The sequence below is a fragment of the Helianthus annuus genome, chromosome 2 (assembly GCF_002127325.2).
Source record: "Helianthus annuus cultivar XRQ/B chromosome 2, HanXRQr2.0-SUNRISE, whole genome shotgun sequence".
Lineage (NCBI taxonomy): Eukaryota > Viridiplantae > Streptophyta > Magnoliopsida > Asterales > Asteraceae > Helianthus > Helianthus annuus.
This window is the reverse complement of record NC_035434.2, coordinates 11398639-11507875: the sequence shown is the minus strand read 5'-3', so window position 1 is coordinate 11507875 and position 109237 is coordinate 11398639. Positions and strand designations below refer to the sequence as shown.

Here is a 109237-nt window from a genome sequence, read left to right as displayed (position 1 = left end):
CTATGACTCCTATAGACTGTTGAGTTCTAACATAACATCAATTAATAGAGCGGAACCCTTTCACACTCGTTAAGCCTCACTGGGACTCACATGCACCCCACATTATTATTATGTGTGCACCCATAATAATAAGGCAATTTGCATGCTTATTTCAGTGCCTCTTAACTCGCGCTAAAAGGTTCCCCGAATTCGAGCAATAAGACAGATGACACCACAACATAGATCATGAAAGTTCAAGAAGAGTCACACTCTTAAAACACGTAACATGGGTTGGTAACATAGAAGTTCATACTGCAGTGCTAAGTGTGCGTTCACGTGTAATGTTATACATAAGTGTACGCTAGATATACTATGCAATAGTAAACGAGAAACGAACCTTGCAGTCTGGAGCTAAGTGTCATGGTCGATTTCGGAACTGTTCGGTTATAGTCTGGTTTTATGAAAACGTTTTAAAACCAAGTTCACTATAACCAATGTCTCTGATACCAAACTGTCACACCCCCAAAATACCACCTAGGGAATGTCCCTGTTGAGCGTGTGACATACCAATAACGAGCCACAAATTACATTGAACGCGTACATGTTTCAAAATAAAATCCTTAATTATTAACGTAAAGTACCATCAACGACTTTTAATGAAAACCAAAGTGTTCAGCGGAAGCAAAATCAAACAAAGTTAAATAGTTTGAAAACCAATATATAGTATCAAGAAATCATAAATTCCTCCAGTCGGCCCATGACCACTCCTGCTACTCCAGACAGCAAGTCCCAATGCAAACAGCTAACGACCTACAAGCATGCAAACAAGTGTGTCAGACAACGCTGGTGAGTTCAAGGTTTTGTTACCGAGTTTAGTTTACCAGATGTATATACAAAACAGTTTACCAAGTTGATTTGATGTTGTTATTAACTCGATTACCGAAATGGCTACAAGATGTGTTTGCCCAACCCCAATGTCTCTATCAAAACATTGGTCATGCTTTAAGGAAATTAGTTCACGCCCGTCCTCCCAGGTACGGTGTGAGGGTGCCAAACCTAATAGCGCTATCAAGTAACAACCTCGTTGCCTCCTCGGCAACTGTCGGTAGATGTAAGGGGTCTTATATGATAGAAACTGAGAATAATAACAAACATCCCAAAACCAGGCGTTCCTCCCTGGAACGTTACCCAATATCCCTCCCCGGGATGCATGCTTGGAAAAAAAGCAATGAACTCACCTTTGGTTTGCTCGGCAAGATTAATTTACTCGTTTACCAATTGTTCAAATATGCCCTAAAATCGTTACCGACACAATCAGTCTTAAGTACACATAATTCACATATTTCATGTATAAACAAGTCATATATTCCTTGTTCACTTGTCACACGGTCAGGATACACGTATTACACACATATAATCCACATCACACCAGGGTAATCTATCAACCCATTATTGCCAAGAAATCACTTAGTATATATATATATATATATATATATATATATATATATATATATATCCTTCTAATGAGTAATTCGTTTCATGATTCAATTCACCATACAAACTCTAATCTGTTTACTAATGTGATTTCACAAGACAAATCGGCCCAAACAACAAGTCATTAGCAATTACATACATGTGTGTGGCCCAATCCTATTTGTGTGAACCCAATAATTTATGAAGCCTGTTTAGATGTGTACAACCCGTTAAAGTGTGTGATATGCTTTAATTGGGTGTGCATTACAAGTATAACATGCAGCTCAATAGTATACAATGGAGTAGTGTGCAATGCATGTGGTCTAGCTGGTGTGCGGTTCACGTGGGCGGTTGACAAGTCAACCTGTTTCTTTTCCACTAATCCCACCCATTACACGATCAAATAATTACAATATTATAATTTATCCAAAACCCTAACTATCAATTAATACTAAAAGTGACTAAACGTAAACCTATTCACATTGGCCCAAATATCCAATCATGCCAATGCACCCTTATTACTAAATCATCAATTCATCTTGATCGATTATAACCATCATTTAACTGCCAGATCCCTATGTTTATATAATTCTGGTTACACGATATCACCCATGGATTCCAACATACAGTTAAACAGGAACGTCTTAATCAGAATACAAACACAACTTTGTATATTTACGTCGGCATTCATATACAACCAACGGTTTAATACGCGATCATACATTAATCATAAGCAGTCTAAAACAAGAAACATTCGTATACTGAGTATCAAGTAAAAACACAGTCAAAAGATGATCATATTTATATAGTCACATTGAGTAAGCTCTGCCATGTCTCGACACACATAATACTCACAACCGTTTCACGTAACAACACCAATTCTTGCAACACATTAAGTTGGGGTGGAAACGAAACCGATATGAAACCGAAACAACGGACATAATAAAAGGCTACGAAGTGCGCTTACCGGTTGCGGTGGCCTCGGGTGGTTATTCCGCCGTCGAGAGGCGTCGTAGAGTAGAGGGGAATGGCGGTGTACGATTGTTCGTCGGCTGCCGTATACGCTTGTGCTCTAGGGTTTGTGTGGGAGGGGGACGATGGGTTGTGGGTTGGGTAATTCATCATTAAATATAATTGTTTGAATCTTAATTTTTATAAGCACCCCTCAACTATTAATGATATTCAACTTGCTCTACAATTATCCCAATTGTTGTTATTTTCATTATAATTGTTGTATATATATATATATAGGGGAAGGTTCATTTGAGAAGAAAATTTTATTAAGAATAAAAAGAACAAAAGGGTATAATTGTAAAACATTAAATAGTTTTTTTTTTCATTTCATTTATTATTATGTTTGACTAATTAATTAGTCATTAAGACCATCATCCTCCACACTAAAAAATTTTGCCTCCACACATCAAAAGTTATCCTACACATTTCGAAATTTATCCTAAACATATTGAAATTTATCTTACACAACTCGTAATTTATCCTACACGCCTCGTATTTATCCTACACTATAAATGAATTTTTATTTTTATTTTTTTGAGAAAAATATATATCTTAAAAATAAGTTACAAATTTAATATAGTTAGTTATTAAAGATGAAACTACCAATTAATGATGTATGTAAGTTTACCAATATACCCTTAGAGTTACATTAAGTACAAATATTAAATGAAGTCTAATGAAGCATTTCTATTGGTTAAAATTTCTTCTTTTTTCTTATATATATATATATATATATATATATATATATATATTTAATAAAACAAACATAATCGCCAATCCTGAAAAATAACGCGGACAGGTGTTTTGAGTTTAGCTGGGATTAGACAGAGTAAGGAAATGGTGTTTACCTGAAAGTGCGGGTTGTCACATCGACAGTTTGGGTCGGGTAAGGTTCATCACATAATAAAAATACGATAAAATAATGAAAGCACTAATATAAATAAGATGGTCTCTATGAATAAAAACATACATACAGTGTTTCCTACGAGGTTCAAACATACAGTTCTTCGCTTCGTCTACACATGGTACTTGTCAAGTGAGATGCATCTTCATAGATCATTAAATGTTTTGGCACACGAGAAAATTAGACTCACTTTGTGGTTTGAACGGGTAAGACATGAAAACTTGTGGCTCGGACCAATTTGATTTGCCATAGCAACACTGGCTTCTGGATCATGATATTAATAGTTTTGTAACCTTTGTTTTGTTAAGGATTTTCACTTGAGACCGGAAGCCATAAGTGTTTGTAATAATGTGGTTCATCATAAGTTTAACTTGTACTGAACATCTCCAAGATTAAACATAACCTTCATTCATTTTCATCAAAATTTATTTATAAATTTTGGACACGTCTCATATGTGATATAAAGATCAGTTGGTTAGGAATAGTTGACCCATGAATTAGATCATTTCAGTGATTTGATGCCCAAGTAGAGAGGTAATTTGGGTAGTAATTCTTCATAGAATACAAAAGCAAATTAAACTAGCAAAGGTTCCACAAACGATTCGAGACGGGCTCGAGCTTTATAGGACTCGAGTACTTTTGGCTAAGCTTGATGTCAGCTTGACTGCTTTATATGCCTTCATGATGTTGGCTTCAGCCCCACTCAATGCGAACTCCATATCAATTTGAGCTCGACTCTAAAAGATTGACTATCTACGTTAAAAGTATTTTCAATACAAATTGTATTTCGTATCATAACTCATTTCAAACGAAAAGACACAAGAAAATTGACTTTAAACTGAACACCATTTAGATATTCTTTTTGAAAATAATGAAAGCCAATAATAATATCAATCATTTGCAAGTTTCAGTGTAATATATTTATATATGCCCGTAAAGATAAATCTAACTTATTGAATCCTAAAATCAACAAATTAAAACTTAAAATATACAATTTAAAGAGTATAAACAAACCCCAAGAGAGTGAGAGAAGGCCAAGGGGCTGCTGCGTTAGGGTTGTAAAGTGCATAAAATCTAATTCCTAAATTCCTTTTTCAGGGGAAAAAGGATTAAAAAACGCAAAAAAAAGGAAAAAATAAACAGCGTTGACAAGAATCGAACTTGGAACCTCAACCTTATGTACCACAAGCATTACCACTAAACCACAAAACAGATTTGGTTATGGGTTCCCTTACAAAATATTAAGGGGTTTCTTCGGAATTTTCTATATGCTTTTACACTACAAATTACAAACCAAATGGGTTCCTAGAAACCCCCTATTTGACTTAGATCCGCCCCTGAATTTATTATAAGTGAACTAACTATATAATTTATTATAAAAAAATCCTATGTTTGTTTTTCTTGCCCTTTTAGCTTTTTTTTTTTGAAAGGTGTGAATTATTCATGAATATCAGGAGGTCTAGCATACGTTGTCTTAATCGGGTCCGCGCTAGAGAACCCCTTCGCACAATAGATCCCCAATTTAAACCCCTCAATGAGAAACCCCTATCACCCAGACTCGAACTTGAGATTTGGAGAGGAAAACTCATCCAGGTCCACCTTAGATGAAAGTTAAATACCCGTGACCACCAATAGAGCACTAGTGATAGTTGCCCTTTTAGTTAGTTTTGTTGTTGTTTGTAGGCGGTCATTGGGTCCCACATCTTAACACAAACAACGGTGCATGGATTGTGAAAAGTAGGATATGTTTTCCCTAGGCTGTAAACGAACCGAACGTTCAGCGAACAGTTCGTGAACCGTTCGGCGGGAAGTTCGTTTATGTTCGTTCATTTAATAAACGAACGAACATGAACAAGAAATTCCGTTCGATTAGTTAAATGAACGAACATGAACAAAGGTCTCGTTCGTTCAATTGTGTTCGTGAACGTTCGGTAAGGTGTTCATGAACATTCGTTCATTTGCGTTCGTTTATGTTCGTATGTTCGTGTTTTAATTAAAGATTTTTATACTTTCATATATTTTATCTATACTTTTTATACTATTAAACTTTTATTTATATCATTACCCTAACAATTAAACTAGGAAACCCTCTTTCACCTTGTTTATGCACTATTTCCCTTTCTTTTCTCATTATTTACATCGACGAATATGATCTACCTCCGTTCCACTATAAGGGATTCAAGTTCTAGTGCTACTCTCTAGGCCATCCACCTTTATCCTTCATCGCGTTTGCCAAATTTATTTGTGTTCGCTTGTGTTCGTGAACCGTTCGTGAACACACTCATTTCCTTAATGAACGAACACGAACATAAAATCTCGTTCGGTAAGTTTTCATGAACTGTTCGTGAACACATTTATTTTGTTAACGAACGAACACGAACAAGGCCTCGTTCGTGTTCGTTCGGTTCGTTTACAGCCCTAGTTTTCCCACATGTTTAGATGGATTATCTACACAATGGTGTTGTTCATGTTTTTTCACTTTTAGTGATGCTTTACGAATCTTGTGACACTATTGTTCTTTACAATAGTTAAATTGAACTCATTTGTTATAAGTCAATCCCCCCCGAAGATCATCGATATTAAAATTTTCTATGGAGCTTTGTTCATTGTCAACTTTTTGTTCTAATTGTGTATTATTGTAACATTTTTAACTAAACAAAACATAAATTTACACGAATTGTTAGTATGGAAACACGTTATGAATACATATAGTTTTAAATTCATATCGAATTTAGTGGAATTGGCAAGTAGCGGTCAGCTTAAGTGCTTGGAACAGGGTGTGGTGCTCGTCGTGGTCCACGACAAACCTACGGATCACATCTAATGATGGCGTCCACGCCATACTTAAAGCAATACAAGACCCTAAAGGTCTATAACCCATAAGTGTGATACGAACACAAATGGTAATCGAGAGTAAGATCGATAAAGAGAAGAAGAAACCCTAAAGAGAAGAAGTAAACTTAATTCATCGATACCAATTCCATTAGATCGTAATGTTTAAGTACTAGATTATGGAACTAACTATTACAAAGACCCCTATTCTATTCAACAATTGCATCTGAAGTCCCTATACTATTATGACCATAACAATACTTCCCCCCTCAAAGGATTCTTGACCCCAAGAATCAAAAATCACGAACAAAAATCATGGACAAAACCTCAAACAGTAGCATTATCTGCTCCAACGATGTACCAAAAGAAGAATCCCAACTTCACAAGTCTTCCAATGCCCAACTTCTCAATCACCAATATCCCAGTTGAGATACGACTAAGAGGACAGACGCTGCATCAAATGCCTTTGTAAGATAAGAGTAAGAGGGAAGCAAGCTGCATCAAATGCCTTTGTAAAATCCTTTCCTGTTAGATGAGTCCCAGCTAGATGCAAGAATGACTTTAATAAATTCCTCCTAGTTAACCAATGAAATAAATTTTTCCCAGGCAACCATTTAGACTTCCATGAATTTTTTAATCCTGCAATTTTCTTATTGTTTCCTAACCCCATAAGCCATTTTGTAAGATTAACCATATCAAAACAAGGAAGCTTATCACTAGTAATAATGAAAAACCTGCCATATGGGGTCAAAATGTAGAACCACAGTTTAGATTTCCATATGTGCCACATGTACATCTTTGCCAACCTGTTCGAACAACAACCGTTCACGATCATAATGAGAAATGGAAATTTGGATTTCCATTTGTGCCACATATGTGCCATTGCCTTCTTCTTTCTATTCTTATTTATTGGACGTATATTTTCTTGATCTGATAACCCAAAGCATGTTGTCTGGTAACTAAAGGTAAAGTTTGGACTTGACCTAAACAAGAGATCAGTCATATAGCATACTTGAGAATATGGTCTTGTACACATGCTATTATCATTTTCAAACATATTAGGCGTCTCATCAATACCCATGTGCCCTTGAATCTCATCACAAAACCTTTTAGGTGTTCCATCGAACACTTGGTGGACAGACTCCACTTTTATTAATTCAGATGAATATGGATCATCAGGAGAAAGTGTATCTTTCAATTTATTTGAATCCAATTTTAGGGCTAAAGAAAATGTATCTTTCAATGTTTGAAGTCTATGTTGGTGCCACTGTATAAAAACATCACCTATTTCTTGTTTTAGACCATTGATGAAGAGGTATATGGCATAACCCTCATCAATATTGCCCTTATTAAACAAAGCCTCAAATGAATCACAATAATCTTTGATTGTACCTTCTTGGCTCAGTGCCATAATCTCGCCCGCAACAAATTCCATGTAATCGCTTGTTCTTGATTTGTTGTTGCTGCTGAATCGCTGATGTTTTTGTTTGTAAGTCTTCGTTTGTGTGTTGCTGAATACCGCTTCTTGCCCTAATCGCCTAATCGTTTGTTCTTGATTCGTTTGTTGTAGCCTAATTGCAATGAAAGGAAATGTTTGTTGCCCTAACCCACAGTCAAGAGGACGATAGCTCTGATACCATTGATACGAACACAAATGGTAATCGAGAGTAAGATCGATAAAGAGAAGAAGAAACCCTAAAGAGAAGAAGTAAACTTAATTCATCGATATCAATTCCATTAGATCGTAATGTTTAAGTACTAGATTATGGAACTAACTATTACAAAGACCCCTATTCTATTCAACAATTGCATCTGAAGTCCCTATACTATTATGACCATAACAAAGTGGTGCTCCTTGATGCTAGGCGGTTTTTAGGGATGAAATCGCACTCCTGAATACGCGGGTTGTGATAATCTAAATGGTGTTGATTGTCGGAACGATGAGTGGAAGATGCAGAAGATGTCATTTAACTCGTTGGATGGGGGGATTTTATTGTGTTTCTACTAAGAAAAGTATTTTAGTAGTTTCATATATACTTTTTAAGTTTCAAAAAAACCAATATGTACTTTTTACGTTTCAAAAAGGGAAAATGACATAAAAAACTAACATACTTTCTATTTTTTCTCATAAAAGTCCTTACACTTTTTTTCACATTAAAAACCAACATACTTTCTTTTTTTGTCTCATAAAAGACGCTAAACAACATTTTCCGTATAAAAGTCCCTCCAAATTTTAAATTTGAATTGTGAATATTTTTATTTTTACCTATTAATATCACGTTAAAAAGAACTGAGATGAATTAATATTTTAAATTGAATATATGGCAAACAATAAATATTATTCGGAAAACAGGTTCAATGTTTGCCTTTTCTTTTCCATTTAAAATTCAATAAATTGATAACAATAAATATTATTCGGAAAACAATATAATAAACTTCAAGAGTGTGGATGACATAGCTCAAAATCAAATCAAAAATAACAAACATTTAAAATGGTATGTATAAATTTAAAAGCGTTAAAAAATATAACATAATTTGTCAAATAATGTTTTCTTGATTTCATCCTATCATAATTAAGAGATTTTTTGTGAAAGTTTAACATTTTAAGGGACTTATATGATACATGAGTAGAAACTATATTGTTTTTTATGTATAAGAAAATGGTTAGAGGAATTTTATGAGACAAAAAAAAAAGAAAGGATGTTGGTGTTTTATGTGCGAAAAAAGTGAAGTGACTTTTATGAAACAAAAACAAAAGTATATTGAGTTTTTAAGTGCAAAAAAAATGGAAGGACTTTTGTGAGAAAAAACAGAAAGTATATTGGTTTTTTATGCTATTTTGTTAAGAGTAGGAAAATAGTTACAATTTCTAAAAACTTTATAATAGATAATTAATTTTAGGTTCAGGATATAATAGGAAATTAATTTTGGTTAAAAAGTTAGGAAGTAATTTTGACCATCTATTTATTAATCGACGAATAAGATTAAATGACTGAAATTGAACAAAAAAAAAGAGGTGCATGAGTTTGTTCAGACCATGCGTAGTGGTAAGGGTGAATAATGCCCCCACCCTTGGGCGTTTTCCGCCATGTGGCAGTACAGTCAGCAAGGGGCATTATTGGGAGTTTTCTAAAATGGGTGTAGTGGGGATGTGGGTATTATGATAAAAGGGTGTAAAGAATTAAATAAAAAAACCAAAAAAAAACTATTGGAAGATTAAATAAATGAAAAAGGAAGATAAAATTTGATTGGCCAAAAGAACTTGTTCAAAGCGTGATTTAAAACACGCATGCAGGGTTTTTTTGCCGGATCGCGCCGGCAGCGTTTTTGGGCGTGTTTTTTGGGGGGGGGGGGGGGGGCACGCCGGAGATGATGCCCACTACGGGTGGTCTTAGAGGTATTCTAGTAAATCCATGACAATAGTTTCTCGCTCCTTCAATCCCCCCCTGTTTTTTAAACGTTAATAACTTTTTTCATAAGACATTATTTTTTTTATAAAAATTGCACCATATAAACGAGCGTTTTTTATCTTTAAAACGAGTATACTAATGCTATATTTTCGGGAAAAAAAATCAAAAACCCAGATGCGTAAAACGCAATGGACAAAAAAACATTAAAATGATTTTTTTTCTAAAACGCAATTGACAAAAAAACAAAGAAATGTCTTGTTTCTAAAGCATAATGGACAAAAAAACACAAAAGAAATGTGTTATTTTCTAAAACGCAATGGCTGAAAAACACAATGAAATGTCTTTTTTTTTTTGTAAAACGCAATGGACTAAAAACACAAAGAAATGTCTTATTTCTAAAACGCACTAGCCAAAAAACACAAAGAAATGTTTTTTTTTTTTTTTTTGGTAAAACGCAATGGACTAAAAAGTAAAAAGACAAAGAAATGTCTTATTTCTAAAACGCAATAACCAAAAAACAAAAAAAAATGTCTTTTTTTACTAAAACGCAATTGACTAAAACACAAAGAAATCTCTTGTTTCTAAAACGCAATGGAAAAAAAAACACAAAAATATGTTGTTTCTAAAACGCAATGAACAAAAACACATATAAATATGTTATTTCTAAAACACAATGGACTAAAAACATAAAAAATATCTTTTATAAACACAATGGACTAAAAACACTAAAAATGTGTTTTTTCTAAAACGTAATGGACTAAAAACACAAAAATGTGTGTGTGTGTGTGTTTTTTTTTTTTTTCTAAAACGCAATGAACTTAGAATAAAAAAAAGTTATGTTTTATCATTATGTTATACAATATTTGCAATAACCTGTTATCTAATATAAAACGCAAGTGTTATCTAATACAAAAATGGAGAACAATTGTCTAAAGCCCAGTAGGGATGGTAATGGGTCGGGTTTGGGATGGGTTTATGTAATCCCAAACTCAAACCCGATTAGATAAACCTATCCCAAAACCCGTCGGGTTTATATCGGGTATCGGATATACCCTTGGGTTTTGGGTAAACCCATTAATCTAAAAAATTACCCGTTGGGTATATATGACCCAAACCTGTCGGGTATACACGACCCAAACCCGTCGGGTAACTACTAAAGCATTATCATTATGAAAATATATCAATTAATGGCAAAATATATATAAAATAAAATACCTCAATGTAAACAAAAAAAATCAAATTCATAGATGACAAATGGCGTGTGTGACGTATGAGGTGAGTGTGAATGTCTTGATATACCAATGGCGGTTCAGTCTGATTTCTTCGTTGTTGCTCTACAGGCTAAGGCATGACACCAATTTTTTTGAAAACTTAAAATTCTTATTAGGAAAAAAAGATTTACGTTAGGATTGGGAAATTAAAATTTTGGGGGTAATGGGGTGACTTTTGAGTTTCCATAATTATAAAAATAAAAAAGGATATGTATACTTATATATAAAAAATATAGAAAGTTCCAATATGGGGTAAACAGGTATATTTATCAGGTAAATGGGTCGGGTAAACGGGTATACTTTATCGGGTAATCAGGTCGGGTTAACGGGTATATCATCAAATTCCAAACCCGCGAAAACAAAAAAAAACTAGTCCCATGCCCAGTCCCAAACCCGATTACTAGACCCAAACCCGTCCCAAATGATTCGGGTTTCAGGTTTACCCATCAGGTTCGGGTCCGATTGCCATCCTAATTTAAAGTCATAAAGAAAATACACATAAATTAAATATAAGTTGAGTAAATTCAGAATCAGTAAATTAAGTGGATATGATTGATTACCTTTGATGTGACGTCACACTCATATGTGTGATGACGAAACCAGTTTTTTTTAACTGGTTTTTTCATAACCGGTTTTTTTTAACCGCCGGTTTTTATACCGGTTACTATTCTTGACTTCAAAAACCGGTCAAAAAACCGATTTTTTTGGGAAAAACCGGTCCCAACCGCTTATACCGGTTATTGTTTTGGACCTCAAAAACCGGTTAGTAACCGGAACCGGTTATAAAAAAAAACCGGTTTTTATTTGTGGTGAAAAAATCGAAACCGGTTAATAATCGAAACCGGTTAATAACCGAAACCGGTTTTTGAAAAAAACCGATTTGTACACCTCTACCTCTATATAGGGATGGTAATAGGTCGGGTTTAGGACGAGTTTAGGTAATCCCAAATCAAACCCGGTTAGATAAGTTTGTTCTAAACCCGTCCTAAAACTCGTTGGGTTTCTAGCAGTTAAATACCCATCAGGTATTGGGTATACCCGCAGGTATTGGGTAATCGGGTCGGGTTAACGGGTATATATCATCATATCCCAAACCCATCCAAAACCTGCGAAAAAAAAACTAATCCCATACCCGGTCCCAAACCCAATTACTAGACCCAAACCCGTCTCAAATGATTTGGATTTCAGATTTACCTATCAGGTTCGAATCTGATTCTCATCCCTAATTGAAAGTCATAAAGAAAATACACATAAATTAAATATAAGTTGAGTAAATTCAGAATCAGTAAATTAAGTGGAAATGATTGATTACCTTTTGATGTGACGTCACAACTCATATGTGTGATGATGAAAAGTATAAGCTTAATTTAAAGATTGAAATTTTGAAGGAACCATATTCGTAGATAGGGATGGTAATGGGTCGAGTTTGGGACGGGTTTAGGTAATCTCAAATCAAACCTGGTTAGATAAGTTTGTTTTAAACCCGTCCTAAAACTCGTCGGGTTTCTAGCGGGTAAATACCCATTGGGTATCGGGTATACCTGTGGGTTTCAGGTAAACCCGTTAATTTAAAAAAAGATTACTCGTTAGGTATACTCATCTCAAAACCCATTGGGTATTTATCGGGGTAACTACTAACCGGTTACATTGTGTATTGTCATTATAAAGATATATATCAAATAACTATAAAGTATATAGAATAGAATACCTATATGTGTAAAAAATAAATGTATCATATATATACATACTAGGTTAGAACCCCGTGTATTACACGGGTTGAATAAATGTAATTTTATATACTAAATAATAAAAACTTATATCTTTATAAACATTGTATATTGCACGGGTTAAATATATGTAATTTTATATATCAAATAATAAAAAAGTTATATATTTAAAAACCATGTGTATTACACATATTAAATACCCGACTCGATAGTAGTTTTGCATCAAGCTTTGGACATAAGGCACATAACATTTAGCAATCGAGACAAAGACCATGTATTTTTTTAAAATTTAAAAAAAAATTATATCTCTAATAACCTCATGTATTGTACTGAATAAATGTAATTTTATATACCAAATAATAAAAACCCGTGTATTGTACGGGTTGAATAAATCTAATTATATATTTTTTCTCTACTAAATAATAAAAAAAGTTATATCTTTAAATACACTGTGTATTACACGGGTTAAATAAATGTAATTTTGTAACCTTGTATATTATACGGGTTGGATAAATGTAATTTTATAAACTAAATAATAAAAAAAATTATATCTTTATAAACCCCGTATATTATACGGGTTGAATAAATCTAATTATATATACTAAATCATCATCATCATTATCATACTCAGTAATTTCGTCAACTTTTCCATTGGAACGATTTGAATGTTAATATAGTCGTTATTATTTCCCTTGGGGTCATTTTTTACCTTCATTTTTTTTATTTTGAGAGAAATGCAATTTGCGTTCCTGTGGTATGTCCCAAACATCAACCTAAGCCCCTAAATTAAATTTTTTGGTATGAGTGAAATATCAACCTAAGCCCCTAAATTCATTTTTTGCTTTTTTCTTAAGAAATCTAATAATTAAAATTAACTCTTTTATTTTTAAATAAATGCAATCTAATAATTAACTCTTTTTAAATAAATGCAATCTAATAATTAAATGTATACTATATATAACAAACGGTAAAACTGACGAACACTGACGGCAGAGACTTAAAGTGTTATGAATTCATAAGGTCAGGGGCTCAAAAAACCAAAAATTTAATTTAGGGGCTCAGGTTGATATTTGGAACATACCACAGGGACGCAAATTGCATTTTTCTCTTTTATTTTTTATTTTACACTTTTGCCCCCAATATGGCAATATGTTAGTATAAATATGTATTGGGAATTTGGGATGTTTTCGTTACGTTAAAGAAAGCTCTCAAATGGTTTCATCAAATGCATATTTTTTTTTTGGTTGTGGTCCATCTTCAAATTGTACGGTCATATGATGGCTAAAAAAATCCGGAAATTTGGTGCAACTTTGATTTATGTGAAATGGCTTCACCACCTGATTTACATTAAATATTTTTAAACTATTAACTATTTCTTAAATAAGATTGATTATAGAAGATTTACTAAACTTATTTTATTAATAAATAAATAGCTTCGAGTATTTAATGTTTAATCCTTATTATAAAATATGAGATAAGGGTAAACTAAATAAAAAAGTGTCAATTTGGTAAATAATAATATTAAGTATGAAAAAGTAGGAAATTACAAATGTAGACATCTTCAATGAATGACACGTGTCTAAAATCAGGTTTCTTTTATTATATAGTATAGATTAAATAATATAAAAGAAATTATATCGGGTATATGGGTACACTTTATCGGGTAATTGGTCGGGTAAACGGGTATAACACTAAATCCCAAACCCGTCCCAAACCCGTGAAAAAAATAAAAAACTATTCCCAAACCCGTCCCAAATGTGTCGGGTTTCGGGTTTACCCAACGGGTTCGGGTTTAATTGTCATCCCTATTCGTAGAGTACGAATGAACAACAACAACAAGAAAAGTAGTAAAATAAACAATAAAAGGTAAATTTGATTGTTTCAGATATGAAAATCGTAAAGATGTAGATGAAGGTGAAAGTGGCGAGATGGTGTTGGTAGTTTCAGATCTGGTTTCCGGCAAAGATGGTGGAGATTGTAGGTGGTGGTGGGGGTGGTGTGATGTGGTGGTTTATGGTTTTGAAAATGGTGGATTTTGGTATACAGGAAAGAAGAGATGATTGGAAAATGGGTTTTTGAATACGGTATTTTGACTAAAATATCTTTTCCTCTTTATTTTTCATTTTTTCCATATATCATAACCTTATTGCTTTATATTCTTCCTACCAAAACTATACTTCCTATTTGATCTTCTCCCGTTAATTTTATATGATTGATTAGTGTTAGGGGACAAAACCATTATAAAATGCAACCTTAGGGTTTGATATGTTAAAATATTCATTTTTGGGCTGAAAGGGTTAAAGTGACTAAACCCCATAAGCCAAAACAGTAGTAATTTACTATTTCTAAAAACTTTATAACAAGGTAATTAATTTTATTCATTTACCATTGCTTGTTTTTACATTTTACGCTTACACAAACTCTAGTCCTTGCAACTCTCAACCACGCGCACACGCGCCACCACACCACCACTTCTGTTCACATCAAACACCACCTTCAGCCATCGTTGTTGTGTGTCTAGAGTTCGCAATTCATCTTCAAACATCTACTCAATCAAATATGGTACGGATCCTAACCCTAAATCTGCCGTTTCTTTGTTTATTTATTTAATTTGTGATCCATTCATGTATGAAATCACAAAATGTATGTGTTTGTATGTACTAATAATTGTTTAGAATGATGAATTTTACATATTATTGCTATTTGCTTTATCAAATCATTACAATTTTCTCTCTGTCACTTACTTGAATCTAGAGTTGTAAAAAAGTTGACAGCTCAACTCGTTTAGTTTATGAGAACTCGAGCTTGGCTCGGTTTGAGCTCTATTTCTAGAGCTTGTGTTTAGCTTTTTTTATTTATCAATTAATTTATTATATACATTTACAATTTTTTATGTATACTCATGTAAATATATTTAAGTTAAACTTATATAAATAATAGGCACATTTAGGCGCGCAATGTTTAAGCTCGGCTTTAATGAAGACATCTCAAGTAACTAAGGCTATAGGGTATGGTCATGATCCTTATGGACTCCATGATCCTCCACATCAGCGCCATGTCACTTGCTTTTAATTCATTATTCAAAACCACTACCCTATTGGTATGGTCATGACCAAAACCACTATTCTTTTATTTTAATTTATTTGTAAAAAAGGAAAAAGAAATATTAAAAAAGGAAAGGAGGCTCATGTTTGCCATGGTTTAATCTATGCCAACCATGGTGGATGAAGCAAGGGGATGGTGTAGCAATCTATTAATGGTCCTACATGGTAATTAATGACCCAATCATGCTCCCCACACCCTTTAGCCTAAAGAACTGCTCGCTTAAACCTCTGCTTTAATCTTGTTGTTAAAAAACAAAAAAAAAATATAAATATAATACATATACATATACATATACACACTTAATAAATATAATACTTATTTTTTATTTTAAGATAATAAAAATCGTCCATGAGGTTTGGGATTGCCAATATCGTCCATAAGGTTTGGGATTGTCAAAATCGTCCATGAGTTAACAATACATAATCAAAATCACCCCTGAGGTTTGGAATTGGCAAAATCATCCATAAGTTAACGATACATTTAAAACCGAGTTAGTGATTCAGATGAAAATCATAACAAAAATCAAACCTTAAGGAGTTAAGGTACAGTCACAAAATAATTATTATTTTAGATGAAAAAGACAAAAATAACCAAAACTCATGAATAATTTTGGCATTTTACTCGAAATTTTATCTTACCTTGTTATTAATTCAATATATTTACCCTTACCAGTTACTATACTAGTTTACATTTTACAGTTTCAGAAACCCTGTCTGTCATTGCAACTCTCAACCACGCGCCCACGCGCCACCCACAACCACCGCACCACCAACTCTTCTCACATCAAACGCCACCTTCAGCCACCGTTGTTGTGTGTCTTGAATCAACAAGTCATCTTCAAACACCTATGGTATTCCTAACCCTAAATCTACTGTTTCTTCATAATTTGCGATCTAATCATGTATGAATTTACAAAATGTATGTGTTTGTGTATACATATTATTTGAATCTAGGGTTTACAATTTTCTCTCTGTCACTTACTCGAGCTCGATCTTGGCTCGGTTTGAGCTAGAGCTTTAGCTCAGCTGGTGTTTAGGTTTTCAAACTCAGCCTTTTTTTTATTATCAGTTAATTTATATACATTTTTTTTTTATGTATAATAGTTACATATGTAAACAGATTTAACTTAAAGTTATATAAGTAATAGGCATATTTAGGCTCGCTACGTAAGCTCGGCTTTAAGACTAGAGGGTATGGAGAGCCCCATCCTCAAGAGGATGGGCCGCCACGTAGGAAGGGCTTGAGGGTGATGGACCTACGGGGTGGGGGATGAACCTCTTTATATATATATATGTATGTATGTATAGGTATATGTGAGAGAAGGAGAGAGGAGAGAGGCCCGTCACAATCGTCTGTAGGGAGCCGGGGACGACGGAACGGAAGGGAGGGGGGCGGTGTGGGGGACCGGCGCCGGGGCTCGCCGGGCCTTAGCCGGCCCCCATACCGTCTAGTCTTATGAATATATCTCAAGTAACTAAAGAACTGCTCGTTTAGACCCCTACTTGAATCTTGTTGTTATCGAAATCATTGTGTGAGTTCAACACTTTTAACGTTTGCGATGTTTTCTTTCTGATGAACAGGCTTCCAGGTGCCAATTAAGAAGCGTAAACCGACATTCAAGAATGGATAGACAACCATTTGTACCATATACAAACAAGAAAATCGAAACGACAAGCACGCCAGACAGCTTGTGTTGTGCGTTACAAGGCTTGACTAATGCTCAAAAGGCTGATATAACGAATATGGGATTTGAATCTATAAAGTCCTTTAGCATACACAACATACCAACGGGTTTAGGGTATTGGTTGTTAGTCAACTATGATCATAAACGGAGCGAGTTAAACGTTGGCGACCGTGTAATTGAAATCACACCATCAAAGGTTCATGATGTTTTGGGAGTGCCTACGGGGACAATTGCCGTGTTTGAGAAGAGAAAACCGAGAAAAGCAGATGCTTTTAGAGAAGAATGGAGGAATCAGTTCAACCAGGATAAAATAACTGTTAAAAATGTGAGTGATAAGCTTAAATCATATAGGAATGGCGGGACGCTTTTCAAGCTTAACTTCCTTGTTCTCTTCAACTCTGTCATGGGTGAGACAACCAAGAGAATGTATCCAACCGTGAATCATAAATTTCTCGCATCAATCATGAATGAAGGCGACATATCTAGTATGGATTGGTGTAGCTATATCATAACTTGCTTGAAGAGAACGAAAGAGGAATGGAATGGTACAGAGCCCTATAATGGCCCTTTGACTTTTCTTGCGGTACGTTTGTTTACTGTTTATATAAGTTGTTGACTTGCGTTTTAACGCAAATAAATTAGCATGTTTTTCCTAACACAACAGGTTTTATACGCACACGAGCAACAACTGAAATGTAGCCCTGAAAAAGCAATAACATCGGCTATAAAATATGTTACCACGGATTATTTAGTTGATCTTGAGAGTTCCATGTGTGACAATGGACCGTGTTTGAATGATGACGTTGAAGAGGACAATCAGTCAACTCAATATGTTGAAGTTCAAGTTGAAATGGTAACTCAAATTGAATTAGATAAAGGTCAAACCGGTGAAGTTCAAGCTGATATTGACCAAAATTTGAACATGCCCATTGGCCCATCGGGTGCTCAGTCACTGTCTGGATTATCAGCTAACCTTAGCCATTGTAACCGATCTGAACCGCCTAAAGATGTGATAGTAAGTCATGCACACTAGTTTTTTTTGCTATACTTTGCTTATTTTTAAACATTTTCTACCTTGTAAATGCTTAAACACAAATACTATTTCGACAACTTGAAAGTAAAACACTAAAACATGAAGAATGCAAATAGAAAAAGTTAATAAGAAAGCAGATGCCTGTTGTCAGAGTCGCTAGGCGCTAGTCGGGTAGTGGGGTACCGACTAGCGATTAATCGAGATTAATAGGGATTAATCGGAATTAATCGGATCAAGATTTTTATATGTGATTTTTAGTTATATATACACATACATTTTTATATGTAGTTTTCTAAAGTAGATATGTTTTAACCCCACAGTAACCCATTTTTTTAAGTATCTGGAAGGAATTAATAAGGTTTGGTCGAAATTTGGCCGACGTCTCACCAAAATTTGGCCAGAATAGGACCGCCTAGCAATTAATCGGCCAATAATCGGTGAACCTCCGATTAGTGATTAATCGGTGACTAATCGGGATTTTTACAACCATGGCAGATGGAGAACAAAATCAGATTAAAATCAAAAGTAAAACAAGTAAACAACATCAACAACTCTTTATTCTATTTATACTTTGTATGTAGACTAACACGTCTTTATTTATCATTGTAGTTACTTGATGACAACGATGATGATGATGTAGTTATCTTAGACCCCAAGCAGGAACAATGTGAGCTGGTATGTATGTATCTCCCTACCTATCAATTATTTTATACATTTCAACGATTAGTATTTAAAAAACATTATATATTAGTTATTACAAATTACAGATTTCAAAGGATATAGAAAAACTAAAGTGTCAACCCAACCCGTTTGACCCATTACCCAACCGACCCGCTAATTTAGTCGCCTCTCTAATACATAGGTGGAAAAGTTCCCATCCCGTCGAAGTGACACAGTTTGTGTCCAAGGCTACACAGTGAAGCGAGATGTTGCAAAAATTCTTGAAGCCATTTTCGAGAAACACGGTGACATTGCAGACAAATGTGTAATCAAAACAAAGTCTTTGAGATCACCAATCCTCGAGGCTGTGTGTGAAGTTGTCAAGTGGATTCAAGTCAATGATGTTCTTGACAAACTTGAAGATATAGAGAATCGGCTGTCGGATATAAAGGCACTCAACATTGATGTCTCATGGCTTCAAACTCGCCTAGACGCCATTCGTAAAAGAAAGGCGGTCAGTGAAGAGTACAATTTGCTTATAGAAATGAAAGCAAACGCCCTTTCGGCTAAAAAGGCTGCCCAAATCTGTTTGAGAAAGAGACGTGCAGAGCTCGCGGATGCACAAGAACAATCTAAAAGGGCTAAAAGGTGTGTGGATGTGTTGCATCTTGTTGGAGCGAATCTAATCGACCACTTCTTCAAATCTGAGGCCAAAATGAACTCATGGGTAAAGGACGCGGTTGTGTAGGCTAAATAGATTATGATGTTGTGTGTAATTATTAGAAGATTGTCTAGCTAGGCTAAATGTGTGTCTTAAAACAGGTTAGTTATTGACCAAGAGGTTGCAACCTTAAACCTTGATAGACTATGTTTTGAACCTTATTAGTAATATTATGCCTTTCTAGTACCCGCTCATATCATATACAAAGGTATTTCTCTCACGACATGAGTCATACGCTGTGTTTTACGCTTAAAATCATAAAAAGTAACGAAAACATATAAAGACGTATTTCACCAACGCTTGGAGAATCAGGTATCATTAACCCTCGAGGGCCTATATTACATCAAAAAACGACTACAACATACATGATTCACATCTAAACCAAATCCAATTATAACTTATAAGTAAACTTCCATCTTCAATCGGAACCAACAAACAATGATTCACCTTAATCCGCAGCAAAATCCGGTTCAGAAGGCAGCTTCTGAAGACTAACAAAATCCAGTCAACACGCCACGCTTCCTCTGAACCCGTTTCATCGCATTAGCTGCAAATCTTATAAGTAAACTTCCATCTTCAAACAGACTTAATCCGCAGCAAAATCTGGTTCAGAAGGCTTCCGAAAAATCCGGTTCAGAAGGCTTCCGAAGACTAAAAAAGCCAGTCGACACGCCACGCTTCCTCTGAACCTGTTTCATGGCATTAGCTGCACGCATACATTGTAGCACCAAATGTAGATGATGATGTGCGTCCTCTAATCAATGCGCTTTCTTCGTTAATATCATTCGTCGATATGCACTGGGGTGTTTGGAAAAGCCGGTTCACACAACTTAAATAAGTTGATAAGCAATGGTGCAGCATAGTGGGGGCTGGAGGGGGCGGCCGACCCCCCGAACTTTTCGCTCGGTAGTGGAGAGTATGTAGTTTTCGTATAGAAATTTTTTGGTATATACGTTTTTGATCCCCCGGTTTTATAGAAATTTTTTGGTATATACGTTTTCGACCCCCCGATCGAAAATCTCAAGCTTCGCCACTGTTGATAAGCATAAGTTATTCAGCTCCATCTGAATGCTCAAAGTGATCACTAAAAACCAAACCATAATGAAAATAACCGAAAAAAACACAAAACACGGTTATATGTAACCGAATTAACCAAACCGAACCATCCTTAAAACAATACAAATTTTACAAACAATATGTCTAAAAAGTTTATAAAGAAACATGTTGTCTTATACTCTCCTTTGTAAATTAATTGCTAATATTTTATTTGACATAGGATTTAATTAATTGAACTTTTAATTGAAATTAGCTTGGATTTGCATAGTCCAAAGCTAGGGTTAATCGATTAGCTAGATTAACCGAACCATCTTTTCCAATAAGCGAACTTTTTATAACCAAAACCAACTGGTTATGATCTATAAACCAAAACAACAGTTAGGCTAGAGGGTGTGGGGGCGCCACCCCCGCCACCTCACCATGTATAGCGCCCATATGGGCTCCATCACCACACCCTCCATTTTAAGAGAGGGGGGGGGGGGGGCGCCATCTTCACTTCGCTACCATGGTAGTGCCAAGGTTGAAATATTCAGGTGGGGCCCACTAGTTTTAGTCCAATCAATTTTTTTTAGTTTTGTTCAGGTGGGGCTCCATCCACACCCTGCAAATTAAAGGGGGCTCCATGGCTGACGTGGATCCTACGTGTCCTGATAAAGCCCCTAGGGGGCTCCAACCACACCCTCCAGCCTTATAGGTTCGCTTTTAACCAATAACGAAAGCAGCATCAAACTTGCCTTATGAGAAAATTGCCTTCAAAAGCTGGAAAATACATAGAGACGGGTTTGCAAACAGTGGAACCTGAAAAGATTAACACAAGCAAGCGTTTGCTATGATCCTTCTACGCATAGGGACGGGTTTGAGTTGAAACAAGTCCACTTGTTATGGCAAACAAATTACATGAAAATGCAAAGTTATATACCAAAAATGAATATAACAAACTTTCAAAACTGCTTATTTAGGGTAATCTTGTAATTGATGTCATGTTAGAAAAAGGTCAACATGGTCAAAGTCATAATCAAATTTACTATCACTTTCGTTGTCACGTTATCGAATTTATGCAATTTTTTCCTTTTTTATGGGTGGAAAAGCAACCGGATCAGGTCAGATCTACCGCGTCAACATATTTATTCCATTTTATAAAAATTAATTTGATAATTATGACTAAAAGCACACGCTATATCGTAGCAGAAAACAAAAGGACAATGTGTTGTGCATTCCAAAAGTTTATTTATGAGAAATCAACAAAAAGACAGATGAATGCAACACCATACATATTAAGGATTAATAATAAGACAATAGATGTTATGTTAGTCATGAAGGGGAGACATAAACATAGACGATGATCTTTTTCACTACAAACAAACCACCACATTCACAAACAAGTAAATACAAAACTCATGCCTCAAATTCATCATGCTTAAAAAACATATCTAATGAATCCCCATGTTCACAATTCATCAGAAAGTAGAAGTTAACCCGATAATAAATAAAGATTCCCCCGCAAATTAAAACATTAGACACAATAAATAAAGAAAGACCGTTGCTTCTGTAAACCATAACGATACAAACCAAACTGGTATTTAGAAATAACCAAATATAGTTAGTTAGTTAGTTAGTTAACCCGAGAAGTAGAAGTTCAACATAGCATATGTAGCATTACAATTGAAAGACTTCACATAAATCCTACCCACTAGTACTTCTCCCTCACAGTAGTACGTACTACTTCATTTTCAGGTTCCGGTTCCACAGCCACGGCAGCATCCTCCTCCTCTTTATGGCGTTTGACCCCTTTCGTATCATTGTTTTCACCATCACCTAACATTTAGCCGCATGTACAAAGCCATTAGTACTACTGAATCTTGTTGTTGTATCATTAATTAATTAATTAATTAATTAGGAGGCTTCAAATATTAGTAGTAAAATTAATCAGAGAGAGAGAGAGAGAGAGAGAAACTTACTTTGGCGTTTGGCTGTAACATGCTCCTCCTTACCAATACCATAGCCCTGTATAAAAAGCTCAAGCTCCTCCTTACCTGACATTTACAAAGCCATTAGTACTACTGAATCTTGTTGTTGATGTGTATCGAAGAGGGACTGTGTATCGAAGACACAAGTTTTCTTTGGAATCGGAGAAAGAACAGAGGTTGCTGATGTGTATCGAAGAGGACTGTAGAGAGAATTTGTTGAATTTCAGTTTTGATGTTATGTTTAGGGTTATGTGGAGAATATGAAGTTTGGGGATTTTGATTGTTGATGTGTGTGACAACCTGAACTTTTATGGTTAATGCTGTTTGATGTCGTAATTCTAACTCTTCATAATTCTTTTTCTTCCACGCTCTTGTTATATTTAATTTTTTTTGTATTTAATTTCTTGTTTTGATAAATTTGTCGAATGTGAATCTACGTGGTTGTAACTAAGTGCATGGTTGGGTCCGTTTAAGTGTTTGGGCTCGTTTATAAGGGCCGCATATGAACCTGGGCCGCTCATATATATTTTTGGTCGCGAGTGTATTGAGTGCAACCCCACACACACACGACATGTAGGTGGGCCATGGGTAATCATCACCTCACATTATTCAGCCCATGCATGCATATTGGCCGAACCACTTGAGCCCAATCCCCACCTTTCCTTTATGTATACGTAAATTAAGAGTGTGTTTCATTATACAACTTGTTGCAACCCTAATACCCTAATTCCTTCCTTAATTCGTGACGGCAGATGACCCCCCCATGGAGGCATCATCCTATTTAGTTGAGCCCACTGGTTAGTAAATTCGTAATGTTATTTTGTAAAGGTTTGATCTTGTTTATGTGTGGGTGTTAAATTAATGATGTGAACCTAATGTATGTTTCGGTTACGTTTATTCAGGCTTCGCAAATCATGTTTATTGCCATTGATGTATTGTATGTGAATCGATGTATTTTATGTGAATTGATGTATTCTATGAGAATCATAAGGAAGTGTAACTGATATGCATGTTTGGTAACGAAATAGAGATTCGGCAACGGATGATCGGTGTTAATTAAATGATATAATATTTCTAGGTAACTGGTAATCGGCCATGTTTATGTGTATATATATTCAACCCATGGGAAACCCTAAAACACTATTGCCCTCTTCCCTCATAACCGACGGCTGTATCTGCTTTTTGGAAGTCTCTGTGTCTCTAGATCAAATTAATCCATCCAATATCACGGTAAGCATTCTTTTGCTTATTTGTGATTATAGTTTTGTTGACAACTGGGTAGTTTAGGGTTGATCATTATTGTGTGTGTGTTTTGAATATGTAATATAGCATGAATCGGATGAACTGTTAATTGGGCATGATGACCAGGGTTTGAATGATAGAGTGGTGGTCTTAGCATAATGTGTCAGTCAGAATGTTAGGGGTTGAATGATCTGATTGTCTACGGTTAGGGAGTCGATTTCATATATGAATACAACTGATTAATTGATGCGATGATCATGCTTATGTGTGTTAACGGTAAAGGATTAGGGTGGCTGTTGTTCATGACGCATCGTGGGGAAGAAAGCCTCGACGAAAGGCGTTGAGTTTCGTCGACAGGAAACCAAACAGAATGTAACTTTGAATGATTTAATATTGTATGATTAGACACATCATTAATTAGACACATGAGACATCATGTGATTCACTATACACAATCATTTTGGTGATTAAGTTGTCGGCCATTGTGTAGACTTCATTAAATACTTATGAATATGTGTATACATCATTACATCACACTATTATTTGGCGGCCCATGTGATTAGGTTGGGTGACCCAATGAAGCTTTATCATTAATTGAAATTATGTCAGCAACCTTTATTAAAGTTATCATATGTTCATGTGAATGGATAGTGTTGTCAGATTGCATATGCTTTGCTAGTAATTCCTATTACATAGTGTGATCACTCGATTGAGCCACATAGTCAACCGATCCTGATCAGTTGACTATTGAATGTTGTTACGAAACATACATGTGGGTTCAGATATACATGAGTAGAATAACTGTTATGTGCCATTCGGTGATTATTGCATGTACGCACACTATGATTATGATCCATACGAAAACCTTACGAATGTAAACTAATATCGCATACGTGAATACCATAGGCTGTGATTGTGTAAGTGTGAGCAAGTAGCAAATCATACCGAGCACACCAAGGTGAGTTCACTGCACTTTTCTAAGCATGCGTCCCGGTGGTTTGGGACATCTGGTAAACGTTTTTAAAGGGAATACTGGGTAAACTGTCTATTTGGGATGTTGGTTATTAAACACTGTATAAATCATGTAAGACCCCATACATCTACCGTGTTGCTGAAGAAGCAACGAGGTATTTAGTTGATAGCGCTATTAGGTTTGGCACCCTCACACCGGGCCGAAAGGACGGGCGTGAACTAATTACCTGGACTTCATGACCAATGCCTAGTTAGAGGCATTGGGGTTGGGCATTCACATCGTGTACATATAAGACCCCTTACATCTATTCAAGGTTGTTTGATACCTTGACATCATGACCAATGCCTAAATGGAGGCATTGGGGTTGGGCATTCATATCTAGTCGCCACATACGGTAATCGAGTAATAACAACATCAAAACTAAACGATGAACTGTTGTAAACACACATCTGGTAATTAAACGAGTAAACAAACTTTGAACTCACCAGCGTCGTCTGACACACTTGTCTGCATGCTTGCAGGTCATTAGATTTCTTGACATGGACTTGCTATCTGGAATGCTGGAGTGGTCATGGATCGAGGCTCTTGGATATACGTACATTGATACATTGGTTTTGATTACTTATTATGAAACAGTTGTTTAACAATTTACTATATGCTTCCGCTACACGACTCTTTTGGTTTAATCCTATGATTGGTTTTACAACTGACAATTAATGATATGTTTTGTTTAAATACAATGCGTGGTTCAACATGATTAGTGGCTCGAGTCCTGGTACGTCACACATCCCGCGGTGTTCCCGCATGTGGTATTTTGGGGGTGTGACAATGTGTGTATCGATGAGAATGAAGAAGACAGAAATGAACTCTGTTGCTGCACACGAGTGTTTAAGTGACAGGGAATGAAATTGGGGTTTTATTGCAAATATGATATTTGATGATGTTTTGATGATGTTCTTGATATGGGTTTTGATGATTTTCTGATGATGTTTGAGTTTTGATGATGTCTGGGTTTTGATGATGTTCTTGTCTGGGTTTTGATGATGTTCTTGATCTGGGTTTTGATGATGTTCTTGTCTGGGTTTTGATGATGTTCTTGAGTTGTTGAGCTTGAAGAAGAGATGTTCTTGATGTCTGGGTTTTGATGATTATTTTTATTTGGGTTTTATTGAAAAAAAATGAAATTTAAAAAATGACCAAAATGCCCCTGCACTAAAGGACAAAATAGGAGGTTGCAACAGTCAAAAAATAGGGAAATCTGGTCAAATTTGAAATTTGGACTAAAATGGCAACAAAATGCAAATCACAGGGACCCAGATGTAATAAGTTTGAGATTTGGACTAAAGTGGCAAAACTGGCCAAACCACAGGGACCAAAATGGCAGTTTACTCTAAATTATATTACCATGTATTTTCTATAATAATGCAAATGTTATAAACAAATATTATTATGGTTATCAACTCCATATATAGTTGTATCTTGTTTACCAAGTTTCCCTCTCCTATATATATTCCTTGTATTTTATTGTAAAGATACACCATGAATAATATAAAGATATTTCTCCCTACATCTCTTTCTCATATTGTTTAGCTATTAGGCTTTTGTTTCACAACACGTTATTAGCACGAATTGCTTTATGAAGTTGGATAGTATTAGCGTAAACGTTGTTACTTCACGAGGACAGGTGTTTTCGCCGGTTTCTTAGAACACACATAACACTAATAGAGAGGTAATTAAATTTCAATTTTCGTTAATTGTTATTTTAGCCACTGGTTATAGTGAACTAGGTTTTAAAACGTTTTTTTTATAAAACCAGACTATAACCGAACAGTGTTGACAACAAACAATACGACCATGACACTCAGCTCCAGATTGCAAGGTTCGTCTCTCGTATACTCACTGTACTACGTAACTAGTGGACACTTACATATGATATTGCATGCTGGTGCACGTTAAACACGATAGTATGAACTTACGTATCCCTTGCACATGTTATATGACTGATAGGGTGGTATTTCCCTAAACATTCGTGACTTATGTTATGTAATGCTCTTTGTTTGCTATTCGAGTTTGGGGGAAGCATTCGACATGAGTTAGGAGGAACTGAGATGAGCATGCAAATCACAATATTATTGTGGGTGCACACATAATAATAATGTGGGGTGCATGCGAGTCCCAGTGAGGCTTAACAAGTGAAGAAGGGGTTCCGCTCTGTTAATTGATGTTATGTTAGAACTCAGCAGTCTATAGGAGTCATAGTAGTGATTGTCTCCTACCTGAATATGATCTTTTCACCCCTTTCTGAATCCTTACGGATCTCGATACTAACGAGTATCACCTGATCACGCATCCAACGCCTAGCGAATTGTGTAGAATATTAGGTGCTAGTACGAACGTCCCTGAGTTGGATGGCTCAGCGTCAAATGATTAGACTATACTTTTCTCACTTATCTTTGTTTGCTGGAACTTAGCATGTTAACGCCTTAGATCCCGAAGTGCGATCACTTCTGCAGCACTCTCACAACATACCGTCCATTACTCAGTCAACTTGCAAGAACGATGGACAAGAGGGTAAACGTAGTACCTTACCGACTTCAGCATTTGAACGACCCTAGTTACCGGCATCGAGCGACAGCGATTTGACTCTAATCGAATCCTCAACCCCAGACAGCGACTCTTGGGAGTTGACTTTTACGAACCAATCGGGACAAAATCGATGACGATTGACTGTAGAGCGGACTGTGTAACCGCCCGCACTATGAGTAGTGCCTTAGAACATGGCACGGAGTGTGAAAAGATGGACCTTGATGGTGAAAGGATGCGGGACACCGTTACAGGCAACAATATTAGAGGCAACAGTCGTGGCAACATGAAGGTACTCGTGATCGTAGCTTACAGTATGGAAACGAAGGCGACCTCGACAAGGATCGACAACCAAGGGAACGGCGGCAGAACTGGAAATTCTCGTGACGAAAACAACACTAGAAATGAAGCTCGTGGGAGGACATTTAGTATTGTCATAGGCTATACTGGGCGTAATAGCAACACGATAGCTTGGGCGGGTAGCTATTCGCTTCGTCTCTGTTCTGTTTAACCCTGATGCTTCTTGAAACCGAACCTGTTGTGGGATCGGCTGATGCAAGTCAATTGAAGCTCTATATGTTCGCCGGGATGCAAGCTCGACCTTGGGGGAACAGGTGTTCGACATCGACCTTCCTTCCACTACCCCTGATGGTTACAATGCAGTAGTTAGCGTGGATTGGTTATTCAAAAATCGCGCACACATACCTGGTGAGGAGGAAATTTTGTGTGGAGAATCGTTCGAAAACAACAGAGTGTCGCAAAGTTTAGCGCCATATCAGCTATGAAGGCCTAGCAGTGTCTACGGAGGGATCACCCTGCTACGCTAGCAACCGTTACTGATGTTGAGGCTAAGGAAAAGAGGATCAAGGATCCATCAATTGTTCGTGATTCCTCTCAGTGCGCTACCCGAGGAGCTTTCAGATTTACTTCCACCACCGCTAGGCAGAATCTTAGTTTGATCTCACGAAAGGAGCAGCCATGATTGCTCGTGCTACATACCGTCTTGCACCAGGAGGGTTGCAAGGACTATCTACAGGAACTGTTGGACAGGAGTTTTATTAGACTTAGTTTTGTTCGCTGTAGGGAGCCCCAGCTATATTCGGGAAGATAAAGCCTTTTCGTATGTGTACTGATTGTCGAAAACTCAGCAAGATGACAGTCAAGAACTGTTCGCTTCGACCATGTAGTAACACCCTGTTGACCAGTTGCGAGGGACGAGCTTCCATTCGAGGGTTGATTGAAGAAACGAGCTATTATCCGATGGAAGTCCAAGGGGAGAATGTTCTTGGAACGACATAGTGAACGCAATGCAGCCAGTGCGACTTTGTACACCTTAACCACTGAATTAATCAACACACCACCAGCTTTATGGATCCCATGGACCGACCGTGTTTATGGATGACGTTTTGGACCATTTCCAAGAGGAAGGAACATCATGGGCGGCATTTGTATCTTATTTTAGAGCTCCTGAGGGAGGAGCCACTCCGCGCGAAGTCTTGTTAAAGGTAATTTCTGGATTCGAGAGATACCTTTTTGGTCATATGATCAACGAAGTGGGAATACACGTGGATCTCGCTAAGGACCCATTTCGTTAGATATTGTTTGGCACCAAAGATCCCTTCGAGGATGCAACAATTTCTTGGTCACACTAGACTCTATCGCAGATTCACCACATGATTTTCGAAGGTCACGCAGCTTAAATCTCTTTAGCACAGTAGGGTGTTGTGTTCGTGAAAGACAAAACAGGAGGACGTCTTTTCAGCTTTCGAATCCTAGCTCTGCAATGTTTACACACCGACGCAACACGAGAAAGTGATGACTTACGTAATGGACTTAACAGGAAGAATTTCACGACTCACGACCTGGGGTGGAAGCCACGATCTTGAATTTGAGGGCATTACTTGGACGGTACCAAATGCACTACTTAGACTGATCACAAGGGCCTCCCATGTACCCTTGTTTCGGAGGGACTAAACATGTAATCGCATCGCTGGATGGAACTTTTGAATGATTACGACTGTGAAACCGGAACGTGCCCGAGCTTTGCAGCTCACTATCGACTCTAACTTACCTGATCAGACTCGCTCTGTTCAAACTGGAGGGCTGATGGAAAAGAATTTTCAAGTTAAACCCATGCGGGGCATGGAGAAGCAACCATTGGCAGGTCGGACGATATTCGCTACCTCATGGAACGAATGTGGGTCTCATTATACGGCAACTGTAGGGAACTCGTGTGGAGCAAACCACACCGGCCTCGATATTCTAGTCGTCTGGGTTTTGATGAGAGATATCAGGATCTATAAAATATTGTATTGATGACCGGGCAGGAAGGCCCACATAGCACTGTATGTGAATGATGTTTGACTGGTGCGAAAGTCAAGGTGGAATACCAGAAACCTACTGGTTTGTATCAGCAAACAGAAACACCCATATGGAAATGAGATTAGACTACCATGGATTCTGTCACTAGTCTACTTACAACTTGAAACGGAAACACTATCACCTGGGTGATCATTGATAGTCTCATGTAACCAATACATCCTCTTGCAACTAAGGAAACTGACGAGTCTTCACAGCTTTTGAATATTCTTCCGAGAGAGGCGGTTTTTAGGCACGAGGTGCCAACCCCTGATACCTTTTCTTCTGATCTATACCAGATTCATGGCAGACAAAACACAACACCATCGACTCACGTCTAGACATGAGCATTATTCATCACCGTAGACATGCTGCGAGTATGTGTATGAGCAACTTTAGTAAAAATGGGAGGACGCTTACCTTTGGATGAGTCCTACCGTAGCAGATACCATTTTAGTGTTCAGACAGCTCTGTTTGAGGCATTGCATGGAAGATAATGCCAACCTCCTTGTTGGACTAAGGTGATTGACAACTTAATTACGAGTCCAGAACTTGTACTCGAAACCCTTGGAAAATTGTTTGGATCGGGAATCGTTTGATGGCAACGCGTGACCGTCAGGAAAGCTGATCAGCTTAGAAGGCGCTGGAAGATCGCTGTAGGCGATCGTATCTTGTTGGAAGTCTCACCCTGGGAAAGGGTGTGGTACGCTTGGGAAGGGTGGCGAGCTTAACTTACATCAGGTGGGCCATACAACATTCTGGGAAGAATCGGTAGCGTGACCTACAAACTCGAGTTACCTGATGGATTGGGTAACGCACACGATGTCATTTATACCTCAGATCTAAGGCAGTGTTTGTCCGATGAAACACTTGTGATACCTCTACTGGAGCCTAAGGTTAACGACAAGTTGTTGTTGTCAAGGAACCTATCGAGATCATGGACCGGGAGGTCAAGGTGCGTAAACGTAGTTGAATTCTGATCGTGAGGGTTCGTTGGAACTCAAGACGTGGACCGGAGTTCACGTGGGAGCGCGAGGATCAGATGAAGCTTAAGTATCCTCAACTTTTTCCTAATAACCAATCTAATTATGGTACTACTAGTGAATTTCGGGACGAAATTCCTCTTCAGGTTGGGGATGATGTGGCACCTGAGGAAAATCTGCAGCAATCTTGATTTATCACTTCATTTCTCTGTGCTTACTTGTCAAATTTCGGGACGAAATTTTTTTCAAGTTGGGGATGATGTGACAACCTGAACTTTTATGGTTAATGCTGTTTGATGTCGTAATTCTAACTCTTCATAATTCTTTTTCTTCCACGCTCTTGTTATATTTAATTTTTTTTTGTATTTAATTTCTTGTTTTGATAAATTTGTCGAATGTGAATCTACGTGGTTGTAACTAAGTGCATGGTTGGGTCCGTTTAAGTGTTTGGGCTCGTTTATAAGGGCCGCATATGAACCTGGGCCGCTCATATATATTTTTGGTCGCGAGTGTATTGAGTGCAACCCCACACACACACGACATGTAGGTGGGCCATGGGTAATCATCACCTCACATTATTCAGCCCATGCATGCATATTGGCCGAACCACTTGAGCCCAATCCCCACCTTTCCTTTATGTATACGTAAATTAAGAGTGTGTTTCATTATACAACTTGTTGCAACCCTAATACCCTAATTCCTTCCTTAATTCGTGACGGCAGATGACCCCCCCATGGAGGCATCATCCTATTTAGTTGAGCCCACTGGTTAGTAAATTCGTAATGTTATTTTGTAAAGGTTTGATCTTGTTTATGTGTGGGTGTTAAATTAATGATGTGAACCTAATGTATGTTTCGGTTACGTTTATTCAGGCTTCGCAAATCATGTTTATTGCCATTGATGTATTGTATGTGAATCGATGTATTTTATGTGAATTGATGTATTCTATGAGAATCATAAGGAAGTGTAACTGATATGCATGTTTGGTAACGAAATAGAGATTCGGCAACGGATGATCGGTGTTAATTAAATGATATAATATTTCTAGGTAACTGGTAATCGGCCATGTTTATGTGTATATATATACAACCCATGGGAAACCCTAAAACACTATTGCCCTCTTCCCTCATAACCGACGGCTGTATCTGCTTTTTGGAAGTCTCTGTGTCTCTAGATCAAATTAATCCATCCAATATCACGGTAAGCATTCTTTTGCTTATTTGTGATTATAGTTTTGTTGACAACTGGGTAGTTTAGGGTTGATCATTATTGTGTGTGTGTTTTGAATATGTAATATAGCATGAATCGGGTGAACTGTTAATTGGGCATGATGACCAGGGTTTGAATGATAGAGTGGTGGTCTTAGCATAATGTGTCAGTCAGAATGTTAGGGGTTGAATGATCTGATTGTCTACGGTTAGAGAGTCGATTTCATATATGAATACAACTGATTAATTGATGCGATGATCATGCTTATGTGTGTTAACGGTAAAGGATTAGGGTGGCTGTTGTTCATGACGCATCGTGGGGAAGAAAGCCTCGACGAAAGGCGTTGAGTTTCGTCGACAGGAAACCAAACAGAATGTAACTTTGAATGATTTAATATTGTATGATTAGACACATCATTAATTAGACACATGAGACATCATGTGATTCACTATACACAATCATTTTGGTGATTAAGTTGTCGGCCATTGTGTAGACTTCATTAAATACTTATGAATATGTGTATACATCATTACATCACACTATTATTTGGCGGCCCATGTGATTAGGTTGGGTGACCCAATGAAGCTTTATCATTAATTGAAATTATGTCAGCAACCTTTATTAAAGTTATCATATGTTCATGTGAATGGATAGTGTTGTCAGATTGCATATGCTTTGCTAGTAATTCCTATTACATAGTGCGATCACTCGATTGAGCCACATAGTCAACCGATCCTGATCAGTTGACTATTGAATGTTGTTACGAAACATACATGTGGGTTCAGATATACATGAGTAGAATAACTGTTATGTGCCATTCGGTGATTATTGCATGTACGCACACTATGATTATGATCCATACGAAAACCTTACGAATGTAAACTAATATCGCATACGTGAATACCATAGGCTGTGATTGTGTAAGTGTGAGCAAGTAGCAAATCATACCGAGCACACCAAGGTGAGTTCACTGCACTTTTCTAAGCATGCGTCCCGGTGGTTTGGGACATCTGGTAAACGTTTTTAAAGGGAATACTGGGTAAACTGTCTATTTGGGATGTTGGTTATTAAACACTGTATAAATCATGTAAGACCCCATACATCTACCGTGTTGCTGAAGAAGCAACGAGGTATTTAGTTGATAGCGCTATTAGGTTTGGCACCCTCACACCGGGCCGAAAGGACGGGCGTGAACTAATTACCTGGACTTCATGACCAATGCCTAGTTAGAGGCATTGGGGTTGGGCATTCACATCGTGTACATATAAGACCCCTTACATCTATTCAAGGTTGTTTGATACCTTGACATCATGACCAATGCCTAAATGGAGGCATTGGGGTTGGGCATTCATATCTAGTCGCCACATACGGTAATCGAGTAATAACAACATCAAAACTAAACGATGAACTGTTGTAAACACACATCTGGTAATTAAACGAGTAAACAAACTTTGAACTCACCAGCGTCGTCTGACACACTTGTCTGCATGCTTGCAGGTCATTAGATTTCTTGACATGGACTTGCTATCTGGAATGCTGGAGTGGTCATGGATCGAGGCTCTTGGATATACGTACATTGATACATTGGTTTTGATTACTTATTATGAAACAGTTGTTTAACAATTTACTATATGCTTCCGCTACACGACTCTTTTGGTTTAATCCTATGATTGGTTTTACAACTGACAATTAATGATATGTTTTGTTTAAATACAATGCGTGGTTCAACATGATTAGTGGCTCGAGTCCTGGTACGTCACACATCCCGCGGTGTTCCCGCATGTGGTATTTTGGGGGTGTGACAATGTGTGTATCGATGAGAATGAAGAAGACAGAAATGAACTCTGTTGCTGCACACGAGTGTTTAAGTGACAGGGAATGAAATTGGGGTTTTATTGCAAATATGATATTTGATGATGTTTTGATGATGTTCTTGATATGGGTTTTGATGATTTTCTGATGATGTTTGAGTTTTGATGATGTCTGGGTTTTGATGATGTTCTTGTCTGGGTTTTGATGATGTTCTTGATCTGGGTTTTGATGATGTTCTTGTCTGGGTTTTGATGATGTTCTTGAGTTGTTGAGCTTGAAGAAGAGATGTTCTTGATGTCTGGGTTTTGATGATTATTTTTATTTGGGTTTTATTGAAAAAAAATGAAATTTAAAAAATGACCAAAATGCCCCTGCACTAAAGGACAAAATAGGAGGTTGCAACAGTCAAAAAATAGGGAAATCTGGTCAAATTTGAAATTTGGACTAAAATGGCAACAAAATGCAAATCACAGGGACCCAGATGTAATAAGTTTGAGATTTGGACTAAAGTGGCAAAACTGGCCAAACCACAGGGACCAAAATGGCAGTTTACTCTAAATTATATTACCATGTATTTTCTATAATAATGCAAATGTTATAAACAAATATTATTATGGTTATCAACTCCATATATAGTTGTATCTTGTTTACCAAGTTTCCCTCTCCTATATATATTCCTTGTATTTTATTGTAAAGATACACCATGAATAATATAAAGATATTTCTCCCTACATCTCTTTCTCATATTGTTTAGCTATTAGGCTTTTGTTTCACAACACGTTATTAGCACGAATTGCTTTATGAAGTTGGATAGTATTAGCGTAAACGTTGTTACTTCACGAGGACAGGTGTTTTCGCCGGTTTCTTAGAACACACATAACACTAATAGAGAGGTAATTAAATTTCAATTTTCGTTAATTGTTATTTTAGCTCCTTATCTTTAATATTTCAATTTGCGTTAATTTTTTTTAGTTTATGTAAGTTTATGGTATTTATATTCTTTAAAACAAGTCTAATTATATTCCATTAATCAGTTACGTCATATTGGTATTGGTATTAGTATTTAGTAATTAATTTTGGTTCTACGACTTCATCATATATAATTTCTTGATACACAATCTTGGATGTTTTGGTCACAATTTTTTTTAGTTCGATCGTTTGTTTCATGTTTAGATTCCTGTTATATTTGGGATTTTGTTATTGGAATTTTTAAATCTTTCACATATTTGGCCAATTAATTATTTGGCGGTGGATTTGAGAAAAAAAAATATCTCGTTGGATGATTACTAATTGAAGTATATAACTGATTTGGAATTGGCCTTTCACATATTGAATAAAGAGATCAAAGTTTCTTTTTTAACAAGCATCAAAAGTCAATATATACATTAGATGTTATCAAGTTATTGTTGGTATACTTTATATGGACGCGACTCGGTTAGGTTCGGCTCAAACCCGACGTAGCGACATTCCTCCATCGTGCGTCCAAGAGTTCGACACATGAAGCACGGAGCGCCGCAAGCTAACATCACCATGAGATCATCATGATGATGTCATGAACCTTGACTAAATGCAAGTTTCTAAAGAAACTGCCAATATGTCAACGTACATGTGCATGGTTATTGCGCCAATCAATTTGTTTGGGCTTGCATTGGGCTGACTAAGTGGACGAATTATATATATATATATATATATATATATATATATAGGATAATGCTAGATAAAAAACCCTAAAATTCTTAGAAAACTCTGGAAACCCAAATGGGAAGCCATTTTTACCCAACCTCCCGACATTTTTTTTTTTTGAAAAAAATTACACATGTAATATACATGTTTTAGAGTGTTTTGGGCCAAAAAAAACAAAAAAGCGCCGAAGGGATTTTTAAAAAAAAAATAAACAAATTTCAGCTCCTAACACGTGTTAAGCAAAAAAGACATAATTTCGCTGAAAATTGCTGAAACTTGTTTTTTTTTTTTTTAAATATCCCTTCGGCGCTTTTTTGATTTTTTTGGCCCAAAAGTCTTAAAAACATGTATATTACATGTGTTATTTTTTTTCAAAAAAAAAAATGTCGGGAGCTTGGGTTTTCTCGGGTTTTTTATATATATAGGGTTTTCTATCTAGCCCTACCCTATATATATATATATATATATATATATATATATATTAAACCCATTAAGTCTAACCGCTTTTCAAATCATTTCTGGCCCTTAGATCTTGCTGAGATTAAATCCTGTCCGTTTAAACTAGCATAAATAACCGCTACAAGCGGTGGTTCAGAGAAGTTACCTCGTAGTTTCCGGTGGTGGTTTGGTTCCATACATTTCTGACCCATGATCTGGTGGTTTTGCTCCATTATTTCTGCCCCATTATATACATGCAACCGATAAATATGAAGGTTTTTCAAAATAACAAAAGCCACGATAAATGGGGAAGTTATTTTCAGCAAATCTCAAATGTATTTTTAGCTGGAAGTTACATCCGAATCTCTCTTATAAATGGTTTTTATTCAGTTTTTATTTTTCCTAAAAAAAGGCCATCTTCTCCACCTTCCTATATTTTAGTTCATTTGCAGTTATTTTAAAAGTTTATAAATACTGAAACCTGACCGTAAAATAGGACATCCTGCTTTATTTCTTTACCTTCTGTCAATTATCATTTAGATTAGATATAATTAGATATAATTGAGGAGATTATGTCGCTGAACATGGAACAGCAGATTGAAAATGCAACAATGGAGTAGCAGATTGAAGATGCATCAATGGAGCAGCAGATTGAAGATGCAACAATGGATAAAGATGTTATAGTAAGCTTCATATATACCTGTTTATTGCGGCTTTATTGTGGCTGGTTGTAAACTCCACCTTTTTTTTTCTTTCAGGTTGCATTAATGGACAATTCCTTCCTTCGCCCAATGGTGTGTAAACCTGCATATGAATCGGATAAGGTAAGTAGGACCTTTATAACCAATTTAATATCTTTTTTATACCTATGATTTTATTGTTATAGTGGAAGGTTCAAATGAGAAGAAAATTTTTGTAAGAATAAAAAGAATAAGTTTTAAACCAATAGAAATGCTCCATTTTAGTTGTCACACCCCAACCGATGGCGGAAAACATCGGGGCATGGCACTGAGCGAAACAGATTGTTCAGAAGTTTCCATAACAACTATTAATACCATTCAATTTAAATAGCACGTCCCATACCGTGCCTCAAACGATAAACAAGTTATTACAGATTATCATCTAAACAAATATTCTGTTCCGACGACTCAGATTCAAATAAACAAAACATAAATTGTCTTTTTGGTTTCTAGACATCCCCCTATGTCTTGACTCCCACATAGCTAGCAATCAGACATCCTAAGCACCTGTCACATACGTTAAAATAAAGTCAATACATATAATGTAAAGGTGAGTACACAAGTTTGATATAGCATATAGAGTTTGGAATCGTTTTCGAGTAACCAGCATGTTCACGTAAAATAATGCAGCATGTTCGCTAATCGACATGAATTCTATCAATACCAGTGACTTCGAGTTGACTGCTACTGCAGTTCGAGTGCATGGTCGCCACTGCGCACACGCAAATTGAATTGTCCCTAACAACCCCCGAATGAACGGGCGCCGAGTCCAGACTATAGTACTATCATTGTTAAGGCAGGTAGACAGCATCCATAGTACACTCATAACAAACAGGCGTCATATTAGATCACGTATAGCATGCGTAGGTTGGTCATCGATAAGATAGTATTGAGTTGTGTGATTGATGTGTTTGAATAATTGAACGTATGTAACACCCAAAAGTGCTAAAAGCAAAAAGGGTTCGAGTATACTCACAGTGGTTTGGTATGGATTGAAGGGAGCGCTGAGAGTAAGTTAGCCTGAATAGTTCGATAGGATAACGATGAGTAACGCGGAAATGCAAACAAGTGTCAATGGATCGAATGGGCCGTTCGATCGGACAGCTGGTTCGATCGGGCGGGCTGTTCGTCTGGTTTGAAAGTCCGTTTGAACATTCCCACTCGATCGGCCGGCAGGCTCGATCGGCTGGTCCTTTCAAGTGGATTGTTTCTTCCTTTAATGGGAAGGATGTGTTTGTGTATGATGGTTTGAACTTTTGAAGTTTTAGTTGCAACATTTGAAAACATCAAAGTGTTCGATCGGTTAGCCCAACCGATCGGTTAGACACCTTAGTGTAATCAATTGGCAGGGTGTCACTCGATCGGGTGGCATGCTCGATCGGGTGACATTCCAACGTTTCAAAAAGGCTAAGTGTTGAAGTGTAATATCTCATGATTCGATGAGTAATGTTTACAATCGAATGGCTCGATCGATCGAACATCACTTCGTCAATATCACACTTGTGAATTTGTGGGTCCATGTGTTAGCCGATCGGCTAGCCCGATCGATCGGCTGGGTTGTCCGTTCGGTTGGGCTGTTCGATCGAACAGCCTAACCGTTCGGCCAGTCTTTCTGACCTGGTTAGCCTCTCTTCTAACACTTGGTTATTCCCGTTAAGTTGTTGTGATCTCGAGGTAGTTTGATAACGAGTTGAACCACCAAGCTGGAATCCTTACTTAGTTCACTGACTCGGGCAGGAATCACCCAAGTCCGGCCAGAGAACGGTTTAGGACTTTTGCTTAACGTTTAACCCGAAATCGGTAAACCTCGTAGGTAGAATCCGAATCTTGAACCATGTGTTTGTTTAGAATGATTGTGTAAGTCGGTTCAAGCTCCGTTTTCACCGGTTGAGTGTAAAAGAGTTGAAAGATTGATGAAAACCCATCTTCCAATCCTTTTCCACCGTGAAATGTTAAGATCTTTGGTAGATTTTAGGTTATTTATGTGGAGATCGGTTAGATCTAAGCTATTCATAGTGGAATGATGCCAAAACTTGATGTTCTTGAAGAACACCATGATGACACCACCCAAGAACACTTAGATCTTGGTGATTTCATGGTTGGAATTCAAGTTTTGAAAGATAGAAAGGTGTAGAATCGATAAATGAACAATAACGTACAAGATTTAGAGTGAAACACTTACCAGATTGAGAGAAATCTGAGAAATAGTGAAGAACAAAGGCTGGTCGGTCAGAGCTTTTCCAAAAGTGGAAAGAATGACAATGACAGCCCTATTTATAGGCTTCCAAAAGAGGAAAGGTCCATTCGTTCGAACAACATTCCTGGTCGAATGAGCTGCTCGATCGAACAGCCTGTTCGATCGGCTAGCCTGTTCGATCAGGATGTCCTGTTCGATCAGAATGTCCCTTTTTGAGCGTTTCGCGACGATTTTTGATATTTCGATTTCGATGAACGATGATTTGAGTATGATAGAGTTTCTATTCAAATTACTTTTAGTCCCAACTACTATATCTAACATACAAGCATCCTTACACTACGATTCGGGTTCGGCTTCGATTGAGTTTGATTATCCTTCGAGTTTCGATTCGATTTGCTTGATTCACCACGCGTAACAATGTAAAATAAACATGCACAAGTAACACGTAAGGCACACACACACGTATAAAGTACCAAAAATTCCCACACTTGAGTTCGATGATTGATTCGATTAGCTTGATTATTGATTGATTAACTTTATCGCATTGTTACTTCCTATTATTCACAGTCGATCATCGGTTCGCGGTTAGATTATCGATCGATTACTTTGCTTATACAACACTTACTCAACATAATACGAAAATCAAAATAAAACTAAATAAAATAAATTTAAATTATCTTTAATTCCAATAACAGTCAACACTTGACTTTGACTTTGACTTTTGGAAAACACGGGGTGTTACAGCCTCCCCTCCTTTAGGGAATTTCGTCCCGAAATTAGGCTGAGAGCCGTACATCGCCGTGATTTTACCAATTTGATGCTTCAGATCTATCTGAACAACTGCGGGTACTTGGCCTTCATGTCGCTTTCGAGTGCCCAAGTGAACTCCGCGCCTCGCTTGCCTTCCCATCGGACCTTCACGATCGGGATGCGAGAGCGTCTGAGTTGCTTGGTCTGGCGGTCCATGATTTCGACCGGCTTTTCCACGAAGTGCAATGTTTCGTTGACCTGAAGATCGTCAAGTGGTATGGCCGTATCGGGATCGGCTATACACTTCCGAAGGTTTGACACATGGAAAGTCGGGTGGACGTTACTGAGTTCCTCCGGTAATTCGAGTCTGTAGGCCACCCTTCCGATCCTTTCCAGGATTCTGAACGGTCCAACAAATCGAGGCGCAAGTTTCCCTCGTTTGCCGAATCGGACTACACCCTTCCAAGGGGATACCTTTAGGAGTACGTAGTCACCAACTTCGAATTCAAGAGGCTTGCGTCGGTTATCAGCGTAACTTTTCTGTCTTTCCCGAGCCTTTACCAAGTTCTCCCTTATCTGGTGGATCTTGTCAGTCGTTTCTTGTAGAATCTCGGGACCGGTTAATTGGGAATGACCGATCTCGTGCCATACAATAGGCGAACGACATCTCCTACCATACAAGGCTTCGAAAGGTGCCATTTGAATGCTGGAATGGTAGCTATTATTGTACGAGAATTCGACCAATGGCAGGTGTTTACTCCAACTACCACCAAAATAAATAACACACGCACGGAGCATGTCTTCCAGAGTACGGATCGTTCTTTCAGTCTGCCCGTCGGTTTGTGGATGGAATGCGGTACTCAAATTCAGCGTCGTACCAAGAGCCGCTTGAAATGTTTCCCACAATCTTGAAGTAAACCGAGCGTCACGGTCAGAGATGATGTCTCGAGGTGTACCATGGTTCTTAATGATCTCGTCGGTGTAGATTTGGGCTAGTTTGGCCACCTTATAGTCTTCTCGTATTGGCAGAAAGTGGGCTGATTTGGTTAGGCGGTCGACTATAACCCAAATGTTGTCGTGACCTGATGGCGTGGTCGGGAGCTTAGTTATGAAGTCCATAGCTATGCTCTCCCACTTCCATACGGGTATCGGCGGCTGTTCGAGTAAGCCGGAAGGTCTTTGATGTTCAGCCTTAACTCTTGCACAGGTTAAGCAGCCACCAACATAGAGAGCGATATCTCGTTTCATCCCAGGCCACCAGTACTTGTAGCGAAGATCCTGGTACATCTTGTCTGCACCGGGATGAATGGAGTATCGGGATTTGTGGGCTTCATTCATGATAATCTTTCGCAAATCTGTCCTCCTCGGAACCCAGATTCGGTCCAGATAGTAGAATATCCCATTAGCCTTGTTCACAAGGTGAGCTCCATCGTGATAGATTCTTTCTTTCTTCAATGTACGCTCATTAAAGCAAGCATGCTGAGCTTCACGGATGAGAGCTTCGAGATTATACTGCGCTTGGATGTTTCGGACACCTAGCACGTAATTCTTCCTGCTGAGCGCGTCAGCAACTACATTCGCCTTGCCTGGGTGATAACGAATCTCACAGTCGTAATCGTTGAGGAGTTCTGCCCATCGGCGTTGACGCATATTGAGTTCTCTCTGATTAAAGATGTGTTGTAGGCTCTTGTGATCGGTGAAGATCGTACACTTTGTACCATACAGGTAGTGTCGCCAAATCTTTAACGCAAAGATAACTGCGCCTAGCTCGAGGTCATGGGTTGTATAGTTCTTCTCGTGGATTTTGAGCTGTCGAGATGCGTAAGCTATAACCTTGTCTCATTGCATGAGAACACAGCCAAGACCAAGGTTCGAAGCATCACAGTAGAGAACGAAGTCATTGCTTCCGTCGGGCAGTGTAAGAATTGGTGCGTTGCACAGCATGTGTTTGAGGGTTTGAAAGGCAGTCTCTTGTGCAGTTCCCCACACAAAAGGCTTGTCTTTGTGAGTAAGGGTGGTAAGCGGCACTGCGATCTTGGAGAATCCTTCGATAAATCGTCGGTAATAACCTGCTAATCCGAGAAAAGAGCGAACTTCTGACGGATTCTTAGGCGTAATCCAACCTTTAACTGCCTCGATCTTCGCGGGATCAACGTGTATACCTTGACTATTCACAATGTGACCCAGAAATTGAACCTCCTCCAACCAGAATTCACACTTGGAGAACTTGGCGTAGAGTTGATTCCCCTGAAGTAACTCAAGAACCAAACGCAGATGCTGCGCATGTTCGGCCCTCGACTTGGAATAGATCAAGACATCGTCGATGAACACGATGACAAAACGGTCTAGGAAGGGCTTACACACGCGATTCATCAGATCCATGAAAACCGCGGGTGCGTTCGTCAAACCAAAAGGCATGACAACAAATTCGTAATGGCCATATCGGGTACGGAAAGCGGTTTTAGGTATGTCATCCTCTTGAATCCGCAGCTGATGATATCCTGAGCGTAGATCGATCTTGGAGAAACACTGAGCACCTTGCAACTGGTCAAACAAATCATCGATTCTGGGTAAGGGGTATCGGTTCTTGATAGTTAGCTTATTCAACTCCCGGTAATCGATGCACATCCGGAACGACCCATCCTTCTTTTTGACGAAAAGGACTGGTGCGCCCCACGGAGAAGTGCTCGGGCGAATAAAGCCTTTCTCGAGTAGTTCCTGGAGTTGGTTCGAGAGTTCTCGCATCTCAGAGGGAGCGAGTCGGTAAGGGGCTTTGGCTACAGGGTTAGCTCCAGGAATAAGGTCGATTCGAAAGTCGATATCACGACTTGGAGGTAATCCGGGGAGATCATCAGGGAACACCTGAGGAAACTCTCGGACAACTGGAACATCTTTGACTTCAACTTTCTTTTTCTTTTCCTCCTCCGCTACTACAATATTGGCCAAGAAGGCTCGATATTCTTTGCGAAGGTATTTTCTAGCTTGAAGACACGACATGAGCTTGAGACCTTTCGTAGCAGTTTCACCATAAACGCACAGCTGATCACCATTTGCGAGTAAGAATCGAATCATCTTTTCGAAGCACACAACTTCAGCATGGTTTTCGCGAAGAAAGTCCATGCCTACTATGACATCAAAACTTCCGAGTTGCATCGGAATAAGGTCGATTGGGAAGATGTGATTGTTGAGCTCGAGGGTACAATCACGGAGCACAGAATTAACCACGATAGATTTCCCAGTAGCGACTTCGACTTCAAACGACGACAATAGATAAGAGCGCTTACGACTAAGGAGCTTCTCGAATTCGAACGATACAAAACTATTATCGGCTCCAGTATCAAATAAGCATGAGGCATATATGCCATTCACAAGGAACGTACCATTAACCACATTGTTGTCTGCTTGAGCCTGGTTCACATTGATGTTGAATGTTCTTGCTCGGGCTGCTGGTTGCTGTTGCTGCTGCTGCTGCTGTTGCTGAGGCTGCTGTTGGAGCTCCTGCTTGACAACCCTGTTCGGGCATCTGTTGGCGAAATGATTGGGATCGCCACAGTTATAGCAGACTCGAGCATTTGCTGCCGGTGCTTGAGCTGCTGGCTGACCTTGCGGGGCTGGAAGTAGAGCTTGGTTGGCAACAGCTTGAGTAGGGGCTTGGCGAGGACCATAGCGGCATTGCGTGGTATAGTGGTTGTACACCTGGCAGTGAGCGCAGTAACGGCAGGCGACACCCACCGGATGATGATAGGAGCAAGTAGGACATGTAGGGTGGGGTCCTGTATACGGACGCTTGGCTGGCGGTGCACTTGCCACTGGCGCAACTAGAGCCGGTACGGCTTGCTGAGGAGCAGCAGTGATTGCGCAGTTCTTGTTGGAGCGATTCTTCCTCTTGTTATTCTTCTTGTTTGGGGTGGCAGAGTCGGTTGCTGATGAGGTAGCTTGATGCAGAGACTTGACTGGCTTATCCCAGACACCAGCCTTTACCCGCTTATCGTTAATCTCAGCGGCTAGTAGGTAGGTTTCCTCGATTGTTGCGGGCTTGGAGGCGTGAACGAAATCCGCCACACAGTCTGGAAGAGCACGGATGTATTTCTTGATGGTCATATCCGGAGTCTTGACCTGATCGGGACAAATAATGCTCAACTGCTTGAAACGAGCGGTGAGACCAGCGTTGTCTCCTTCCTTCTGCTTGATACCCCAGAATTCATCCTCGAGCTTTTGACGTTCGTGAGGAGGACAGAACTCGTCGATCATGATTGCTTTCAGTTCCTCCCACGTTAGCTCGTATGCTACGTCGTTCCCGCGCTTGTTTCGCTCCGCGGTCCACCAGTCCAACGCACGAGCCTGGAAGACACCGGTAGCGTTGAGAGTACGAAGATGATCAGGGCATCTGCTTTGTCGGAGGGTGACTTCCACCGAGTTAAACCAACGAAACATGGCTGTTGGGCCATCCTCGCCGGTGAACTCCTTTGGTCCACACGCTTTGAATTGTTTAAAGCTGAAAACAGCCTTGTTGGAATCTTTGGGGACGACAATTCGAGATTCCTCGGATGATTTGCTTGCGTTCTCGTACACGTCACTGACAGCTTTCGCCACAGTTTTGGAGATAATCGCAGCAAGATGTCGATCTCTCTTCTCCTGACGGGTGAGACGTTGGCGAGACATGGATGACGACATGGTCTGCAATAGACATCGCCATGGGCTCAACACAACTAATTCGAATCTCATCTCACACGTCTTAGATTACTAAAGCTTAGAATTACGCCGTAACATACATCACGTAGCACGTATAAGCACAAGAGCACAGAATACACAAAATTCACGTAATCACAGAAGCACATAAGCAGGTAGGGCACATAATTTCCTAAGCACCTACGCACTTTCAGCACAGAGGCATTCAGAAAACAGAAACCTATAATTCACAAGTCGAGTGTCGTTCGTATAGTATATCGAGTAACATCATATCGTCTAGCTTAGTCGTACATCGTAATATAACACACTGTCATCGCCTAGATTGCTTTAGCTGGGAATTGAATCGAGATAAAATAGCAGTACATGTCGTGCAGATTGATAACAAAATCGAATAACCAACGGAAATATAAAACACGTAAACAGGTAGAACATATAAAATCAACAATACAACACGTAGAAATCACAAGATGGATCGTCTGCGGCTACTAGACATTGACTAACCAAAACATTTCAACTATTCACAGTGGACTTTTCGTCACTTTCGACTCTAGGTGTCGTGTTTTTGTCTCAGACTCGAGCATTACGCACGCGCTTCCTAGGTCATACTCGTGAGTTCAGGTCGTTGGAGTCCGTCGAATGTCTCGGAGAGATATAATAAAATTCGGAACAATTACCAAGGTTAGGGTTTCACCCCTAGCTTAGCAATTTCTTCCTTGTTTTAAGAAAATTTTGGAGAAAATTTGCATCAAATTGCGGGTTTCAGCCCTGATTTGGTATAATTTTCCCCGTTTGTTGGTAAAATACACATGAATAATTAATATAAATCTACAACTTTAGGCAGGAGTTTGCGGTCTTCACACCTAATCCTGTCCAAGTTGCTGACTTGGTTTGGAGTTCGAGTTCAGTGATAGCAAGAATAATCATGAATAAGCACATAAATTTGGTCTCTTGGGTCTTAGCTATAGTCTAGGTCTCTAAGACAGCGACCCGGACTAGTTCGTGTCTAACCTAATTCCCTATAGTTATGGCTCTGATGCCAATCTGTCACACCCCAACCGATGGCGGAAAACATCGGGGCATGGCACTGAGCGAAACAGATTGTTCAGAAGTTTCCATAACAACTATTAATACCATTCAATTTAAATAGCACGTCCCATACCGTGCCTCAAACGATAAACAAGTTATTACAGATTATCATCTAAACAAATATTCTGTTCCGACGACTCAGATTCAAATAAACAAAACATAAATTGTCTTTTTGGTTTCTAGACATCCCCCTATGTCTTGACTCCCACATAGCTAGCAATCAGACATCCTAAGCACCTGTCACATACGTTAAAATAAAGTCAATACATATAATGTAAAGGTGAGTACACAAGTTTGATATAGCATATAGAGTTTAGAATCGTTTTCGAGTAACCAGCATGTTCACGTAAAATAATGCAGCATGTTCGCTAATCGACATGAATTCTATCAATACCAGTGACTTCGAGTTGACTGCTACTGCAGTTCGAGTGCATGGTCGCCACTGCGCACACGCAAATTGAATTGTCCCTAACAACCCCCGAATGAACGGGCGCCGAGTCCAGACTATAGTACTATCATTGTTAAGGCAGGTAGACAGCATTCATAGTACACTCATAACAAACAGGCGTCATATTAGATCACGTATAGCATGCGTAGGTTGGTCATCGATAAGATAGTATTGAGTTGTGTGATTGATGTGTTTGAATAATTGAACGTATGTAACACCCAAAAGTGCTAAAAGCAAAAAGGGTTCGAGTATACTCACAGTGGTTTGGTATGGATTGAAGGGAGCGCTGAGAGTAAGTTAGCCTGAATAGTTCGATAGGATAACGATGAGTAACGCGGAAATGCAAACAAGTGTCAATGGATCGAATGGGCCGTTCGATCGGACAGCTGGTTCGATCGGGCGGGCTGTTCGTCTGGTTTGAAAGTCCGTTTGAACATTCCCACTCGATCGGCCGGCAGGCTCGATCGGCTGGTCCTTTCAAGTGGATTGTTTCTTCCTTTAATGGGAAGGATGTGTTTGTGTATGATGGTTTGAACTTTTGAAGTTTTAGTTGCAGCATTTGAAAACATCAAAGTGTTCGATCGGTTAGCCCAACTGATCGATTAGACACCTTAGTGTAATCAATTGGCAGGGTGTCACTCGATAGGGTGGCATGCTCGATCGGGTGACATTCCAACGTTTCAAAAAGGCTAAGTGTTGAAGTGTAATATCTCATGATTTGATGAGTAATGTTTACAATCGAATGGCTCGATCGATCGAACATCACTTCGTCAATATCACACTTGTGAATTTGTGGGTCCATGTGTTAGCCGATCGGCTGGCCCGATCGATCGGCTAGGTTGTCCGTTCGGTTGGGCTGTTCGATCGAACAGCCTAACCGTTCGGCCAGCCTTTCTGACCTGGTTAGCCTCTCTTCTAACACTTGGTTATTCCCGTTAACTTGTTGTGATCTCGAGATAGTTTGATAACGAGTTGAACCACCAAGCTGGAATCCTTACTTAGTTCACTGACTCGGGCAGGAATCACCCAAGTCCGGCCAGAGAACGGTTTAGGACTTTTGCTTAACGTTTAACCCGAAATCGGTAAACCTCGTAGGTAGAATCCGAATCTTGAACCATGTGTTTGTTTAGAATGATTGTGTAAGTCGGTTCAAGCTCCGTTTTCACCGGTTGAGTGTAAAAGAGTTGAAAGATTGATGAAAACCCATCTTCCAATCCTTTTCCACCGTGAAATGTTAAGATCTTTGGTAGATTTTAGGTTATTTATGTGGAGATCGGTTAGATCTAAGCTATTCATAGTGGAATGATGCCAAAACTTGATGTTCTTGAAGAACACCATGATGACACCACCCAAGAACACTTAGATCTTGGTGATTTCATGGTTGGAATTCAAGTTTTGAAAGATAGAAAGGTGTAGAATCGATAAATGAACAATAACGTACAAGATTTAGAGTGAAACACTTACCAGATTGAGAGAAATCTGAGAAATAGTGAAGAACAAAGGCTGGTCGGTCAGAGCTTTTCCAAAAGTGGAAAGAATGACAATGACAGCCCTATTTATAGGCTTCCAAAAGAGGAAAGGTCCATTCGTTCGAACAACATTCCTGGTCGAATGGGCTGCTCGATCGAACATCCTGTTCGATCGGCTAGCCTGTTCGATCAGGATGTCCTGTTCGATCAGAATGTCCCTTTTTGAGCGTTTCGCGACGATTTTTGATATTTCGATTTCGATGAACGATGATTTGAGTATGATAGAGTTTCTATTCAAATTACTTTTAGTCCCAACTACTATATCTAACATACAAGCATCCTTACACTACGATTCGGGTTCGGCTTCGATTGAGTTTGATTATCCTTCGAGTTTCGATTCGATTTGCTTGATTCACCACGCGTAACAATGTAAAATAAACATGCACAAGTAACACGTAAGGCACACACACACGTATAAAGTACCAAAAATTCCCACACTTGAGTTCGATGATTGATTCGATTAGCTTGATTATTGATTGATTAACTTTATCGCATTGTTACTTCCTATTATTCACAGTCGATCATCGGTTCGCGGTTAGATTATCGATCGATTACTTTGCTTATACAACACTTACTCAACATAATACGAAAATCAAAATAAAACTAAATAAAATAAATTTAAATTATCTTTAATTCCAATAACAGTCAACACTTGACTTTGACTTTGACTTTTGGAAAACACGGGGTGTTACATTAGTTCATTTAATATGTGTGTTTAATGTTATTAATAAGGACATATAGGTAAATTTCTAATTGTAATTAATTAGCTACCTTATTAAACTTGTAACTCCCATTTTAAATATACCCTTTCAAGATAAAATAATTTAGGGTGAAGGACAATTTTCGACATGTATAGGATAAATTTTAGTATGTGTAGGATAAATTCTTAAATGTGTATGATAAATTTAGATATGCGTAGGGTAAATTTCGGTAAGTGTACGATATATGTAGGATAAATTTTGAAATGTGTAGGATAAAATGTTTTTTTGTTTTATTAATGAGAGATAACATAATTAATTGAAGGAGTTATAAACTATTTAATGTTTTACCATTACGCCCTTTCTTCTTTTTCTTCTCACATTAAATTTCTTCTCAAATGAACCTTCCTCTATTGTTATAATTATATATCTATACTATATTAATAAGCATATCCAAAGGACTTCTTAAGGTCATATAAATTCTCTTAAAACACCCCTAAAGCATGTTGTATAACCCTTTAAAGCACAATATAGTTTACAATTCCAATTATGCCCTTCACAAAAAAACACACACGGGGTACAACATCAGATGCATAATGTACTACTCATTAAAAAACACACGGTATCACTATCTCATTAGGGTTTCAGATGTCTATCTCATTCCTATCCGCCTCCCCTCTCTCTCTCTCGGCGATTCAGAAACCCCAAGCTATCTTCACCAGATCTGTTTGAGAATTTGCTTCTTCGGCTGCTATTGATGGTGGTTGTCTGGTTAAGTTGTTGATTGTGCAACTGCCCTGCTTTCTCTCTCAAATGAGATCTAGGGTTTCTACATGTGATTCAAGATCTGGCTATCGCAGCTTTCTCTCTCAAACGAGATCTAGGGTTTCTACATACGCTTCAAGATCTGGCTTTCACAGTTCGGTTCGACACATTTCAAATTGAGATTCCTTTTTCCGTTTTCGTTCTCTTTCTCCCTCAAAGATCTGGATTTGGATCTGTGGATCCAAAAGGAAAAACAATCAGAGATGTTCTTTTACCCCAAAAATCACTGTGCACTTTTATATACATACATCCGGTGAGAACCAAACCTTGCAAGACCCAAAATTTCATCCAGTTGATGTTTGTATCTTCTTTAAACTTGCAGATCTAGGGTTTTACTTTCATGTCTGAGGTAAACTCTACTTTGAATCAACAAATCTAGGGTTTTATACCTCATGTTTGAAGGTCTTATTCTTGGAAGGATCTTAAGGTAAATTTATTCTTTAATTCTTGTAGATTTTTATTTTTTTTTGTTGTTCTAATAATAACTGGAATTAAAATGTAAAATTTTCTCTCAGGACCACATGCGTAAGGCTGGAGATGCATGTTTTGCTGAAGTTTCTTGGATAATCCCGTCACCGATACACAGGTCAGTTTAGTTCTATCTTTGCTGGTAAGATTTGTTTTGTTAAGAAATGACTTATTGAGAATTGTAAGTGGCAATTTATTGTGATTCGGCACGGAATAGATTATTTGTTTTTTATTCAGGGAACAGAACAACTTGGTCATGTTCAATCAATACAAGTTTATTTATTAAGAAAAATATTTATATACTTGAAATCCGGATTTGGTGGATGATTTAGGTTAAATGAAAGGACTTGCGAACTGATTTAGTGTTGGTTGGTGATGGGTTATTAATTGTATATCAGCACCTAAGATGGGTGTTATAAGACATAGCAGGTGTGCATATATATGTGCGCATGATGAAATGACAAACTATTTTAAGTAAAAGACCACGAGAACCGCATGAACAGCTAAGCATTTGTATGCTGTGAATCTTAGGTATAGCGCGAGAGATAAGATTCTCATGGTTCTTTAATTAAACCTTAAAACAAAAAGAAATCAAGGTTGTCCTGATTCATTTTTCATTTAAATATTTCTTTTTCATTGGACAGCATGTGAGCGGCTTATCATTCTAGAAGCTGATTGTACTTATTTAAAAGATTATGGTGTTCTCTTGTATCACTGTGGATAGCGGTGCAAACGAGCCGAAGTACTCGCGAGCTACTCGAGCTCGGCTCGAAAAAAAGCTCGAATGAGCCGAGCTTAAACGAGCTCGAGCTCGAGCCCGGGCCTAAAAACAAGCTCATTTAGTAAAGAGCCCGAGCTTTGTTTATTGTATCATCTCAATATGCAGGATATGCCAGTATGGTATGATAATGGACTTTGTATAAGTAAATAAACTTCCTAAGGTTCTTTTTATTAGTTGCATTATACAGATGTAGGCATTGAACTTAGTTGCATTATATGTGAAATTGGTTAGGGTTTTAAAAGATTAGCAACAGTAGTAGTGGGTCAAAGTGCATGTGACTGAGTTTTTTTTTATATAAGTTGTATTTTTGTGATATTGCAGACAACAGATCAGCATCAGCAGCTTTCCTTATGCTTTGACAAACTAATGGGTGATGTCTCCAGAAGCTTGAAATCAAGGTTGTCCTGATTCATTTTTCATTTAAATATTGCTTTTTCATTGGACAACATGTGAGCGGCTTATCATTCTAGAAGCTGATTGGACTTATTTAAAAGATTATGGTGTTCTCTTGTATACACAGGTTCATTTATCAGCTCCCAGCTGTTCGTTTAACGGATGAACAAGATGGTCGATTGAGAGGGTTTTGGTGAGTCACACGGGTTCATTTTAAAGCATTTGCCCCTCACACATGTAGGAAAGAGAAGTTATTAAGTTATTATTTATTAACATATTAGAGACATATTATTTACATCATATGTAACCAAAAACTAATTTTAAAAGAACTTTACCCAAAATTGTTGTGTACAGTGGTCATACAATACAAATGTTTTTGTCCGCCCTGAAGCCTTCCGATGTTATATGTACCATTCTAGCGGTGCAACGAAAGTTTATCATATACGTATCACGTGTCAAGTTGGTTCACCTACCGGATAGTACGTTATGCTTTAAACATCAACTTTTTTAAAAAATTAGTTAACATTTAATGGGTCATGTAATTTAATAAAAGCTGTATTTTATTTGTTTTTTCAGTTAATATTTTGAAGTCTACAGAACTGAGTAGGATTACTTACGACCCAGATATGCTCGAGGCAACGAGATATTTAAATTATGGATCTATACCTAAGTCCGTGTTCATGTTAGAAACATTGGGTGTTTTTATATCTTTAGTTGTTGAATATTAAAATCCATGATGGTGTTTCGTGATTTGCTTTTGGTTAACTGCCTTTATGTTTCTTTCCTACTTGTAGAAGTATACTTTAGTTTGTTTAATATTATATTATGTTGTAACAAGTATGTTATATTACTTGATTTAAAAGTAATGGTTACACCTATTTTTCACCAAACTATAATCTAGATAGGTTGGACAACTAAAAAGTTATTATTTATCTTAAACGAAGGTATCACCATGGCTGACCTTCCTATTGAAACAATATTTGAGATATTAACGAGGGTGCCAGCGAAGGTCGTAGGACGTTCTAAGAGTGTTTGTAAGGAATGGTATGCGTTGCTGTCAACTCGAGATTTCATAAGGGTACATTGTTCTCGCTCATTAGTTTCATCTAACCAAAGAGTTCTCTTAATTGACGACCTAACATGCTCTGTTCATCCGATCATCTTTCAATCCTGTGATTATGGGCCAAGGTCAATAGTTACATTACCATTCGACCACCAAAATAATGATGTGTCAATACTTTCACATTTGAATGGATTGTTGTGTGTTTGCTTGAATCATACAAACGAGTTGCTTCTTTGGAATCCAACAACTACTGCTTTCAAGCGTTTGTCAACACCTGATTCTCTTGGAATCTATATAAATAATCTTAATGCCGTTGGTTTGTATGCTGATGATACCGATGATTACAAGGTCTTGCATATCAAGCGTAGGTGTGGTGTATATGAAAGCTATGTTTATTCTAGGGAATTAAACTTTTGGAGAAATATTCCTTTCTTAACAAGACAAGAGTACCTTAGCCCCAATTTCTATTGGTCACCAGGCACATTTTGTGGTGGTACTCTGTATTTCACTCTTTGCGAATGTTGGGTCGGAGGTACAAATGTGGTGATTTGTTTTGATATTAATTCAGAGCAGTTCAAGGAGATAAGCTTTCCACCTGTTCCATCTACGGGATTTGTTCAAGGTGTTTTAGTGAATGTAAAAAATGAGCTTCACATGTTTGCTACGACTGGCTGGTTTGAGATAACAATTGACCTATGGACGCTAAAAGAGGATTACTGGATTAAGGTCTTATCATGTCCTCCGATCCCCCCAATATCATTGTCATTGTGGGGCGATATAACACATTACATGACGAATGGTGATTGGTTTGTGATGACTAAATTAGGGAAGCTTTTTACTATTGAAATGGATACGAAGCCCTTCAAAATTCTTTATCCGGTTACTTGGTTTCGTGGTTATAAGGGTGCGGTGTTTGTGGAGACCGTTGTTTCACCAACTATTTAGTTTGGCTTTAACTTAATGTTATCATTATGTATTCAATGTTTTAAGAATTTTGGTTTTCTATTTCTGGTAATCATGTTATTTTGTTTAAGTTTCATGTACTAATCTTGTAATATTTTCAGAATTTCATCATCTATTATAACTATCTTTTATTTAATTTGCAAGGTATTTGACACTTAACAATTTACAATGACTAATGGACAACCAAACCATCTTAATCAAGCTTCTAGCTCAAGTTCATCTACTAATGGACAACCAAACCATCTTAACCAAACCATATTATGATGCACGCAAAGAAAATAACAAAGTCCCGAAATTTGGGAGTGGTAAGGTCTCCCAAAGTGCTTCATCACTATCTTTAATGAGTAATAGATCAGCAGAAAGGACACCGTTAAGAAGTTTACAGACTAATATTACTCAATTTACCCAAATGACAATCGTGAACGCATCAAGTATTTCTGCCGTGAAACGTAAGGAGTACAATGGAATGCATATTTCAAACGGTAGTCAAATTACATCAACCCCGACCAATGATGTTACGCCGACAACCACATTCCCCAATGTAATTGATGAAGTCATTACCAGAACATCACGAGGTTTTTATTTACTTAACATTGATTTCTTTATTGAATTTGATATCTTTAATAACCTTCATTACTTAAGACAACGATTTTTTTAGGTGTTCGAATTCAACCACGTACACTTTTACCTCAATTTTCTGAAGTAGTTGATCAACCTTCCTTCCAAAATGAGAATGTAGAAGATGATCCATATAACTTTGTTTATGATCGTTTACCTAGAGAGCATCGTGTTTTAAAAGAGCGTGGTGCATGTCCTGATTGTGGAGCAAAACGTTTTCAATTTGAATTTGATACCTTTTGTTGTATGAGTGGGAAAACTGTGTTAGCAAATTCAGAAATTCCAGAGGAATTGCACCGACTTTTCACATCGCAAGATGAAATTGGAAATATTTTTAGGCAAAACATTTGTGCTAATAACACCAATTTTTCTTTTGCCTCAATGGGAGTGACGTTGGATGATACATTGAACAATATGAGAGACGGTGTATATACTTTTCGTGCACATAGAGGAATATATTACAAAATCGACCAATTAGTTCCAAGGGATGGAACCCCTAGGTACTTGCAGTTGTATTTTTATGATCTTGATGCCGAGTTAGATCTCAGACTCCAATGGCCAAATCTTGATCGTCGTATTACTCAGATTTTGACACGCGTTCTTTCTACAAACCCATATGTCGATACATTTAGAAGACTTGCGGAACTAGGACCTCTGGACAACTATAGAGTCACTTTGAATGCCTCGGTTGAACTTGACCAAAGGGTGTACAACCGGCCAACGACATCAGAGGTATATAAAATATTATATTAATTACAACTATTTAATAGTATTGCTTATTTTACTTACTTATAGTTCACGATTATATAGGTTGCTAGTATTTGGGTTGAAGGTAATGACAATATCACTTCGTATAAACGAAGTATTGTTGTGTATGGTAGGTCTGAATATAGCCAAACTATTCAGCCGTACTTCAGTTGTTACGATCCATTGTCGTATCCTCTATTTTTTCCTAATGGTGAGTCGGGTTGGCATGTGTCACGGCCCCCGACCCGGTTTGACCCGTTTCAGGAGCCGCGGGACAGGAATCCCGTGGTATTTAATTTAAGCGACAACGGAAGTCTTTTTAAAAACAGGATCTTTCAATAATTTAAACTGCTCGTTTCATAACTTAGGGATAAATTCCCGAAATTTACAATAATGTGATTTCTCAGGGAAATCTTTATTTTCAAAACATGTTCATTTATTTATTTACATTGAGCCACTTTTCTAAGCTGGGAGTGCTCCACGACACTTTTCTTTGCTCATACCAGATCACCTGAAACATGTTTGAAAAAGGTTTTGTCAGCGGAGAAATACTGAGTGAATCATTCATTTTACTGAAAACGACACATTTGTTATAATCTACAGTATTAAGGGCAATTACAATGTTTCTGATATCAAACCAACTACCCACAGTATTTGTCACTCGACCATCCATTGGCTAGCCCATTTGTCCAATGGTGTCTATGACTGTGGTCAGATCACCCCTTGGCCACCCATTTGTCCAAATGTGACGGGAAACAAGTAATGTATACAAAACCCCACATACCGGCTGTAATTTGGTGATTACATAGACTTAATCCCTGTAATTATAACTTTGAAAATAGTTTTGGAGTTTTGTAAAACAATTGATAAAAAGAGAATGACTCGCAAACTGTGAGAAAAGAGTTTATAAAAGAGGAATGACTCACATTGCAGATTTACGAGCAGAGTATAAGCTTTAGCCTTTTAACCTAATTTAAATAACAATGCACACACAAACGGGATTAGTAACTAATTCAGCAGTTACGTCAATTCACGAGATTAAACCCTCACAACTATTATCAAGTGCGATACTTAACAATTCAATGGATTCCCAACGAATGACAGAGCATAGTCCGAATTCGAACAGCACTCAAACATTCAAGTTGAAATCACAATGAATAACAAAGTACAAGCTCAATTTGAGCAGCACTCGGACAATCGTTGGATAGTTATAATCGATCGGACGTTGAATCGTAATAGCGATCGAGTTATTACCCTGATTGTGGCAGCACCTCGTGATCGTGTGTGTGTGTTTAGACTGATTTCGGAATAACTCAACGTTCACAGAAGGTTTGTGCAACGTTTTAACACCAGAGTTCTAATGCCAAGGTCGGCTATTTATACTAATTTTTGGGACCTGCTTACGGACCGTATGCCTGACCCCTTACGGTCCGTAAGCTAAGCAGTCTAATTCATAGGCTGCCTAGACTCGGTTGTAGCTTGGGTGACTCAAAGAATTAACCAATCAGAACATAGCAACGTCGTAATTTGGATTATTATCAACTAGGGTTTGCCCCCCTGAGTTTTAGGGGCCCTGATCCTAATTCCGATCATTCTGAAAATTTTAGGGCTAGTGCAGAATTACTTGAGTGTCTCAATTAGGGTTTTCTTATTGACTAATTATTGTCCTAATTATTGATTTTAGTGGCAGTTGTTACATCCTCCCCACCTTGAGAAAAATCTCGTCCTCGAGATTTACTGAAATAGATGAGGGTACTTTCGCTTCATCTCTGATTCCAGTTCCCAAGTATATTCTGGTCCTCTCCTGGATTCCCATTTGACTTTTACTAGCACTAGTCGTTTGTGTTTGAGAAACTTGATTTTCCGGTCTTCTATTTGTAAGGGTTTCTCTACGAATTTCAGCTTTTCGTTTACTTCTATATCTTGAAGAGGTACTACCAGGGATTCGCCTGATAAACATTTCTTGAGATTGGATACATGAAACACATCATGTACTCCTGCTAATTCTTCTGGTAGTTGTAAACGATAAGCTACTGGTCCTATTCGTTGGATTACTGGAAATGGTCCAACATATCTGGGACTCAGTTTTTCTTTCTTACCAAATCGTACTACTCCTTTCCAAAGAGAAACTTTCAAAAGTACTTTGTCTCCTACCTGAAATTCTAATGGCTTACGGCGATTGTCTGCATAGCTCTTCTGACGATCTCTAGTTGTCTTCAATCTTTCCTTGATTTGAGTTATTTTGTCTGTAGTCTCTTGTACAATCTCTGGACCTGATAACTGATTTTCTCCTATCTCTGCCCAACAAACGGGAGTTCTGCACTTGCGTCCATACAGTGCTTCGAATGGAGCAGCTTCGATGCTCGAATGATAACTATTGTTATAGGAGAATTCAATTAATGGTAAATGGCTATCCCAATTACCACCAAAGTCAATTACACATGCTCGGAGCATGTCTTCCAGGGTTTGTATCGTCCTTTCACTTTGTCCGTCCGTTTAAGGATGATATGCAGTACTCAAATTAAGTCGAGTTCCCATTGCTTCTTGGAAACTTGTCCAGAAACGGGAAGTAAAACGACTATCTCTATCCGATACAATGGAGAGTGGGACTCCATGTAAGGATACTAATTCATCTACATACAACTTGGCTAACCTTTCCATGCTAAAGGTTTCCTTCATTGGTAGAAAATGAGCTGATTTGGTTAATCGATCCACAATTACCCAAATAGCATCATTGCCTTTTCTGGTTTTGGGTAACTTAGTAACAAAATCCATTGTTATGAGTTCCCATTTCCATACAGGCATTTCTAACTGTTGTAGTAGTCCTGAAGGTTTCTGATGTTCGGCTTTAACTTGTGAACAGGTTAGACACTTAGATACGTATTCGGCTATATCCTTTTTCATTCCTATCCACCAAAAATTATTTCTTAAATCTTGGTACATCTTATTATTTCCGGGATGTACAGTATACCTAGATTTATGAGATTCTTCTAAAATCTTATTTCTTAATTCTCCTTGCTTAGGTACCCAAATTCGTTTCTTGTGGAATCTCCATATTCCATCCTTTCCTTGTTCTAATTCCTTTAGGTAACCTTTCATTCCTTCGGCATCGTCCTTGATTGCCGTTCCCTGAATTTTCTTCAATTGTTCCATTAAATCTAATTGTAGATTTAACCTAAGAGCACGGACTCGCTTTTGCTTTTCATGATATTTACGACTTAAGGCGTCTGCGACTACGTTTGCCTTTTCTTCGTGATATTGAATATCACAGTCGTAATCACTTAGGATTTCCATCCACCTTCTTTGCCTCATATTTAACTCTTTTTGCCCAAATATATACCTTAAACTCTTTTGGTCCGTATAGATAGTAAACTTACTTCCATACAGATAATGTCTCCAAATTTTAAGGGCGAAAATTATGGCTCCTAACTCTAGATCATGAGTTGTATAATTTTCTTCGTGCTTTTTCAATTGCCTAGAGGCATACGCAATTACCTTTTTGCGTTGCATCAGCACACATCCATATCCAAATTTTGAAGCATCACAGTATACTTCAAAATCCTCAGTTCCTTCGGGTAAAGCTAAAATTGGAGCATTTGTCAATTTGTGCTTTAGAATCCTAAAAGCTTCCTCTTGTCTAGATCCCCATTCAAACTTAACAGCTTTACAGGTTAGCTTAGTTAAAGGTATAGCTATCCTAGAGAAATCTTTAATAAATCGTCTATAATATCCAGCTAAGCCTGGAAAACTTCTAACTTTCATAGCCGTTCGTGGAGCTTTCCAATTTGTGATTGCTTCTATTTTAGCAGGATCTACGTGAATTCCTTCGTGATTCACCATATGACCTAAAAATTGCACTTCTTGTAGCCAGAATTCACACTTCGAGAATTTGGCATAAAGCTTTTCCTTTCTTAACAATGTTAAGAGTGTATGCAAGTGCTCACAATGTTCCTCCTGACTTTTGGAATAATTTATCCAAGTAGGGTTTACAGATCCTATTCATCAAGTTAAGAGTCAATGAAAACGATCACAAATTTATCCAAGTAGGGTTTACAGATCCTATTCATCATGTCCATAAATGCAGCTGGAGCATTTGTTAATCCAAAGGGCATGACTGTAAACTCATAATGACCATACCTAGTTCTGAAAGCAGTTTTAGGTATGTCCTCCTCTTGCACTTTCAGCTGGTGATATCCAGATCTTAAGTCTATCTTAGAGAAATACCTAGCTCCTTGCAATTGATCAAAAAGATCATCAATCCTAGCTAATGGGTATCGGTTCTTAATTGTAACTTTATTCAATTCCCTATAATCGATACATATCCTCATTGATCCATCTTTCTTTTTCACAAACAACACTGGTGCACCCCAAGGGGATGAACTAGGTTGTATGAATCCTTTGCTTAGTAATTCATCTAATTGCTTTTTCAATTCTAGCATTTCAGTAGGTGCTAATCGATAAGGTGTCTTAGCTATTGGTGTAGTACCTGGAATTAAATGAATTCTAAACTCTACTTCCCTATCAGGTGGTAAACCAGGTAATTCTTCAGGAAAAACATCTGGGTATTCTAAAACTATAGGAATGTCCTGGAGTTCCTTACTTTTAGTGTTAATGATTACAGAAATCATATACACCATTTCTTGTTTCCTTGAATAACTAGCCAATTTCGTTACTGAAATGAACTTTAGTGGCTTTCGAGGTCTATCTCCTGAAATTAATATTACTTCTCCTGTGGGGGTATGGATTTCTACGGAATTCTTATCACACAGGATTCGAGCATGGTTGGCTATTAACCAATCCATTCCTAATACCACATCGAATCCGGCTAAATTCATAGGTAATAGGTTTGCAGAAAACTTATGGCCTAATAATTCTATCTTTCCTTCTTGCAAAACCTTGTCTATGTTAACAGAATTCCCTTCTGCTGTTTCGACTGTATAAATCTGCCTAAGGGTAGTTAGAGGTAAGTTAAGAGCTTGGCAGAATGCAGTATTAATGAAACTTTGGTTTGCACCAGAATCAAATAATACTTTTGCATAGACGTTATGCACTAAGAACGTACCCGCTATCACGTCTGGAATGAGTTCGGCTTCTTGAGTGGTCAGCTGGAATGCTCGTGCATTTTTCTTAGTAGTTCCTTCGGTCGTTTTAGCTCTACTGTCTGCTGGTTTAGCTAACTTAGGACATTCAGACTGGAAATGTCCTGTTTCTCTGCAGTTATAACAAATTCTTGTTTTCCTTCTGCAGTCTTCTTCCCGATGTCCTCTTGCCTTGCAAAAGTTGCAAAATATATTGCACTGTCCATAGTGTTTCTTTTTGCAATTTCTGCAGAAAGGAGGTGATGAGGATTGCCCTGTTCCCCTCTTTTTGAACTTATTGTTACTATTACCCACACGAAATCCTTGGGTAATCTTCTGAGCCAATTCCTTCTTGCGATCTTCTTCTCTGGTGCGGACTAGTTCATTGGTTAAGGTATTAGCTAATTCCACAGCATCGTCAATCGTGCGTGGTCTCGCAGCTTTAACGATGTTACGGATTTCTCCGATTAATCCCCAAATATAACGGGAAATAAGTACCGGTTCTGGCGAAGCCAGGGAAGGTACCACTCTCGCATATTCGAAGAATGTCGAAGTATATCCTCGACAGTCTACACCTATCATACGATGGCTCAGGAACTTGTTTGCCATTTGTTCATTCTCGTATTCGGGACAGAATTTTCTTTCTACAAGACTCTTAAATTCTCCCCAATTCATTGCATAGGCCACCCTTCTTCCTTTTGCTTGTAGCACCGTGTTCCACCATTCTAGCGCCCCTTCTTTGAACAAGTTTGATGCATACATCACTTGATCTTCTTCAGCACATTTACTTATTGCAATTACTGCTTCGGTTTTCTCTAACCAACGCAGTGTTGCAGTTGCCCCTTCATTACCTGCAAATTCTGCGGGTTTACAGGCAAGAAATTCTTTGTAAGTGCAACCAGGCGTTGCAGCTTTCATTCTCTTAGGGAGTGGGGCCTGTTGCGGATCATGATCGTTATGATTGCCGCCTCCATTTATGCTGTTACTGCCGTTATCTTCCGGAATACGTTTACTAGGAATTAATTGTGGTTCGACAGGTTTTTGGACAGCAGCCACAATTTCTGGAATAGCATTGGCTATCCCTTGAGCAATAAAGTGCTCAATATCTTGTCTAGTTATATATTGATCTTCCTGATTTTGCTCAGACTGATTTACTTCATTAACTGGTTCACTATTAGCGTTTTCCATCTGCTAATTAGTATTAATAGAAATTATTAGTGTTTAATTATTGATAACAAAATCACAGATAAACACATAGATCAGTATAACATGCAAGCATAGCCAAAATTGTCGATGCCTCGACTTCTGTTTTGTTTTATATATTATACCTGCCTCAATACACACTTTTTATCTTACAGTGTTTTATTGCCCATTTTACAAAGTTAGTTTTACTATATTAGTTATAATACAAACAAACTTCTCCAAACCCCTCCTATATTTTGGTTTACTGGCAGTTTCAGTAACGACGCTCCCTCCCGTCGTACTTCCAAGAGATTTGCTCCCCCATTTCCCGGATCCTATTCCCGGTGCCTATCAGTTCTTCATCAAACTGACGTAGTTCAGCTAAATTTTCATAGCTCATTGGCGGATTAGGGATAGGTTCTGGATCAAACCGTGGGAGAAAACTACAGGGACTATTGACTATATTTTGGAATTGCCAGTCATTGGTCCACCATTCCTCCATTTGGCCTAATGGTCGGGTGTGAACTAGTGGGTCTGGAATAGCTGGTCCTAGGTTTATTGGGAATTGGGCTGTAGCAGGATAAGAGAAGAGATTATCGTTGATAGGCTCTAGAACATCACAATTATCCAGTAGGCGGTCTATTTCGTCCTGGAATATGATTTCCTCAGACTGTTTAGAGCTTTCTCCGATCTCTATTCCCTTTTGCTTTAGGTCTATCCCTATTTCTGCTGGCTTGGAACTTTCTCCGGTTTCTATTTCTTTTCCCTTGCTCACACTCACAGGGTTTTCTATTTTAGGGATTCTCCTAGGTTTCCTTCTGCGCACTTTTCGCCACCCTACATATCTTCTCTTCTTTTTAGGTTTTGCTTTTTCCAGCGGTGGAGCTTGGAATTCCAGAGGTTCCTCTATGTCAGCAATGTAACCAGTGAAGTTGTGGGAGACTTCAATTGGCACAGGATAGAGGTTGAGATTCTGAAATGCTTCCGATATCTCATTCATGCTGTACGGCATATATGCAAAATGCACAAAATGCTAAGTTAAAACTTTGGAACAAAGCTTAACAAATAAACATTTTTATTGCACACCAATTTGTACAACATAACAGCAAACAGAATACACTCAGATCTATTTATTTATTTACTGGGAAGTAAATATTTCTAGATTTAAAGCTTAAAGATTTGCATTTTCTGCTACAGTAGCGAGCAGATACAGATTTGCCCATTTTTCATCTAAGTTATTTTCCCCTGGTGGATTACTGTTAATTTCCTGAATTTCCGGGTTAAACCTCACTCTCTTGGTTTGGGGTTTCTTTTTCTCTTGACCCTTTCTAATAATCAAATTCCTTTTCTCTGGTGTAAGTGGGTTTTCGTAATTTGCCTTACGGACAAAGATTCCTTCCTCTAACTTGACGGAAGTTTTGGAGGAAGAGGTTCCCTGTTCTTTAGGTGTACTATCTAATTTGCGGTAGATAGCAGAAATCTTTTGTTTACCCATACTGTAATTTTAACAATTAATCAGTTAATAAGCATATATTCACAGAATGACAAATAAATTTTTCAATAAACTTAAATTAATTAGAACAGTGAGCTTAATCAGTAAGCTTAAAACAGTGGCTCTGATACCACCTTTTCCTGTCACGGCCCCCGACCCGGTTTGACCCGTTTCAGGAGCCGCGGGACAGGAATCCCGTGGTATTTAATTTAAGCGACAGCGGAAGTCTTTTTTAAAAACAGGATCTTTCAATAATTTAAACTGCTCGTTTCATAACTTAGGGATAAATTCCCGAAATTTACAATAATGTGATTTCTCAGGGAAATCTTTATTTTCAAAACATGTTCATTTATTTATTTACATTGAGCCACTTTTCTAAGCTGGGAGTGCTCCACGGCACTTTTCTTTGCTCATACCAGATCACCTGAAACATGTTTGAAAAAGGTTTTGTCAGCGGGGAAATACTGAGTGAATCATTCATTTTACTGAAAACGACACATTTGGTATAATCTACAGTATTAAGGGGAATTACAATGTTTCTGATATCAAACCAACTACCCACAGTATGTCACACCCCCAAAATCCACCCGCAGAGTACCACCGCTTGGGAGCGTGACTGACCAGGATCAAGCCATCAATCATATCAAACATAGCTTTTAATATAAAAGTAAATAATGTAAATCATCATGACATGATTGATGTTTCAAAACCAACATCGTTTAAGTAGCGGAAGCATAGTATGTAATCTCAAAATAATTATAAGTTTGAATATCGTTCATGATCCAAATCCCACAACGACCTGCTCCTCCCTGTGCAAGCTCCAGTATACCTAAGGCCCTGCAAGGCATGCAGCAAATAATCAACAAACTAGTTGAGCGAGTTCACAGAAAGTAAGTTCGTAATGTAATGCATAAGTATAGCTAGTGGGGGCTTCCCATGTTTATCTTGGCTAATGAGGGCTTCTCATTAACGGTACTTACTAGACTAACTTCCGACCATGTGTTCTTCTTTACCGAGAACAGGAAAACGTACAGGGTCACGTAGGCTTTACGTGACGTGCCCTTCCCCGAGGACAGTGGTACGCGTGGGGGCTACGTAGGCTTTACGCAGCGTGGCCTTCCGACCTGGAAGCCAGTAGATGGTATTGGGTTACGTAGGCTTTACGTAACGTGTCCTCCCGACCCGGGAGACATATGGCAAATATACTGGGTTACGTAGGCTTTACGTAACGTGTCCTGACTAACCTGAGGACGATGGTCTATAGTCTGGTATATGCGTAAGTACGAGTAACTCCTTTTACAATAACATATCCAACCCAATTCCCAACCCGGGAATCCCATGCCTTGGCTGTGTGAACTCACCTTGGTTTGCTCGGCAGATACACAGAAAGTACAAGTAGCAAGTAAATGGTCACTCACGTCCTATCATGGTTATTATACGAGTCAGGTTCGTATATAGCACGTATATAGTGATCACGTATAGTCATGGCAAACATGTACGCACATAAGCAGATAAGCCATAGCATGTGAGTATCCAATTGTCTAAGTCCAACAATACCCGGCCCAATAGCATAACAGCCTAGATTCTCATTCGGCCCAAATAGTAAACGTATATCGGTCCAATAGCAAACAATCCACGAATCAAAACATTGGGCCCGTGACAGTGAAGGCCCAACAGTGTGCGTGTAAATGGTGGTCTCGAGTCGCAACGGAGATCTCGAGTCGCAACCGGAGATTACGAGTCGCAACAGCTGGTTGCGAGTCGCAATGGAGATCTCGGTTCATCATGGTCTGGTTACGAGTCGCAACGGGACTCGCAACCGTGGTCTCGGCTGGTGTTGCTGTGGTTTCGAGTCGTGACCACGAGGTTTCGACTCGCAATCTGAGTCGCAACCGTGTGACGTGTGTGTAACCGGTTTCCATAAATCCTGCATTGACTTATCCGTGATTTCAGCTAACAGTTTGGTCAGTTTCGGTAACAGATCAATTAACAAAATTTTCAACAAATCCTTAAGCATGATACCGATCAAACAGAACAATTGCAACACAAATTCATAAGAACCCTAACCATAACATGCATGAACACAACCAACAATTCATTACAAACCAACATTCAAGTTAACCCGATGCATACTATAGCCGATTACTTGATCATTCGGTAATACCACAAGATCATTGATTCTTATGTAGATCATGCATTCATATACATCCGATTTATGTCCAAGTCAATCACATAATCATAATATATCATAAAAGCCGATTTCTTTATATCTAAACATTCGATTCTAAGTTAACCACCACTACAAACTGATTAACTTTATCATAACAACTAATCCGAAGGCCAAACATACCCACGTAATCGAACCGGCCCTAGTTCATAATCATGCAAATTCTAATCGGTTCGATCTAAGCATGCAATCAAAACATCACTTAACACACAAGCATAAACATCATACTAACCGATTACAAGAAGGAGAGTGTGATCCGATCGAGATAAGGGTCCTGCCGTCGAGTTCTAAGCAAGCCGAGAGAGAGAGAGCAAAGCTTCTAGGGTTTGCGTGTGTGTGTTTGTGATTTGCAAAAGTGGTAAAACAATCCCCTGATTCCGGTTTTGTGTGTTGCGAGTGGGGAGTGGGCCGAACCCACATGGGCTGCCCTAATAACCCGTGTGCAAAGTATAAGGCCCGAATGGGCTTGTGCGAGTGTGGGTGTGTTGTGCGGTCCGATTCATACATGTACAAATAGTAAACATCAAGCACATAACACAACATTCATTCAATTAATATGATCACATAATCACACTAGTTCAATGGTTACACGTAATGTACGAGGCGGTAAAGTACGAGTTGTCACATTATCCCCAACTAATTGGAAATTTCGTCCCGAAATTTGGTATGCACTCACTGAGGAAGCTAGGTAAACTGTACTGTTCACTGATTTTCCTGGGGTGTCACATCCTCCCCCCGTTGATCTGGAATTTCGTCCCGAAATTCCGAAGTAGTAGCTTCAGCCTCAGTAGTGGTTGCCTTGTTCCCGAATAACTGGGGGTACTTTTCTGTCATCCTGTCTTCGCGTTCCCAGGTGTACTCTGGGCCACGTTTGGAGTTCCAACGAACTCGTACAAGAGGGATTCTCTTGTGTTTGAGGACCTTCACATCCCGGTCCGTGATTTCTACTGGTTCTTCAACGAACTGCAACCGCTCGTCGATAGTGAGTTCCTTAAAAGGAATGATAAGATTTTCATCTGATAGGCACTTCTTTAGGTTCGATACGTGAAAGACATTGTGAACTGCCCCGAGTTCAGCTGGTAAATTCAACTTGTAGGCTACCTTGCCAATCTTTTCTATAATTTCGAATGGTCCGACGTATCGTGGATTCAGTTTGCCCCGTTTGCCAAAACGAACCACACCCTTCCAGGGTGAGACTTTCAATAAAACCCGGTCCCCGACCTCAAATTCCAATGGCTTTCTACGCTTATCCGCGTAGGCTTTCTGTCGGTCGCGTGCTGCCGCCATACGTTGTCGTATCTGTGCAATCTTTTCTGTGGCGTCCACTACAATCTCTGGACCCGTGATTTGACTATCCCCCACCTCTGCCCAACAGAGAGGTGACCGGCATTTACGCCCGTACAATGCCTCGAATGGAGCGGCTTGAATGCTGGTATGGTAACTGTTATTGTATGAGAACTCCACCAAAGGGAGATGCTTTTCCCAGCCATTGCCAAAATCGATAACGCATGCCCTAAGCATGTCTTCGAGTGTTTGAATCGTTCGCTCAGACTGCCCATCCGTCTGAGGATGATATGCTGTGCTCATGTCTAACCTTGAGCCGAAAGATTTGTGCATCGCTTGCCAAAGTTCTGACGTGAATCGTGCATCGCGATCCGAAATGATAGATGTGGGCACCCCGTGCCTCGAGACAACTTCTTTAAGATAGACGTCTGCGAGAGTGGAGAACTTGTCCGTTTCCTTAATCGGTAGGAAGTGTGCAGACTTGGTGAGTCGATCAACTATGACCCATATCGTATCGTTCCCACGCTGGGATCTAGGTAGACCTGTAACGAAATCCATGGAAATTTCTTCCCATTTCCATTGCGGTATCTTGGGCTGCTGAAGTAGACCAGCTGGCTTCTGATATTCGACCTTGACTCTCGCACAAGTCAAGCACTTTCCAACGTACGTAGCGATGTGGGCCTTCATACTAGGCCACCAATAGGTAGTGCTGATGTCGTGGTACATTTTATCCGACCCTGGATGTACCGAGTAGCGAGACTTGTGCGCTTCATCCATCACAAGTTCGCGTAGACCGCCATAGAGTGGGACCCAAATCCGGCCCGTTACATAGTAAGCGCCGTCTGCCTTCTGTTCCATTTGCTGTCGTGAGCCGCGTAAGGCTTCAGCCTTGACGTTTTCGGGCTTCAATGCTTCTACCTGAGTATTTCGTATCTGTGCTGGAAGGCTAGACTGAATCGTAAGCTGTAGCGCTCGCACGCGCTTCGGTAATGTGTCCTTTCTACTGAGGGCATCAGCCACCACATTGGCTTTGCCTGGATGATACTTGATAGCGCATTCGTAGTCGTTAAGTAACTCGACCCATCGTCGTTGACGCATGTTCAAATCCTTCTGCTTAAGAATATGCTCGAGACTCCTGTGATCGGTGTAAATCGTGCACCTGGTACCGTACAGGTAGTGTCGCCATATCTTAAGTGCGAAAACAACAGCTCCCAGCTCTAAATCGTGCGTCGTGTAGTTCCGTTCGTGAACCTTGAGTTGACGAGAGGCGTAAGCAATAACCTTGTCGCGCTGCATTAACACACATCCAAGTCCCCGAATGGATGCATCACAATAAACCACGAAGTCATCTGTGCCTTCTGGCAGCGAGAGGATAGGTGCACTGCAAAGTCTATCCTTTAAGTGCTGAAAAGCAGTCTCCTGGGGCTCTCCCCAGCGATAGGTAACACCCTTCTGTGTCAGTAACGTAAGCGGCTGAGCAATCTTCGAGAAATCCTTGATAAACCGCCTGTAGTAACCTGCCAGACCCAAGAATTGGCGTATCTCTGTCGGTGTACGCGGTGCAGGCCAGTTTCTGATCGAATCTACCTTGGATGGATCAACATGGATCCCATCCTTGTTCACTACGTGGCCTAAGAAGTGGACTTCACGAAGCCAGAAGTCGCATTTAGAAAGCTTGGCGTACAACTGTTCCTTTCGAAGGAGTTCCAAAATGAGACGAAGATGCTGCTCGTGTTCCTCCTGACTCTTGGAGTAAATCAGAATGTCGTCGATGAATACTATGACGAACTTGTCGAGATAGGGTTTGCACACCCTGTTCATAAGATCCATAAATACAGCAGGCGCGTTTGTTAACCCGAATGGCATGACAAGAAACTCGTAGTGACCGTAACGAGTTCTGAAAGCTGTCTTGGAGACGTCCTCATCCCGGACTCTCAGCTGATGGTACCCCGACCTCAAATCTATCTTCGAATAGTAGCACGACCCTTGCAACTGGTCAAATAAGTCGTCTATGCGTGGAAGAGGATAACGGTTCTTCACCGTCACCTTGTTGAGTTCACGGTAGTCGATGCACATCCTGAACGTACCGTCTTTCTTCTTCACGAAAAGCACTGGAGCTCCCCAAGGCGAAGAGCTTGGACGAATAAAGCCCTTTTCCAAGAGCTCTTGTAGCTGCTTTGACAATTCCTCCAATTCTGATGGAGCTAGACGATATGGTGCGCGAGCTATGGGTGCTGCTCCCGGAGCGAGCTCGATCTGAAATTCGACCTGACGATGAGGCGGTAAGCCAGGTAAGTCTTCAGGAAACACCTGAGGGTAATCACGTACAATTGGAATATCTTCCAATTTCTTTTCCTTTGTTGAAGCATCTGAAACAAGAGCCAAAATGGCTGTGTGACCTTTACGTAAGCACTTCTGAGCCTTCAAGAAAGAGATGATGCCAACCACAGCACCACTCTTGTCGCCTTGAACTTCTAGAGGTTCCTGACCAGAACGAGGAATGCGAATAACCTTTTCGCTGCATAAGATTTCTGCCTGGTGTTGGGAAAGCCAATCCATCCCAATCACGACGTCGAAGCTACCCAAAACTATGGGAATGAGATCAATGGAGAAGGCTTGGCCGGCTAGGATAAGATTACAACCCTGAACTACGTGCGTGGCTTCTAGACTTTTACCGTTAGCTAACTCTACTACATGTTTGGTGGGTAAAAGTGTTGGTGCACGTTTTAGCAGTTGACACATTTTCACAGACATATAGCTTGTATCCGCACCCGAATCAAACAAAACAGTAACGTAAATATTGTCGAGGAGAAACTTACCCATCACAACGTTGGGATCGTTCACTGCATCGCCTCGACCTAGTACGAATGCACGACCACGAGCTTCATTGCCGTTGTTGTTGTTTCCCCCGTTGTTATGCCCATTGCCCTGGTTGTTGTTGTTGTTGTTGCGGTTCTGGTTCAACTGAGGGCAATCGCGTTTGAAGTGACCTTCAGCCCCACACTGGAAACATCCCCGGTTTCCACGCTGTGGCTGCTGCTGCTGCTGCTGGTTCTGTGGAGCTGGTTGCTGAGGCTGCTGATTCTGATTCGCAGGACGAGGGCTCCTGCAGTCTTTGGCCTCGTGACCCATTTTGAGGCACCGTTGACAGCGACCCTTGTTACACGGGCCGTGGTGATTCCTGTTGCAGTTGTGGCACCTAGGTTGACTACCCTGATATCTCCTCTGTCTGTGACTACCAGAGGATTGCTGACTAGGACTCTGGTAGTGATCGATCTTCTGTTGCTGAGCTTGTGGCTGAACAATCGCTGAACCTTTACTAGAATCCCCTTCCCATTTTCTTTTACTGTCACCAGATGTAGCAGGAGTAACTGAGGTGGTGACGTTAGCAGTAGCATTAACACGCTTGGGCAGTTTATTCTGATCCACTGCCTGATCAGTGATACGGTGAGCGAGACGCTGAATTTCTTGGATGTTTTCGAGATTAGCCGACGTCACGTGGCTTTGAATTTCTGGCGCCAATCCCTTGAGATACAACTCAATGCGCTTGTAGGGAGGGTCCACCATAGTAGGACACAGAACGGCCAGCTCATTCGACCGTTTAGTATACGCCTCGATTTCCGATCCAACCATTTTCAAGTTATACAGCTCGTCTTCCAGCTTGTGAATATCTTCCCGCGTGCAATACTCACGCTTGATGAGTTCCTTGAAATCGTTCCATGGGGTGGCGTTAGCAGCTGCCAACCCTAAGATCTGAACTTGGGCGTTCCACCAAGTCAGTGCTATTCCCTCCAAAGTACCGGTGGCAAACTTGACCTTGCGAGCCTCAGGGCACTCGCACATTTCGAATACTGATTCTAGCTTCTCGAACCAGTGGAGGAGTCCAACCGCTCCTTCTGTGCCGCTGAAAGAGTTTGGACGACAGTCCATGAAGTTCTTGAACGTGCAGACAGGCTGCTGCGCGTGTTGACCTATTGTGTACGAATAGGACGAGAGTTAAATACGAGAGTTAATGTAGGATCTAAAGATCCTAGTGTGTGCCTATACTGTAGGATATACTACCTGCTTGAGCTGCTGCAACTGCCGCAGCAACTTGAGCTTGAACGAGAGCCTCTAGCTGGGCTTGTGTCATGTTGATTCGTCCAGACATGATCTTCATAGTAACAAGTAGCATACGTAAGAATGGTTCGCGAATAGGGCGATGACAGAAAAGCGTAGGCATACAGATGTTCTCATGTAATCAAAGTATGTGTATCTAAGCGTAATGCGAGCAAAGTTCTAAGCAGTTCTAGCAAACAGGCAATAAACATAAACCTTATTACCTAGGATGTCGAGTCTTGCACGTGGAGCGAAGCGTCGTTGTGGATCGTTGAGAGCACTGTACTGGTTATAGTCCGGTTTTAATAAAAACGTTTTTCCCATATTAAAACCAAGTTCTCTATAACCAATGGCTCTGATACCAATCTGTCACACCCCCAAAATCCACCCGCAGAGTACCACCGCTTGGGAGCGTGACTGACCAGGATCAAGCCATCAATCATATCAAACATAGCTTTTAATATAAAAGTAAATAATGTAAATCATCATGACATGATTGATGTTTCAAAACCAACATCGTTTAAGTAGCGGAAGCATAGTATGTAATCTCAAAATAATTATAAGTTTGAATATCGTTCATGATCCAAATCCCACAACGACCTGCTCCTCCCTGTGCAAGCTCCAGTATACCTAAGGCCCTGCAAGGCATGCAGCAAATAATCAACAAACTAGTTGAGCGAGTTCACAGAAAGTAAGTTCGTAATGTAATGCATAAGTATAGCTAGTGGGGGCTTCCCATGTTTATCTTGGCTAATGAGGGCTTCTCATTAACGGTACTTACTAGACTAACTTCCGACCATGTGTTCTTCTTTACCGAGAACAGGAAAACGTACAGGGTCACGTAGGCTTTACGTGACGTGCCCTTCCCCGAGGACAGTGGTACGCGTGGGGGCTACGTAGGCTTTACGCAGCGTGGCCTTCCGACCTGGAAGCCAGTAGATGGTATTGGGTTACGTAGGCTTTACGTAACGTGTCCTCCCGACCCGGGAGACATATGGCAAATATACTGGGTTACGTAGGCTTTACGTAACGTGTCCTGACTAACCTGAGGACGATGGTCTATAGTCTGGTATATGCGTAAGTACGAGTAACTCCTTTTACAATAACATATCCAACCCAATTCCCAACCCGGGAATCCCATGCCTTGGCTGTGTGAACTCACCTTGGTTTGCTCGGCAGATACACAGAAAGTACAAGTAGCAAGTAAATGGTCACTCACGTCCTATCATGGTTATTATACGAGTCAGGTTCGTATATAGCACGTATATAGTGATCACGTATAGTCATGGCAAACATGTACGCACATAAGCAGATAAGCCATAGCATGTGAGTATCCAATTGTCTAAGTCCAACAATACCCGGCCCAATAGCATAACAGCCTAGATTCTCATTCGGCCCAAATAGTAAACGTATATCGGTCCAATAGCAAACAATCCACGAATCAAAACATTGGGCCCGTGACAGTGAAGGCCCAACAGTGTGCGTGTAAATGGTGGTCTCGAGTCGCAACGGAGATCTCGAGTCGCAACCGGAGATTACGAGTCGCAACAGCTGGTTGCGAGTCGCAATGGAGATCTCGGTTCATCATGGTCTGGTTACGAGTCGCAACGGGACTCGCAACCGTGGTCTCGGCTGGTGTTGCTGTGGTTTCGAGTCGTGACCACGAGGTTTCGACTCGCAATCTGAGTCGCAACCGTGTGACGTGTGTGTAACCGGTTTCCATAAATCCTGCATTGACTTATCCGTGATTTCAGCTAACAGTTTGGTCAGTTTCGGTAACAGATCAATTAACAAAATTTTCAACAAATCCTTAAGCATGATACCGATCAAACAGAACAATTGCAACACAAATTCATAAGAACCCTAACCATAACATGCATGAACACAACCAACAATTCATTACAAACCAACATTCAAGTTAACCCGATGCATACTATAGCCGATTACTTGATCATTCGGTAATACCACAAGATCATTGATTCTTATGTAGATCATGCATTCATATACATCCGATTTATGTCCAAGTCAATCACATAATCATAATATATCATAAAAGCCGATTTCTTTATATCTAAACATTCGATTCTAAGTTAACCACCACTACAAACTGATTAACTTTATCATAACAACTAATCCGAAGGCCAAACATACCCACGTAATCGAACCGGCCCTAGTTCATAATCATGCAAATTCTAATCGGTTCGATCTAAGCATGCAATCAAAACATCACTTAACACACAAGCATAAACATCATACTAACCGATTACAAGAAGGAGAGTGTGATCCGATCGAGATGAGGGTCCTGCCGTCGAGTTCTAAGCAAGCCGAGAGAGAGAGCAAAGCTTCTAGGGTTTGCGTGTGTGTGTTTGTGATTTGCAAAAGTGGTAAAACAATCCCCTGATTCCGGTTTTGTGTGTTGCGAGTGGGGAGTGGGCCGAACCCACATGGGCTGCCCTAATAACCCGTGTGCAAAGTATAAGGCCCGAATGGGCTTGTGCGAGTGTGGGTGTGTTGTGCGGTCCGATTCATACATGTACAAATAGTAAACATCAAGCACATAACACAACATTCATTCAATTAATATGATCACATAATCACACTAGTTCAATGGTTACACGTAATGTACGAGGCGGTAAAGTACGAGTTGTCACACAGTATTTGTCACTCGACCATCCATTGGCTAGCCCATTTGTCCAATGGTGTCTGTGACTGTGGTCAGATCACCCCTTGGCCACCCGTTTGTCCAAGTGTGACGGGAAACAAGTAATGTATACAAAACCCCACATACCGGCTGTAATTTGGTGATTACATAGACTTAATCCCTGTAATTATAACTTTGAAAATAGTTTTGGAGTTTTGTAAAACAATTGATAAAAAGAGAATGACTCACAAACTGTGAGAAAAGAGTTTATAAAAGAGGAATGACTCACATTGCAGATTTACGAGCAGAGTATAAGCTTTAGCCTTTTAACCTAATTTAAATAACAATGCACACACAAACGGGATTAGTAACTAATTCAGCAGTTACGTCAATTCACGAGATTAAACCCTCACAACTATTATCAAGTGCGATACTTAACAATTCAATGGATTCCCAACGAATGACAGAGCATAGTCCGAATTCGAACAGCACTCAAACATTCAAGTTGAAATCACAATGAATAACAAAGTACAAGCTCAATTTGAGCAGCACTCGGACAATCGTTGGATAGTTATAATCGATCGGACGTTGAATCGTAATAGCGATCGAGTTATTACCCTGATTGTGGCAGCACCTCGTGATCGTGTGTGTGTGTTTAGACTGATTTCGGAATAACTCAACGTTCACAGAAGGTTTGTGCAACGTTTTAACACCAGAGTTCTAATGCCAAGGTCGGCTATTTATACTAATTTTTGGGACCTGCTTACGGACCGTATGCCTGACCCCTTACGGTCCGTAAGCTAAGCAGTCTAATTCATAGGCTGCCTAGACTCGGTTGTAGCTTGGGTGACTCAAAGAATTAACCAATCAGAACATAGCAACGTCGTAATTTGGATTATTATCAACTAGGGTTTGCCCCCCTTGAGTTTTAGGGGCCCTGATCCTAATTCCGATCATTCTGAAAATTTTAGGGCTAGTGCAGAATTACTTGAGTGTCTCAATTAGGGTTTTCTTATTGACTAATTATTGTCCTAATTATTGATTTTAGTGGCAGTTGTTACAGCATGCCAACATACCACGTCACGGAGTATCAATCAATGAGGTTCGCAACAATGACAACATCGAAGGAGAAATGGAAGGTACATCCTTTTTAAGTGAAGATCATAAAAATACCGTAATTCGTTTTATTTTTACTAACTGTTTGTTTTTAAAACATCTTCATCGTTCAGAGGCTAACACTAGAAGTGGTAGAACAACCGTGGCTATGCGAGAGTACTACTGTTACAAGTTCCAGATTCGATCTACCGAAAACGTGCTTCTGTTTGGTGGTAGACTACTACAACAGTTTGTGGTAGATGTTTACATAAAAATTGAGACGTCACGCTTAGAATTTTGTGAGAGAAACCGGGCTAAGATACGGGCCGATCTGTACCAAGGTCTTGTGGATTGCGTCAATGCTGGTGAGGTTCATGCAAACAGAGTCGGGAAAAGAATTGTGTTGCCTGCATCTTTCATCGGAGGGCCTCGCGACATGCGACGTCGGTTTCTAGATGCGATAACTTTAGTTCAAGATGACGGCAAGCCTGATATATTCCTTACAATGACGTGTAATCCTAAGTGGCCTGAGATATGTGATAATTTACATGTTGGTCAAACTGCACAAGATTGTCCAGACCTTGTTTCAAGAGTGTTCCGTGCTAAATTAGAAGATCTTAAGGAACAACTCTTCAAGAAACATATCCTCGGGGAAGTTAAGGCATACGTTTATGTCATCGAATTTCAAAAGCGTGGTTTGCCGCACGCACATTTTCTCCTTATCATGTACCCGCAACACAAGATCAATAACGCGGACCATTATGATAAGGTTGTGTGTGCTGAAATTCCTAACAAACTAAGACATCCCAAATTGCATGAGATGGTTGTCAAGCACATGATTCACGGTCCTTGCGGCAATTTACGATTAAGCAGTCCTTGTATGCAGGGTGATCCTAAAATTTGCCGTTTTCACTATCCTAGACAATTCAATGAACAGACAACACAAGGAGAAGATGCGTATCCGTTGTATCGAAGGAGAGACACCGGGATAGAAGTGGATGTACGAGGAATAACACTTGATAATAGATGGGTGGTCCCATATAACCCAAGGCTTTTGATGATGTTTAACTGCCACATCAATGTTGAAGTTTGCTCAAGTATAAAATCTGTGAAATATCTTTTTAAATATGTTTATAAAGGACATGACAAACAGGTTATTCAAGTTGATCAAAGTGAGCCAGGGGTTGTTGTTAATGAGATAAAGAGCTTTCAATATGCACGTTACATATCGCCCCCAGAGGCCATGTGGCGCATTTTTTCCTTCTCTCTTTCTCAAATCTCTCCTTCTGTTTTAGCCTTACAACTTCATCTCCCAAATAATCAGATGATTAGATTTAGAGATGATGACATAATGTCTAATATTGTTGATAGGGAAAGGGATAAGAGAACCATGCTAACAGCATTTTTTGAGAGAAATAGAATCGATGAAACAGCAAGGGTATATTTGTATAAAGATTTTCCAAAACACTTTACGTGGAATGGAAGCACACGCCGTTGGAATCCTCGTGGCGGTAAAAAACAAAGAGGTCGTATCGTTTCCACTAATCCAGCCGAAGGAGAAAGGTACTACTTACGCCTACTTTTGTCAAATGTCAGAGGGCCTACTTCTTTTGAACATCTTTGCACAGTTAATGGTCAACGGTGTGAGACATTTCGAAAAGCAACTCTTGAGTTAGGCTTAATAGAAGACGATGAATATCTATCACAATGTCTCGAAGAAGCCTCTATGTTTCAGTTTCCCAATGCTCTTAGAAGGTTATTTGCGACCATGATGATTTTTTGCCAACCTGGAGATATTCGAAAGTTATGGAATGACCACTTTGATTCACTGTCTGAAGATCATCGGTTACACTGTCAAAGTATAGAACGAGTTCAAAATATGGTCCTTACCGAAATTAGTGTCTTTCTACAATCCATGGGTAAAAATATCAATAAATTCGACCTTCCTAAGATAACAGACGACGTTAACTTACAGGATATAGGTTATCGTGAGTTACAAGAGGAGTATGGGATTGTTTTGGAACCTGAACACTTGAGTGCCAAAGATTCACTTAATCGGGACCAAAAAAACGTGTTTGATGAGATCATGATGCATGTTGATAATGATCTTCCAGGCGTCTTCTTTATTGATGGTCCAGGTGGAACTGGAAAAACATTTTTGTACAATGCCTTGCTTGCTGAAGTTCGGTCACGTGGTCTTATTGCTCTCGCAACAGCTTCATCAGGTGCTGCGGCTAATAATATGCCAGGAGGTAGAACGGCTCACTCGAGATTCAAGATTCCTATTAATCTTGAAAATAATTCAATGTGCAATATCAAAAAACAGAGTGGGGCCGCTAAACTGATTCGGTCTGCCAAAATAATCATATGGAATGAAGCGTCGATGGCTAAACGGCAGGCGATAGAGGCAGTCGATCGTACATTCCAAGACATTATAGGTGTTTGTGACAACTCGAAACTTAGAACCTTTCGTTGTGTCTTGATGTAACATGCTTGAACGTTATGTGACTAATTAACTTGTTATTCTAGTGTTATAAGTGAACCTTATGTGATTATGTGTGTGCTTATATATATATATATATATGTATAGTGGGCCGAGAACCAAGAACCCGACTCGAGACCATGTGGTCTCGAGTGAACAGTAACTGTTGGGCCGGTTGGGCCATTTAACCACATCCGAAACCCATTAGGGTGCACCTCCTTAGCTCACTAGTATATAACCTTGGTGGATAGCCAACCTTGTCATTCTTTGGACAACACACTCACTCTCACACACACTCTCCTACTTTCCCTCTCACTAAAACCCTAGCAACACCACCCTTCTCTCTTGCGCCGAATTCAAGGATCAAGCCAAGTTCTCGGATTCGCTTGTGTTCTTCACTCGGAAACTTTCGGACAACAAACCAACTCTCCTTCACACACACACCTCATCAACCGGTTAGTGATTCATGTTGTGTTTTGTGTTTGGGTTGATGATGTATGATGAAGTTATTTGACAATATGTTGCTTGTTGAGTTATGCATGATGAATTTGATGTTCAAAGTAATCGGTTCATAAGTGTTTCTCGTTATGTGTTATAATCGGTTGATGATGATGATAATATGATAATGTATTGTTATGATAGTGTGAATAATATATTCAAGATTGTTATGAATGTGTACACATGCTTTAGAACCAATGAATGTATTCTAGTTGCTAGAAGATAATAAGGATTTTGATGAAACCGGCTTGCATATGTGAGGATTGAAACCATTAGATGAGTATGTTTAAATGCTTTGATGGTTATTGATGTTGAAAGGTTTGAATAATTATGATGAACTACTTGAATATATGAAGAACATGATGAATATGTGAAGAACAACATGAATGTGCTATGAATATGATTTGGATATTTGAATTCTGCTATGTTTGATCCATTTTAGTTAAATGTTAGACAACAAAACATGTTTAGTGGATAGTACATTACTGCTGCATGATATTAGAATTCTATTGGATAATACGACTGTGCAGAATCAGCAACTGCTGGGGAGTCAAGACCCCTGGTTTCGACTCGTGACCATAGCATGACAAGCCGAGACCACAGTTTGCGACACAGGTTGCGAGTCGAGAACCCCTAGTCTCGACTCGAGACCACACATGATCAACACAAACAACATGACTCGAGACCATGCCTGCGAGTCCGGTTGCGACTCGAGACCAATACGTGCATGACCCGAGACCTCCTCAGATTGCGACTCGAGACCCTGTCAGCTACACTCGAGACCGCACAGTCTCGACTAGAGACCGCACAGTCTCGACTCGAGACCACGCTGTTGGACTTGCATGATTACGGGCTTAAGTAATTGGGCCGAACATATGGGCTATATGTGCTACTGTTAATTGAGTACGTTGTGCACTGTTGATGAACTGCCATGCTAAGAACTTGTATGCCATGATTTTTACTTGTACGTGCACTACTTGGGTTGAACCTGACTTGAATGGTATCTATGTTAGGACATAGTTGACCACTTGCAACTTGATTGACCTTTCTGTGTTACTGCCGAGCAAACCAAGGTGAGTTCACACCCACTACAAAGCATGGGATTCCCTGGGTTGGGAATGGGGTTAAGGAACGTGGATTCCTCGTCCTCCTTGGGTAGGACAGCAATGGTTCAGGAATGTGATTCCTCGTCCTCACGGACAGACAACTCGTACTAGACCAAAACTCTATCACGAAGTCCCTCCTTTTATATCGACTTAATCGCCGGGCCAATGGCGAGCGGGTCATTAGTTAGATAGCGCTATTTAGGTCTGACAAACCTCACACCGTGCCGCAGAGGACGGGCGTGAACTAATGGATCTGGGGCACGTCAATGATGATAGACATTGACAGTTTTCAGGGCACTTAAACATGACTACAGTCAGCAGTCGATATGGTAACGAGTCTAGTGTATACATGGGGTAGCCCCCACGGCCGAAATGCCAGATAACTAACACGGGGTAGCCCCCACGGCTGGAACGCCAGAGTAACCGGGAATAAACAAGTCACGTTTTTAACTATGGGGTAACCCCCACGGCAGGATGCCAGATAAAGGAAACTGTTTTCGAAACAACTTAAAACGAACACCCAACCGTGAACTCACTCAACTAGTTGTTGACTCGTTACTACATGCTTTGCAGGACCATAGGTACTCAGCTGGAGCTTGCATGGAGGAGAGTCGTTATGGGACATGGATTGCTGCGTGCCATGTTAAACTTGAAAACAATTGAACTTATGTTTTAACTTTAAGACTTATGCTTCCGCTTACAACTTAAACTTTGTTTGTTTGAACACCAATCGTATTGGTTAGACTTTTATAACTATTTATATGCTTGTTCAGTATGATTGGTGGCTGGATCCTGGTCAGTCACGCCTCCAAGCGGTAGTACTCCGCAGGTGGATTTTGGGGGTGTGACAGATTGGTATCAGAGCCATTGGTTATAGTGAACTAGGTTTTAATAAAGGAGAAACGTTTTTGTTAAAACCAGACTATAACCGGTGTAGTGCTCAACGGTCCACAACGACGCTTCACTCCACATGCATGGCTCGACATCCTAGGTGATATGATCTGTGTATATTGCCTACTTGTTAGTTACATAGTACATTGCCCATGGTATGCTTGATTAGTATAACTACTGTTGCTTGAACACGTGCGTGCTTACTCTATCCTACCATCGTACTTCCGCGAACCTCTCTCACTCGTGTTACTCTTGATATGAAGAATCATGTCTGGACGCGTTAACATGACACAAGCCCAGTTGACGGCTCTGATCAACGAACGAGTTGCCACAGCGCTTGCAGCTGCATACGCAGGAGGTATATCCTGCAGTCCGAACTTATCCTAGGATCTTTAGGATCCTACTCTCGTGAACCAACCTTTGTGTTAAACTCTGTCTTTCTTTCACCTACCTTAGGTCAGCATGCTCAGCCACCGGTGTGCACCTTTAAGACCTTTATGGACTGCCGACCCACTACTTTTAGCGGAACTGAAGGAGCAGTAGGTCTCCTCCACTGGTTTGAGAAACTAGAATCTGTGTTCGAAATGTGTGAATGCCCTGAAGCGCGCAGGGTGAAGTATGCTACCGGTACTCTCGAGGGTTTAGCCCTCACGTGGTGGAATGCTCAAGTACAAATGCTGGGGTTGGTTGCTGCCAACGCCACCCCATGGGAAACTTTCAAGGAAATGATCAGGGAGGAATACTGCAGTCGCGATGACATCCATAAGTTGGAAGACGAGTTCTACAACCTCAAGATGACGGGGTCAGAGATTGAGGCGTATACTAAGAGATCGCATGAGCTTGCCTTATTGTGTCCTACTATGGTGGACCCTCCTTATAAGCGAATTGAACTCTATCTCAAGGGCTTGGTGCCAGAGATCCAAAGTCACGTGACTTCAGCAAACCTGGCCACTATCCAGCAGGTTGTTCAGTTGGCTCACCGTCTCACTGATCAGGCGGTGGAGCAGAACAAGTTACCAAAGCGCATCGGTGCTGCAACTACTTCGGGTACCTCTAGTGATAACAAACGGAAATGGGATGGAACTTCAAGCAAGGGTTCAACTTCTGTGCAATCTCAGTCTCAGCAGAGAAAGACTGACGACCACAAGAGCCCCAGTCAGCAATCGTCTGGTGGTCAAAGTCATGGTGGGTACAAGGGGAATCACCCCAAATGCAATCGCTGCAACCTACACCACAGTGGTCCATGCACCAGAGGCAACTGTCATCGGTGCAACAAGCCTGATCATGTTGCAAAGGATTGCAGGAGCTTATACCCCGCCAATCAGAATCGTCAGCAAGCTCAACAGAACCAGCGGCAGCAACAGGGTAACAACAAAGGGTGCTTTCAGTGTGGAGCTGAAGGCCACTTCAAGAAAGATTGTCCCCAACTGAACCAGAACAACAACAACAACAATCAGGGGAATGGCAACATTGGGAACCACAACAACAACAATGGTGCCAGGGGGCGAGTGTTCGTGATTGGTCAAGGTGAAGCAAGGAATGACCCCAACGTGGTGACGGGTAAGTTCCTTCTCGACGACTTTTATGTTACAGTTTTATTTGATTCGGGTGCCGATACTAGCTATGTGTCACTAGAAGTTAGTCAAATGCTTTAGCGTGTCCCAACACCCCTGAGCAACAAGCACACTGTAGAGCTAGCTAATGGTAAGAGTTTGGAGGCCTCGCACGTAGTCAAAGGTTGCAAACTTATTCTCGCTAACCAGACCTTCTCTATTGACCTTATTCCTATCGTCTTGGGTAGTTTCGACGTTGTCATTGGGATGGATTGGTTATCCCAACACCGAGCAGAGATTCTTTGCAACGAGAAGATCGTTCGTATTCCTGGTTCCGGTAGTGAACCACTCATGATTCGTGGCGACAAGAGAAGTGCTGTTGAGAACATCATCTCTCTCCTTAAGGCCCAGAAGTGCTTGCGAAAGGGCCACACTGCCGTTTTGGCTCTAGTTACTGACACCACGGAGAAAGAAAAGAAGCTAGAAGATTTTCCAGTTGTACGTGACTATCCTGAGGTATTCCCTGAGGAATTACCTGGTCTTCCACCCCATCGCCAAGTCGAGTTTCAGATTGAACTAGCTCCTGGAGCTGCGCCTATAGCTCGTGCACCTTATCGTTTAGCTCCATCGGAGTTGGAAGAACTCTCTACGCAACTACAAGAACTCTTGGATAAGGGTTTTATTCGTCCTAGCTCATCGCCCTGGGGAGCTCCAGTACTATTTGTGAAGAAGAAGGACGGTACCTTCAGAATGTGTATCGACTATCGTGAACTCAACAAAGTAACGGTGAAGAATCGTTATCCTCTACCACGTATTGACGACTTGTTCGACCAGTTGCAGGGGTCGAGCTACTATTCAAAGATCGATCTGAGATCGGGATATCACCAGCTGAGAGTTCGAGAAGAGGATGTCTCTAAGACAGCCTTTAGAACTCATTATGGGCACTATGAGTTTTTGGTCATGCCGTTTGGGCTGACAAACGCACCCGCAGTTTTCATGGACTTGATGAACCGAGTGTGCAAGCCTTATCTGGACAAATTCGTTATAGTATTCATCGACGACATCCTGATCTATTCTAAGAGTCAGGAGGAACACGAACATCATCTACGACTTATTCTGGAACTCCTTCGAACAGAACAGCTTTACGCAAAGTTCTCGAAATGCGACTTCTGGCTTCGTGAGGTCCATTTCCTAGGCCACGTAGTAAACAAGGATGGGATTCACGTTGATCCATCCAAGGTAGACTCTATTAAGAACTGGCCTGCACCTCGCACACCAAAGGAAATTCGCCAATTCTTGGGATTGGCAGGTTATTACAGGAGGTTCATTAAGGATTTTTCTAAGATCGCACAGCCTCTCACCTCGCTAACGCAGAAAGGCGTTGTTTATCGTTGGGGAAATGCACAAGAGTTAGCTTTTCAGCACCTAAAGGATAGACTTTGTAGTGCACCTATCCTTTCACTGCCAGAGGGCACAGACGATTTTGTGGTTTACTGTGATGCATCAATTCAAGGTCTTGGTTGTGTGTTGATGCAACGAGATAAAGTCATAGCTTACGCCTCACGACAACTCAAAGTTCATGAGAAGAACTACACTACACACGATTTGGAGCTGGGAGCTGTTGTTTTCGCACTTAAGTTATGGCGGCATTACCTGTACGGTACCAAGTGCGCCATCTACACCGACCACAGGAGCCTAGAGCACATATTCAAACAGAAGGAACTGAATATGCGGCAACGACGATGGGTCGAACTACTGAATGACTATGAGTGCTCCATCAGATATCACCCGGGCAAGGCCAATGTAGTGGCTGACGCCCTCAGTCGAAAGGACACTGCGCCTAAGCGCGTGAGAGCTTTACAACTCACTATACATTCTAGTCTCCCTTCTCAAATACGAGCTGCTCAGATAGAAGCACTGAAACCAGAAAACATCAGGGCTGAAGCCCTACGCGGGTCAAGACAACGCTTAGAACAGAGGGAAGACGGTGCTTACTACGTAACAGGACGCATTTGGGTCCCACTCTATGGCAACCTACGAGAGCTTGTGCTGGATGAAGCACACAAATCTCGCTACTCGGTACACCCTGGCTCGGATAAGATGTACCACGATATTAAAACTACGTATTGGTGGCCTAGCATGAAGGCCCACATAGCAACTTACGTCAGCAAGTGTTTGACTTGTGCGCGAGTCAAGACAGAATATCAGAAACCCTCAGGCCTACTTCAACAACCAGAGATACCACAATGGAAATGGGAGCAAATTTCCATGGATTTCGTTACTGGCCTACCTAGATCTCAGCGCGGAAACGATACTATTTGGGTGATCGTGGATCGACTCACGAAATCCGCACACTTCTTGGCGATTAAGGAAACGGATAAATTCTCCACTCTAGCGGAGATATACCTCAAGGAAGTTGTTTTGAGGCACGGGGTGCCCACCTCTATCATCTCTGATCGAGATGCACGCTTTACTTTAGAGCTGTGGCAAGCAATGCACAAGTCTTTTGGCTCACGTTTAGATATGAGCACAGCGTATCACCCACAGACGGACGGGCAGTCCGAGCGCACTATTCAGACCCTAGAAGACATGCTTCGTGCATGTGTAATCGACTTTGGCAACAGCTGGGAAAAGCACCTGCCACTTGTGGAATTTTCGTACAATAACAGCTACCACACCAGCATTAAAGCTGCTCCGTTTGAGGCATTGTACGGACGTAAATGTCGGTCACCTCTTTGTTGGGCAGAGGTGGGAGATAGTCAAATCACTGGTCCAGAACATGTGGTGGACACTACTGAGCGGATTGCTCAAATACGACAACGCATGGCGGCCGCTCGAGACCGTCAGAAAGCCTACGCCGATAAGGGCAGGAAACCACTTGAGCTCCAGGTTGGGGAGCGGGTATTACTCAAAGTTTCACCCTGGAAGGGTGTGGTTCGTTTTGGTAAACGAGGCAAACTTAACCCACGATACGTTGGACCTTTCGAAATCATTGAGAAAATAGGCAAGGTGGCCTACAGACTAAACTTACCAGCAGAACTCGGTGCAGTTCACAACGTTTTTCACGTGTCGAATCTGAAGAAGTGTCTGTCAGATGAGACCCACATAGTTCCTCTGAAGGAACTCACTGTCGACGAGCAGTTACGATTCGTCGAGGAACCGGTTGAAATCACGGACCAGGATGTTAAGGTCCTCAAGAGCACTAGAATACCTCTCGTTCGAGTTCGTTGGAACTCACGTCGCGGCCTAGAGTTCACCTGGGAGCGCGAAGATCAGATGAAACAAAAGTATCCCCAACTGTTTGCAAACAGTACGACCACTACTGAGGCTGAAGCTACGGAATTTCGGGACGAAATTCCAGATCAACGGGGGGAGGATGCGACACCCCAGGAAAACCGGGAAAACCATACAACTTAACTAGCTTCCTCAGTGAGTGCCACCAAATTTCGGGACGAAATTTCTTTCAACTTGGGGATGATGTGACAACTCGAAACTTAGAACCTTTCGTTGTGTCTTGATGTAACATGCTTGAACGTTATGTGACTAATTAACTTGTTATTCTAGTGTTATAAGTGAACCTTATGTGATTATGTGTGTGCTTATATATATATATATATATATATATATATATATATATATATATATATATATATATATATATATGTATAGTGGGCCGAGAACCAAGAACTCGACTCGAGACCATGTGGTCTCGAGTGAACAGTAACTGTTGGGCCGGTTGGGCCATTTAACCACATCCGAAACCCATTAGGGTGCACCTCCTTAGCTCACTAGTATATAACCTTGGTGGATAGCCAACCTTGTCATTCTTTGGACAACACACTCACTCTCACACACACTCTCCTACTTTCCCTCTCACTAAAACCCTAGCAACACCACCCTTCTCTCTTGTGCCGGATTCAAGGATCAAGCCAAGTTCTCGGATTCGCTTGTGTTCTTCACTCGGAAACTTTCGGACAACAAACCAACTCTCCTTCACACACACACCTCATCAACCGGTTAGTGATTCATGTTGTGTTTTGTGTTTGGGTTGATGATGTATGATGAAGTTATTTGACAATATGTTGCTTGTTGAGTTATGCATGATGAATTTGATGTTCAAAGTAATCGGTTCATAAGTGTTTCTCGTTATGTGTTATAATCGGTTGATGATGATGATAATATGATAATGTATTGTTATGATAGTGTGAATAATATATTCAAGATTGTTATGAATGTGTACACATGCTTTAGAACCGATGAATGTATTCTAGTTGCTAGAAGATAATAAGGATTTTGATGAAACCGGCTTGCATATGTGAGGATTGAAACCATTAGATGAGTATGTTTAAGTGCTTTGATGGTTATTGATGTTGAAAGGTTTGAATAATTATGATGAACTACTTGAATATATGAAGGACATGATGAATATGTGAAGAACAACATGAATGTGCTATGAATATGATTTGGATATTTGAATTCTGCTATGTTTGATCCATTTTAGTTAAATGTTAGACAACAAAACATGTTTAGTGGATAGTACATTACTGCTGCATGATATTATAATTCTATTGGATAGTACGACTGTGCAGAATCAGCAACTGCTGGGGAGTCGAGACCCCCGGTTTCGACTCGAGACCATAGCATGACAAGCCGAGACCACAGTTTGCGACACAGGTTGCGAGTCGAGAACCCCTAGTCTCGACTCGAGACCACACATGATCAACACAAACAACATGACTCGAGACCATGCCTGCGAGTCCGGTTGCGACTCGAGACCAATACGTGCATGACCCGAGACCTCCTCAGATTGCGACTCGAGACCCTATCAGCTACACTCGAGACCGCACAGTCTCGACTAGAGACCGCACAGTCTCGACTCGAGACCACGCTGTTGGACTTGCATGATTACGGGCTTAAGTAATTCGGCCGAACATATGGGCTATATGTGCTACTGTTAATTGAGTATGTTGTGCACTGTTGATGAACTGCCATGCTAAGAACTTGTATGCCATGATTGTTACTTGTACGTGCACTACTTGGGTTGAACCTGACTTGAATGGTATCTATGTTAGGACATAGTTGACCACTTGCAACTTGATTGACCTTTCTGTGTTACTGCCGAGCAAACCAAGGTGAGTTCACACCCACTACAAAGCATGGGATTCCCTGGGTTGGGAATGGGGTTAAGGAACGTGGATTCCTCGTCCTCCTTGGGTAGGACAGCAATGGTTCAGGAATGTGATTCCTCGTCCTCACGGACAGACAACTCGTACTAGACCAAAACTCTATCACGAAGTCCCTCCTTTTATATCGACTTAATCGCCGGGCCAATGGCGAGCGGGTCATTAGTTAGATAGCGCTATTTAGGTCTGACAAACCTCACACCGTGCCGCAGAGGACGGGCGTGAACTAATGGATCTGGGGCACGTCAATGATGATAGACATTGACAGTTTTCAGGGCACATAAACATGACTACAGTCAGCAGTCGATATGGTAACGAGTCTAGTGTATACATGGGGTAGCCCCCACGGCCGAAATGCCAGATAACTAACACGGGGTAGCCCCCATGGCTGGAACGCCAGAGTAACCAGGAATAAACAAGTCACGTTTTTAACTATGGGGTAACCCCCACGGCAGGATGCCAGATAAAGGAAACTGTTTTCGAAACAACTTAAAACGAACACCCAACCGTGAACTCACTCAACTAGTTGTTGACTCGTTACTACATGCTTTGCAGGACCATAGGTACTCAGCTGGAGCTTGCATGGAGGAGAGTCGTTGTGGGACATGGATTGCTGCGTGCCATGTTAAACTTGAAAACAATTGAACTTATGTTTTAACTTTAAGACTTATGCTTCCGCTTACAACTTAAACTTTGTTTGTTTGAACACCAATCGTATTGGTTAGACTTTTATAACTATTTATATGCTTGTTCAGTATGATTGGTGGCTGGATCCTGGTCAGTCACGCCTCCAAGCGGTAGTACTCCGCAGGTGGATTTTGGGGGTGTGACAGTGTTAGTCTCCCATTTGGTGGGAAGATAATGGTTATGGGAGGTGACTTCAGACAGGTGTTGCCGATTATTAAATGTGGCACTCGAGCACAGATTGTAGACTCTAGCCTCCGAATGTCACCTCTTTGGTCTTTGACTAAGAAGATGCGGTTGACCATAAATATGAGAGCGTTGAAAGATCCATGGTTTTCTGAATTTCTTTTAAGAGTCGGCGATGGAACTGAAGAACCAATCGAAGGAAACTATATCCGCATACCCGATGACATGACAATTCAGTGCAACAATAGAGAAAACTCTATAAAAGAATTGATCAATGCCATCTTTCCATCAATTGAAGATATTGTATATTCTTCGGATTATATAATCTCTAAAGCAATATTGTCCACTAAAAATGAGAGTGTTGACGAGATTAATAATCAAATGATTGAAGTTTTTCAAGGGGAGGAAAAAGTTTATTACAGTTTTGACGAAGTTGAAGACGATCAGCACAACTTCTATCCGGTCGAGTTCTTAAACTCGCTAAATGTTAGTGGTTTGCCGCCTCATAAGCTTCGTTTAAAAATTGGATGCCCAATAATATTGTTACGGAACATCGATCCATCACATGGCCTGTGTAATGGCACGCGGTTGATATGTAAAGGTTTCATGCGAAATGTTATTGATGCGGAAATTGCAGTCGGTCAACATGCCGGAAAACGAGTTTTTTTGCCAAGAATCCCTCTAACCCTTTCTGAAGATGACATGTTCCCATTCAAGCTGAAAAGAAAACAATTTCCAATTCGACTTAGCTTTTCCATGACAATTAATAAAGCTCAAGGTCAAACAATTCCGCATGTTGGTATTTATCTACCGGATTCTGTATTTTCACACGGGCAACTTTATGTGGCGTTATCAAGAGGGATTTCAAGACAAAATACGAAGGTGTTGGTACATCTCGCCAAAGATTTCAAACAACGTGGAGTTTACACATCAAATGTTGTCTACCATGAAGTGTTGCGTGATTAATTAACCACATCCATATCAAAAGGAAGGTATGTTAGTAGATTTTGTGCCTTAATTGCTTCCAGAAATTACTTTTTAATTACTTTTTTAAAACACCTGTAAGCTTCTAACATTGTTTTTTTATGTGTCGAAATCTGGTACAGTAGAGGAGAAGATACAAGAAAGTCTTGAGCGAACGGATGTATTGGTAAAGCAGGAAGAGATACAAGAGACTCCCCGTATTTTGTTTTTAGTGTTTTGTCCAGCTACTTGCCTGTTTTGTACTCTTCTTGTTTTTAATTACATCTACTTCCTTGTTTTGTACTCTTCTTGTAGATAGATAACGTCGAAGCTACAACTAAAAAAATTTACCTGAGTATATCACCAAAGAATCGATACCCAGTGCCAACATATCACGAATAAGAAACTAACTTAAGTACTATACGATATATCACGAGACGACGGATAAACTAGCGGTAAATGAGTACCCTATTGTAAATCGCCACTCCCGCCGCATCGCGCGGGTAAATGACTAGTATATATATATTAAACCCATTAAGTCTAACCAACTCTCAAATCATTCTTGGCCTTTAGATCTTGCTGAGATGAAATCCTGTCCGTTTAAACTAGCAAAAATAACCGTTCCAATGGCGGTTTAGAGAAGTTACTGGCAGTTTCCGGCTGGTGGTTTTGTTCCATATATTTCTGCCCCATGATCTTTCTCCTGGTGGTTTTGCTCCATGTATTTCTGCCCCCGTTATATACCTGCTGGTGGTAGAAAGCAACCAATAAATATGAAGGGTTTTTCAAAGTAACAAAAGGCACGATAAATGTGGAAGTTATTTTTCAGCAAATCGGTTTTTTTATAGCTGGAAGTTACCTCTGAAATCTCCCTTATAAATGGTTTGTATCCAATTTTTATTCAGTTTTATGTTACCTAAAAAATGGGCATGTTCTCCACCTTCCTATTTTTTAGTAAATAAGCAGTTATATATGTGTTTATATATATATTCAAACCTGACCTAAAAACAGTACATTCTGCGTGTTTATTTCTTTACCTTCTCTCAAGTGTCATTTAATCTAATTGAGAAGATTATGTCGGTGGACATGGAGCAGCACATTCAAGATGCAACAAAGGATAAGGATGTTAAAGTAAGCTTCATACGTACCCATTAATTGCGGCTGCTTGTCAACTCCACGTTTTTTTTTTCTTTCAGGTTGCATTCATGGATAATATCTTCCTTCGCCCAATCGTGTGTAAACCTACATACGAATCGGATAACGTAAGTACGAGTTTTATTATCAATTTAAAATTATAACTTTTTTATACGTATGATTTTATTGTTATCATTTCTCATGTTCTCATATATTATTGTGTAAAAGACAGGAAATTGATGACGTGGGGTTTGAGGCATTGTATGGTTCTCACAATGACATTCCGTACAGTATTGTGGATACCCAGCAACCAATCATGTGTAAACCTTTCTATGAATTGGCAAAAGTATAGACATGTTACTAAATTTAATTTTTACACCTATTATTATACTATTATTCTCATGACTTAAATGTTTTTTTTTTAGGTTTGCAAGTTTAAAAGAATCAACAAAAGGACAAATGCATTAAAGAATTGGAAGTGGGATGAGGTGATACAAATTGATAGTGAAACCGAAGATCAAGAAGAGGATGCTACGCCTGTGATAAAAAGAACTAAGAATGCTTGTGTCGTTGAGTCAAATGCTGGATTTATGCAAGTCAGTGGAAGGTTCGACGAACAAAAAGGAAGTCATGCACACAGTCTTCTTAATGATAATTTGGAGGATATGGATGGGTAGAAATGGAAATGTTTTTAAGGGGTCTTGTAGTGGTGTTAGAAATTATGGGTTGCACTTTTTGTGTTTTTTTTTTTGCCAGTTTAACTACTTGCTACGCTGGACCATGTGGCTGTATGTTTTATCGTATTAAATAAAATGACTTCGTTTTGATGTTTAAAACATTTATAGTTTCATTGGCTGATACTCTAACATTGTTAAAAATTAGTAAGGACTCAATCTTTTATATGCTGTTGAGGATATAATTTGGATTTTCAAAAATCAAAGGGATATTATATGCAGGCTAATCGATGAGCACCTGGTTGCTTTGTAGGCTTCGTTTCAAAAATCAGAAGCTTCGAAGTGGGTGTGGAGGCTTGAGAACATTAATGATATTTCATGGAAGGCAATGATGAGAAACGTGTTTGTTCGTTTCAAAAATCAGAAGCTTCGAAGTGGGTGTGGAGGCTTGAGAACATTAATGATATTTCATGGAAGGCAATGATGAGAAACGTGTTTGTATACAAAGAGTTGTTCCTTTTATATGATTTTCATACTTTTTTAAAAGAAAAACAAATTGTTCTTGAATCATAACATTTTTCCTTCTTGTCTTTTTAATTCCGTATGTAAGAGAAAATTTCAGTAAAGTTCAACAGGTAGGTATATTATTGGGCTTGTGAGCATCTTAAAGTTGATCTTACTTTATTCTTGGCTAATATCACAAGCTTTATGTTTAATGTATTCATATTTATCTACAAGTGAATCATTTCTATGATGTTTTATTGTAATTATAGCTTCAAACTGTGTGGCATTTCTAATGACTTGATTACAGGAGTTGGCAAAACTTTCTAAGATATTTGGGGACAAAATTATTCACGTCAAACAGGAAGTTTGTTTATTTATTTAGAGGTAATAAAATTGGTGAACGATGTTTAGAGGCTAAGTTTTCATACCCACTTAGGTTTTGATGAACTAATGCACATTGTTATTTTCATGTAAGATAACTGATTAACCAACCCATCACTCCACTAACCCCATGACTTCACTAACTACAGGGTAGTTTACAAGCTATGTTGTGTTTTGATTACTGTTTCCTACAAGCAGTTATTTTCTTAAAGATAACTGATAAACCAACCCATCACTCCACTAACCTCACGACTCCACTAACTACAGGGTAGTTTACAACACATGACATGTTTTGATTGCATTTTCCTATAAGCAGTTTGTCTTTCAGCCTACATAATAGGGACCCCCTTCATAACAAAAAAAAAAAATAATACCTAAAATTGAAAGTATGGACGAAAACACAAATAAAACAAGTGATAGATCTGTCAATGTAATATTATACAAATATGTAGCACTGTTACGTGTTTTGATTTCCAATAATCGCGTTATTGTTTGTTAAGTTACATATATCCCCTCTCAAAAAGTAAAAAATATCAAATATACCCATTTTAATTTATTTTAATAAAATTATTTTAAAATTTTACTATTTTGCCCTTTTTACTAAAACTTAAAAACAACTTCTCTTGATCTTAAGAAACCTATAAACTCCAATTATTAGGTCCGTCAACACAATGTCATGAACAATTTACGTTTCAAGATCAGAAATTTATCATCAACTAATCTACCCAGTAAAGAAGAGAAGACGAATCAATTGTATATAGTGATCCAGGACCTCTAAAAACTGTATGAAATTAAAATACAATCGTGCGAGTTCTAATCATTGATAACCAAAATTAATATTAATATTTACAACACTCCCCGCAAATTAAAACATTAGACACAATAAATAAAGACCGTTGCTTCTGTAAACCATAACGATACAAACCAAACTGGTATTTAGAAATAACCAAATATAGTTAGTTAGTTAGTTAACCCGAGAAGTAGAAGTTGAACATAGCATATGTAGCATTACAATTGAAAGACTTCACATAAATCCTACCTACTAGTACTTAATAACTTGCCCACGTCTCCCTCACAGTAGTACTACTTCATTTTCAGGTTCCGGTTCCACAGCCACTGCAGCATCCTCCTCCTCCACAGCCTGATTTATGGCGTTTGACCCCTTTCATATCATTGTTTTCACCATCACCTAACATTTAGCCGCATGTGCGAAGCCATTACTACTGAATCTTGTTGTTGTATCATTAATTAATTAATTAATTAGGAGGCTTCAAATATTAGTAGTAAAATTAATCAGAGAAAGAGAGAAACTTACTTTGGCGTTTGGCTGTAACATGCTCCTCCTTACCATAGCCTTGTATAAAAAGCTCAAGCTCCTCCTTACCTGGCATTTACAAAGCCATTAGTACTACTGAATCTTGTTGTTGTATCATTAATTAATTAATTAATTAATTAATTAGGAGGCTTCAACTAATGTAATCATAGAGAGAGAGAGAGAGGAACTTACTTTGGCCTTTGTCGAAATACCAGGAATCTTTATCAGCAAACGGACGATCCAGATTCTTCGAGTAAAAAGACTTCAGCTGGACTTTACGATCCTTATCTTCGACTCCGTAAGTAACCTTATGTAGGTCCCGTTTTCCGGTGGATCGATAACGTAAACCTATCCTTGTTTATCACAAACACGGTAACGGGTGTGGAATCCCCGTGACGGTGCAAACCAAACAAAGTGTAAAATAAGAACACGTAACCAAAAGATTCAATATCTATTGATTAGGGATGAGTACAACCCGAAACATATACAAACAATGTTTACAGAGTATCACTAAGTCTCACAGGTCTCTCATATCCAAGTTTCACACAAAAACTATAAGACCTATTTATACTAAAACAGACACAGACTATGACGAAATAGAAGGAAGCCTCAGCGAAACATACAAAGTCGACGAAACAGAAGTGTTTCGTCGACAACCATTTCATATTCTATTGTCTTTCGTCGATACTGATTTGGCCCAACAAAAGTCAAAGCCCAATATAAGATTTACGGCCCAAATGTTGGTAACGTTGCCAATATTTCCATAATTTCAACCATGTGACATCATCATGACATCACTAAGGTGATGTCATGGTGATGTGGCGGCGGGAAAGTCCGCGGCTCTCCGTGCTTCACGTGTCGAACTCTGGGGCGCACGACAGAGGAATGTCGTGACGTCGGGCTTGAGCCGGACCTAACCGTGTCGAAACCAAGTCGTACCGAGCTGAGTCGAACCGAGCCGAGTCGCGTCCACACAAAGTGTATCAACAAACTCCCCCTTGGACGCTACTCGTGATGGTTCGTCTTCCGTGATTGTTCGTCTTCTGTGTCTTTCATGTCGGAGGATCTTCAAAGTCTTCACGCGTTGTAAGAAGAAAGTGTATCAACAAACTCCCCTTTTCATGTAGGAAGTGTGTTAACAAACTCCCCCTTAGAATGAACTCTCCATTGAGTCATGCTCGTGAATCTTTTGATCTTTAATTCTTCAGATCCTTGTGGTGTTGATGAGTGGTCAGCGGCAACTCTATCATCATTATCTTTTGAGTGCCTTCACGCTGTGTCTTCATTCCGAAGCTTGTCATCGAACATGTTCTCCTCGCCTTTAGCATCTGCACATGCAAGAAATCTAAACGCATAATGAGAACAACCGCTTGGAATATAGTTTCCATAAACAAACGACACATGTGAGATCGAATCTCAATCAAACACCAACCGACAACAGTTTGAAAGTTTAGAAAATGTTCAGTCTTAATCTTTTAACTTTCAAAACTCGTTAACTTCGACCACTTATGAAGATGCAATTGTTTTCCGGCTTACGATCAGGATTTTGGGTAGGATAGACTCGAGATCCAACATCGGTCAATCAAAAGTAAACTAGAAGCAAAATCTTTTTGGATTTTGTAAAGTTTATATTAAAACACACCTAAAATCTTTTTGGAATTTTCATTTTTAAAAAGTAAAGACGGAAAACAATAAATAAATATATCAAAGATGCAGAAACGAAATATAGTAAATAAATATTTACAGACATTCTTTTTGCGAGTTTCGAGGGTAAGAGAATCATATCAGTGTACGGTCATGTCAAAACGCTCTTTTTGTTCAATTAGTTAACATTAAGATAAGCATCCTATAACAATTATCGGTATTGTTGTCCACATAAGCTCAACTTATCAGATGTAATCATGCTTAGGAGATACGTTGAGGTATAATTTATACTTACCGACCGGTGTTCATCCACATCACGACACATTCCCGTATCAAGGTATGCACGAGAGTTCATCTTATCGGTGAGTATACCGATTATCATCTGTTTGACCGTATATGATGAGAGATTCTCACTTATTTTGATTTGAAAACAAGCCTTATGTGATAGAATCACTTATTTATGAGGAACTTGATTTTCGATGCATGAAGGGCACAGGAGCAAGTCCGTGAACAGGTCAGTACTTTCGTACAGCAGAGAGACGAACTTGACTCCCGGATAAATGTGATATTTTATCACTTATTTGTTTGGACATGTGATTGTTTATCACTTATTGAGGTCGAATACAATATGTACACGTATGTATAGTATCATGGAAGATCTAGACTTGCGTCCCCGTTATTTTTCGTTAAAAGATACAACCATGATACTCAGATGATAAGCAGCATAAAGACCGAATATCTCAGAACCTCGGCAATCTATCAAACGAAATTTCGGTACTAAGACCATATGCCAATGAATGGTTCCCACCTGGTCTTCACTCGATTAAGATTTATATCACCCTGCACACTTTAAAATGATTGTGAGCCTACCGATTGATACATCTTATATAGAGCTGCTTATCGTTTTTCATTTTAAGTTCAGTTTAAAGAAGTTTCAACAGACCACTGATGTAATATCATTTTCTCTTTTTCTCTCTAGGAAACTCATTTTTGATTTTCTATTGTTTTTGTGTTTCTAAAATTTTCGATGTTTTTGGATTTTTAAAATTGGATTTACTCCCCCTAAAATCAACAAACTAAGATAAATTTAAAAGACACAAAGATATTTACAAAAACGATTTCCCGATGTGGGTTAACTCATGTTTTACCTCAATGCCGTTTACCAAAATTAAGTTTTAATCAGAAAAGATTTATCGAATTTTGGAAAAATTAGTTGGCACGTCGGTAAGCGGTGTGGACCATGACAACATTGACGAGTTTCATAGTGAAACAATTCGAGTTCAACGTGTCAGGTCAAAGAGTGATGTACGAGAGGATAATAACTCATAAAGCAGCTTAAATATCGACAAGTAAAGGAGAGATTAGAAATTCAAAACCGTAATCCTGCAACTTCTTCGAGCATTGCCAGGAATCTGAGCGCTCTCCCAACTGGATATCCACCCGGTGTGGATTTCAAAGTCGATTTTTGTAGCTACTGAGAAAACTCTTGACAGCAACAAGATGATAAACCTCCGGGTCCGGCTGGTCTTCCACATTGCACCAGCGAAGGTCTTTGTCTTTCTCTTTCAGAAGTAGTTTTTGTTGTTCAATCCACGCCAAGGCATCCGCACACCTGGTTGGTTTGTTTCAACGAACTCATTTTCTTCAATCACACCACAAAGAAATGTACACTGCACGTTCATCTTGTTGATTGTGAACTTCAGACGTGCTGCAGGTGCGTACATTTTGATTGAATCTATCCCGGGGACCCGATCAAAGCCATTAACAATCACACTTTTGGAATGATTTTTTCATTTTGTCGAAGTTGGCAATTTCTTTCAACAGACAACTCTGTTTCCCCTTTCTTTTTCTCTCCATCAAAGGCAACAATTTCTTCTGTCGCCTATCTTGTGCAAGGACGTTCCACTATCAACAATCCTATGACTATCGATAGTTCCTCCCGGAACTTCCTGCACACTCACTCAGAGATTAGTTGGAGAGGGGGACCCAAGCCTTCATAGACTTGGGTTGCCCCTGAGAATCAAGAAATGTAATTTCAATTTCCTGATGGTTTTCAAACACCGCAGCTCCCCCTGAACTTTCACCCGTTTTAGGTTTCCAAGTTTGTTTTTGTTTACCAGATTGAGTTTTGTAAACAGATTTTGAAACTTCTGGTTTTAATGGTTGTGAAGAACTTGGTTCCCTTTTGACCGTTTTGACTTCAGATTTTAAAGCCTTTTCAATAGCTTTGATGTTTTGACGTCGTTGTTTCGTTTCTTGTTCCTTAACAGTTCTTTTATCATGTTTTGGTGAAACGGAACGACGTTGAGGGTGAACCTTTTCAGGTGGGGCTCTTTCAACAAAATTTGGTTTGGGCGAGTTTGTGCAGTCTTTAATGATGTGCCCAAACTTCCCACATTTGAAACACGTTCTCCTTTCAACAAACTTAGGAGAATTTGATCGACTGGCAGATGTCGAACCTGTAGAACCTGAGGTACTTGCTCTTTCATCACACCCGTTTGTGTGTTGGGTGTAATTGTTATCACTATTACGTTTCAAAATCTTGACTTGTTGTACAAAATCGGTGTTTGATTTGTTTTCAAAAGCCTCAATTTTATCCGTACCCTTTGATGCTACAAATTTAACATCTTTTGCTTTCTTCTTGTAACGAGCTCCTTTTGAATCAACCTTAGCCTTTGGCTTTGGAGCTCGTTGTTGTTGTTTACCCTTAAAAGCAATTGGTTGTTGCTTTGTTGGTGATTTCTGTTTTCCAAATTGTTTTCTGATTTCAGCTTTTGGAATTGGATCACATTGAGTTACAATGACTCCTGGAATTGTCTTTCCTAAAAACTTCTTTGTAGTATCTTCAAACACTTTGTCAATCAAAGATTGATTGACGTTTTTGATTGGAAAATCTTTGTTTGAATAAATTTTACTATCACCGACCAAAGTATACAACACGTTATCACTTTTAACAGCAGACACACTTTCCTGGTCATTCTTGACATCTTTGACAGCTTTGACAGGATCTATCACTTGCTTGGCAACAGGTTGCACGGCAGGAGTAGGAGGATCACAAAGAATATGATTCTCAATTGGAATTTCTACTCCTTTCGTCTCATCAAGTGATTCATCCTGGTCACTCACATATGATTCATCATCTGAAGAATCATAGTCCTCAATGGTTGGAGGACTTTGATTTGAAGCACATGATGACTTTTCTTTGTTATCAAATGAGCCCTCCAATGAATTGTCCGGTTTGAACCCTAGGCCAGTAGTAACTTCCTCATAATCAAGAGGCACACTGGGTTCATACCGAGGCATATCCTCTTCATCGGGCATTTTGGTATAGTTGTGTCTCAAAGGGGGTGGACACGCCTTATACCCTACGCCTTTCACGTTCCCTTTCAGTTGTTGAACGTCAATTATGTAATCGAGCACAAATCGGGAGTTAGAATAACTCTCCAATTTTTGCTTAATAGCATCATGCTCGCATTTGGCAATGGCTAGTTCCCTTTTGGTTTCCTCAACAATGTTAATGTAATCGTTAATACTAACTTGTTTATGATAAACAACTTTGTTCACTTCGGAAACACTTTTCTTTAAGGTTTCAATTACAGATTTAAATTCCTTTTCATTTCGAACTAAAGCCATATTTTCCTCTTTGCACTTTGACAGTTCAATAACCAAACTCTGATTGTGACTATGAACCGTTTCAGATTCACGTTTCAATTCAGCACATTCATGTTTCATCTTAGCACAATCACTACATATGCTAGGAGTTTCAGATTTTACCTGACTCGTAGAGGCTGAGACATTTGCCATAAAGGCAGTTTGAGAAGAGAAAGATCCATCTTCAGTGAGAATCTTCTCCATTTCTTCTGATGTAGCATCAGCTTTCTTGATCAAGTCAGATTTCTTGTTAGCATCATTCGACAAATTATCAGCTTCAGAATCAGTTCTTTCATTCAAATTCGATTCTTCATCCGAACTGCTACTGTATCCCGAACTATCATCATTTCCCGAAGATTCACCATCATTGACATTCTTGACAATTTCAGCAAGAAACGCAGTTCCTGTTTGATCACCGTTTCCCAACTGTATGGGCGGACCACAATCGACACTTGGATCGAATTGAGGTTGTGTTGTGGAAACTTGAGGTTGTGATGGAACAGGAATATAAGCACTACCCAAATGAAGTCTAGAATAAGCCTGAGCTTGAGCACTCATATGCGCAGGCGGATGATAGGCACTCGGATCGAAAACCGGAGGTGGAGCTGATTGTGGAAACGGAAAAGAGCTTGTATTTGACATAATGCCGTTTGTAACTTCGGTTGCCGAGCTGAACTGGAACTAGCTAACTGGTTAAAACCTGCAAGATACATTTCGGTGTTTTGAGTAGGTGCAATCCTTTTAGCTTTCCGAATTTCCTCTTCGTTCTTGTGCTCCAACTTTTGAATGAATTCATAGATATTAACATCGACAGCATCTAGAACGCCCGTATGCTTTAAAAGCTCAATGAATGGGCTCCACTTTGGAGGTAGAGCATCAGCAAACCGTGCTACCATTTCCTGTTGAGATGCAAGAACACCAAAATAATACATTTCACTCATCAAATGATAATAACGAGTAGTTATATCATTTAGGGTTTCATTCTCTAAGAAATGAAATGATTCGAATTTCTTCTTCAACAGATCATGACGTGTCTTTCTAGTAGCTGCATTTCCTTCTCCTCTCGCTACCAAAAGATTCTGTATGTTTTGATTTTGATTCGACACCAATGCCCATTGACTTGCACTTATTGACTGTTATTGTCGAGGTATGGTATACGCTAAATATTCGGCCATCGAAGTCGGTTTTTGAACCGGTTGTGAGTCCGTACTCCAATCCCATGGACTTGTGCAACTCATGATTGGTGTATAGAAGTGAATTTTTTTTTTTTTGATGAAACCGTGATATTTAGAAGCGCGATTCAAAACAACTTGACGAACATCCGACCCTACTCCCACAACAAAACTAATCTTGTACTCCTTGCCCAATTTGAACTTGTAACCAGTTTAGTTGTTCCAAAACAACTTTCAAGAGGCCCAAAATGAATTAGTTAAAGTTTTTCACTAGAGGCCCACTAATGAATTGTTAATGTCTTTCCCAAACACAAGAAAGTCTTTATACATTCACGGCCCCATTCAATTAAAGTGCATCTAAAATAATCCAAACGTCTAATAACTTTATTATTATTATTATTTATTATTATTATTATTATTATTATTATTATTATTATTATTATTTTTTTTTTTTTAATTTTTTTTTTCAAAAAATTCAACACCCGCTAAAACATCTTTCAGCTGACAAACATCGAATTTCCAGCCGACATCATCTGCGATGAACAAACTCAAAGATCCAAAACCCCACTAACTCTTGATCACATACATGAGGCCTAATAAAAAAAATGTCCAGCAAACATTCTTTAATAATCAAGTGGGCCTATTCAAAATAAATCCCTTGGCTTTATGGCAAATGTATATTGATGAAACACAATTGTTTTGAATGGATAAGATTTTAATGATTGTCGAAAGCTGTGCTTGACTTTATGGCAAATGTATATTGATGAAAGTTGTGTGACGTAACTCAATGGTTTTTTTATTTTTTTTTTATTTTTTTTAAGTAAAGAGATAAGGTTGTTTGGTGAGACTTTTCAAAATCTTATCTCCACATGGTCTGACACACAGTACACAAGATGGTGACACAATTTCAAATGTAGACCATACCAACCGAACAACACATAGCCCAACTTTCAAATCAAATATATATATATTTTTTTTAACTTTCCAACCGGTCACCGACGAAACCCGAATTCGCTTAAAACTTTCACTAAAAACCCGGTTTAACACGTGAACAATCAACACACAAGGTTTTTAATAAAACTCTTTAGCAAAACAAGCAAGATTTAACAGATTTTAGGAAAAATTTCAAAAAAAAAATATAAACTTTCAAGAACACTTTTTCAGAAAATCATAAACAAACAGGTTCAACCTTGATAAAAAACCCAAACTTGTTTGGTTTTAAACAAGGATTAGAGCCAAAGCTCTGATACCAATTGTAGGTCCCGTTTTTCCGGTGGATCGATAACGTAAACTTATCCTTGTTTATCACAAACACGGTAACGGGTGCGGAATCCCCGTGACGGTGCAAACCAAACAAAGTGTAAAATAAGAACACGTAACCAAAAGATTCAATATCTATTAATTAGGGATGAGTACAACCCGAAACATATACAAACAATGTTTACAGAGTATCACTAAGTCTCACAGGTCTCTCATATCCAAGTTTCACACAGAAACTATGAGACCTATTTATACTAAAAAGAAGCCTCGGCGAAACATACAAAGTCGACGAAACAGAAGTGTTTCGTCGACAACCATTTCATATTCTATTGTCTTTCGTCGATACTGATTTGGCCCAACAAAAGTCAAAGCCCAATATAAGATTTACGGCCCAAATGTTGGTAACGTTGCCAATATTTCCATAATTTCAACCATGTGACATCATGTGTGACATCATCATGACATCACTAAGGTGATGTCATGGTGATGTGGCGGCGGGAAAGTCCGCGGCTCTCCGTGCTTCGCGTGTCGAACTCTGGGGCGCATGACAGAGGAATGTCGTGACGTCGGGCTTGAGCCGGACCTAACCGTGTCGAAACCAAGTCGTACCGAGCTGAGGCGAACCGAGCCGAGTCGCGCCCACACAAAGTGTATCAACACCTTACCATAGCCCTGTATTAAAAGCTCACGCTCCTCACTATCAGTATCAGAAAATACGCGCTCCTCTGGATTGTCCGGTTCCAGTCCGAGGATCTCTACCTTGTACTGCTCAAAAGGAATACCGTCCGCATAAGTGTCCAAAGCCATCCAAGGTGGCTCCGATGGTCCCGAATTACCAGAATTAGCCTCTTCTAGATGGAGATTTTCTTGAAACTTTTCGAATCTAATCTTCTCCTCTTTAGAGGTGGTGTAGTTTTTGTTCCACCGTAATTTCCATTGCTTAAAAGCCTCCATGTCGATGTCGTCTTGACCTTCGAATTCAGGCATTGCAACGCGCGCTTCCTGTATATATATATATTTTTTTTAAATTGGGCCCAAAAAAGGGTTTAGAGATCTGGAGGAAAGTTATTTATCACAAAACTAATAAGAATCAAAGCATGCAGCATATGTAACCTCCTAAATAAATAATAATAATAATAATAATAATAATAATAATAATAATAATAATAATAATAATAATAATAACCAGATCAAACCCTAATAACTTAGCATCAGGTATTGATAAACACCGAATCAAAACAAAAACAAACAAGAATCAAAGCATCAGATCAAACCCTAATAACTTTTGAGAAATGATATACAGAAGCCAAACAAAATCAAAGCATCAGGTCAAACCCTAATAAGTTTTGAGAAAATAATATACATAAACACCTAAGAGAAACAAAAACTAACAAGAATCAAGGCGGCATATATAACCTAAATAAAAATAATAATCAGATCAAACCCTAATAGCTTTTCGTCTGAACTGTGCGTGGCTGAGAATGAAAGCGTGATGATGATCAAACCCTATATAATGCAAACACTATTTTGTATATGGCAATTAAATTAGTTTAACGTACGTTTTTACAACGGCGTAGTTATTCTATTTCCGAATGTACGTTATTAACTAAGTTTTTTCTACGTCTAGATTTTCAAAAAATAAACAAAAAAATCGCTGCAATACGCTATTAAAAACTAGTAGGAGTCCTCGCGCGATGCAGCGGGAACTTGGTCAGTATCAAAACATTCGTGAGTTGTCGAAAAAGACATTGACACGTATTTTACATCAATTGAAAACCATAAAAACGAATACCAGTACCAGTTCTGATAATACCGATACCGGTATCGATGTTATTTAATCGGAATCAGTTTGGTTTGATATGGTAGTGATGAGGTACTATAACTCATATAACTCTTTTTAAAAAAATAACAATTATGTATTTAGTTTTGTTTTTTAATAAGTTGACGAACCCAAAGTATAAAAGAAAAATCAAATGATGTGGTAAAGATGTATAAATTATATGGTATAAAAGCTAAAACCCGAAACTGAAAAAAAAATATATAACTACAATATACATATATATATGTATATATATATAGGGGAAGGTTCATTTGAGAAGAAATTTAATGTGAGAAAAAAAAAAGAAAGGGTATATTAGTAAAATACTATTACATTTATAACTCATATAATTAATTTTTCTCTCTTTAATTAATTAGTCAACTAATCATTAATTATCATACATATAATCTACAAAACCTACACATATCAAAATTTTTCTACATATACCATACACATTATAGAATTTTATCCTACACAGTCGAAATTTATCCTACACACCTCGAAATATATCCTACACAACTCATAATTTATCCTACACAACTAGTAATTTATTTTACACTTTAAATTAAGTTGTTTTTTTAATTTGGAAAAAGTATATATTTTGAAAAGGATTTATAAATTTAATTTAGTTAGTTATTAAAGGGGAAGAATACAAATTAATGATTATGTAAGTTTACCAATATACCCTTATATTAAAATTAAATGCAAATATTAAATAAAGTAAAATGAAGTATTTTTATTGGTTGAAACTTCTTCTTTTTTCTTCTTACAAAAAAATTCTTCTCATTTGAACTCTCCACTATATATATATGTGTGTGTGTATATATATATATATATATAGGTAAAGTGTAAAATACAAATGTGCTTATCGTACGATACGTATGCGATCATCCCAGCTGTTCGATCAGGTGCGGATCTTGTGTGAATTCAATCTTCGCATGTTATAAAAAGGCAAATGAAATCGCATGGCTTGAAAATGCAATGAAATCGCATATTTGAAATCCCATGCAAATGAAATCGTATGTGAAAAAATGGTTAGCATAGGGTAATATGAAAAATGGCATGGAGTGTATAGATGGACAAAATCGCATGTGAAAGATTGAATATCACATGTGAAAAATGGTTAGCATGGGGTAATGTGAAAAATGGCATGGGGTGTGTAGATGGACAAAATCGCATGTGGAAGATTGAATTCGCACAGTTCGTACAGTTCGCATGCAGGTATGAAATCGCATGGGAGATGAAGATCTGACGGCTGGGGTTATCGCGTACGTAATGTACGATAAGCCCTATTGTACGTTAACTGACCTCTATATATATATATATATATATATATATATATATATATATATATATATATATATATATATATATTAAATAAATGAACTTCAGCCAGATATAATTTATAATTTGATCATTATGAACAAATCCAAAATCCTTGTAGACAAAGCCAATCATCAATTCCCAACCATAGGACGAATGAAATCCGATACATAAATTAGATAATAAAAGAAGAGAAAAAGCATCACATCATATAATTATGAACAAGTTGCTAAAAGTTATTGCATGTCCAAATGTATATGGTAAACTTTATATTATAGCTTGTTTATACTTTACATAATTAAATGGAGAAGGAGAGAAGGACGATGTAAGACCGAATGGTGTGGTGGCATGGAACCGCGCGGGGAGGGAGGTGGGGTTGTTAAATTTACCTATTTACTATATCAATCAACCCCATTCACGACATTTTTCAAAAATCTCTTCTACCTCCCTTCAAACTTTATAAAATTTCTACATTTAAAAAAATGCATTCACACAGCCGTTCCTTTGACCCAAACAATCCATACGGTTGACCCGAAACCCCGAATCCTAGTCCGCCTCAAAACCATAATCTATAAATTCTGGGTAATTCACTTGACATAGCAGCGTACGCACATATTTTAATCAGCTTTTTTTATACACGATATCCTTTTGGCCAACGTACAACCTGTACCTATATCCCCTTCTCAATTTCCACTACAAAACATCCCTCACACACAAACCATTTCTATATCCCCAATAGACTCTACACCCGAGTTCGTTCCGGAAACCCAATTGCAAGATATTGGTGAACCGTCGGGTCGAAAGGTAAAAAAGAGAAGCCACAAGAAGAAAACCGAGAAGGAGAAGGCCCAAAGCGTTGACCGAGTTACTGTAAAATGGACAACCAAGGAAGAAGCAGTTTTAATAAAATCTTGGATATACGTATGGGAGAACCCAGTAACCGGTACTATAATTCTATTTTTTAAAGAATATATATATATATATATATATATATATATATATATATTGGCAAGGATAAATCGAAAACCCACTCCAGTTGACTAAACCCTGAAAACCCATTAATAACCATTAATTAGAAGAGATGGATGGTTGTGATGTGTTTGGGTATTATCTCTCTTACTTTTTATTAAATTAATCATTAAACAGTACATGTAAGGGTAAAATGGGAATGGAGAGTTACAAATACATTCTTGGGAAGATGCAACTGCATCTGACTTGACTTCTGACTTCCTTTTGATGTAACACATAATTCAAAATACATATTAAAAAAAGAAAAGAAAATAGTTATGACAAATCCTCCCTAGTTTCTCGTGCATCTTTTTCTTATTAAAAAACACTACAATCTGTATATCACCCTAATATCCATTCATGAGATGATGGCTTTTTTTTAATTCATATGTAACATTTTACAAAAAAAAAATACAAAAAATAACGTTACATTTTCTGTATAAATTCAAAAAATGTAAACACCCAGTAAACAAGAAAATGCTTGTTTTTTTTTTTTTTTACCATTTAAAGGATATCCACATACATAAAAGTGTAACACGTTTTCTTTTCTTTCTTCTCCGACACAAAGTGTTATATTACATCACATTGTTACAAAAGTCGTCTTCCACTACAAGATGTTACATGTTGGTACGTACACTACAATTTTTACATGATCAATTTTACGTCACATATGTAACACTTTTTTTTGTAACACAAAAAATGTAACACTTTGTTTCTTTAACATACACTTTATTTTTACAATAATGTGGAAAAAAATTGACAACACACTTTATTTTTACAATAATCTAAAAACGTGTAACAATTCACTTTATTTTTTGTAACGGGGGCGTCTTCCTACTACAAGATGTTACATGTTGGTACGTACACTACAATTTTTACATGATCAAATTTACGTCACATATGTAACACTTTTTTTGTAACACAAAAAATGTAACACTTTGTTTCTGTAACATACACTTTATTTTTACAATAATCTGAAAAAAAATTGACAACACACTTTATTTTTACAATAATCTAAAAACGTGTAACAATTCACTTTATTTTTTGTAACGGGCATTATTTCTATAACACAAAAAAATGTAACATGCATTTTTTCTTTGATTGATTGTTACATTTCTAACACACAAAAAAAAATGTAACAACACACTTTATTTCTGTAACAGTCACTTTATTTTTACAAATAATCTGAAAAAAAAAATGTAAAAACACACTTTATTTTTACAACAATCTAAAATAGTGTAACAATGCTCTTTATTTTCAGTAACATACATTATATATGTAACACGAAAAAATGTAACATGCATTATTTATTTGATTGTTACATTTCGTAACTAAAACACAAAGAATTGTTATGAGAATTGTTACATCGAAAATAAACTTCATTAACAATAATCCAACATAAGTAATGTAACTTGCAATGTTACAAAATGTATATAAAAAATCTAACTTCATTAACAAGAATCCAATAACAACAGATTTTTTAGATTCAATCATCATAACAGTAAACAAAAAAGGTAACATTAAAATCAAATTGTTTCCATTTTTCAGATCTGAAAACAAATTTTACACAAAAACTGATAAAATCGGTAATAAAAAACAACATATACAGAAAATAAAAAATTAAAAACATTCATCTTTGTTGGTGCACTTGTGTCTGTACTTTGTCTGTATTCGTTCACGATGTAAACGATGTCCTGATTAGTGTTGTAAGTTGACCAAGTCAACCATCCTCCGGTTTGACTTGGACAACAGTTTGTAAAATGTTGAAAGATGTTCTGTGTCGAAGGATAAGAGATCGAAGGATAATGTGGATCCTTCGATCTCATCGAAAGATATGTTTCAAATGATAGATCTCGAAAGGTGATCTTTCGAGGTCCCTGCTGATCCTTCGAATGCTTTGTCATCGATAGATGATCCTTCGGACCATCTATCGGATCCTTCGGACCAGACATCATGGGCTGGGTATAAATACCCATGCAGTGTGTTGAGTTTAGACAGGGGGCACACACCGAAAGAGAGAGAGCTTTGGGTGCATTCTGTCCGAAAACACACACACACACTTGAGAGTTTGCAAGTTAGATTTGTAAACATTGTGCTTGTAACCGAAACCTTCATACGTATTAATACATTGGTGTTAATCGGTGAACCTTGTGTGTTTGTGTTTATGCTTGTTTCATTCCGGTTTGCTTGCTAGCTTGGATTCCGCACTCGCTAGTGGGTTAGTATAACAAGGTTTAGGTTCGTCATCCTCCGTGAAAGGGACCTACAAGTGGTATCAGAGCTAAGGCTCTTAACCTTGTTTAAAACCGGGTTTGTTCAAGTTCTTGGTGTGTTTGGACATTTGGTTTTACACCCGTTTTTGGTGTTTTTATTGCACTTTTAAACTGAAAAACGGTTTCTAAACCTTCGGGAGTGTTCAAGGTTGGGAAGGGTAACTTGAAAATTTGTTTTTAAGTGACTTAGTGTTTTCCGGTCATATCTCCGGTCAAAGTTCCGGTGACTGGTTTTTGGATAAGGTATTCCTTTTTGGGTAATATTTTATTTGAAAATCAAAGTTGGTGGGAAAGTACAACCTTGGTACGTGCGTGACTATACATATTTTTACAATGAAATTACACACGAATTGGTTTTAAATTTATAAAAGTGATTATTACTTTTACATCAAAACACACACGAAAGAGGCAAGTGTACCCCGTCATATATGTAGTAAAGTATCGGTAAGAACCAAGTATCGATCCACGGAAATGGGCGGAGAAATAATACTAGACCTTTGTCACTAAATTACCGGTAAAAACATAAGTTGTTTTGGTTTTAATTAATCTAAAGTAAGCATAAATAAATACTTATAAATCATAGTAAATTATATATAAATAGCCTTGCTTAATACACAATCGCAGCATGTCAACTAAGTCAGTTTTGGCATTAGAAGCATTCGGTCAATTTTCCATTTCGAGACAATTAGTATCCCTTTCGGGAATCCTAACATGACAATCATTCGGAAAGTTAAAACGATAAACACACTTTAACCACCTAAAATTGTTCTTTAACGTACGATTGATTAATGTCTACAAAAATCTCCTAAAAATAAGTTAGTCATCCGTTAGGAGTTTTCTAACCTCACTTAATCAAGGAAAGCAACACCGATAAACACAATGCAACCACCGAGACAAGCATAAACTAGATTAAATCACAACCGAGTTCATTTTACAAATCTTGCACATAAATTCACCAAGATAGCAATTTTGGCCGAAACTACTAACTAAGCTAACAAATCATGGCAAGAATTCGTGACAACACCATCTAACCCGTTAGAGTCCTTCCGTGAGGGCAAGCTCTCTTGATTAATAATAATTGCATTTTATTAAACCACTAACCCATTAGAGTATCATGGTGCCTACATTTTAACCAAGTTAAACTAGTTAACCAAATTAAAAGTTTACTAATACATGATTAAATAAGCTTCATTTTGCAACTATCTTACCTAACCAAGCACCAATCATCCAACACAATTACTTATAATCAAGAAATCAATATCAATAACAAGGTTGCAAACTAATCATCAAAGATAGTCATAGAAAATACTTCAAAATGTCATTACAAACATAGATTAACATACTAATCAAGCAAGGGATTGTTGTGTTTTTGCCCAAAGGCTTACATTAATACATAATAATCAGTCTAAATGCTTGAAATGTAACAAAAGTATGGAAAGATTTGAGAAACCAAACCATAAACAAGCATAAGAATGAGAATCTGGATAGTAAATGAGCAAAACCGGGCAATGTGGCTTGAATCCGAGTGAAAGCAGCAGCCTTCGGAGCCTCAAAATCGCCTGCAGAGCTCCCAAAATGTCCAGAGTTACGTCTAAAATGGTGCTGTTCTGTTTAAATGCTTTTTCGAAGTCGCACGGCCGTTCTTCCGATCGCACGACCGTGCACTTTAAGCATTATTGGTGGTGGGCCACCATACTGCGTGACGTCACAGATCGTTGACTGGTCTTCGGTCACGCACGGTCGTTCTGGGCTTGGCACGACCGTTCCTTTCCGGCATTTGGCTTGCACGCCTTGATTTGTGGTCCTTCCACTCCGAGATGTTGTTTGATCTCGGATTCGCACGACCGTTCTCCATGAGGAACGATCGTGCGTTTTCGGGGTTGCCTTCATTGCCTTGCACGGTGAGTTGCACGCCTGGTTCATCGCCGGGACTTTCTTGTTTGTCGGATATGCACGGTCGTGCATATGGCCGCATGACCGTGCCAAACGCCCAGGTCAGTCTTTTTCCACAGAATCTTCGCAGCTTCATCGTTTTGTCCGGAAAGTCCTCGTTTTTGGTATCATCTCGTCTGGTATGCTGTTTTAGGCCTGTAAACCGAAATGTAGATAATTAAGTATCCGAATGACGGTTTTACGGCCGAAAACGCATAAAATGGGGGTAAAACGGGGGACTAAAATATGTGTAAATTAGCGAATATCAAATCTCCCCACACTTGAACCTTGCTTGTCCTCAAGCAAGCAGAACTAAAAAGCAATAAAAGACGGAAAGAAACAAGTACGATAATTTACACACTATTTTATTGAAAACTACTATAGACGGTTGGCCGGTTTGTCGAAAGACATCATCAAAAGACTAAAACCCAACAAGCATATGCAATTATAATAGCGACAACCAAAAAGCCGTGACTTCACGTTTAATTGACTCGACATGTTAATCTTCACACGACTCACAATATTCACACACACTCGGTTTTATTTATGAAACATACATAAAATGTGTATGTGCAAACACTCAACGCCTAGTCAATGAAACATGTAATATCATAAGCTTGTCATAAGATCTCGTCTCCACCAACTAACATGCAAATAAGTGTAAATCAAGAGGTCTTTACGGGCTGTAACGTTAGGCTTGGGCGAAGGGTATGGATGTAGACATTTAAAGTGGCGAAAATGGTTAAAACTCGGTTTTAGCGTTTAACTAGCAAGAACATAATACAATTATACATACAAACGCCTTAAAAAGGCGACTAAAGCGCAATCGAGCTTATCAACGAAATTTTAACATTTAAGCATTCAAAATTGCTCGATTTCTATCAACTTCACCCTATTTTAGGGTGTTTTATTTTCTGGGTTGTGTTGCTTTTTTTTTTTAATAAATAACTATACAATAAACCGAAACAAATGCTAGTTAAACGATTATTTTGTCCGAGTTTCAACACTAAAAAGGGTTTAAAAACATAAAAAGGCTAAATTTGGCTAAGTGGGCGATAATGTGGGTAAACAAAGGTAAACGGGAAGGCTCGACATGGTTAATCCTAAAGGGTAATATAAGGTGAACGGGAAGCACAACACAAAGAACAAGGCTTACAACAAAGGGGGTAATCTAAGTGCCTCTATCACTTTTACACGAATTCACAAGTTCATGGTCTTAACAAGCATACTAGTGACAAATTCTAAATTACACATAACATCCGGCTCACTCCTATATCCGAAATGAACAAATATATAACAATAGGCTCAAATATGCTCACGTAACGGATGGAATGGGTAAAAGTGTGAAAACTATCATGTAAGTCTTTCTTTGTTTGTCACGCTTTCCGGTTTTCTTTTTTCAAAAATATTTTGCTTGTCGAGTTTTTATCAAGTCCGAAGCTTTCTAAAACACCACCAACCGGTTTATTTACTAAAATATATACAAAATACAGGTATTTTTGAATGATTTTTCTGAATTTTCTGATTTTTTTTTTGTATATATATAAATGAGGACAAACAAAGTTAACAAAGTTAACCCCCTCCCCACACTTGAACTTCGCATTGTCCCCAATGCGAAACCCGAAATATAGAGAAAAAGGATAATGGTACTCCCCTCAAGATGATATCTGATGAATCGAGGCTTCCAAAGCTGCGTCTGTCATATGCTCCTGTGAAAGACTTGATAGCCACAATCTGCAAATATGTCATATGGTACAGCGCAACAGAACAGTAACAGAATAAACCCAAATAAACCATAATTTACATAAATACTACTAGTTCAAACAAAGACATAACAAAAAAGTAAAATGTTTTAAAATACAAAAACAATCCGAGGGTGTTGGAAAGAGTATGCAAAAATAACACCCGAAATAACAAATACTAATAATAACCATAAAAGCCACCAACGAAAATCACCACCAACGCCTACTCGTCATCATCGTCATCGTGTCTCGTAAAGGATGGGCCTGCACCACCGTAACCAGGAGGGTTCCACGGTGGGAACTCTGGAGGGTTCTGGAAGTAGTTGGGATATGCATGGCGCATCTCCCCAAATAGGTATGAAAACCCGGCACTCACTCCCTGATACAAGCTCTCCTGGCTCTGCCTCAGCTGATCCTGACTGGTCCGCAGCTGATCCTGACTGGCCCGGATATGGTCCTGGCTGGTCCTGATCTGATCGATATACGTACCATGTTGTTCCTGCGTGACCCGCATTTGCTGGAACTGCTGATAAAAGTCCGGCCAATCCTGATGCTGGTAGAACTCGTGGTGCTGCGGCTGGTGTGGCGGTGTGTGTGGCTGATGCTGCTCGTGCATCTCTACATCTTCTTCCTCTTCCTCTGATGGGAGC

At 39.0% G+C, this 109237-nt stretch overlaps 3 protein-coding genes across 9 annotated transcripts; 2 read left to right on the top strand and 1 right to left on the bottom strand.

Annotated features, from left to right (window-relative positions):
• The first annotated feature begins 16366 nt into the window (after nt 1-16366).
• LOC110910720 lies at nt 16367-20007 on the top strand. The gene is made up of 5 exons (XM_022155322.2): nt 16367-16565; nt 17296-17982; nt 18064-18414; nt 19042-19107; nt 19295-20007. The coding sequence occupies exons 1-5, from the start codon at nt 16563-16565 to the stop codon at nt 19838-19840; spliced, it is 1653 nt and encodes a 550-aa protein (XP_022011014.1). The 5' UTR covers nt 16367-16562; the 3' UTR covers nt 19841-20007.
• A 2552-nt stretch (nt 20008-22559) lies between these two features.
• Nucleotides 22560-99478, bottom strand: LOC110933058. Its single transcript, XM_035980187.1, has 4 exons — nt 99151-99478; nt 90956-91070; nt 22828-22902; nt 22560-22684 (listed from the first exon to the last, which is right to left on the bottom strand). Exons 1-4 carry the CDS (start codon nt 99475-99477, stop codon nt 22560-22562), a joined length of 642 nt encoding a protein of 213 aa, XP_035836080.1. The 5' UTR covers nt 99478.
• On the top strand, nt 48888-52871 carry LOC110910729 (F-box/kelch-repeat protein At3g06240). Of its 7 annotated transcripts, XM_022155356.2 has the most exons (7): nt 48894-49506; nt 49595-49665; nt 50192-50447; nt 50650-50726; nt 50849-50914; nt 51076-51200; nt 51298-51558. In XM_022155356.2, exons 3-7 carry the CDS (start codon nt 50445-50447, stop codon nt 51447-51449), a joined length of 423 nt encoding a protein of 140 aa, XP_022011048.1. In that variant the 5' UTR covers nt 48894-49506; nt 49595-49665; nt 50192-50444; the 3' UTR covers nt 51450-51558. The 7 variants fall into 7 exon arrangements, 5 of the variants coding, with proteins under 5 accessions (XP_022011036.1, XP_022011029.1, XP_022011022.1 ...); XM_022155344.2 differs by lacking the exons at nt 51076-51200; nt 51298-51558 and adding an exon at nt 51666-52871 and having other exon boundaries at nt 48888-49506; XM_022155337.2 differs by lacking the exons at nt 50192-50447; nt 51076-51200; nt 51298-51558 and adding an exon at nt 51666-52871 and having other exon boundaries at nt 48889-49332; nt 49402-49506.
• Nucleotides 99479-109237: the final 9759 nt, after the last annotated feature.

Coding starts and splice junctions, on each gene's coding strand:
- LOC110910720 (XM_022155322.2), top strand. Junction 18,415..19,041: donor AACCGCCTAAAGATGTGATA/GTAAGTCATGCA, acceptor TTATCATTGTAG/TTACTTGATGACAACGATGA. Junction 19,108..19,294: donor AGCAGGAACAATGTGAGCTG/GTATGTATGTAT, acceptor TCTAATACATAG/GTGGAAAAGTTCCCATCCCG.
- LOC110910729 (XM_022155344.2), top strand. CDS start 51,674: ATGGCTGACCTTCCTATTGAAACAATATTTGAGATATTAACGAGGGTG.
- LOC110933058 (XM_035980187.1), bottom strand. CDS start 99,477: ATGCCTGAATTCGAAGGTCAAGACGACATCGACATGGAGGCTTTTAAG. Junction 91,071..99,150: donor TAATACAGGGCTATGGTAAG/GTGTTGATACAC, acceptor GACCTACATAAG/GTTACTTACGGAGTCGAAGA. Junction 22,903..90,955: donor GTATTTCGACAAAGGCCAAA/GTAAGTTCCTCT, acceptor TGTAAATGTCAG/GTAAGGAGGAGCTTGAGCTT.